At 47.3% G+C, this 130535-nt stretch overlaps 41 protein-coding genes across 41 annotated transcripts in view; 19 read left to right on the forward strand and 22 right to left on the reverse strand.

Annotated features, from left to right (window-relative positions):
• Positions 1 to 1113: 1113 nt before the first annotated feature.
• Positions 1114 to 2922, reverse strand: K444DRAFT_619940 (uncharacterized protein). The gene is made up of 6 exons (XM_024881613.1): positions 2794 to 2922; positions 2382 to 2590; positions 2297 to 2327; positions 1914 to 2139; positions 1771 to 1862; positions 1114 to 1445 (listed from the first exon to the last, which is right to left on the reverse strand). Exons 1-6 carry the CDS (start codon positions 2882 to 2884, stop codon positions 1240 to 1242), a joined length of 855 nt encoding a protein of 284 aa, XP_024729387.1. The 5' UTR covers positions 2885 to 2922; the 3' UTR covers positions 1114 to 1239.
• A 70-nt stretch (positions 2923 to 2992) lies between these two features.
• On the forward strand, positions 2993 to 4254 carry K444DRAFT_217415 (uncharacterized protein). The gene is made up of 2 exons (XM_024871126.1): positions 2993 to 3412; positions 3460 to 4254. The coding sequence occupies exons 1-2, from the start codon at positions 3128 to 3130 to the stop codon at positions 4132 to 4134; spliced, it is 960 nt and encodes a 319-aa protein (XP_024729388.1). The 5' UTR covers positions 2993 to 3127; the 3' UTR covers positions 4135 to 4254.
• K444DRAFT_217454 (subtilisin-like protein) lies at positions 4255 to 6643 on the forward strand. Its single transcript, XM_024871128.1, has 5 exons — positions 4255 to 4710; positions 4813 to 4943; positions 4999 to 5408; positions 5460 to 5513; positions 5566 to 6643. Exons 1-5 carry the CDS (start codon positions 4374 to 4376, stop codon positions 6524 to 6526), a joined length of 1893 nt encoding a protein of 630 aa, XP_024729389.1. The 5' UTR covers positions 4255 to 4373; the 3' UTR covers positions 6527 to 6643.
• K444DRAFT_217417 (uncharacterized protein) lies at positions 6628 to 7326 on the reverse strand. The gene has a single exon (XM_024871127.1). It carries the CDS (start codon positions 7155 to 7157, stop codon positions 6729 to 6731), a length of 429 nt encoding a protein of 142 aa, XP_024729390.1. The 5' UTR covers positions 7158 to 7326; the 3' UTR covers positions 6628 to 6728.
• A 169-nt stretch (positions 7327 to 7495) lies between these two features.
• On the reverse strand, positions 7496 to 8035 carry K444DRAFT_636165 (uncharacterized protein; the record flags this gene model as incomplete). The annotated part of the gene is made up of 1 exon (XM_024883962.1): positions 7496 to 8035. The coding sequence occupies one exon, from the start codon at positions 8033 to 8035 to the stop codon at positions 7496 to 7498; it is 540 nt and encodes a 179-aa protein (XP_024729391.1).
• Positions 8036 to 8376: 341 nt separating this feature from the next.
• On the forward strand, positions 8377 to 9455 carry K444DRAFT_543306 (uncharacterized protein; the record flags this gene model as incomplete). Its single annotated transcript, XM_024875956.1, has 2 exons — positions 8377 to 8513; positions 8588 to 9455. 2 exons carry the CDS (start codon positions 8377 to 8379, stop codon positions 9453 to 9455), a joined length of 1005 nt encoding a protein of 334 aa, XP_024729392.1.
• Positions 9456 to 10917: 1462 nt separating this feature from the next.
• On the forward strand, positions 10918 to 11280 carry K444DRAFT_511689 (uncharacterized protein; the record flags this gene model as incomplete). Its single annotated transcript, XM_024873474.1, has 1 exon — positions 10918 to 11280. A coding segment is annotated over one exon (363 nt), but the record flags the coding sequence as incomplete, so codon positions are not given.
• An 8874-nt stretch (positions 11281 to 20154) lies between these two features.
• K444DRAFT_668796 (uncharacterized protein) lies at positions 20155 to 22265 on the reverse strand (the record flags this gene model as incomplete). The annotated part of the gene is made up of 7 exons (XM_024887453.1): positions 20155 to 20529; positions 20603 to 21196; positions 21248 to 21639; positions 21695 to 21757; positions 21807 to 21978; positions 22034 to 22118; positions 22173 to 22265. 7 exons carry the CDS (start codon positions 22263 to 22265, stop codon positions 20273 to 20275), a joined length of 1656 nt encoding a protein of 551 aa, XP_024729394.1. The 3' UTR covers positions 20155 to 20272.
• Positions 22266 to 22906: 641 nt separating this feature from the next.
• Positions 22907 to 24188, forward strand: K444DRAFT_656411 (Clavaminate synthase-like protein; the record flags this gene model as incomplete). Its single annotated transcript, XM_024886081.1, has 6 exons — positions 22907 to 22926; positions 23015 to 23060; positions 23097 to 23245; positions 23445 to 23600; positions 23742 to 23746; positions 23797 to 24188. The coding sequence occupies 6 exons, from the start codon at positions 22907 to 22909 to the stop codon at positions 24093 to 24095; spliced, it is 675 nt and encodes a 224-aa protein (XP_024729395.1). The 3' UTR covers positions 24096 to 24188.
• Positions 24189 to 25692: 1504 nt separating this feature from the next.
• On the forward strand, positions 25693 to 27003 carry K444DRAFT_647229 (putative carbonic anhydrase; the record flags this gene model as incomplete). The annotated part of the gene is made up of 5 exons (XM_024885306.1): positions 25693 to 25880; positions 25928 to 26146; positions 26194 to 26291; positions 26346 to 26668; positions 26956 to 27003. 5 exons carry the CDS (start codon positions 25693 to 25695, stop codon positions 27001 to 27003), a joined length of 876 nt encoding a protein of 291 aa, XP_024729396.1.
• Positions 27004 to 27095: 92 nt separating this feature from the next.
• On the reverse strand, positions 27096 to 27704 carry K444DRAFT_668797 (uncharacterized protein; the record flags this gene model as incomplete). The annotated part of the gene is made up of 3 exons (XM_024887454.1): positions 27096 to 27406; positions 27453 to 27650; positions 27698 to 27704. 3 exons carry the CDS (start codon positions 27702 to 27704, stop codon positions 27171 to 27173), a joined length of 441 nt encoding a protein of 146 aa, XP_024729397.1. The 3' UTR covers positions 27096 to 27170.
• Positions 27705 to 27790: 86 nt separating this feature from the next.
• Positions 27791 to 28694, reverse strand: K444DRAFT_706237 (uncharacterized protein). Its single transcript, XM_024888124.1, has 2 exons — positions 27915 to 28694; positions 27791 to 27858 (listed from the first exon to the last, which is right to left on the reverse strand). The coding sequence occupies exon 1, from the start codon at positions 28399 to 28401 to the stop codon at positions 27934 to 27936; it is 468 nt and encodes a 155-aa protein (XP_024729398.1). The 5' UTR covers positions 28402 to 28694; the 3' UTR covers positions 27791 to 27858; positions 27915 to 27933.
• A 1617-nt stretch (positions 28695 to 30311) lies between these two features.
• On the forward strand, positions 30312 to 31277 carry K444DRAFT_668798 (uncharacterized protein; the record flags this gene model as incomplete). The annotated part of the gene is made up of 1 exon (XM_024887455.1): positions 30312 to 31277. The coding sequence occupies exon 1, from the start codon at positions 30360 to 30362 to the stop codon at positions 31275 to 31277; it is 918 nt and encodes a 305-aa protein (XP_024729399.1). The 5' UTR covers positions 30312 to 30359.
• A 1617-nt stretch (positions 31278 to 32894) lies between these two features.
• On the forward strand, positions 32895 to 33552 carry K444DRAFT_217632 (uncharacterized protein). The gene has a single exon (XM_024871129.1). It carries the CDS (start codon positions 33141 to 33143, stop codon positions 33489 to 33491), a length of 351 nt encoding a protein of 116 aa, XP_024729400.1. The 5' UTR covers positions 32895 to 33140; the 3' UTR covers positions 33492 to 33552.
• K444DRAFT_217633 (uncharacterized protein) lies at positions 33553 to 34196 on the reverse strand. Its single transcript, XM_024871130.1, has one exon. The coding sequence runs from the start codon at positions 34039 to 34041 to the stop codon at positions 33613 to 33615; it is 429 nt and encodes a 142-aa protein (XP_024729401.1). The 5' UTR covers positions 34042 to 34196; the 3' UTR covers positions 33553 to 33612.
• A 292-nt stretch (positions 34197 to 34488) lies between these two features.
• On the forward strand, positions 34489 to 36061 carry K444DRAFT_543328 (MFS general substrate transporter; the record flags this gene model as incomplete). Its single annotated transcript, XM_024875958.1, has 4 exons — positions 34489 to 34697; positions 34751 to 35251; positions 35299 to 35782; positions 35828 to 36061. Coding segments are annotated over 4 exons (1428 nt in total), but the record flags the coding sequence as incomplete, so codon positions are not given.
• Positions 36062 to 37373: 1312 nt separating this feature from the next.
• On the reverse strand, positions 37374 to 38349 carry K444DRAFT_636172 (uncharacterized protein; the record flags this gene model as incomplete). The annotated part of the gene is made up of 3 exons (XM_024883963.1): positions 37374 to 37995; positions 38061 to 38122; positions 38179 to 38349. 3 exons carry the CDS (start codon positions 38347 to 38349, stop codon positions 37374 to 37376), a joined length of 855 nt encoding a protein of 284 aa, XP_024729403.1.
• A 1156-nt stretch (positions 38350 to 39505) lies between these two features.
• K444DRAFT_573017 (kinesin-domain-containing protein) lies at positions 39506 to 45335 on the reverse strand. Its single transcript, XM_024877380.1, has 2 exons — positions 44838 to 45335; positions 39506 to 44779 (listed from the first exon to the last, which is right to left on the reverse strand). Exons 1-2 carry the CDS (start codon positions 44899 to 44901, stop codon positions 39945 to 39947), a joined length of 4899 nt encoding a protein of 1632 aa, XP_024729404.1. The 5' UTR covers positions 44902 to 45335; the 3' UTR covers positions 39506 to 39944.
• Positions 45336 to 45817: 482 nt separating this feature from the next.
• K444DRAFT_217689 (uncharacterized protein) lies at positions 45818 to 46220 on the forward strand. Its single transcript, XM_024871131.1, has one exon. The coding sequence runs from the start codon at positions 45860 to 45862 to the stop codon at positions 46067 to 46069; it is 210 nt and encodes a 69-aa protein (XP_024729405.1). The 5' UTR covers positions 45818 to 45859; the 3' UTR covers positions 46070 to 46220.
• Positions 46221 to 48957: 2737 nt separating this feature from the next.
• On the forward strand, positions 48958 to 50243 carry K444DRAFT_217839 (uncharacterized protein). Its single transcript, XM_024871132.1, has one exon. The coding sequence runs from the start codon at positions 49129 to 49131 to the stop codon at positions 49960 to 49962; it is 834 nt and encodes a 277-aa protein (XP_024729406.1). The 5' UTR covers positions 48958 to 49128; the 3' UTR covers positions 49963 to 50243.
• A 9182-nt stretch (positions 50244 to 59425) lies between these two features.
• Positions 59426 to 61282, forward strand: K444DRAFT_636176 (uncharacterized protein; the record flags this gene model as incomplete). The annotated part of the gene is made up of 3 exons (XM_024883964.1): positions 59426 to 59459; positions 59512 to 59702; positions 59765 to 61282. The coding sequence occupies 3 exons, from the start codon at positions 59426 to 59428 to the stop codon at positions 61280 to 61282; spliced, it is 1743 nt and encodes a 580-aa protein (XP_024729407.1).
• A 792-nt stretch (positions 61283 to 62074) lies between these two features.
• K444DRAFT_217962 (uncharacterized protein) lies at positions 62075 to 62755 on the reverse strand. The gene is made up of 2 exons (XM_024871133.1): positions 62736 to 62755; positions 62075 to 62624 (listed from the first exon to the last, which is right to left on the reverse strand). Exon 2 carries the CDS (start codon positions 62542 to 62544, stop codon positions 62206 to 62208), a length of 339 nt encoding a protein of 112 aa, XP_024729408.1. The 5' UTR covers positions 62545 to 62624; positions 62736 to 62755; the 3' UTR covers positions 62075 to 62205.
• A 1862-nt stretch (positions 62756 to 64617) lies between these two features.
• Positions 64618 to 65470, reverse strand: K444DRAFT_573024 (uncharacterized protein; the record flags this gene model as incomplete). Its single annotated transcript, XM_024877381.1, has 2 exons — positions 65388 to 65470; positions 64618 to 65291 (listed from the first exon to the last, which is right to left on the reverse strand). Coding segments are annotated over exons 1-2 (750 nt in total), but the record flags the coding sequence as incomplete, so codon positions are not given.
• Positions 65471 to 66677: 1207 nt separating this feature from the next.
• K444DRAFT_600812 (SPT16-domain-containing protein) lies at positions 66678 to 70664 on the forward strand. The gene is made up of 7 exons (XM_024878636.1): positions 66678 to 66723; positions 66807 to 67189; positions 67246 to 67330; positions 67388 to 67509; positions 67571 to 67726; positions 67775 to 69224; positions 69272 to 70664. The coding sequence occupies exons 2-7, from the start codon at positions 67013 to 67015 to the stop codon at positions 70372 to 70374; spliced, it is 3093 nt and encodes a 1030-aa protein (XP_024729410.1). The 5' UTR covers positions 66678 to 66723; positions 66807 to 67012; the 3' UTR covers positions 70375 to 70664.
• Positions 70665 to 70814: 150 nt separating this feature from the next.
• K444DRAFT_573029 (CDC50 family protein-like protein) lies at positions 70815 to 72649 on the reverse strand. The gene is made up of 5 exons (XM_024877382.1): positions 72532 to 72649; positions 72428 to 72464; positions 72280 to 72376; positions 71413 to 72208; positions 70815 to 71346 (listed from the first exon to the last, which is right to left on the reverse strand). Exons 1-5 carry the CDS (start codon positions 72632 to 72634, stop codon positions 71093 to 71095), a joined length of 1287 nt encoding a protein of 428 aa, XP_024729411.1. The 5' UTR covers positions 72635 to 72649; the 3' UTR covers positions 70815 to 71092.
• A 271-nt stretch (positions 72650 to 72920) lies between these two features.
• K444DRAFT_656417 (SAE2-domain-containing protein) lies at positions 72921 to 76111 on the reverse strand. The gene is made up of 2 exons (XM_024886082.1): positions 75995 to 76111; positions 72921 to 75941 (listed from the first exon to the last, which is right to left on the reverse strand). The coding sequence occupies exons 1-2, from the start codon at positions 76077 to 76079 to the stop codon at positions 73222 to 73224; spliced, it is 2805 nt and encodes a 934-aa protein (XP_024729412.1). The 5' UTR covers positions 76080 to 76111; the 3' UTR covers positions 72921 to 73221.
• Positions 76112 to 80486: 4375 nt separating this feature from the next.
• On the forward strand, positions 80487 to 83734 carry K444DRAFT_619966 (copper radical oxidase). Its single transcript, XM_024881614.1, has 8 exons — positions 80487 to 80706; positions 80755 to 80956; positions 81007 to 81277; positions 81328 to 81482; positions 81531 to 82609; positions 82673 to 82793; positions 82850 to 83247; positions 83300 to 83734. The coding sequence occupies exons 1-8, from the start codon at positions 80656 to 80658 to the stop codon at positions 83462 to 83464; spliced, it is 2442 nt and encodes an 813-aa protein (XP_024729413.1). The 5' UTR covers positions 80487 to 80655; the 3' UTR covers positions 83465 to 83734.
• Positions 83735 to 85293: 1559 nt separating this feature from the next.
• On the reverse strand, positions 85294 to 86838 carry K444DRAFT_573038 (ClpP/crotonase). The gene has a single exon (XM_024877383.1). The coding sequence runs from the start codon at positions 86599 to 86601 to the stop codon at positions 85345 to 85347; it is 1257 nt and encodes a 418-aa protein (XP_024729414.1). The 5' UTR covers positions 86602 to 86838; the 3' UTR covers positions 85294 to 85344.
• Positions 86839 to 87904: 1066 nt separating this feature from the next.
• K444DRAFT_543348 (uncharacterized protein) lies at positions 87905 to 88678 on the reverse strand (the record flags this gene model as incomplete). The annotated part of the gene is made up of 2 exons (XM_024875959.1): positions 87905 to 88262; positions 88374 to 88678. Coding segments are annotated over 2 exons (663 nt in total), but the record flags the coding sequence as incomplete, so codon positions are not given.
• Positions 88679 to 89204: 526 nt separating this feature from the next.
• On the reverse strand, positions 89205 to 91342 carry K444DRAFT_619967 (c-24(28) sterol reductase). The gene is made up of 3 exons (XM_024881615.1): positions 91080 to 91342; positions 89951 to 91027; positions 89205 to 89893 (listed from the first exon to the last, which is right to left on the reverse strand). The coding sequence occupies exons 1-3, from the start codon at positions 91115 to 91117 to the stop codon at positions 89281 to 89283; spliced, it is 1728 nt and encodes a 575-aa protein (XP_024729416.1). The 5' UTR covers positions 91118 to 91342; the 3' UTR covers positions 89205 to 89280.
• A 38-nt stretch (positions 91343 to 91380) lies between these two features.
• On the reverse strand, positions 91381 to 94913 carry K444DRAFT_619968 (cysteine proteinase). The gene is made up of 6 exons (XM_024881616.1): positions 94599 to 94913; positions 94066 to 94495; positions 93279 to 94016; positions 93121 to 93227; positions 92910 to 93072; positions 91381 to 92858 (listed from the first exon to the last, which is right to left on the reverse strand). The coding sequence occupies exons 1-6, from the start codon at positions 94658 to 94660 to the stop codon at positions 91794 to 91796; spliced, it is 2565 nt and encodes an 854-aa protein (XP_024729417.1). The 5' UTR covers positions 94661 to 94913; the 3' UTR covers positions 91381 to 91793.
• Positions 94914 to 95779: 866 nt separating this feature from the next.
• K444DRAFT_543308 (uncharacterized protein) lies at positions 95780 to 98057 on the forward strand (the record flags this gene model as incomplete). Its single annotated transcript, XM_024875957.1, has 2 exons — positions 95780 to 96025; positions 96129 to 98057. The coding sequence occupies 2 exons, from the start codon at positions 95780 to 95782 to the stop codon at positions 98055 to 98057; spliced, it is 2175 nt and encodes a 724-aa protein (XP_024729418.1).
• Positions 98058 to 103199: 5142 nt separating this feature from the next.
• Positions 103200 to 104963, reverse strand: K444DRAFT_706293 (uncharacterized protein). Its single transcript, XM_024888126.1, has 14 exons — positions 104680 to 104963; positions 104604 to 104630; positions 104512 to 104547; positions 104454 to 104459; positions 104374 to 104400; positions 104260 to 104304; positions 104116 to 104145; positions 104018 to 104062; positions 103928 to 103957; positions 103826 to 103867; positions 103710 to 103751; positions 103606 to 103659; positions 103510 to 103542; positions 103200 to 103455 (listed from the first exon to the last, which is right to left on the reverse strand). The coding sequence occupies exons 1-14, from the start codon at positions 104935 to 104937 to the stop codon at positions 103396 to 103398; spliced, it is 735 nt and encodes a 244-aa protein (XP_024729419.1). The 5' UTR covers positions 104938 to 104963; the 3' UTR covers positions 103200 to 103395.
• Positions 104964 to 110760: 5797 nt separating this feature from the next.
• On the reverse strand, positions 110761 to 112161 carry K444DRAFT_543299 (glycoside hydrolase family 76 protein; the record flags this gene model as incomplete). Its single annotated transcript, XM_024875955.1, has 4 exons — positions 110761 to 111327; positions 111375 to 111666; positions 111715 to 112030; positions 112080 to 112161. 4 exons carry the CDS (start codon positions 112159 to 112161, stop codon positions 110761 to 110763), a joined length of 1257 nt encoding a protein of 418 aa, XP_024729420.1.
• Positions 112162 to 118996: 6835 nt separating this feature from the next.
• Positions 118997 to 119836, forward strand: K444DRAFT_706295 (uncharacterized protein; the record flags this gene model as incomplete). The annotated part of the gene is made up of 1 exon (XM_024888127.1): positions 118997 to 119836. Exon 1 carries the CDS (start codon positions 119066 to 119068, stop codon positions 119834 to 119836), a length of 771 nt encoding a protein of 256 aa, XP_024729421.1. The 5' UTR covers positions 118997 to 119065.
• Positions 119837 to 120817: 981 nt separating this feature from the next.
• Positions 120818 to 122540, reverse strand: K444DRAFT_619974 (glycoside hydrolase family 17 protein). Its single transcript, XM_024881617.1, has 2 exons — positions 122207 to 122540; positions 120818 to 122155 (listed from the first exon to the last, which is right to left on the reverse strand). The coding sequence occupies exons 1-2, from the start codon at positions 122402 to 122404 to the stop codon at positions 121007 to 121009; spliced, it is 1347 nt and encodes a 448-aa protein (XP_024729422.1). The 5' UTR covers positions 122405 to 122540; the 3' UTR covers positions 120818 to 121006.
• Positions 122541 to 122543: 3 nt separating this feature from the next.
• K444DRAFT_619975 (uncharacterized protein) lies at positions 122544 to 122948 on the forward strand. Its single transcript, XM_024881618.1, has one exon. The coding sequence runs from the start codon at positions 122646 to 122648 to the stop codon at positions 122883 to 122885; it is 240 nt and encodes a 79-aa protein (XP_024729423.1). The 5' UTR covers positions 122544 to 122645; the 3' UTR covers positions 122886 to 122948.
• A 2173-nt stretch (positions 122949 to 125121) lies between these two features.
• K444DRAFT_668816 (uncharacterized protein) lies at positions 125122 to 127303 on the reverse strand. Its single transcript, XM_024887456.1, has 2 exons — positions 126596 to 127303; positions 125122 to 126546 (listed from the first exon to the last, which is right to left on the reverse strand). Exons 1-2 carry the CDS (start codon positions 127133 to 127135, stop codon positions 125287 to 125289), a joined length of 1800 nt encoding a protein of 599 aa, XP_024729424.1. The 5' UTR covers positions 127136 to 127303; the 3' UTR covers positions 125122 to 125286.
• Positions 127304 to 127585: 282 nt separating this feature from the next.
• K444DRAFT_636191 (putative multi protein-bridging factor 1) lies at positions 127586 to 128131 on the forward strand (the record flags this gene model as incomplete). The annotated part of the gene is made up of 2 exons (XM_024883965.1): positions 127586 to 127741; positions 127823 to 128131. 2 exons carry the CDS (start codon positions 127586 to 127588, stop codon positions 128129 to 128131), a joined length of 465 nt encoding a protein of 154 aa, XP_024729425.1.
• Positions 128127 to 129977, reverse strand: K444DRAFT_218418 (uncharacterized protein). The gene has a single exon (XM_024871134.1). It carries the CDS (start codon positions 129863 to 129865, stop codon positions 128402 to 128404), a length of 1464 nt encoding a protein of 487 aa, XP_024729426.1. The 5' UTR covers positions 129866 to 129977; the 3' UTR covers positions 128127 to 128401.
• A 111-nt stretch (positions 129978 to 130088) lies between these two features.
• K444DRAFT_619978 (uncharacterized protein) overlaps positions 130089 to 130535 on the forward strand; it is a 934-nt gene continuing 487 nt past the window's right edge. Inside the window, exon 1 of the mRNA XM_024881619.1 lies at positions 130089 to 130535. This exon is cut by the window's right edge and continues 487 nt beyond it. Within this exon, the coding sequence (XP_024729427.1) occupies positions 130112 to 130535 (424 nt within the window). The 5' untranslated portion in view covers positions 130089 to 130111.

Here is a 130535-nt window from a genome sequence, read left to right on the forward strand (position 1 = left end):
CCTAACCCTAACCCTAACCCTAACCCTAACCCTAACCCTAACCCTAACCCTAACCCTAACCCTAACCCTAACCCTAACCCTAACCCTAACCCTAAGTATAATATTATTAGTAAAATATAATATGAAAGTTTTTATTAAATATTAAAATATATATAAGGCTAGTTTTAATAAAACCATTAATTTATTTTATATTCTATATACTAATTTATAATATTATGAATTTTGTTTTATAAAAAAACTCTTTTATTTAATTTAATATAATTAATTTAAATATGAATTCGATTTTAAAACTTAAAAATTTGAAATATATTATAAATTCTTATAAAATTAAATACTTCTTTTAAATTCGTTTTTTATATTATAAAAATAAAAGTCTTTATTAAAAGTTTTAAAATTAGCCTCTATTATTACGAACCTGTAAAGAGAGCTTATAAATAAATTACTTATAAGAGGAATTATTTATTAAGAATTCTAAGATAAGGAAAGAAAAAGAGGTTTCTTAAGAAAAGAACTAAGCTTAAGTATAAAGTATACGCGTGTAGCTTAGCGAGCTGTTCTAGTCCCAATTAGGTATAGAGCATGTAATATAACGGGAACTATTATATTTATAATATAAGTATTAATTATATTTTTAAAAAAGTTTGTATTTTAAATCTATTTTATTATTATAAGGATATATTAATAAAACCAGTTAATGAAAGCCTTTACTAAATTATATTATTACTATAAAATTATGTAGTTTTTAGTTTTTAATTTTATTTATAATTCTATTTAAATAATATTAAATTCTAGTAATTTATAAACTTTAAGCTTAATATTAAATACGCAATATACAATATTACGTAAACTTTATACTATAATCTTACTTAGCATATATAAAACTAATGATATACAAATTTTAAAGTTAATCTAATTATTAGTCACTTAATTATTAAGGTCTAAAAATGGGGGGTTTTGGTGGGAAAAGGGTGTGCATTCGCTTGGGGTGTGCATTGACTAGGGATCTCGGTTACCGGATCATGTGTTTACGCGCGATTACTTATGTTCAATTTCACCGGGATAAACACAGGTGCATGGTTGATCACAATCCTCGCAGAACACCTTCAAATGGGTTTCAGAATCTCCGAATTTGAGTTGCACATTTACCTTCAATTGATCTACCGAGCGAGAGTCACGCCTCAACGACTGGGTCAATCGAGCAGACAGTATATTCTCTCTAAGCAGCCAAATTGCCCCCAGTCAACCTGGAACAACGAACACATCGCCCTCGGAGCTGATATCAACTTTCTCAATTTGAAGTCCCTCACACTTCAGAGCATCTGCGATCTCTTGACCTTCATCTTCACCGGTATCTACCCCGAAAATGGACCCCGTGGAGAAGGTCTCGTAAGACCACCGTCGATCGAGGAGTCCTTTTGAGATTTTGGCAAGCCGAATTGCCCAAACTATCCAAATCATCAACATGTCTTTCTTGCCTTCAATGCCTCGGTCATGACAAAAGAACGAGCGGGCTGACTCTTCAGAATGTGCATGATGAAAGTGCACATTATGAACAGGATAAACTCAGTCTTGCTTGGCAATTGGGACCAAGGGATGGTACGAGATCTCCACCCGTAAATTGCCGACGAAGGAGCACAGCTTGCCAGAATGTGCGAGACGAAGTAGTACATTATGGCCAGTATAACTTTATCCATCTTCCGTCGCTTGAGGTGAATGGACATTGCAAGCATCGCCCAGAATATACATGCAGAATGAGCACGTTATACTTACTGAAGTCAGTCGTGATTTGAGCATTAGTCTTGACTTCTGTCTCGTTCAAGATTTTCGCATCAAGTCCTGCGCTGGCAACTCCAAGGAAATCACTACAGTAATAGTCAGCTGTGTGCTCCTCCTCCGGACTGTTGGCAACGTGCACTCCGGGTCCGCTATGCACATCCCGCGTTCTCACTTCTGACGTTTTGGACTTGGCACCACGAGCAACAATAATACCCGTGATCATGAATATAGAGGAAGACTGAAATAGTCCCAGCTTGGCTAGGTAAGCTCTGGTCTCATTGTCTTCAATACTATCTTCCACATATGCACCCGTAGGTTGGAAGATGAACGTGTCGAGGGAGGTGAATTCCCAGAAATTTCGGACTAATGGACAATATTAACATAAGGTACAGTCCAAGAAGGCGTTTTGAATGTGCAACTCAATGTCACACATTAAAAACACCCCTGGGAAGACTCCTGGCGGCTAAATACAAAACCTCGTACGGATCCGGTTGTATTCAGCATCTGTGGAGAGTCGTACCTGTTTGTTTGAAAGCCAAGCCAGCATCCAACTTTCAATGTCAGAGCTCGGATCATGATTCTGGACCACAACAGTCATGCAATACCTTGATGGTCAGTCCTGCCGCAGCGGCAATGGGCACGCCTGTGTTTGCGGAAAATTCAACACCCTGCGTCTTGTTGATCTCGAAAGTAAGCTCCCGAGCCTTAGTTGGGTATATAGGCATGTCTGGCGGAACGTCTAGCGGGCCGTGCCGATTTATGACATTGTCCAGATGCTGCAAATCTGGTATGAGGTGCCCTAGGCAAATAGGACCTGGAGCATGTCAGCCTTTTAAATCTTAAATGGTCATGATCGGATGGTTAGAGCACTCTAGAATTTATGCGTCCTTGCCAGGTTGGATTCTACATAAAATTACCACTCAAAGTGTACAAGACTGACTTGCACACTGAAGAAAGAAACTATTTCACGGACGAAGCGGGGCTGCACTGATGAGTTAGAGAATACAACGGGCTTACCGCTGCCACTCACATGCCCGATGCCGTTTTTCGGAATCGCTGGAGGGGGGTAATGTGTCTGCTTAAGGACGAACCAACACTTTGAAGCCATTCCTTGATGCTGAAGCTCGATCAAAGCGAGACAGGTTGATCTTGAGCATGTCGTTGTTGATTTCAGCCGCACCTCTGTCAGCCCCACCAACATCAACTGGCAACTTTAACCGAGCGCAATGTCTCCAACGACATCCACTACCAAGATGACGAGCAGACGAGCAAACCAACGGCGAAGCAAACGAACCTCTGAGACCTCGAGCCGCCGCCGATGCAAGGACACAACAAAGCATCCGATCTCTAAATGAGCACGTCGGTATTGCACACTCATGCGGGCTCCCGTATCCAGGCTCGCAGGATGCCAGCGGTGGCATTGAAAAAGGCTACAGATGAGCCTACAATATCTTTTGCATGCGATGTGATTATTGAGCTGCAAGGAATCGCACGAGAACTTTCAAAGGAGTCAGGAACAAAGGCCTTCTGCAGTCTGTTCTCGGCTGCACTGGAGAATGTGCAAGACTATCTCACACTTGATGACAGTCCAAGAAATGTTTCCAAGTTGCTGGATAATCTGGAAAGACTATGCCAAGTAAGGAAATCAAGATTTAACACTTCGCGCATACTGACATATCATAGTGGCCGACCTCTGCTAAGCCTAGGACCAGCTATATAACCAGAACCGACCATGCACGATATCCTGCCCTAAAACGATTGATGGAGAAGAGGCCAATGGTGAAGAGGGGCATTAAAGATTTCGCATCAGATCCTCGTTCGAAGAAAGACCGGCAGTCTATACTCAAGTTCTTGAATGGGTTCGGAAGGTCCAAGAAGGATTTACTCGTGGACGTTGCCGACCTGGAACCAACGGATACATCGCGAGAGCAGCAGGACTACCAGGCGTATATTCGAGAGCTGTACAATACCCTCGCTACGCGCTGCTTGTGTACACGGGGTGGTGGCCGCAAGGAGATATCTGCCAACCTGCGCTTGAACGGATGCTGTTCTCCCGGAGAGCTGGCTGATAGCGTCAATTTTAGACTGTTCTTTCTGGACCATCCTCACCATCATGGATTGGGAGATACATGCCAATGGCAAGATACGCAAATATGCGTCTCGCGAAAGAAACACATCAAGATGGTGGGCGATGTCGAGGATCACATTGAACTTTCCAGCACCTTGGTATCGGTGGATACATTTTGCAAAATCATCACCAACCGCAACAGATCACAATTGGCACGTAAAATCTTTCCCTTCATTCTTCTATCCCTGCAGAGAGTTTGGAAATCTCGGCAATCCCGCCCTCGTCGATAGGGGAGATGAAGAGACGGGAGTCAAGCTCCGTTAAGAATCTGCGAGCTGGCACTATACCTAAGTGCGCAGCTTGATCTGGGAGATTCTAATGCTGGCTGTTTGCCCGACCTGCTTCAATATCTTCTCACCTTCGACGAAAACGGACTCCGACTCGGACGCCATTTGCTGGAAGAAACCCCCAATCACGGCCTCGAAGTGAAGTTCTAGATACATTTGCTAACATTGCTGATTAGAGACTGATGATTTCAGAGGTTGGCCTCGTGCTAGAGGGACCTGGCAGTCTTTCACAGGGGTTTATCCTAGGCGCGTCGAGCGTCTCACTTGCTGAGCTTGTCATGATGACAAGACTCTCGCTAAAGATGAGATTGCTCTTGTCTTATTTCCTCGCCAAAGCTGTGTGGCAGTTTTACGATTCCGAGTGGATGCAAAGAGAGTGGACCAAGAATACTGTCCATTTCATGTTTGAACGAAGACCCAAAATGCCGAAAGGAATCTTTATCAACGAGCCTTTCCTTTCCGCCTGTTTCGACGGTCGAAACCAATCTTTCAATCCAGATACTGAGTTCAGATCACACGGTGAGTGAATTTGCTATATTCTAGCGAGATTTCGTCTTCTAGGATCTGTCGCTGCTTTATTTGCGTCCAATATTGGGTAGCCCGTGCTGATGTAATGTCCAGTTCTTCCGAAGATATTGGCTTTGGGTATCATGCTGCTCGAGATTGAGCTCAGAATCAAAATCGAAGACTACCGAATGCCAGAGGATGTCGATTACAATGGAGAGCCAAACGTCAATGCTGATCATATTGCTGTAAGCACAGCTCCCTTCTCCTGCTGTATTGATACAGGCTCATATTTTTCACAAGGCCATGGAAGTCTTCAACAATCCCGATCTGTGGGCAGGCAAGGACACTTTTGGCGCTCTCCGAGATGTGATCGAGGCTTGTTTGACCCCGGTCAAGTTCCAGCCTTTTAAGAATGATATTCCAGGGCTTCGTGACGCGTTTGAAAAGTTTATTGTGAACCCGCTCCACGACCGATACAAGTCTGCATGGGAAGATCCAGACGTGTCTATCCCCCGGGCAGTCAAGCTCGACCAAACCGGCTCGCCTGCCATGGAAGTTGTCAGTGAAAACACTCCTCCCGTATCGCCGTCTCCCGTGCACAGTCTACTACATGCTCCGGTAGCAACTCCATCGCATCAAATACCATACCATCCATATCCCTCGTACCTGGGTGGCCAAGGATACCCGCAGTTTCCCTATCAGCCCATGCAGTAAGTATGCACGTCTGTTACATCCAGTCACATAGCTTACATTCGTTTCAGGTATCCCGTATCACCCTCCGTTACTCCACTGTCAGACGGTATCATGTCCAGCAGGTGAGATTCTTGATTACGATGTGTTGTTAAACTAAGCTGATAAAGAAATTAGCTCAAACTTCACGTCCGATGGATGGTTTGGGGAGCTTGATAAACTAAATTCAGTCCTCCGCCCTAAGCCCAAGGAGAAGGACAATGCGTATAAGCCTATCAAGATAGCAATACTTGATACAGGGGTCAACGAAGCCTATGCCGACAATGTGAAGGATTACAAGGATTTTGTGAACGAAGACGAAGAAGATTGGGACGATAGTACAACCCATGGGACTGGGGCATTTCTGCTTGTACAGCAGATCTACAATATGGCCGAGATCTACGTCGGCAAGGTCTTCGAAAAGGCCCACGCAACGGACGATACAGTCGCCCTCATGACGAAAGCAATACAACATGCCCAGAACAGCTGGAATGTCGACATCATTATAATGCCTTCTGGGTTCAGCTCAGATGACATAGATCTGGAGAATGCTATTGACCAAGCAAGGCAAGCTGGAATACTCATCTTCGCAGCAGCATCTAACTACGGTAATATGAGCTACATTGCCTTTCCCGGCCGCCTTTACATCGACTTGAAGCTTTTCTGCATGTTCTCTACCAATGCTAGTAATCGGGCACTTGCTGCATTCAACCCGTCCGTACTCGGAAAAGCTAGGTACAGCTTCGCCATCCTCGGCGAAGACGTCAAAATTCCGAGGCAGGAAAAGCCTGTCTCGGGGACGTCTTACGCCGCTATAATCGGGGGTGCTGTCGCGGCTCGCATCTTGGACTTTGCGCAGCATAAAGACAACCGGGGACGAATCCGGAGGATTGAGAAGCTTAAAACAGTCGAGGGCATGTCGGCGGTATTTGACACAATGGTGGGGAGTGCCGTCGACAATGGATATCGCTGCATGGCGCCGTGGAAGATTCTTCCTTCTTATATTAGGGGGGAGGAGATGGGACCGAAAAGATTACGAGAAAGAGCGCATATTTGCGAGACGATATCGCGCGCACTGGAAGAAATGCACAAGAGATGACAAGGCCAGCCTCGATTACTGCAAGTCGATTGTCAACATCTCTATCGAAGAAGCCACCGGACTCATGGCGTCTCGGTGTGCAACAAGTATCGAAAGTTCTCAAATCAAGCTCTGCATTCATCCTTCTCAAAGACAGCGGCACGTCTTGGTATTGATGGAATTCACACACTTGTATAGCTCTCTCCTCGAAGAATTTCAAGTGTTACCTTCCACATGACCGCAATACACGCACTATGCATAATGGGTGCACCACTACCAACACCACCAGTTCCTCCCCCTCAGCTGCTTCACATATGACAACCCTTTTGTCGAACGAATCTGCCTCAGGCGTGCCGCACTTCACTAGAGCCGGCGCACAAAACAATGTTACGGGCGCCCTTCTCTGGACCAAGAAGTCTTCCTTTGCTTCTAGATCATCGGCTTCCATCCAAGCAGGATCAAATGGCAGAGGTCTGGAGAGCGAAATGGCGTCTACCTCGAATTTGAAAAACGCCTTCTGCTTCCAAAAGAGAAGGTCGAGATCTATGGCTCGTCGAACGATGTTCAATAACGTGGACTTCCGTGGATCTTGATTGCGAATGCCGAATACATCTCTTTGGTCCGTGTAGGGCTTTAATTGTGGCTTCGTCATACTCGTCAAGGTACTGATTCTTTTCTCGACGCATGCTTTGTGAATAGCAGAGATTTCCCAATGATTCGGGCTATCTGGGACCTCCAAAGGTGATAATCTCTGCTCCGAGATGGGTCCTTGTTGGATTCTGGTCCGGGCTCTAAGCTGGGTCAACTGAAATACTGGATCACTCACTCACTATACGTCATGTCGTCGAGGCACTTGTAAGATTTTTATAGGTCGCATAAGTTGATTCCCTTTTGTTAATCCGCGATGCAATACCCTCCCATCCAAACAGGTCTTTGGAAAACCTTATCTAACAGCTTCATCCAGACAAATCCTTGGACGAGGAGCGAAGTTCACCTTGGGTGCCTGGTGAGGTAGTGATCATACTCGCTCGACACCTTCTCAAAAGGTCTCCCCGGTTCATCACCTGCAATCAGTGTTCTCAATACTCCTCTGGAAGAACGATTGAAATTTCTGCTCCATTGTCGTACATCGGCTACCACAAGATCTCTATCTCTTGCAATCTTGTCGTCGCCGACTCTGTAAGGATCATTCGAGTGCATTGAGGCAGATCTCGTAACAAATTCGTCCAACTGCATATGTGCTACCATAAGCTCGTTTTGGAGTTCCGCAATTGTCGATTGCGTGGTTGGCTTTCGTGCAGGTACATCTCCAAGATGCGGCGCTTGTATGCCACTTTCAGACCTGTTTCTCTCTGGGAGTGAGGGACGAGATTGTGGTTGAGATGTTCGTTGGCCACTCGTCTGCAGAGTCGACCCATTGTTGCTCTTCGGTTTGTCGTGAACTGGTGCACTTGCGCTAGAACCAAAAGAATCAATACGATCCGATTGAGATCTTGTTGGAGGTTGGCTGTACTCGTCGTAATGCCCCATCTTTCAGAATTTCAGATGATTTCGAGAGATCGTGTCTTTCTCCTCTTAAGGATGTCAGAGAGGCAGGCGGGGAAGCAAACTTGGAGGAAATGTTCCTCCCACTTGAGAAGGCTGAGAGCTCCACATGCAAGTCCATGTCCGAAAACACCTGCATTGTCGTGGAGCCTTACTTGTGCGACATTGTTTCGCCAAATCAGTGGTTCTGCATGATGGCTGCATACAATCCCTTGCCATCCTTAAAGATCGTCGGAGGCCTTTACACACACTTATTTGTAAGTGTGCAATTTCGGGATTCCTTCAAATGACAACTTGATACCTACAGAACGATGTCTCGCAGCACTATGAATCCAGATAACAGGGAGTGGGAGCGTGTTGATGAGAAGATGATACTTGTCATGCGCTTGACCGGAGCTGGGAAGTCATACTTTATTCAACAGCTTACGGGCATGAATGTCAGTGCTGGCCATGAACTCAAAGTGTGTATGTCGTTTCCCTCGATATCCAGGATTTTCCCCCTCCTTCGGTGTGATCGGAAAGGATATATGCTTGGAGCCATATCTTATATTTGGCTAACTTTGTCGCGGGGACAGAAAAATGTCAAGTCATTCAGACCAGTATTGGCAACACAGATTTTGCAATCATGGATACGCCGGGATTTGATGGTACAACTCGCAGTGACGCCGAAATTCTCAAAGTCATCACCGAACAACTCTCCATCATCCGTCTCGGCTACAACTTGAAGGGCATCGTCTATCTCCACAGGATCACGGACAATCGGATGGGAGGATCGGCAATGCGAAGCCTGGATATCTTCGAGAAGCTCGTCGGAGAAGACGCATTGTCTAACGTCGTACTTGCGACAACAATGTGGGGCAATGTTGTAGACATTGCAGCAGCCAATCGCAGGGACAGTGAGCTTCGTGAAGAGTACTGGGGGAGCATGAGGAGACGGGGTTCCACTGCGACAAGATTCGACGGCACACGAGAATCCGCTCGGGCCATCGTGGAACAATTACTTGGGAAGAAGGCCGTTGTCCTCAAGGTGCAAGAAGAACTTGTCGATCGAGAGATGTCGCTAAATCAGACTGCAGCAGGGGTATTACTAGAGCTGGAAGTCTACGCCGAGGCGGAACAGATTCGGAAGCGCCTTGAGCAACTGGAATCGGAACTGAAGTACGAGAAGGACAGCAACAAGCGATTGGAAGTGAAACGCTCACAGCGACGCAACGCAAAAGCATTCTCGCAGTGCGCCGAAGACAAGAAGACGATGAAATCAAAGCCTGGCGTAGAAGTGAAGGGGAAACTCAAGAAGTGGGCGGAAAGCGGCGGGAAAATTGGGTTGCAAGCTCTTCAGGGACTGGCAGCCATTGTCTCGATCAGTTTCGGTATCGCAGGATTTATCTTGGGGGCTGGGTTTTGAGGTTTCTAATTTCGTTGGGGTCTTCAGGACGAGACCAACGCTCTCGGGGCAGACAGATCCGAAAGACTGTCTGCCCCGTACGATTGTCGGATAATTCGATTCTGCCGCTCCGCACTGCTTGCTATCTTAATTAGTATAGTAAGCCCGCAATCTCAAGATCAGCCCACATATATTATTTATTTACTCCATCCACCACCGGTATGAATCTTTGTCGTTGAGTTTTGCTCCCAGGGGCTGATATCTAGATTCAGGGACGACAGCGAAGACAAGAGAGAGATATAAAGGTCAATCCAGAGATATTTTGACCATTCCGTCTGCTTTCTCAAATGAAGTCAATAGCATAGACTCAGATTTGTCGTCGGACTTCCCAGACAGTACATATATCAAATCTCTTTCTGACGGGAGCGAAATTACCGGGAGAGATGGCGATAGGCGTTTGCCCGTTATGAGAATCGTAAGAACCGACGGGGTGGTTTCGGAAGATCGCAGCCCACGGCGCCTTCTATACGCGCCAGAAGAGATAGATATCGAGGATTTTCCAAACGTTTCTGAGATCTGTATTTGATCCCTTAGTACATTGGACGAGCTGATCCATCCCATCTGTCAATACGAGCGGTTTGGGAATCGGGCGCTATTTGGGCTAAGCGAGGGGCCCGATTCGCTAATAAAAAGGCCTAATTTTAAAATAATATATAACTTTCTAATAAAAAGCAAAGGCTAAATTTTAATTAAATAAAAAACATTAATGCTTATAAGAAACTTAGAGGAGTATTACCTAGATTAAATTCTATTAAAGATAAAAAGATTTATATAATTATATATTTTAAAAACTATTTTATAATTAAAATTATATATAGTTCTAATAAAAGGCTTTAGCTAAAATTACTTAAATAGTATTATTAACCAAATTATTTTTAATAGATCCTACTAATAGAATTTTATTAATTTATTAATTTGAAAATATTATAATATTTTCAAAATTCGCTCGTATCCGACCTCGGATTTATGAACCGGAGCTCGCTTAAGTAGACGATTAAGCAATCGGGCCCCTCGCTTAGCCCAAATAGCGCCCGATTCCCAAACCGCTCGTATTGACAGATGGGATGGATCAGATCTGCAGGCAACTTTGCCCACATATCATTTTGAGATAGTTGTTACGGCCGGAAATAAAACCTCGTCTTTTATTTCCACATCAGCACAGTTAGAGAGGGTGAGCTTTTCAGTCATTATTCCTCGTCCAATGTTTCCGAGCGTCAGCTATTTCGCCGCCATAAATGAAGACACGCCATCAGATTCCGGCAAAAGCCCTAGGTGGGAGATCCTGTTGGCGTCTTTATTAGAGCTTCCTATAATTTCAGGTAGCTCTCAAATGGAGCCTCTCATAACGGCGAACAGTTTTTCGGCTTTGGATGGGGTTAAGCTACTTCCCGATTATCTTCACCAACGACTGGACAAGCAAACCATACGACTAATCAGTATATTCCCGGGCGATGCAAAAGACCGGCTCCAGGGAATAATTTTCCACACACCTTTCGATTCTGCCGGAACTTACAGGGCACTTTCCTACGTATGGGGTACGGATGAACGAACCCACTCGTTGAGTACACCAGATGGGACCTTTTGGATTACCTCCTCTTTGGATACGGCGCTTCGCCGCTTACGGCACAAAAATGATGCGGTAGTGTTATGGGTAGATGCTATTTGCATTAACCAACAGGATAACGCTGAAAAGTCTCGCCAGATACGCCTTCTACCGAAAATATTTCAACAAGCTTCTTCCACTTACGCTTTCATAGGAGAATGTGAGAAGTATGACAGTGCCATGGAGACCCTGCTGCAGATAAGAGCGAAGCAGACGTATGATAAAAGACCCAAAGACAGTGTGTCAAATGAATAGAGTAAAATAGAATAATGGCCACTACTCTTATTTTAGTCAAGTATAAAACCCGTTACTCTTATTTTATTCATATATTATTCAAGTTATTCATGAATATTCTTCCTGAAGAAAGACGGTCCCAAAACACGCTAAAATCGCGGCTCGCTTAATCCAGCCAATGAGAGAAAATCACGTGTAACCCGAGTAATATTAAAATATTGACTTACTATACACAACTCTATAAATTACAACTACGATAACACCACGATTTACGAACCAAAAGAGCCCTTTAAGACTATTAAAATGCAGTGGCGCTTTATATTCCCCTCTGGACTAGTCATATAAGGCTGGAGCTGGCTTGTCTTATAGTATTAGAGCAATATATAAGGCCAAAATACCCCCCCCTCATCTTTAATTTTCTTCGAAAATTACGAGAATCTGACCTTATATCTCTTTATAATAATAGAATTAATACTTGGAAAGCTTAATAAAATAGCCAAGTACCTGGTATAATGCCTTTACTTACTAATTCTGATCCTACTAAGTATTTGCGGTAAGCTAAATTCCCCCCACTTCCTCCTCTCTATTTCCTTTAGTTCCTGAATAAGAAACTAATATAATATATAGGGCAGATATATTCCTAAAGAGAAATAATAGTATTACCTAGTATTTGGGTACTATAAAGTATTATTCGTGCCGTAAAAGTAGTACTTCTATTAATATAAGTTTCCTAAATTTAGCCCTAATATTTCTCGAAAATTTCAAGAATTTCTTATTAATATATTATACTTTAGGTCCCTCAATTACCCTTCCGTAAGAATCGTCTTTATTATAGCTGCCGCTATAAAGAGGCCTTTCTTAAAGCCTATCTTATTTGCTATAGATAATTAGGCCCTAATTCTATTACTAATACGCTAAATACTTTACCTAAAGATATTTGCAATATAATTCTTCTTCTTTTACAAGATTAACTCGGCCCTAATTTCGATATATACTAACTTTTAAGCGCCTAAGATCGCCTAGCTAATATTTAAAATAGTGTAGTTAATAGTATAATTATTAATCTTTAGGTCTAAGGGAGTTTAGGGCTAAAACTAGAGTTTGAAGTTTGCTTTTAAGATATCCCTAAGCTAGTATTACTTTTTATAATACCCAAATTCTTTGTAATTATCGAGAAATTATAATAAATACTAAATTTAGGCTAAAAACTGCCTTCTTTTAAGTGCCTTCTTTATATAATATTAATTTTTCGAAATTCTTCGAAATTTTCAAAGCAAATTATTATTACTTATAAATATTAATTTAAAATATAAATTATATAGGTCTTTAAACTAAGCTTATATATAGTATTTAATAATAAGAACTTGATTAAGAAATTTAATAAAAGTTTTTTTTAAAAAAAGAAAACTAAAAATTTCTAAAATAATAATTTCTAAAATAATAATTTCTAAAATAATAATTTCTAAAATAATAATTTCTAAAATAATAATTTATAAAGTAATAATTTATAAATAATTATAATATAATATAAGCTTATATATAAAACTTAATAATAAAGACTTAAATAAAATCATTTCTTTAAAATTAGAATTTTATTATAATATAAAAAAAGAATTATTTAAATTTCTTTCTTATTATTATTAATTTTATTATAAAATTTTATTATAATATAAGGAGAAAACTCCCTTAAACCCCTCTTTTATTATTATTTATTTTATTTTAAGATTTATTTATTTTAGGATTTATTTATTTTAAGATTTATTTATTTATTTAACTATATAAGTCTTTTAATAGAGTTTTTTTTAATTAAAATAAAATTCTTAATTTAAATCTTTTACTTTTAGAATTCTTAAATAAAATATTAAAATTAGATTTAGTAATTTCTATATTAGGCTTAATCTTAGCTTAATAAAATTAAATAGCTAATTAAGCTATATTAGCTCTTTATTAATTTAATTAAATAAATTATATTACTAGAAACCCTCGAAATTTTCGAAGAAAATAAATTATATTACAAGAAATCCTCGAAATTTTCGAAAAAAATAAAGTATATTATAACTAAATTACTTATAAGCTCTTAGCTAATTCTCTCTCTATATAGCTTATATCTTTTTCTCTTAAATTTCTCAGGCTTTAGAAAGTTCTCCCAAGGATTTATAGGATTATTATTAATCTCTATTAAATAGTAAATAATTATTAAGTTATTAAAATTAGTTAATTACCCTCCCTAATTATAAAGCTTCCTTATTACTTACCCTAGAATAGAAGAGAAATACTAATAGCCTTTATAGCAGAAAGAATACATACTATAGAGCCTAGAATCTAGGTCTATTTTAACTAAGTAATAGTAAAAGAGCTTAAGAAAAACCTTAGCTATCTAGTACTAATTAGTTAAAATCCTTAAAAATTCCGAGGAAATCTATTATACTCTTTCTAGTTAGGCCCGGATTAATTACTTAATTAAACTTATTAATTTTTCGAAAGAGAAACCCTTTTTTAATTCTTGCTATATACTACTAGTAAAGAAGAGTATAAACTAGATCTAGCTATAATTTTTCCCGGTTATAATATAAATAGAAGAGCTTAATTTCTAAATATTATATTAGTTATAGTAATTCCTCGAAAATTCCGAAATATTTAGAGCTAGTAACTTATTACTAGTTTAGTAAGTCTTGCGAAAGAGTAGACTAAGCTTAATTTTACCTGTTTTCCTAGTTATATTAATAACCTTAATATAATATATCTTAATTCTAAGAACCTTATTAAAGTAAAGTATATAAAGAAATATAAGAGTATATACTATATAAAGCATTACCTGCTACCGGTAACCTCCCTAGTTTATTAAGTTATTATTATTAAGGCTAATAATAAAGCCTTAATTCTTCTTTAGTATAGGGAACCTTATATTCGATTTATAAAGGCATTTAATAATATCTTTAGAAACTGCCTTAATACTTAAGGAAATCTCCCCTATATGAACCTATTTCTAGTTAATTAAATTGGCTCGAAAATTTCGAGAGAAATTACTTACTTTTTTCCTTTATAAGCTTACTATATATCTATTTACTTTATTTAGAAACTGCCTTAATACTTAAGGAGATCTCCCCTATATAAACCTATTTCTAGTTAATTAAATTGGCTCGAAAATTTCGAGAGAAATTACTTACTTTTTTCCTTTATAAGCTTATTATATATCTATTTACTTTATATACTAATAAAGGGTTTCTATTTCATTTATTCTTTCCCCGGTTCTTATACTTCTAGTACCCGCACCGAAAATCACGAGTAAAGCCCTAACTAAAAGCCGCTTTTATCTTTAAGGTATGAAAGTAAGAAGTATCTTTAGTATTTTCCTTAATCTCTTTATTATACTTCTCCCTAGTAGCTCGATTCTCGCACGCATTTATAATTCAATAAATAATATAATGCGGTATATAAGCCCTAATTTCAAAGTATTAATTATAGTACCGGCTACCTAGTACCTTAATATAGGCCTTAAAGCATTTCTAAAGCCTAAAGAAAATTCTTATTAATTTCGAAAATTTCAAGGAGTTATACTTATTAATTTACCTTTTATAGTTCTGAACTATTAATTTCACAAGCGCATCTTTAGTTAGTATTATAGCCGCCTTCTTATTTTACTTAAATAGCCTATTATTCTTATTCTCTTCTTTCTCCTTCTTTAATATTAAGAGTATATTAAGCTTTAGCTATTTCTGGGCCTCGTTAAGCTTATCCTATATATCCCTCTTTAAGTTAAAGTTATCCGGCTCTTACTTCTTTACTGCCTTTTATTTTTGGTTCCAGGCCTTAAAGATATTAACTTTATAATTAGTTATTGGAATCTTGAGACTAGTAAGCTACTTCCGCTTTATATTATTTCAGGATTACTTAATATAATAATTATTTACTATAAGCAGATTACGGTAATTTGCAGGAAGAGGAAGTGCCTAATTAGGCTAGTAGAAGTCTTATAAATTAGGCTATATAGAGAGAGAGCGGAACTGCTTTATATCTGCTATATTATAATTGCTTCGAAAATTTCGAGGGAAAAGGGGCTATTTATAAGGCGTGGTTTAGCTCGAAAATTTCGAAGAAAATAATAAAGTATAAATATCTATAAGTGAAATAATAAGAAGCGAGGGGTTATTATTTATTTATATACTAATTTAGTATAAAATAATAATCTAATTTCCTACTGCATTACTATATTAATAGTACTATCTTCTATACTTTATATTTCTCTGTCTCTATTTACTACTATTACTACTTATTATATCCTTAGTATCTTTTAATATATCTTCGCCCGCCTTTTTCTCTGCCTTTATTACCCTAAGCAAGTTGCCCTTAAAGCGGAAGGTCTCTACTTATATAAAGAAAAGCATTATATTATTCAAGAGGCAAAAGCTTAAAGGCAGGATTCCTGTATAAGGGGCCATATTTACAGAGACTAGTAAGGGCAAGAACCGGTATACTTCTGAGAGAAGTAAGATTACTTGCTAGGCTAATAAGTATATAGCCCTGGGCAAGTAAATACCTTTAGAATATGCCGCTTTCTAGAGAAGTAAAGATATAGAAATTTTCGAAATTTTCGAAAATTTCCTGCCCTTATATGCTTTGCAAATAGTATTGGCCCCTTGCACTTCTAGTAAAAGTCAGTCTGCTAGCAGGATAATTACTATTAGGTACGAGAACTATATTATTTTCTCCTTAAGCCCAAACTTTAAAGAAATACCTCAGGAGATTATTTAGTAAGCGGCACTTATAGCTAGAAATAAGATATTAGAGTCACTTATCTCTATTATAGAGGAGTATATAGCAAAAGCACCCTTTAATAGCCTATCTAGCCTACCGCAAAAGTTCAAAATTAATGACTTAAACCTGAAGTATACTATAGATAATATTCCTAAAGTTCCTACTATTACCTATACTATATAGAACTACTACCTGATTTCTTAAGACTAGAAGGCTTTAGTATACCTAGTAATTAGGGAAGTACCTATTTCCCTAAAATACTAGGCAGAGATCTATTAAAAGAAGCCTATAGCAGAGTACGAATACCGGCGGAATAAGTAGAGGCTCTAGAAAATAGGCTCTCTTAAATTTGCGAAATTTTCGAAATTTTCGAAGAATTTACTAACTTCTTTTTAGAATATTCTTATTACCTTCCGCCTAGCGGGCTCTAATTAGGATACTTTCTATAAGTAATATACGACTATTAGACTGCCTAATAGAAGCTCCCGTCCCAAAAGCAACTTTAATAAGATCTATATTAGTATTGCGGCTATACGGAAAGTAGAGGATATAGAGTATATTAGGCTTGCGAGGCAGAAGTATATTTAATAGAAGTTTAAGAAGCACTTTAGCTTCCGCAAGAATAGAAAGATAACTATAATAAAGGAAGTATAAGAGATTACTTGCCGGTATAGAAAATATAAGAGAATTGCTTCTATATAGAATAAGTACTTTAATTAGTATATATATACTTTTTTCCTCAAAAATTTCGAAAATCCCAATATAATATACTATAACTTTATAAACTATAAAGTAATTAAGAATTATATAAGAATAGCGGACTAATAGGAATTAAAGGAGCTAGAAGTGCCCTTAATAGAGGCAAAATCTTCGGGGATAAGGCCAGAATATAGCGTGGGGAATAGGAGAAAAGATGCGGTCCCAAGTGAGACCGCACCTTGGGACTATATTTTTTTCGATTTCCTACCCGTTTACGCCCTTTCCACCGCAATTTTGTATAGGCCCCACTACCGCAGAAAGGATATTTACAACAGGAAAATTACGGTCCCAAAATACGCTAAGGGAGCGGAGATAAGGTGGTTATTTACCTGGCCAAGGGGGGGGTTAATGGGCGCGTCTCGCTTAAAGTACTATATATGTAAATCCGATTTTTTTCTCGGCCGCCTACGGCGGCCAATCTTTAATAATATTAAGTATAAGCCGCGGGTCAAAATCACTATTGGCTTCTGCTCTTTCAGAATCTAAAGTTCTTTTATTTTTACGATTACTCCTGCTAAAGTTATGGCTGCGCAATAAGGGGGTAAGTTAGAGGGGTGCAGCGCCCGCTCCAGGGCTCGCTTAGCACCCTGAAGCCCCCGCCCTCGGGCTACTGTCCGCCAGTGCAATACGCGCGCGAAAGAACAGCACTTTTTGGCCGCCCCCACAGGCCGTTTTGACTAATTTTTGGTTCTAGAATCGTGAAACCGCATACGCGCTTTCAGAATCTCAAATTTTTAGGCCCGTACGATAATTTTTGGGGTGGGTGCGGGGCGCGGGGCGGGAGGAGTGATTGCGCGGGCGGCCGGTTTGGTGAGGGCGCAGGGGGTAGGGGGCTAGGGCGGGAAGGGGCTAGCGCGTGTAGGGGTGGGACCGTATTTTTTTGGGGGTTCAGGCTTAATTCATGAATAACTTGAATAACGCACGTGATCTATATACGTGATAGAGCTAGCCTAGTCAGGTAAGGCTCCGGGAGGGTACGCACCTAGCGCCACCTCGCTACCCAATCAGGTAGTAATGGCGTATGGTAAGCGAATCGAACCTTAGTAATTGTCGGTTCACCAGTAACGCATGGCACCGTCACGTAGGCGTGGAAGTGCTATTTGCGTAAGGTTGGTGAAGTTGTTATTGTTCAGAAGTAAGGATCGCAGTATCGTGGTGTTGATATGCGATCCCTAAATCTGCTAAGCCTAATGGGGACTAGCTACCGGTCGAGTCACCAATGGGACGCGAGGTCACATGATCATGTCCCGTATCCCATGTCCCATTGCCCATGTCCCGTGTCCCGTGTCCCGTGTCCCGTGACTACGCACGTGACTCCCAAAGGAACAGCTGTACCAACAGTAATACTTCTAGTTTATTATTATAGAAAATTAGTATTTAAGTACCCTTATATAAGTACTAGCTTAGCTTATATAAGGCTGCTTAATAGGTATCTTAGTTCCTTTTTAAAAAATTAAATATATATTAATTTATTGCAACCACGTGACTTATACGTGATTATTCATAGTTATTCATGGTTATTCATAAATAATTATTCTATTTTACTCAACTTATTTAAGCTACTCGTTACTCATATTTTATTCAAGTTATTCATGAATATTCATGAATAACTTGAATAACTTGAATAATCCTTTGATACACTGCCCAAAGATTGGCCCAAGGACATGGCACCAATCCCTTTATCATGGGAAGAGAGATGTATGCCACCCTTGACAGGTGATGTCTGAGCTTCTGTGGGAGAATTATTCGACTTTCTATGATTTCGAAGGATATGGATCATCTAGGAAGTTGTAGCAGCCTCATCTGTGAAAGTAGTGTGTGGCAAATAGACGATTGAGTGGAACGATCTCTACGGCGCCATAGAAACGGTAGACCGAGAGTTTCAGCTCTCCGACACGGAATTTTCGCTGCTTAAATCAAAATGGCAGCCCTTCCTTACTCTCGCAGGGCATCGGGAATGAGAAGCGAAACATATTCGTTGGTCACTCATATTGCTTCGTGAGACCTTCCGACATGTTGAGTCAACCCTTACACGAGACCGCTTCTTCGCACTATTGGGGTTTGCTTCAGAGGGAAACGATAAAGCTTTCGATCCTGGCTTGATTCCCACCGCTTGGTTGGTGAGTGTTATGTACACGGGATTATGGATGGTGAAGGGCTACACTTGAAAGACGTGGTGAAAAAGGATATCATACTTCATTGATGATCAAATTGTTATGTTTTCTGATGTACGGACTACTTGTCATACACAATCTGGTATAACCCAAGGGGATAAATACATGCTGAACTGACTGAATACGATTCTATATTTTACACTTGAGCTCTCCTGCTCCCGCAGTTCCGCTTCCGCTTTGTCTAATTCTTCGCACTCCAGCCTCTACCACCCGGACTGCTCAATTTCATCCATTTCTGCTGCAGTTTATTAAGGCCGGTGTGACGGAGACAGACAGAGATTGGAATTACTATCTTATTGCTTAATATTTTTATTTAAAAACTTATATTAATTTTTTTTTAATTATATTAAGATTATTATAAATAAAAACTAAACCTAAATTTATAAAGGAAATGAAAATAAATATTATAATATAATATAACTAGCTTAAAATAAAATAATTAAATAATTATAAATAACTATTATTACAGGCCAGGCCTTTATATAAAGAAGACTAGTAGTTCGATTAACTGAATACAATTCTCTAAGGAGAAAAGAAGGAGAAAAACGGGAGAAGCAGAACTGTGTTCTTTAAGGTGTCCGAGCTCTCTGAGTAACGCGTGGTTGCTCCGTTAACCCAAGGAGGCGCATCACATACAAAGGCCCTGGCCTTTGTTATGTGACCTGGCGCAGGCTTCCAGCCAAGCATATAAATCGGGTCTCGACCCGTTACAACTATTATTATAAAAAGAACTTTATAGGAAGTAAATTTAAATATAATAAATATTAAACTTACTTTTAATTATTTATAAAAAGCGCAAATATAATATTATTTAATTTATTATAATTTATTATAGATTCAAGAAATAATTTAAAGAATTTCTTTTCTAAAATTAAAGACTCTTTTTACTTTCTTTTACTTTTTTTTTCCTTAAGGAGAAAGAGATTTAAAAGGTCTCTTTTTAGAACTAAATATTTTTCCTATTTTCTTTTATTTTCTTTATTTTTAAAAAGGCTTTAAAAGCCTTTTTTTTAAGAATAAAAACTTTATTCTTTAAATTAAGCCTTTTTTTTTAATAAAATACTTTTTCTTGCACAGCTTTATTACTAGGAAGAGACTTCTAAGATTATAATATAATTTCTTAAAGTAAGAAAATCTGGCTTTGTATTTGCATCTGCCTATGCGGCCCCTTGTATTATTTTGAAGTGCTCCCAAGCCCATCCGTCCAGTCCGCCACCACGTGACCGGCTCACCCACTAGCCAAACTCGAGGCCCTAAACTTGCTCCCTTCCTAGGACGACGGCTTTATCATGCCTATTACGGTTTTCCACATAATGTCCATTAACAGGTCGTGTTCTATGTAGTTCCATTACGAATGGACTTGCACCAGTCTGCTTCGGGGCTGGGAATGCCGTATGCAATAACCAATGGATAGTTCCTGAGACAAGGAAGCCAAAAAAGTAGCTAAGATCATAGATATGGTCCCAACCGTTGCCGCCACTTACGCCTCGGACTCTGCGGATGAACCCAGCTATCGTCATATCAGTAAATGGAAAAGCGGGAGGCTGGTTAAAGGCGGAGAGTGGAGTCGCAGGATCACATACGTAGTAGCGGCCACACGCCCATCATCCATGCAACTATTGCTCGAAAATTAAACCCAAAAGTATACCAGTAAGCTGAAGTGCTGTTGCTGGTGTACATGTCTGCTTTGTGTAGCTGGCATTTTCGAACGAGGAAGTAATCGAAGATCAAGATTCCCGTCATTCCGGACAAAAAGATCGACCAGCCGGAGAGAACCGTGATGAACGTTGTGACGTTATTGACATAGTTCCAAGGACAGATTGCCACAGCAATAATGGTGAGGATGAAGCATCCACGACGAATGTTTATCCATCTCGGGCAGAGGGCCGCCATATCCATTCCCGTGGAAATGGCGTTCAGGACAATACATAGTGCCATCTGAGATGCAAGAAAGCAGAGACCTGAAAAGAAGGTCCCGGCTCGAGCTGCTGGAGTCATGGAAACAGATTGAATGTGTAAGAGGAGCTCAAATGGGTTCCAGAAGTATTGGCCATAGATTTGAGCAGTGGCGGAGGTGATGATGAGGCCACAGAGTGCTGTAACAATGATGGTCAAGGGGCAGGTAACTCCTTGACCGAAGAGAGACGCGTTCGGTGTCTTTGCGTAACGAGTCCAATCTACGTTCTGTGGTCAGCACGTAGATGGGGATCTCCAGAAACGGGAAGTACCTGATTGGCCGACAATACCTCCACTCCAGAGACCAAGGACTGCCTGGATGCCATATGAGACGTTCCAACTAAGTGTGCTTCCCGCCTCAGTTGAAGGCGAGTTGATGAGAGTTCCAGCGCCGTGGGCGGTATCTACTGACCAAATTAACATGCCGAAAATGTTGAAGACAATCATGACGAAAGCGATCTTCAGCGGCAGTTGAAGCTTCTCAGGCGGGATGAGCAACATTGGGCAGAAGAGCGCCAGAAATATGAAGAAGCTGACCAGACTGCAGGTATCGATATTCGCAGAAGTTGGGAGGGTGTTGCTCATGAACGCATACTTCGGTCCAATGATTGCTCCAAGGATGATTTTCACGGCTTGACCACCCCAATATGTTTGAATGCCCATCCTAACACTTATGTTAGCATTATAGCGACAGCTTTTCGCAGCTCATAATATCTCACCAGATACATGCAGTGACTATACGGTTCAGGACTGGCCAGTATCCACCGATCATGCCCCATGATCTAGAACCTGATCAGCACTTTTGAAAGCGTCACTCCGGCGGCAACCTACGCTCGTGACATGACAGTAAAGCCAAGGTAATCATGAGAGCCCACCCAACCGGCTACTACAGCGATCATAGATACAATCAATGAAGCTCCAACAATGACTCCCATCGACTGTCCTACACTGAGGCCGAGTGCCAGGAGTGTGGATCCAGCCGTCCATGCGGAATTATTCGCCCCTTTTCAAGAGAGTTAAAAATACGGTCATCAAAGCCCTACAAATCGAGTCCATACCCGTTATGATCCAATACCCAGCAAAACCTTGCCAAGTCCATGTTCTGCGGTCTTTCGGTATAGGAATCAAGTCTCGGTTACACCACTAGAGAAGAATTCGTCAGCTTGGGATTGTGCATAAGAGTCATCTTCGACCAACGTAAGTATTCTCATAGTCCGCATTCTCATCAACCGGGCATTCGAGTTTCGTTGCCCAGTATGCAACTCTCTCTTTTGTAGCTCGTAACGCCATTTTGAGTTCGTACGCCGCAGCCAGTACTTATTTCCGAGCGTCGACTTCAGGGAGTATCACTTCAAAAGTTTGGAACCTTCCTACCCCTCTTACTGATATCGGTCTCAAGAAACAAAAATAAACGGGTTGAGATAGTAAGGAACAAAGATAACAGCTCTACAGTCCGAGAACTCAGATGTGGAGCCCATTGTGGAAGCGGTCGTAGCCAGGATGAGCGGCCAAGGTCGACTCACCGCCATGTAAGTAAGCAAGAGATCGGCAATGTCAGACATAGATCGCGCTACTCAACGCTTAATCTCCCATTCGAACACTCCCACGAAAATTGATGCAATGCGACTCACATTAAATTCCGCCGAAACTTGAAACAGAGGGGGCTAGTTGGGGTAACACAGGGAGGCGGTATCTAGACGATAAAGTGGGGCCCGCATGGTCATCCTTGCCACCGAGCGACGATCGCCCAACTTCTTCGCAAATGAATAGCCAGTACGTATAACAAAGTCGGCCGATCTTGAGCTCGAGGATTTATCAGCTAACTGCTGGTCGAGAATAGTAAGATTGTGATATCAAATCCCGTCGAACGCGTGGTTCGTATATGACAAGCAGCACACCGCCTCAAGATTTCCGGTCATTGAAAAATCGTCATGAGTTGGATAGAGCAGGAGTAGGCACCTACCAGACTGCCTACCATCGACTTCGCGAGATGGGGTTCAGAAAGCATGGTTGAGCACCGCCTTGCTGTTGCGAAAGAGCTTGGCTTGTCACAACGTCGGATTCGCGTTCATCATCAATCACGGCGTCAGTCAGGAACTGCTGGAAGAAGCATTCGGATAGTCGAAACGAGTCTTTGATTTGAAGACGGAAGAGAAGATGCTAGTCCCTGACCCGGACGGACCTATTGTGCACCGTGGATATTCGTGGCCCTCGTTAGAGAAAGTATCTCAAGTGATTAGTGAGAATCTCGAGGTTGGAGAACAGTCGAGGTCGGTGACGGATTGCAAGGTACGACTCTTGCTAAGAATTATCGCACTTAAATGTGTACAGGAAAGCTACGAAATTGGCAGCCAAGAGAACGACGAGCAACCTAACATCTGACTCCCCGAAGAAGCCCTCCCCGGATTCCGCAAATTTATGACTGATTTCTACTGGCAGTGTTCGAGAACTTCTCACGAGATCCTGAAGGCAATTGGCAGAAGGACCGGGCCTCAAAGATCCTGAATTCTTACTGAAATTCCACTTAGGTCACAATAATCAACTTCGACTTCTATACTACCCTCCTATTCCAGCAGCTCAACTCGAGAATGAATCAAGCGCGAGGATGCCAGCACACTCGGATTTGTGATCCATCACTATGTTGTTCCAGGATGATTGTGGTGGGCTCGAGGTTGAGAATCAGCACGCTCCAGGACAGTTCATCAAGGTTATTCCGTTGAAGAATGCCATTGTGATGAACATTGGAGATCTTTTAATGAGATGAAGCAATGGTGAGTTGATTCCACTTGCCGCTTTCCTTCTGATGCTAAACTGCTGGCAGATTATCTGAAGTCCACACTTCGTCGCGTTACTCTGCTACCGGCTCCAGATTGGTACACTGGTGCTGATCGTATGACTCAAACAAAATACTCGATTCCATATTTCGTAAGCCCGGAGATCGATTCGAGAATTGAGTGCATATTGGAGTGTGCAAGTGAGAGCAATCCGGTTAAATACGAGCCGGTCGTGCAACCAGAGTACAGACTCATGCGAGCAAAGTTACAGTACCCAGAGAGGGTATCGCAGCCTATCACGGCATGCGTGTGGTCTGTTGAAAGGTGTCAAGCTTATAGGGCCTAAGGCAGCTAAGAGACTTGGGAGACTAGTAGATTTTGTACCTCTATTAGCGGGCTTCCCAGCCCCTGGTTAGAATCGAGTATCAAGGCTTTCAACCACCCCATTTGACATGACCATTCCTCCAAACTGTCTTGCGCCATTGCTTTCACGTATACAGCTTCAAGCATCTTTTATTCTAGCCGGCTGAGAGAGAGTCTGGATAAAGACCTGAGATCACGTGAACCCTTTAAGCGAGGAAAAAGGGGTGGAGTTGAGATATCAGATGTTTGAAATAACTTTCATCCGAAGGCTGATTCATACCCACATGCTAAGGGTTCATTTCACTTGCCCAAGAGTTGCCCTGCCCTTCTCGCTATCTGATCCCAAGATTCAATTGCTTGAAACGCTTCCGAGGGAAGGTGGCTGAGTAGTGTCTCAGGTGTCTGGGCTCGTCACGACTAAAATTATTCGCATCAACTTAGCGCTGAGCTTGAAAATGCGCCTAGTCAATTCTCTGTCAGTAGATTGATGACTTTTGCCTGTAGATGTATAGCAGTGTGATCTTTTGAGAGGTTTAGGGGATTTCTGGTGCGTTTTTCATCACGGCCCTCGGAATATTTCTTTCATATTTCCCATCGGGTGAAAAGGATTCTCCAATGACGAAGAGCGGGTGTCTATCGCTAGTTCAAACTTCTTTCGAAGTGCGGAATGTTCTGGGCTCGATTTCTTGCCCAGCAATTGCCCAGCCCATGAGCTTGCCCCGTGTTTCTTAGTGTTCTTGGCTGCAGCTGTCAAAAAAAGTGGACAACGGATCGAACAGCCTGAAAGATGGACACCGTAGCATTTTCGAAATTACCAGATATTGAACCAAAAGATACTTTACTTTAATCGTTCCCAAGTGTCGAGAGGAGGTTCATAGGTATTATAAAACTTTTCTTTGGCGATACTCGAGAAACGACAAGGTGGCGTTCATCGTTGGTGCAAGAGCGTGGCTTTCAATTTCCGCAAGTCCCTGCACTGTCTTGGCTTCTCAAATTGTGGCGTGTTTACAAGTTGGCTTCCTCTTGGCTTTGAGCCGATTGAGATTGAAGCTGACGACGCTGCGCATCGTGTGGCTGGAGCTTCTGCTTTGTGTTCGTACCCCAACTCCAACCGCAGCTCCGGCGACAGATGGCACACTTCGGAGCTGCTAAGAGCGTCCTTTCTCAGCATTTACCGGGGTCCAGACCCTAAAGGATCAGGAATCGTTTCCCCTGGACCTTCTTCCAAGGAATCCGGAGTTAGAGCAAGGGGTTTAGAAACTAAATGGCGGAGTCCCCAAGAGCTTTTTCACTTGGTATTGCTTCGAGTTTCAAGCGCACCGTCGGGAAGATGAACAAGAGAAGCGGTCTAAATGGGAGTCCATTTGTGGGTTTATCTAGTTGACCTTTCCTCCATCTTTATCTTCTGCCCTCATTCTGCAGTACTCTCTCTTTTGCACCTTCAATTTGTCCCTTCCTATTTGTTTCTCGGCGCCGGCGCTCCCTGAATTTTTATTAATATTTTCACTGATCCTCTCAATCCGCATTTCCCTTTTCCTCGTCATCTTTACTCTCTCAAGAGGGAAGCCGTTTTATAAAATATGAGGACCTCGACATCATTAGCTGTTCTGCTTCTCCTCAACCCTTTCACTGACATTGCTTCTGCTTCATGCGGCCACGGTACCAGCCTCCTCAAACGCACAGTCACAGTCAGCAAGCGGGCTGAGGGTGGTGAAGTTGTCAAGAAGGTGGAAGTGGGGAAATTTGGGTATATCGCGACCCAGGGCCCGTATATCGCACTTTTGCAGCTAGCAGTTCGTCGCTAACAATCGCAAGAACAAATTGGGCTGCACTCACTCCCGAAAATATACAATGCGCTACTAGCAAGAAACAATCTCCAATCGATATTACCAATGTCACAACTACACTCGTTCAGCCCGGTGCTTTGGCATTGACATTCCCTCCGATCCAAGCTACCGAATTCGAAAACATTGGGACAACAATCGAGGTAGTGATGGAAGGAAAGGGAGCAAGCACCGTTGTAGATGGCAAAACGTAACGCCGCTGAGATCGCTGTGTCGAATATTACTTACTACCAGCAGCTTTGACCTCAAACAGTTTCATTTCCACTCTCCAAGCGAGCATACAGTCGATGGAGAATACTTTCCCTTGGAGATGCACTTGGTTCATGAAGCAACAGGTGAATCATTCATCCTTCCCTCCCTAGCACACGGTGAAATACTCACAGCATCAGATGGACAAATAGCCGTCATCGCCGCACAATTCCAACTGACCGAGAACGGCGAGACGACATCCCTCCTCACCTCGGTCACTGAAAAGATCGCCGCCATCTCTTCCCCTGGCTCAGTAACCGAGACCGGGGCTCTCGACTTCGCACCTCTCGTGGATGTAATCTCTAAGCAGGCCCTTCACACCTACGAAGGCTCACTCACCACACCTCCATGTGCTGAAGGTCTCAAGTTCTTCGTCACATCCCAACAACTACCCCTCGATGTCGCAACTTTCAACAAAATCAAAGCAGTCGTCGGTTTCAACGCACGCTTTACACAAAACAACGTTGGGGCGGAGAACCTTCTTGCACTCTCATCGCAGACCACGATTGCAAACGTCGCAGCTGAACCTGTCAAGGAAGTTGAGGGCAGCGCGGGAAGGAATGACAGCGGAGTCATTCGAGTTCCCGTGCCTGGTGCAACCTCATCAGCTACAGTTGTCACTGCTCCAAATGTTCGTCTTTCCATTTCAATCCGAGACGCAGTTACTGATGTGTTTCTCCTCTTTAGAAAGCTTCCGATGGCAACGCCATTGTTCCCGGCTCCGCTGAACAAGCACACGAGATTATCAAGAGCTTGACGGGCATTGATTTAGGGGCTCTGGGTACATTGAGACTGTAGAAATTCTGGGTTCGAGAGATGTCAATGCAGCGAACCTGTGAGGGATCATCTTAAGAGCATAGAAAACGCAGAATGGCTCCCTTTGTCAAAGACCGCAATCAAAACAGATAGTTCTCCTTCGCTTTATCACACGAATATTTTTGATAGTCGAAGCCAAGGCGTAATGGTCACTTTTCAGCTAACCTAATACCTTTAACAGCCCCATGAAAGAATGATTCGGTTCTCAAAAGTGATGGCCGAACCAACCCAATAGTGGCCCAGTCTGAGATCTTCACCATTTCGCGCAGGGCGCCTTGATGCTTCTGGAGTAGATCGTACGCCTTTGCAACTTGTTCTTCAGTAGATCCACAGAAGAATAAGTAAATGACGAAATTAGTTGAGATGATCAAGTTTGTCCGGCTGTCTGTCACTCTATCAGCATCAACTTCGAACCGTAGTATGATACTTACGGCGAGGCCAGAAATTGCGTAAGGTAGTAGAGCTGAGTTGAGCCATCAAGTTCACGAAGGACTCGCCTTCCACAAGAGCACTGGGATAATGATAGCAAAGACATGAAGTTGAATTTGACTTTAACTCAGGAGTTTCTGGGGCCATCAGAGCGCGGAGACTGAGGAGTTTGACAGCAAAGAACGCTAGTTGGAGTGGGCCTGGAGTTTGTCAGTAAGATCTTGGAGGAAGAGAAAAACGTTCATACCGTTCATATTGACAGTGTTCCCATCCGAGTGATGTGAAGTTGCCAGACTGTATGGCAATGACGAGTGAAGTTAATCTACGTCGAGTTTAGACTGCTACACCTTTGCTTCTCTTGTTGCTGTGTTTACTTTCTGGATCGTGTTACGGTAGCATTGAAGTGTACTATACAATATCTTGTGAGCAACTTGTCGCACTGAGGAGTATGTATAACTTATTACCCATCTTCTAGTACTTTTCCTAGAATTTTTGCCAATTTGATAACCTCCAGAAATCTAAGTGAGCTATCGCCATCGAATTTTCTGTCGTGTTCTTCGAGGAGATTTTCGCTCGGTAGCCCAGCAGCATCTCCATCAGAAGCCAAGTCTCCCATGTCGGCAATGTCCACAGAGTGGGATCCTGAACAAGTCCTAAACTTGAAGCACAAGCCGTGGCTTGACATGCATAAACGCATATCCTTGGGCTTTCCGTTGTTAGGCTTCCATCGGGTTGCTCGTGGAGAACTAATCGACAGGCTTGCAAGGTTGAAAGTTTAGGGAAATCGAGGTCTCGGTTCAGAGCGGCATGTGTATGTTCGAACAGTTTAGCTTGCCTCGGAGCTGGCAAATCTTTCAGGGAAGGATCCTGAGACCAATATACACATGCAAGTCCATACATTGCGCCTCGGAGGGATGCTGGAATGCTGAGCTTATCCGTGACATAGCTCATGAGTATCCCGGCCTTCGAGAGAATGGGGAATATAGATGCACGAATCGAAAGTATAGTCTGAGTAAAGCTTCACCATATTTCCCCACGAGAGCTTCAATGGTGCCGGATGCCAGTCTCTTTACTCTTTGGTCGCGTTCCGGGAATATATCGTGAAGGATAGAGAAGTGTATTGGAGGTGTTCCGGAAACTGGATCGCCAGCATACACTTGGCGGATGTTGAAGTCTATGAACTTGGTCTCGTTGAGTACGTTGTAGCGGATAGATGGCAAAAGGTTAGTGTCCTGCTCCCCAGAAGCCCTACAAAATGGGCGGTGAGGTTCTTCCTATTCTCGAGAGAATTTTTGTTTCGAGCTTTAATTTGGATCGGCAGGCCAAGCTGCCGGTTTTCTTTAATGATGCCCGATTGAGTAGCTCTTGAATATACTAGCGACGGTTTCTCGGTTTCAGAAGTAAGCTGTTGAAGTGACAAGTACTGGCGAGTGGTTTGTGGGGATGTGAGACTAGCTGTCGAAGCTGGTGATTCCGAGCTGGGGTCATCTGAATCCTGACCGAGCGGCCTCGGAGGAACAGGAAACCTGATGGCCTGTGGAGATACTTTATCGAAGGGTTCATGCGACGCATTTCGGTTCAGAGAAGTTGAAGTATCTACCGGCTTCCCGGTCTCATTCAATGGGCGTGTATTTAGCCGATGTCGAGGCTTCGGGGCGGACGTGAAGGTGCATTCCACCCCTCTGATCTCACAAAACCTACCTGTAATACAAAGTCAGATTGTAGTTTCGACCAAGTGGGTGATACTTATAAGGAGGTTTGACTGCAATCACGCATGGCGACTTTCGATTTTGGCATGCGTCACAAGGCCGGTCTTTCCGGCTTCCAGACTCCCTCGAGCTTCCATTGCGAGTTTCCAGCTTGATCTGGTGGCGGCCTTTTGCGTCAGATATTCTCTGGCCGATCGATCAAGACTTCGAAAATTAACAATGATGCTGTGAGAGGGGACGTTCACGAGTTGGCAGATCAGACCGAAGATGGGATGTGGGGTTGGTCGTAGGGACTATCTGTCTCGGCGAGTTGAGTGGATCTCAGGCAAAGAATCGCCACTCCTTTTTTGCCTACTTTGACCTCCGATTAAGAACTGAAATGCCGCTCCTCAACCCAAGACCGAGTGCTCTTTTCTCAAGTTAGGGTTCATCCGAAAACAGCTGTCCAGCTTGGATTTCCCGTTCTCTATGAAGAGCCAAGCCAGGATAGACGCTGTATCGGTAAGGTTAAAAAAAAATGGGTGAGCTGCTAAGGTAGATTCTGAGTGCGCCCTTCACACCACAAACTCTACTACAAGGCTGAGACATAACATAATGCTAGCAACCAAGGTGATCAAGGTCCATAGTTCTGTCTGCATGTCACAGGCGAGGCTGTGGTAGCTTTCATCAAAAGTTAGCAGGAGCGCAGAGTACAACGGCGGTTTGCTCACGTGGTTGACCAGCTCCCGGGGCCTCCATGATCGATCAAGCCTCTCCTGATAGTAAGAGGCTTTGGTAAGGGAAATGGAGGTGTTGTTTTTGGGAGATGAGAGGGGAGGGTTGTGCTGCATGAAAAAGCAACTCCATGTTTGTAGCTGCTCCGCCTCGTTCATGGCGCGAACTAGCCTGCGTTTGGGATTTTGTTCGACCGGGCTGAGAGAAAGGAACAACTTTCTCTGGTCTCTTATTGTCAGCCCTTCCCTATCGCAAGGCAGTATTGATATTTTCCCACAGTATCTCAATCAGTCACCAGTCACTTAGTCAAACGAGAATCTGCAGGGTGTTAGAAGTGATCGACACTTCGAGGGCTGTCTTGAGATCACAACCTATTCTCAACGATTGGGCTAAAGCCTATAATCCAGTGCCTAGCTTATCAGAGTCGTCGAAATCTTCCCCAAATACACTGTCCAGAAGTCGGGGACCTGGTGGTTGGCCTTGAAAATGTCCTCGATCCTCATGTCCACCCCCGGAGAAACGATTTGCGAGAACTGCTCGGACTTAGATTTGCGTGGTATCTTTGCAGGCAACTTCGAGATGGAAGACAGATTCATTTCCCGGAAGAGTGGTACTTCTGTGAGATGGGCTTGGAAGCAGACGAAAGATTGCCAATTTTGCAACTTCATCGAGAAATGCAGCGTTTATCGTACGGTTGTGTACGACCCTCCAGAGCTTGATGCCCAACTCGAGCCGAGATGGTTGAAGCGCGAGCATTCTAGGTGGTTCGAACTCGGAAGGGAGGAGCGGATTTTTCGACTGGTCTTTGATACATCTCCATCAGAAGAATCTTGGTTGGATCATTCGCGGCCCTCAACTTCTCCCCCACACTCACTCATTGGTTGCACGATGTCAGACTGGCATCATAGCGAAGTGGGTAGAAGTTGCCCAATTCGGTTGATTCCACGGCTGATAGAATCCTTCGATGTTCTTAGGAAGAGAATTGAAACCTGTCAAGAGAGCCATTCGTGCATGCAGCACGCTGGGGGCCAAGAGCCACCCAAATCGATTCCGAATCTGTTGCTCATTGACTGCATAACTTGTCGGGTAGTTGCTGCGCCAGACCACTGTTGGTATCTTGCACTGAGCTACGTGTGGGGAAATCAGAAGGCGAGGGCTGTACATACTGGAGAGAAATTGTCGTCTCTGCCTCAGACCATCGAGGATGCCATTACCGTCACTTTAAAACTTGGCTTTCAGTATTTGTGGGTCGACATGTATTGCATCAAGCAAGACAATCAAAATCATGTCGGAGATCAAATCAGACATATGGATCTTGTCTACCGAAGAGCGCGAGCCACGATCATCGCAGCAGCCGGTGAAGAGCCCGACTTTGGACTTCCTGGTGTGAGCTCTGTGCGATAGACCCGACAAGCCTGTGCCACGGTTAACGGAGTCTCTGTGGCAAACTTCACACACGATCCTTGGGAACCTGTGGACTCCTCGGCCTGGAACTCTCGCGCCTGGACCTTTCAAGAAAGCCTGTTCTCTCTGCGCCGAATATTTTTCACTACAGAGCAAACGATTTACAGCTGCGCATCCGGATGGAACTGCGAGGGCATCGAGCCTACTCAAACATTAACTCTTCAGGGCGCAAATCGAAATCTAAATTCGATGGTACGACATGCGCCTCCTACCTTCAGCGACCATTATTCCAATAGTATGATTTATATTCTGATCAGACAGTACAGTCGTCGTCAGCTTACCTTCTCCATGGATATCTTGAATGCTTTTTCTGGGGTTTTGCATGCTTACGAGAATCTTACTTCCCCTGTTAGACATTTTTGGGGCATTCCCATAATTCCACATGAGCGTTCTGTACTGGAGAGCTTCAACATGGGCTTGTCCTGGGAATTTTCCGACACTGCAACATTTTCCCATCAGACCAGTCTTCCCAGGCGAGAGACCTTCCCCAGTTGGTCTTGGACGGGATGGGAGCACCCAGTTTTATACAAGAATGAGCACATTACTCGCAAGGAATACTTGCCCCCACCTGAGCTTAAGATTGCTATCAGGATTACTGATGGGCCGCATATGCTGTGGCTAGAACTTGAGCATGCCACCATGAAGGGTCAACACCATCTTTCCGAGACAAAATATCTCCGGCTCGAAGCTTGGACTACCCAAGTCGCGCTTCATTGTCCTGCAGAAGAAACATCCACCCCTTTCAAACGGGCGCATTGGTCCAGAAGGAAATAGTTATAAGTTCCATGCACAAATTCCAATTTCCCAGAACAGCGCAGAACTGGAACCAATGGAGAAATACGATGATACATACTTGTGCACTGGTATCCTCTTAGGTGGGTTCCGGTTCAAAGAATGGTCCCTCGAGATTGAGAATCCGTTATTACTTGTCGCGAAGCGAGGTGATTTATGGGAGCGAATCGGTATAACATATCTCAGAGAGGTGGCTGAGGTCTATCCACTAGGTAGAGCCAGCGTCGAGATTCGTACCAATTCAGGACACGGGATACGTTAGAGGAGTGGATGAAAGAGCATCTTCAACTTAATAGACAAGTCATATATCTGGGATGAGAATTTACCATAGAGGAGAAATAATGACTCCACTTGAAAAGGACACTTGAGGGATGCCTTCGGTGATAGAATGACATTACATATATTGAGCACCAAGGTAAGTGATACTTTGACCAGAACAACAACCACCAAAGGACATCGGTTACAGCAATATCCAAGATCTCTTTCAGCAGAAGCGTTCGAAAGTACAACGGGGACATTTTCGGTTTGCGTTGCCTCCTTGTCCTGCTCGACCTACGCGGCTATCGGGATATCATTCTGACTTGGAGCAGGCATTGGTTTTGGGGCTATGAGAGGAAAGAAATAACTGAGGCATGGCTGGTTCTCGTTTCCAGGAGGAAGTCAGGGTTGTCCAGGAGTGTTCGGGGGTGGTGACGGAGGCGTGGAATTTTGTGCTTGTTGGTTGCCAGTCGCTGGCGATAGGCCCAGTCTGAACTGAAAATTATTATCAATACGGGTTGGCCGTGATGGTGAAGCCAAGAGGACACGCTGTGTCGATATAGCTGCTGCGAAGGAGGCACAACTTGGTGGTATTCCATGGAGGCTTGAGGAGCGATTGCGGGATAGGGAGCGAGTTGTGATGGAGGTTTCGAAGGGGATTATGGTGCTTCCGGAACAGACATAGTAGTTGATTCGATGGCAGAAATGATTGCAGGTGGTACCTGTACCGATGGACGATGCCCGCGTTATTGAATGCCCTCCGCAGTATTGATGATTCAGGTGAATTGTCCTCGCTGCTTCCTCCTGTGCTTCAAGACTCCCGGATCTCTAAGGAAAATGTCAATGCCTCCGCCACGTTTCTTCGGATTCTCCAGGCTCGAGTTGTGTTTGATGGTTGCTTGGGTTTTCGTGGCACCACGAACTTGCATCGGCAAGAGGAGGGTCATCTCTTCGAATGGGGGGCACTACAAACAACAAACTCTTGTCAGCAAGGTTCCGGACACTCTAAGCTTCATCAACTTACTGCTGGCGGCAGTGCAGCTCTCGGTTGGAGCAAAATTTGAGTTGTCATTCTGTGTTTACAGAGCTTGGCGAGACACGTAACCTTACATCGCGTCAAGGGAAGCGGGGTTTCACCGAGTCATCTGCCAACCCTACTCGTAAACCGCTCTGGGCTCTCAACCTTCGTCCTTCTTTCAACGACAACTTTGTCGATATCCAGCGCTCAAGAGGCGAACAACGTCTGCTCGCTACTTCGATCAACTCGGCTGCTCGTAAAAGCCTTCTTCGATGCGCAACTTGTCTGCCAATTCTTGACGCAGCTCGCTGGTGGACGAGGACGACCATCTCTCGGGTCAAGATGCGTCCGGAGACCATGGACGGTCGCATGCCATGCACGCAAGAAGGACAATGGAGTTGTCGACTTGGAGATTCGCAGGGAGCTTCTAGATTTCAGGGCCAGTAACAAATGTGACGGGCCCTGGAACAAGTCTCGGACGATGATCGCGGTCTTGGCGATTGATCTATTTGCCCGAGAACAAGCCTCGAAATCAAGCCTCGAAATCAAGCCCGAAATCAAGCCCGAAATCAAGCCCGAAATCAAGCCCGAAATCAAGCCTCGAAATTGGTCTTCGAGTCGAATCAAGGCCAACATCGCCAAGTAGAATTGTACATTGATCAAGAAGCTGATACGTTTGATGTGCCGATCCGCTGATGGACAAGTGCCGTCCTGTCCAAGGAGGCAGTCACGAGTTTCGTCACTCCTCTGATGGCTGAGTCCTCCAACTCCCACTCCGTGAGTGGACCATTTTCTGCAGATATGGTGTAGTGAATCATTCGAGTAATTTTTCCTCGTGGGTTCAAGGGAATGTCAACATATAGGATCGCCAGTTCACACTCTTGCACGCTCTCCCGAGCTCACAGCATAGACAAGCAGGAGCGGTGCACCATTCCTCTAGGCTGAATGGCAGGCGCTCCTAAGGCTCGTCCATACTGGGTGATGCCTTGCACAGTGTTGAGAAAATATTCATTCTCCCTCTCTTCCTCTTCACGCAGCACAAGTGTCCGTTCTAACCACAAAGCTTTCGACATCGAGGTGGAAATGGCTCGTTCTCTCATTACTTCTGATCCCGACGCTCGACCCGAACACTTCCGAAATCTATTTGAGGAATGTCTCTTTGTGTTTATGGTTATGATGGCCACAGCTTCCACAACATTCCTTCAAGGCGTCGTCGTTATCAACACCGCTACGATTGCAAGGGACTTGATCATGACTCCAGCCCAGGTCACCTGGATATCTGCAGCCATTGGGTATGGTTCAAAGCCGTGACTTCAATTCAATTCGAATTACTGACATGCTGCAGTCTTGCGAGTGGCTCTTTCATGCTATTCTTCGGCAAGACCGCCGACCTTATTGGCCGCAAACTCCAACTTCTCGCTGGCATGGCATTCCTCAGTGTTACATCCCTCGCAACGGCTTTTGTTTCTAGTCCAATCGGTTTGAATGTACTCTGCGGCTTTCTCGGTCTTGGCACGGCAGTCATCTCACCCCCAGCCGTTGGAACCTTGTTCGCTACATACCCAGAAGGTCAAAGACGGAACAAGGCAACGGGAGCCCTTGGCTGCGGAAATCCTATCGGCTTCATATTAGGAAGTGTCTCGTCGGGGATTGTCACCAAATACTTCTCCTGGAGAGCTTCGTTCATCGTCGTCGCCATTTTCTTCGCGATCATAACTGTGTCTTCGTTCTGGACAATGCCTCCAACCCCGAGAGCTGGCTCGCTGTGTTCAGAGGCAAAGCAATTCGATTATCTAGGAACAGTCCTCACCATCCTTGGTTTTGCTCTCGTATCGGCGGCACTGACGTTCGTATCTCTTCTTTTTCCTTGTTCCTGCACTAACATCGTCCCAGAGAAGCCCCAGAACTCGGCTGGCAATCCCTCCAAGTTGTTATGATGTTCTTGTTTGGTTTCATCTGCCTGGTCGGCTTCGCGACCTGGGAGAATTACTATCCATTTCCACTTCTGAATCCAGTGGTGTGGAAGAATAAAACATACACTCTTTGCGTGTTGTGTGTCTTCTTCGGATACATGTCGTTCATTACCAATCTATTTTGGATCTCGCTGTACATGCAAGATGTACAACACTTGTCTCCTCTTCATATTGCTGTGCAACTACTCCCACAGGCCTTCGTTGGTTTCATTTGGAGTTATATTGGCCAAGCACTGGTATCGAAAATACCTGGAAAGATAATCATGGGAATTGGCGCCATGGCTTATTTAGTTGGAGCAGCTCTTCAGATCTTCGTGAGGCAGGACACGAGTTACTGGATGATTTTATTTCCATCGCTGTGCATCACCGTCATCGGGGCAGATTTCCAGTTCATCGTATCGAACGTATGTCTCCCTTCGCATACAATTCCCATCAACTGACGATCTTAGCTCTATATCTCAAAACAAATGCCTACGCAATCATCCCTCGCTGCTGGCGTTCTCCAGACGGTAATGCGCGTTTCTATATCAATTGGCCTGGCCATCTCGGCCGCAGTCTATGGAAGCGTCGCACAAACGCCGAAAGGGAGAGAAGACGTGAACCTGCCATTTGAACGCGCATATCTCTGCTCGCTCATGTTCGCCGTCGTCGGACTACTGTTTGTCCCTTTCATGAAAATCGAAAGGCAAGGAACGAAGTATCAACCACCTTCATTTACGGGCACAAAAATAGTTGATGAGGACCGCCCTCGAACTGGAGGAGAGTATTCTGATCGTCTAAGCACTGAATCGCATCGCCGCATCATCAGCAACAAACCCAGTCAAACCAGTCTGTGGAGTTCTGCAACGGCGGGAAGTGTGGATTCTTTCTTTCCGAGGTGGAGTTGGGAGCCCGAGATAGCGTGGCCGGACGACAGGTATCAACACAGAAACGCGAACGTTGTGTACGAGGTCTGTATCAAGTGTTTGGATGAGAGAGTGGTTGTAGTACAACCTCATCCTGTTGATGCTGGACATCGACCTGAAACCCTGGATCTGAACCCGTATCGATGCATTGAGGAGAGTTCTTATCGTGATCCGAACGGTCCGGCAGTCGACGAAAACCCATGCAACTTGGAGGGGTATTATGTCGGACGGGACGCCGGGATCAGCCGCTTCAGCAGCACCGAAACACTGCTCGCAAACACGTATGCCAATTCACGACCGTCTTCCAGCAGGCCCCCATCACGAGCTCCATCACGAAGAGGGCTCTCAAGCGGAGATGCAACAACCATCAGATACGGAATCATGAGCAGCAACTTCAGCAGCGCCGAAACTCTGCATCCACATACACATGAACCGATGCTCCACAGAACGCCTTCACGAAGGGAAACCACGCCTTTCAGCAGCAATCCACCACTCAGTTCTTTCCCTGCTCCTCCCCAGAGATCGAGTACGTCGCTCATTTTGAATGAGGACGTGAGGATGTCAGGTGCGAGATTGGACGGGTCGGAGACAGGGAGTGTTGATTCAAGGGACCCAATGTATAGAGTTTCGAGAGGAGGCAGGGGGTGGGTCTGAGGTGCGTTTCATGGCGTTGGTTTCGTTCACATGTTGTCCTGCCGCTCCCTGGGGCTAGTATATAGGGAAAAGCCGGATTCTCTAGATCGAGAAGTCAGGCGTGTTTGTATGGAAGAGGATGAAACGTGGCAGGTAGGCGCGGATTTTTGGGAACTTTTGGGAGTAGAATGCCTTTATTTATCCATCGAAGTGTGGATTTCACGGTACGCTACTAGGCAGACATTGGAGGGATTGGAAGGGAGCTTGGAACATTTCTCGGGCTTTAAATGGGGTGTGGCGTTGCTAGATTGAGGTTGATTCTGAGGAGAATTGCAAAAAATAGCTATAATTTGGTAATAATGGGTAACAGCGGTGAGTTCAATGTGGGGATTATGAACGAGATTGATGGCTTGTTGATGTCCTTCTTTGAGAGTCTGTGATTACCTCGAGTGAGTCTTCATTCTCTCCAAACAGAAAACTTAATAGCTCTCCCATCTGGCCCATGAGTCTCATTTATGGATCTCCGCTCAACTTCAAACATCTCAACCTCAACCCTCCACTTCGACCCTGTCGCCTCCCCAATCTCCACCCACATCTTCCTAAAACTCTCCTCATTATGTCGAAACATACTCTGCGCTTCATTCGTCCTATGCACCTTCTCCCCAGCAATCACATTCCCCACCTGTCTCCCAAGCACCACACTCCCCTTCCTCGCCCTCAAAGTCTCTATAATTCTTTTACAAACCTTCACTTGCTGCTCATAATCAAACAGATGCAGAAAACTCCCAGCGTACAAGATATCAATCCTGCCTTCTAGATCCTTTAATGGAGACGAGGGGTCGAAGACGTCTGCTGCGATGAAGGTGGATTGTAGGGTGGAAGAGTCACGGAAGAGTTTGTAGCCTAGGGCGAAGAACTCTGGGCGCAGGTCGGCGCCGTAGAGATGAGAGGAGGGCGCGCCGTCGTAAACTAGACGCCGGATTTCTTGACCGAAACAACAGCCTAGGTCGAGGAAGTTCTCGTTTCCGGTCTTGAGGCGCTGGAGGATGGTGGGGTAGGAGCGGGAGAGGGAGATGGCTCTGCGTAATGTTAATTTGAGGTCTGGAAGTTGCAAAGTGGTATTTTATAATGGCTTTAGACGTACAAGTCGAGAAATCGAAAGCCGCCAATACAAGGGTAGGGAAAGGCTTTCCAGGCTTCGTCTCTCTATCACCACGTTAGCTGGCACATTTTTGAAGGTGATTTCGCTTAACGAATCTCACAATCTTGTACACATGATCCTCGACCTCGGCGGCTGGAACCTTGCTATAGTTCTCCAGTAACTCTCGTGCTGATTCTCCCAGCTTCTTTCCAATTTCTGGATCGTACCAGGGTACATCTTTCTCTCGTGCCTCGATCTTTGCTAGTACATTGGGGATGTCGGTGAGAGCCATCATGTATCGAAATCGCCTAGACGTGGATTTTCTAAGATTGTGGTGAAGACGAGGTTATCCGGAGAGGGATTTGCATTTAAAAATTGCAGGGCATGTGCCCATATTTATAGACGGCATTGCGTGATATCTGCGGTGCCGAAAAGCCGTTTCCGCCCCGACATGTTTTGTTTTCGGCAGAGAGAAACAATCCAGAGACGGATGGATACTTCCTTTAGTCCATACCTTCTGCTATCAACGACACTCAACAGTGTTCTTAGCTATTACAGGAGCAAACATAAAAGTATTATAATTAGATACAAGCCCAGGCAATTATCTTTCTCCCGAGCTAGTAAGTGTACCCTTTTAGACAATCTGCATCTAAAACCTCATCTACATTGACTTGAGCAGGAATAAATTCCAGCAGCTCTCACCACTCACTTGTATTTGAAATTCTAGTTCATTTCATTTAGGATTTGTTCAAACCCACAGTACTAAAGTTAGAGAAGAAGTAGCTTAGCCGTTGTTAACAGAAAGCATACCTACAGCTTCTGTTCATCGTAATCCCACAAAGAATAAACCCTCTGCCGAAACTGCCGAGCGCAGAGTAAACGGCATTTGACCCTTGATAAGACCGATATCAAGTCTCTTTCATCCATGTTCTCTGGAACAAAAAATGCCCGCTTCATATCACAGAACGCCCTGGCTCCAGCACAATTCTAAATCCCGTTCCTCTGGCTACGAAGTATAGTGAGCCCAATCTCGAGAAGGTACGGAATGAATCAGGGTCAGCCCTATAGCCTCCGTTTGCAAAATTCTCTATATGTCTTCCGAGATCCCCACCATTTCGCAAAGGAATTGTCCAGTTGCTCTTGCAGCTCTCTCTAAATGGGCCCAGGATCGATAAGCAAGATTTCGGCAACTTTGACTTTAGGATGATAGTCTAGGCGTAAGACCGAGCCTATTCCTGTAACATTTGCTGCTGAGAAAACACGACTCACCGAGTCAGGCATGCCGCAATATTTAGTCCCACCCTTGTCGACTTAAGGCGTTCACAAAAGGTGCGCAAATCCTCCTCTAGTTATAGCTTATCGGCCATGGCGAGGGCGAGCCTAAAGCAGCTAATGTGAAACGAGAACAATATATCGACTGTCCAAGACAGCATCAGCATGATTTGTGGGCGAGAGCTGATAATATTTGAATCCCACTCGGCAGCCTTGCGCTCAACCTACTCGGAGTGATAATTTGCTACCCTGTTGCGCGGTGAGGTTATTTATAATCTCCAATGGAAACCCCTGCAATTGCCAACTAATCACCCACACAAAAGATCAACAAAAACAAAAGCAGTAAGATGAATATATCCATTCAACACTTCGCTAGCTAGCTATCAATCCAAGCTGCGTACCCGAACCGATCAATCAAGTCCTGGATCCCATCTAATAAAACAAAAGAAATCCAACGGTATATAGATAGATATGTGCACATGGGTATCATACTCATACAGCACCATTATTCAAGATCCCAAACACCATCCATGCTATCTCTTCCTTGTTCTTTTCCCCATTTCCACCACCTTCTCACCGCACTCGCGTTGCTCGTCTTCCTCGTTTCCGGCTTCCTCATTGCGGCGACTCACTCCCCGACCCACTCGCACTCCCAAAATAACTCTGATCAACCCTCCAAATCCACTCCACCTTCTCCCTCTCACTCCTCGCCTTAAAAAGCCACGTGTTATCCGTTCCATAAACAGCAAAGACCGTCTCCTCATCCCGTTCCCCTGCCCTGCCCCTTTGTCCCCCACCGCTTGGTGGTGTCCCATTCGCACTTCTTTGCAGAAGTCGTGCGATCTCCGGCCGGGAGTCGACTCGCGAGTTCCGCAGACTAACAACGCCAACTTCTTCCCCATCAGGCACAGAATGCACATACAGATACGGCCGTCGCAACTCCACGAACCGCCTCACCCATCGTGTTGAATCCACAGATGGCGTTAATAGATATCCGCCTTTGAGGATAGTGGGGTTCTTTGGGATGAGCGAGAGGGACGCGAGGAGCGAGGGTCGAGAGGGGATGGGGGCGGAGGTGGATGGTGCAACGGAGGGGGGTTCCGTGTTTGAGGGCGTGAGGATGCGGTTTATGGGGTCAGGGAGGAGGGTCCACAACTGTAAATACTTCTCCAGCAATTGCTTATCGCGGTCTGGAATCGTTTTTTCGGAGGTTTCTTCTTCTGGGGGGGTAGAAGTTCCGTTCCTAACTGGAGCGGAAGCTCCGGAAGGTATAGGGAATTGGATTCTGTTTAGGAGAGGTTGAGCTGCTTCAATCTCCGCGAGTCGATGTTTCCGCCGCTTCGCAGCAATATGATCTCGAATTAGGCTTACACCCCGCGGACTCCAATTTGTAAGACCCTCCTCGCCTTTCACATAGTCATTCTGCGTGTTCATTCGCCACAGATCACCTGCTCTTTTCACAGGCGTCGGTCTCACTGAGATCGAGAATACTCCGCTCGTAGAGTGCACGATTCTTAGGCTCTGCCACAGCGAAGCAAACATCGATGTAGAGCGGACGTACGAGCGAGACAGGATCTGGGAGAAGAGGTGGATAGAGAAGGTTACTGGCGAGGCAAGTTTAGGCGAGCTGACATCCCAGAGGAGTGACATCTGTATCTTGTACTTGTCGGCTGTGACACGGTCGAGGAGGAGGGAGGCGTGCGCTGAAGAGTCCCATTGCCCGACCACGGTTATGTTTGTTGTGCCGTTGGCGTTCTGCTTCACGGCGGGCTTAGAGACCAGCTTCATGGCGATCTCAGGGGTTGGGGACCCGAGATCAGGGGTCTTACCAACGTGGTCAACGAGTTGAATTCGCCCTACTCGAAGACCGGAGACGTCTTGCCAGGGAAGAGCTTCACCGGAGCTGTGAGTCATGTCGACAACGATTCGACGTTGCAGACCTTGATGAAGCTGGTATGATCCCTTGTCCAAATCGGTGGTCTGGATGACTTCTACAGGAAGATAGTCTCCGTTCTCAGCGAGCTCGAGAATCTGTACCCTTGCAAAGACATCATGCTTCTCTTCCATATAGAACTGAGATTCCGAGATCCGCGCATTCTTGCGCTTTTGAGGTCGAGGCATGCTGTCTCGCATATCGTCCCAGCTGAGCAGCTTGTCTAGGTGCATCGAGGAGACTTTGGCGAAGATGGCAACTCGAAGTGAGACATCGGTAGGCCCGAACATTGGAACACTCATGCTGTGAACACTCTCAAATCGAATCGGTCCCTCATCGAAGTCTTTGATCATCTGCGTTGTCGTGATCCCGCCTTCTTCTGAGATGCCTGGAATGAAGAGCTGAGCGTGGACTTCAGTTCCCTCTCGCTCGGCAAAGCCAACCAACTCGTGCACGACGACGTTGAATTTCAGTGTACTCGAAGGCGCTCTTGCCGATGAAGGCTCCAAAGACAGTTTGATCATACCAATAGCGTGGGATGTATACGGTGACAAGGCATCAAAGCTGAAGTCTTGGACTCTGCTTTCGAAAACAGCGGCCAAGGGCACATCAACGTCGCCGACATGAGTATACTGCGGCATGCAAGTCTCCATAAAAGGATTGTCGAGGCGGAAATGCTGCAAGTATTCCGGACGATCCATGTACTGATGCATCTGCCTCATAAGCCTGACACGATCTTGTAGCTTCTCCAAGCTCCACAGATGGACAACACTGTTCCGGTAATCGATAACTCGAACGCCGACACAGGGTTTCTTGGCATCCTCGAGGAAGAGATCGTCGCCTTCGCCTGAGATGCCATTCAAGACCATATCGTATGATGAGCATATATCATGCCCAATATCGACGATGGCAAATTGGAAGACGACGCTCTCATCCATCTCTTGGCTCATGACCTGGGCTTCTTTCAGGGGTGCAGCGTATTGCAAGATAGCTTCTGCCATCCTGACATAATTTCGACCTCGCCAGTGCTCGACGACTTTCGATGCAATAGCAATCTCCTGCTCGGTAAGCGGTATTGGACCATCAGAAGAGCCCGTCCTCGGCGCCATCTGCTGCAGTTTTTCCTCAAATTCTTTTCTCTGCGCATCCAGTTGCCTCATCATCTCCGCCTTGACCTCCCTCAAGCTCTCCTCCATCCTCGCCTTCTCCTTCTTGATCTCCTCGACCTCAACATTGGCGGCTTCAGCAGACTTGAGTTGATCCTGATACTCCTCCTTCTGCTTGTCAAGCTGAACTTGCATCTCCTCCCTCACCTCCCTCATCTTGTCCTCCACCTCGCCCTGCTTCGGCGTACTTGGCATCGTTAGCGCCGTATCCAACGAAAAGTTATCCAAGGTCCCATTCGACATATACTTCTCTCGAACGGGATAACTCGTATTTGAATCCAAATCATCATCGACATTCTGGCCCGCTCGCTCTGCTCTTGCTCGTTGCACATCCTCGAACAGGATATTGAGCTCCTCATCTGTAAGGCCGGCGATCTTCTGGTCTGTGCCGAGTATAGCGCCAGCTGCTTCTCGTCGCGCGAACGACCAGTCGGAGTCCCTGCCTCGCTGGAATGGCATCGGTGATTCGGGGCGGCTGCCTTCCCATTCTGCTTCTGATACTGCTTTGCTGAATGTTCGCTCGTGGCCGGGTCGGGGACTCGGCGAGGGTGAGACTTTTTCGAAATCTCCCATTTGGCTGGCGATGATGGAGTGTCGGAGGGAACTTTGCTCGGCTCGTTCTGCTCGCGCTTCCATGGGGTGGTTGAAGCGGAAGATGTGGAAGTCTCCGAGGATTACTCGATAGCCACTTCGTAAGCGTTTTGGTTCCATAATTCGCTTTCCGTTGACCATTACTGCTGCACCTTCTTTCGGCACAAGAGTGACGATGTTGTCGACGTTTTCGAATGTGCAGTGCTCGTGAAGGATTCTGCTACCGTTTAGTCGGATCTCTGCCATGTGAGCGTGGTCACCGTCGACGTTGCCAACAGTCGTTGTCCCTGGCTTGAGGTTGTAGACCAAACATTCAGCCAGTAAAGGGTCATCTGATAAGTTCACCAAATGCGGCATCTTCTTCGGCGTATGCAAGCCCACGAATCCCTTCTCAATGCTGATTCCGAGTTCCTCCAAAGCTGCTTCTCGCTCCTTGTGAATCTCTTCCGTCTTGGCCAATTTCTGCTCCCAGGTTTGGTTGAGGTCCGTGTACAGCTTTTCGCTCTGGCTAAGTTGCTCTGCAATTTCTGCCTTTGAAACTTTCTTGATCGTGCCGTCCGGCTGCACAATACTGACCATCTGTTGGGACAGTGGTGTGCCTTCAGCATACACCTCTTCAGTAGTACCACCACCTCCACTGAGCTTACTCCTCAGAGACGCCAGCTCTTCCTTCAGCTCCCTGATCATCCGAGCGTTCGCATCCTCGTTAACCACAGCATGATTCTTGATCCTCTTCGCACTGTCCGCATATCGCAGTGTACTAAGGGTCTCGTCAAAATTGATATCCGCCGGGCTGATAGCAGCAATCATAGCCGTCATGCTGTTTCCACCCAACGAGTCCTTCAGCAGCCAAGTCAACACACTGTCTCGATACGGCACCTGACCTGCCCCTTTCCCAGTCTTCTTCTTCTTCCCATCCGACAGATCCGCCAACGCAGCAATGACTCTCCCCAGCGTCGACAGCGAGCGATTAATCTCCGCGCCTTCCTTCAACCTGGCCCCAGTGGCACCCGTGCTCGTCGCTCTTTCCGAGCCCGCAAGATCCACAAGTGAAATCTTGGCCACCTTCTCCATCGCCATGTTGGTTTCGACATCATGTCTTTTCTGGGTAAGGGTAAGAGTAAACACCGCATGACTCCTCGAACTCGTCTCATTCATATTCGTGGCCGCCACCGTCCTGGCCTTATTCCCCTCATCCATCAGGTGCTCAATCTCATTGAAGCTGCTCACCACCAATTTGGCCAGATCCTCGACATACGGCCCTGTCGAAGGATGTTCGCGCACTTTGAGATTCCCTTTCGTGCTCGGATTCAGCAGATCCCTAACTCGCTCGTTGTAAATTTCCAGATACGAGACTTCGACCGTACACCGCAAATGCTTATCCTCCTGCAGCGCCGTAATCCTTTCGAACATATCCTGGCAAATCTTAGGGATGACACCCGCTTCGGATCCATACCCCATCATCGAGTACGATTTTCCGGACCCCGTTTGCCCGTACGCAAAAATACAGTTATTGTACCCCTGGAATGCATTATCGAGCAAAGGCTTTCCCAGGTCATGGTGAAGGTTGTCTTGCCCCGCATAATGAGGGTCGGAACGGTCGAACGACCAGTACGATTTGTCGAACGCGAAGACCTTCTGTCCTACATCTTTGGCGCCGCCTTTCCCGGAGCGCATGCGCTCTTCTGCTTCTGGAGGCGGGACCAAGATCGTCTGCGCATCTTTCATCTGCACGATACATTTTGCTCCGCGGTCAAGTTCTGCACTTATTTAGCAGGTGCCTTGAGGCTGGGAGGGATGGGGAGGGAGGAGACACACCTCTGCCATTGAAAGGCCGCACTCGCACCACCACCTTGATGTTCCCTCCACCTGCCGGTGCCATCTTTGCGTGTATGTGATTCACGCTGCCCACCAGCAGTTATCCCCAGGCCAGGCTACACCCCTTCCTCAAGGCTCTCAATCCCAAACCAGTATTCCGTATCCAAATATCGACTCGAGCGGTGTGCAGGGTCGCAATTTCGTAGCCGAATCATCGAGTCCCCACCCCCTTTCATTCAGTCATAAAGATCGTGCCAGGTGTCGTTCGTTGTACGTGCCCGGTCCAGGCGAGAAGAAAAATGCTGAGTGTACCGATCCTCCCAATTTACCTGATCGGGAGCCCTCCACTTCCCCCTGTCCGCACTTTTCTATCAAAGATTCGTTGACGTCGTGAGCAAGATGTATGTGTAGAGCGGAATAGGGGGTGGAAAGTGGTCGTGAAGGAGGGGTGCTCGGTGGGTTGTTTGCTTCGTTGAAATTCCGTCGCGTCGCTCTTCGCGTCCAGGTCAACATTTCGAGATTCTTCCGAGTTGCTCATCAAAGTACACACCCCTGTAATCATGCGGCAGTAGCCCGGGCGGCGCCATTTGGGGTGGCTCATTTGGGTGGCTGCATCAAACGATGGGAGAGGTGCATCAGTGAGCCGAGGAGTGGAAATATCATGTGATGTGATGTGGCTGAAGCCACTTTCAGAGTTGTGGTTACGCAATACTGTGCAGTCATCGAGCTGGGCAGCATCGCTCTCTAAGCAAGGGACAATATTCATGAACCGTGTGAGGTATTTGTTGTTTTTGTATATTTTAAAAGGGTGACATTTAGTAATCTCTAAGGACTTCGAACTTAAAAAGCTAAAAGGGGTACCGGTAGCCTCTGTTACCTAGGTGAAGGCCCATCGGCTCTAGATCCGGGAGAAAACACGCAGCATATCACAAGCAAGAGGAAGGAGAGAGAAGATCTACCAGCGTCTATGTGGAGACAAGGGAGATTTGAGGAGGCAATCCTAGTATCAGGTTGATTGAAACATGAAACCCCTTTCCACTAACAGTGAATGGCAGAACGAAGAGAAGGGAAAGGTTGCACTTGTAGAACTGCAATGTGCGAGAAAGAAATCTCTTTCACGTAAGCCTCAGCGTGGACAAGAAGAAAGGAGGAGACGAAGCTGTCATTGGTTGGTGTCGAATTGTAGCCAAAGACACAGTGTGGAACAAAGATCAAGGATGGCCGGAGGGTGATTCATTTAGATGTGAAATTCACCTCAACCCGGAAATCGGGAAAGCCTTGGTGTTCTGGGTCCGATTTCGGGCATTTTTGTGCGATCTGCAACAAAACCATTGCGGTAGGAGTGAACGAAAAGAACGAGGGCAACTTTTAGGCAATGATATGAAAGAGCGAAACTAGAGTAAGCTTGGCAGTAGCGTAGGATCCCTCGCTCTTTGGCCACATCACAAAACCGTATGGTTAATAGCATGCTCGAAGAAATTGTCTGCCAATTCCTATAGTCTGGCAATGCCCCCCTTGTTGATCGTTCTTGGGTTAATGCCCACGGTAACCCAACCTTGTAACAAATCGACAGCCGGGAAGTTTGAAGGCACTACACAGGGCTAATTGATATTGAAGAGCAGTCGTTATCATTCCGAGTCCACAACGTGGATAAACTAAGAGCCAAAATCCTCGGGCGCCAACTTGAGCGGATCTACTAGAGAAGCTCTGACATGTCTTTACCAAATGATCTGCTTGATGATACCTTGTGGAGAGCTGGCGAAATCGAACGGAGTCGTGTTGTTCGAGACACATTGAGGAGTCCCTTGTCTAAAGATCTTTATGGGGAAGGGCATCTTCGCGCCATTGCGGAATTTTAAATTGAGCGAGGAGAGCTGCGGCTAGCTGCCGTGGGCTAGATCATCAGATGAACCGGCTGCCGATTGTAGCATGATCTTAGCATTGACCGTTGATTCGAGGCCTCCCCCTGCATCGATCTTAGAGGGAGTACTCGGTGTTTTTGTGGATCAGTAAAATCAGCGACTGACGCGGATGGGAAACTGTTTGTCGTCTTCCTGTTCTTGGATGTGTGGTACTCCAAATGGCGGAAGTGGTTGTCTGCAGTGACCGAATAGCTGCGGAACATGGTTGGAGCCATCGAGTTGTAGGGGTCTGGTGGTTCATAGCTAAAGGTAGCAATGCCAAAAGTCGGCAGCGCAGAGGGCCTTCGTCCGAACAGTTCTGCAAGACGCGATCCAGTCCTGAATCATCACACTTGTATTGCGAAGTTGCTCAATCGTAGTTCCGCAGGGAATAATCTTCGGAGAAGGGACGTCTTCGAACGACTTGAGGGGTTGATTTGCACAATTTGACCGGAGGGCACACTCTGCCGTCGGTGTGAGAAGAGTAAGGCTATGGGCTGAACAAAATAAGAGGGGCGCTTGAATTCGACGAAAATCACCATTCGATTGCTAGCACAGGTTTTCACGTTATGCTTGCTCGAAGAAAGACTATTCGCAGTCAAGCACTCTCTCTCGGCCATCACCGGGACGGGATCTTTGCTTCAATCTTGGTCTGAGCTGCAATAGATTCGAGAAGTTTCGTTTATTTCGTGAAGGCACTGATGAACGACTTCAACGCAAAATCGGCAGGTGCAATGAGCCTGTTTATGTCTTCGGCAGAAAGATGTTTGGTGCAAGGACATGGCCCCAATGCGAAACTAATTCAGGCACAACAAATTAGCGTCAAGATGCAGTTTCAATGGTAAGATTAAAGGTTAGTCTCCTTTGTAGAGGGCGTGCTCCACCTCGTGAATTCTGCCTTGCTTCAGGCAATGTACAACTTGATCAAGTGTGCGGGCGAAGCTGGACCGCGTTGTTTGGTGCTCCAGGCTGGGGCGGGACGAGCCTTTCTGGCCGTGAAACGAGGATGGGTAGCTGTGTTGTCATTGCTGCGGAGAAGGATAGGAGAAGTGTCTCTAAGATTCGAGGAAGCAGAAGCGATGGGCGAGGAAGTTGGAGAGCATATTTGATTGAAATGATGACATGTCGTAACTGCTACAATCGAGAATGCATTCTTCGGATCCAACACTTCACTCGACGAGGGTTGAAGAGCGTTCGGTGAAGAGGGGTGATATCGATCCTTTAACCGGCACGATCGGACTCGGAGTCGGCAGTTGCCTCGATAGTAGAGGTATCAGGAATCTTGGTATCGATGACATGCCTTACTTTGTAATCTTGACAGCAAGATATTTATCGAAGTTCTGAGTTCGCGGTCGTCGATGCCGTACGATCGAAGAAGAGTGCAAACTGGGAAATAGAAGGAGTTGGACTCGGGCAAATGTCCAAAGGCACAATACCTTGGAAGACAAGATATATCGGTCCTTGGAGAAAGATGCGTGCCATCAGATAAAGGAAGTTCCGTATTTGCTTAGATCAGACAGAGGAGGGGAAACGGCCGGAAAAGTCCCGGACACGTGAGCCGAAATCTCCTGAAGCGGAGGCTAGGCGATGCTATCATATGAGCGCAACGATGACCGCCATTGCCATTCTAGCAGTTACTTCTAGTAGAAAACATGATATGCTAATAACCAGACATCCCCTTAATGGAAATTGGAACGATCTATTACCGTGTAACTGCGTGATATGTCCTCGACACATCTGATAGGCCCTGTTCGAACAACCAGTCCCTGGCCCCACACGCAGGTGAGTGCAGCGAATGGACGCTCGTTGGTCAACCACAGGAAGTTGTACATCTGGAAGTATCTCGTGAATGGCCCAGCGAAAGATTATCCTGCTATTCCCATAGAGGTGACAGGCGTTGGCCGGAGGCGGAAGGCTGCCGGACCGTCATGCTCCCAACATCGAATGTGTCCACCCCCACAGCCCATCTGCGGTCAGCCGCATCGAGTCCCAGTCCAAAATTTCGAGATATCGACCACGAAACCGTGGAATCCGACCGCGAGGCAATGATCAAGCCACGACACAGGCCGGGTCGATCCTGAAGCAGCACCATGGTTCTGCTTATTGATCTCCAGCTTTGAAGCTCACTATCGAAAATTGAAGTGGTCCTTCACTGCCGTGTTATGGTTGAATCTGGGCCCAAGCAACACTGGCGGGATGTAGGGGCGAGCTTTCAGCCTGCGAGAGACCGCGGTTGTGTTGACGGCGCTGCAAGATGAAGTTCCACAGGTATCAAACAAGATCCTCGTCGATACCGAACTCTCAGGGCGATGGAAATTGAGACTTGTATGCGGTGCTATGTGACACCTCCTACTGCCGGCGTGCCGTGCGCTGGCTGATGTTGACGCGGGATGGGAGGGCTGATCCGAGGGCTGCTGGAGGGCTGCTGGAGGCTCACGGGTGCAGGACGAACTATCAAAGGCCCGATATACTCCAAGCCTGAAAAGGGGCGTGAAAAGGGCCACGGGAGGCCATGGGGGCCACAAGGGCATGTCCAGCAGCCTGCAGTTACGCTGGCCTGGACCTTCGGGCCTGCTGAAACGGCGTCCATCGAGCTTCTCGGGCTTCGACCATTCGATTTGGCACCTTTCCTGTTCCTATTCCTATTCCTCGCGACTGGCGACTCGAACCGCCCGGAACACCCGTGGCAAAGGCAGCAGATCCAGCATGTCGAGGCCTGCGCCGGCCGGGGCGTTGGTGGCAGCTGGGGGCATCCAGTAGGAGCGCTGCCTTTTTGTGCCCCCTCGGCTCCTCAGTGGGCAGACACTGTACGAAGTACAGATATATTGCTGACCACTGACCAGCGTGCCAGCCTGCCCGTCATTCGCACCGGCACCGTTAGCTGGCCGCCCCTGGTGCAGGCACTGCGATTCGTCTGGTGGTCGGTGGTCTCTGCCCTGCCGGACCGTGAAGTATTGAAGTGGCCCTCCAGGCTCCCGCACGTCAAGCAGGCTGGCAACAGGCTAGAACTACGTCCTCCGTACAGCACTTCAGAGTCCTTGCTCGTTGCGTTGCTGTCCATACCCCACTGCGCCACGATGTTGACTGGACTGGCCCGCAGCCCCCTGTCCACCAGGTCCTCTCGACCGCTCCCCTTCCCACCCCCCCTCTGCCGCCCCTCCCACCCAGCCAAGATCGGTATCGGTGACGGCCTGATGGGGTCGCTAAATCAATCGGCGCGCTAGCTTGGCCACACAAAGCAGACCCAGAGCCGAACTTTTTTATGATCAAGAACTTTCTTCCCCTTCGATCCAAGATTCTGCACCCTCCTCTTCGCACCAACAACCCTCTTCCCAGAACCGCCGACTCGTGCCGGTTCAATCTTCTTATTCGATCTCTTTAGCAGTACGCCTGTGCAGTGCCTCTTTCGATCTCTACCCCAAGAAAAACGAGTACGTGGCGCGGCGCGGCACCTTCACCGTCCCTCTTTTGACCCCACCATCACCTCACCTTCACCAACAAAATCCTCCACACCCTCTTTCCCACTCGCATTTTGCATCTGCGAGTTCAAGCTAACATCCGCCCCCTCTGCAGAAACACTCCCTCAACCAAAAGCATGGATTCTTACGGTGCTGCTCCCCAAGGCCGCGGCTGCTACAACTGTGAGTGAGCTCGCGCTCTCGCCTTCGTTCCTCAACGCAATCCCTCACTTCGAAGCTCTTGCAAGGAGGGCATCCTCTCCGGTCGCGCTCTATTGAGCCTCACACGACAGTTTGCGGAATTTGGAAGTATTCCAAGGCAATCTACATGCTACCAAATTATCTGGCCAATGGCTGGCCTCCGTTGGCAAGCCTGAAGCAGAACTTGGCGAACCATGCAGAGTGGGCAGACGGGGACGATATCAATCCGCGACGCCAGTTATCCATATTGTCATCCATTAAGAGAGGGGGAAACCACGAGACCTGAACTGAGCTGACTGTTGGAACCTAGGTGGCGATGCTTCTCACCAAGTACGACCAATACCGAGCTCGATTCACTCAATCTTCTCATGCTGACTTGAACTGCAGGCTCGCGATTGCCCAACTCGTGGCCCGTCCAAGTGGTAAGTTTTTCTAAGCCCTCTTTCCCATTTCTCTGCTAACTCATCTTAGCTATAACTGTGGTGGTGAGTCGTCAATCGTCCAATATAGCAAAGCGCACGAGACTGATATCAGTACCAAATTATAGGCGAAGGACACATGAGTATGTTTTGACCCCCACCCCCCTATCCTGCATTAGTGTTGACAAATTCAAGGCCGTGAATGCCCCGAGGGTCCCAAGGACAAGACTTGCTACAAGTGCGGCCAACCCGGTCACATCTCGCGTGACTGCACCAACCCAGCTAGCGAGGGTGCGGGCCGTGGTGGTGGTGGTGGTGGTGGATTCTCTTCCGGTGGTGGCGGTGGAAGCCAAGAGTGCTACAAGGTCCGGCATTTTGCCTTGAAACTTCCTGGATACCTCTGACTTGCCCCTCAGTGCTCAAAGATCGGCCACATTGCTCGTAACTGCCCCGAGGCTGGTGGATACGGAGGCCAAGGCGGTGGATTTGGCGGCGGTCAAGGATACGGTGGTGGCGGTGGTGGATACGGCGGACGTCAAGGTGGTCAGACTTGCTACTCCTGTGGAGGATACGGTCACATGTCTCGTAAGTCACGACTTCGGGTTCGCTTCAACGTTTCTGACAAAATCAGGTGACTGCACCCAGGGCCAGAAGTGCTACAACTGTGGTGAAGTTGGTCATCTCTCACGAGACTGCCCCTCCGAGACCAGCAGCGAGCGCACTTGCTACAAGTGCAAGCAACCCGGCCACGTTCAGGCTCAATGCCCGAACTAAGCTCTTGCTTTCACAATATTTACAATGAGGACCGACGGATTTTCGATACGAGCGCGAACGAATGATTCTACACTTCCGAGAAAGACGCCATGCATGCAATACGTTACGTTTCACGATTGAACGGTATACAAACATACCCCGGGCATTTGGAAAGGGTGGCTTGCAGACACAACTTCTGTTGATTTGAGGATTTGGGGATGGAAAAAAGCTTTCACCAGACAAAAAAGACATACGGCCGGCCTTCTTTGTATAATTGTACCTTGCCCTGCACTTTGTTCCCCCTTGATTTTCACCGCCCCACAAAAAAGCATCCTGCTCCCCTGGAGTTTGGCTGCGTTGCGTTTGCGTTTCGTTTCCTTGTTTTCCTTTACTCTGGTGCGCTCCTGGCTATTCTAGACGGCTGGACTGGTTGGCTCTGGGCACCGTTTCTTCTCTCTTGAACAACATCACAAAAGCATCTTGTCATTCATCATTTTGCTTTTGATCTTTCTGCGAGAAAGAAACGGAGGATTCTTTACACGAATTGACGGAGAAGTTACGAGGATGATTGCTGCCTTTCTCTCCACGGATAGAAAGGCATCAGATTCATGCGGCTACGACGGACGAATGAATGGACACATCTTGATTCGATGGATGCGATGATCTCAGGCATAGCAGACAGAGTTCCAGGAGAATAAATGAATGACTTTGAACCTAGAATCCTCTGCTCTTAACCAAATCTTTTTTGCTGCTGATGCTGTGGAAATCTCCTCGACATTTTCGTGCCCGGGACAGGCGGGGCAGGCCAATCACCAGCCTCGATAGCGCCCTATGGAAGCCCAGCATCTCAAGAATATGTTTCCTGCCACTCCATTTATCGACTTTGCTCGTGCTCGCTCCTGCTTGGACTCCCGGGTGATCTATGACCCCCACATATGGGGCTTTGACTATTCGGGAAGGAGAGTGAAAGCAGGTATTTACACACACTCTCTGTTGCCTCTCCTCCCTGACTAACCTTTCTTGGAACAGAGGCTCGTTCAAGTCTACAACTTTTGCTCTTCTATCCGCAATCATCTAGCCGTAACAGGAAGTAATTAGCATAACGCTATTAGCCGAAAACAGCATTTTACAAGGCGCATCTATAGTCAATCACGTTTCAAAGAAAATAACATAATATTGTTTTCTATATATCTTGATTGCCTCTTCTAAAGTTGGATATGCGATTTCCTCCACGGGCAGGGCGGGTTCGCGGGAACGGAAATATAGTAATTGCGTAGTCACTTGCCCCACCTTAGCAGGAACCAGACAACATTCTCCTTTCCTCGCTAAGGCTAGTAGATTTCTACTGGTCTTACAGATACCCCTTTAAACTTGTAGACCTTTCGTAAAACTAGTAGAAATCTACTAGCATTGGAAGGTCGTACCGAAACCCTTTTCCTTTTTCTAAATATATCCAAGACTAGTAGAAATCTACTAGCCATACCGACCGCCTTTCCTTCTTTCTAAAATTATCCAAGACGGGTAGAAATCTACAGTATTCGGTATCAGGTTGGACTTATAAAACTCAACCTAATGCCGAACACTGGAAATCTACTAGTCATACCAAAACCGCCTAAATTTTTAGAAGCGATTGCAATAAATACCAGTAGAATTCTACTAGCATTATGCCATTATGTGCATTTGCGCATCACTACAAATAAAATTCTTAGGAACCAGGGGCCGCATAAGCAGGTGCAAATGCAAAGAGTAAAAGCCCTCGGGTAATAGAGCTATGTAAGAGAAAGTATTCTTTTAAAAGAGGACTTAATTTGAAGATCAAAGTGTTTATTCTTGGGAAAGTCCCCCAAAGGGCCCCCCCCCCCCCCCCCCCCCCCCCCAAAAATCCCCCCTAGTCCACTAAGAGTTTTTATTGAACTGGGATCGATTTATCGGTGGAAAATCGATATATTGGAGATTGACAATCTGTAGAATGACTAGTTTTGACTAGATACAGGAGAGTGATTCCATAAAAAACAGAGGGAATGGGTTCCCTAGCTATATTCCTGATTTCCACCCCACCATGTGATTTACCCCGCACTTACTTGGTGGTGGGAACGATTTACCAATCTGATTCCTGTACGTACGTTTAAGGAACGTAATCGAATGGCGATACTAATAAACGATTGGTGTGTTCGTACGTAAGTAATACCCAATAATCGGACGAACTGAATTAGTGGTTAAACCTGGAGTGGAAGGAAAGGATGCTAGCCAAGCTAGCTAGTTCAATACGCCTCCTCCTTACAGTCGAGGTTTGACGTCAGTGAGGCTAATAATACCTAGCTTTGAACGTAGCAGTTCAAAAGCAGGTCTAGCCAATGGTTTGGTGAGAATATCGGCCGTCATTTCCTGTATAGGAACATGCTTGAGCTCAATATCCTTGGTGTTAATGTGGTCCCTAATAAAATGATGTCTGATATCAATATGCTTGGTTTTCTGAGAAAATCGTGCGTTCGTAGCTAAATCAAGAGCTCCCTGAGCGTCCGTTTTTAGCTCGATTGGTCCCATAGGAATCGATATTTCTTCAAACAGTTGCTTTAGCCATAGGGCTTCTTTAACTACCGGAGTAAGGGCGATATACTCCGCTTCCACAGTAGCAGTTACTACAGTTTTCTATTTAGTACTGGCCTAGCTAATTGCTCCACCAAATAGGGTAAAAACCATACCGGAGGTTGATTTACGGTCCTGTAAATCGCCTCCATAATCGGCATCTGAGTACCTAATGAGTCCTTCTTCAGATAAAGCGTCATATAGAATGCCCATATCAAGCAATCCCTTGATATATCGCATTATACGCTTCTGTACAGAGCTATGGGAGGCTTTAGGACAGGAATTGGAACGTCCCAAATACCCAGCGGCATAGCAAAAATCGGGTCTTGACGCTAGGGATGGCCACATAAGTGATCCCGTGCGACTCTGATATTCTGTAATATTAATATCTTCCCCTTTTGGAACCGTAGCTTGAGCTATTAGTATGGAAATAGGGGTGGAACCTTCCATTTAATACCTTTGGAGCATATCCATAAGATATCGGTTTTGGTACAGGAACACAGAACCGTCCTGAAAACGAACGATTTCCATGCCTAGGAGCGTTTTGATTTCTCCCAAATCAGTCATATCGAATTTCTGATGGAGTTGCTCCTTGATTTTATTGATTTGAGCCATGCTTTTACTAACGATAATCATATCGTCTACATAAATAGCAATCAGAAGAGGTAGCTGATTAACCTCGTGCTCTTGGAATATATATAGGGCTGGATCACAAAGTAATCTCAGGAAACCAATGGTACGGAAAAAACCATCGATTACCTGATTCCAAACCCTAGGGGCTTGTTTTAACCCGTAAATGCTCTTTCGTAGGCGGCAAATCAGGTTGGTACCTTTAATAAAACCAGGAGGTTGTTCCATATAGCACTCCTCTTCCAATTCCCCATAGAGAAAGGCTGTTTGGACATCCATTTGCTGAATATAGAGCCCATATTTAGCCGCTAAGGCTAACATAATACGTATAGTAGAAAGCCTAGCTACTGGAGCAAAGGTTTCAAAGTAATCTATACCATATTATTAGGTATAGCCTTGTGCTACTAGCCTTGATTTGTAGCACCCGTTGGCCTTGATTTTGAATAACCAGCGACACCCGATGGTTTTTTGGTGTTTTCTGATTACTAGATCCCACGTATGATTACGTATATGGGATCATAGCTCCTTCCTAATAGAAGGTTTCCAAAGATGGGCGTCAGGACCGGTAAAAGCTTCATTAATTAACGTTGGAATTTTGGAAGCTTCGGTATTCTGGTTAATAACTAGCAAAGCACGAGGATCAGGCTGTTCTCCGGCAATTCTAGTCGATTTCGGACGTCTAGGGATCAATTTACCCCTGACTAGAACCATTTCGGGAGGTATAGGCGCCTCCTAAATCATAGAACCTGAATTAGAACCACTTGCAGGCGGTTCTGGTTCTTGGTTATTATTCCCCAATAGGGGTTCAGGAGCTTCGCTTGGACTAGAAGCACCCTCAATTTGGTTACGTAACGCGCTTTGAGCAGTATCCCCTTTAATATCGGAGTGATTTTCTCGATCGTCTTCTAATGGAATATCAAGCTATTGATTTCCAGTATCGACAATAATGGTATCTCCATAAATTATATCGGGGTCGTACGTATTATCGCTAGAAGTATCGTCATAATCTTCAGTAGTACTAACCAGTCTTCTGTATAGCTGGGACGCTGGATTCAGGAGACACACTCCCTTAACGTATTCTTTAATGGTACAATGGTTGGAAATGACGAATATCTGCTTGTACGGGTTCCAAATACGATATCCGGAACCACTATAGCCAGTGAAAATGCCCCTAAAGGCCTTGGCCATATGCTTGTGCCATGAGGCTATTTCCTTGGGGATATAGACGTACGCCAAGGAACCGAATATCCGTAGGTTAGAAACGTCCGGTTTAACTCCATAGAACGCTTCGTATGAAGTCATACCGATTTTGGGCAGGTAGCATTAATTATAGGCATAAATCCCATGTGTAGCTGCTTCCTCCCAAAACTCGTACGGTAAGCCTAATTATTCTAGCTCCGTACGCTCCGCTTCGATAATCGTACGCATACTGCGTTCAGAAACACTATTCTGTTCAGGTATATAAGTGGTTATTGGTTCCAGACAAATGCCCTTTGATTTGCACCAGTTCTTGACTTGACCTAATATAAATTCTGGAGCATTATCAAGGCGTAGGCGCTTGACTTTATTCCTAGTTTGGGTTTCAGAGAAGGTTACTTGATGCTAAAGATCTGTAAAGTAGCCCTTTCTGTCCGAATTATATACTGCCATACGATATTTGGTACCCTTGCAAGTGGTGGAAAGCATATAGGAGTTCTTGCTAAGGGATGGAACCCTTGATGGCCCCCACAAGTCGATTGTAATATACTCCCCTGGGAGCAGTTTTTCAGGGTATAGCTTAGTCATACTAGCCCTAGTAATCTTGCTCATATCGCATGGATCGCAATCGAATGGGTTTTAGTTCTTGAATTAAAGCCCATAAACGTGGTTTACCGATTCCAGGATATACTTCGCATTCAGATGTCCATATTACTAGTGCCATGTTTCCAGGGAGGCTAAAGCTTCCGATTTTGACGCTTTCAGGGCATGCCCTGAACCAAATTAGTCAAGCTAATATAGCCCTATAGAGGGGCTAAAGGTACCAGTTGCGATGGTTATTCCTTTATTGACAATTCGGACATTCTCTTGGGAAAATATAACGTTACCTCTAGCTCGTGTGATTTTGGGAATCGATAATAAGGAGGTATTCCGGAATTAGGGGCTGTAAAGTACGTTATTGAGCTATATTTTTAGCTCTGGTTAGGTGGCTAAAAGAATGGTTCCTTTGCCCCTAATGAGAATTGTCGATTCATTGCCAAGGATAATTGGAAATGGATCAATCTCTTCGTAAGTAATAAAGGAGCTTTTACTCCCCGTAAAATGGTCCGTAGTACCCGAATCGATATACCAGATATTCGTGGAATTGTCGTCATGTGACTGTCCACTGAGGAGAGCACTGATTATCGACTTTATGGCAGTATACGCTTTGGGGTATACAGGTGCTTTGGGATCAGAAGACGCCTCCTTACTAGTGGAATTAGTGTCTTTTCCTTTGGAATCATAGAATTCCTGAGCTAATTTATAGCTCATACAGTCCTTAATATCGTGCCCTTTGTACTTATGGAACGTGCAGTAGGCATTTGGATCCTTGGGACGCTTCGGTTTTTTGTCCTTGTTTTTGGACTAATTTCCCGATTAATTTCCTTGAGCAGCTAGTGCCTTTGAAATGGAATCAGAAGTGGAATTAGGGGTTTTACCCCTAAGTTTGTCCTCCTTGGTAGAAGCGTCCGCTTTAAGTAATTCCAGCTTCAGTTTATTAACGTCAGCTCTAATGGAATTCAGGAGGGATTTGTAAAGGTCGTATTCCTTTAGAAGGCCACGAATCAGATATCCGGATATAGAAACGTCCGAAATCGACCCGTTTACGCCCTTGATTTCAGCTACTTTGCGGCTAATGCGGTTAATAAAGTCGTCCATTCCCTTGTTAGAATCAAACGTGATAGTTTCCAACTATTAAAGGTATAGAGCTTCTTTCTGAGCTTTTAGCTGGTTCGCTTTAGCTTGAATCTGGGTCCAGATCTGGTGTGCAAGCTTGATTTCCTTGAATTATTGCCAGGTATCGTGGGTAATAAGTAGATTTAGTACCGCACGAGCGATTGCTACTTGACGAGCAGTCGTTTTATCGTCCTTTTGGGCCGATTTCACGAGAGCAGGAGCTTGATCTGGGTCGACATACTGCCATAGATCTTCGATAATAAAGATATTCATGGCATCGTCTATCCAGGAGTAGATATTGCTATCTGAGAGAGGTTCGATTTTTGTCCCCTTATAGGTGACATATACTGATTTTTTGCTGTCCGGCATGGCGGATTTTGCGGAGAACTTTTGCCCAAAAATGGCTATGTTTTTGGTGAATTCTGCTGACGCAAGGCCAATGCGGTGGGTGCAATTCAATAGAATTAACGATTTTGATGAAATCGGAAATGGACAGGTGAATACTAAGTGAGGTCACGTGACCTGAGGATCATGTGAAAGCACTTAGTGGGCGCTATCCGGGCTCATAACCTATTGAACTGGGATCGATTTATCGGTGGAAAATCGATATATTAGAGATTGACAATCTGTAGAATGACTAGTTTTGACTAGATACAGGAGAGTGATTCCATAAAAAACAGAGGGAATGGGTTCCCTAGCTATATTCCTGATTTCCACCCCACCATGTGATTTACCCCGCACTTACTTGGTGGTGGGAACGATTTACCAATCTGATTCCTGTACGTACGTTTAAGGAACGTAATCGAATGGCGATACTAATAAACGATTGGTGTGTTCGTACGTAAGTAATACCCAATAATCGGACGAACTGAATTAGTGGTTGAACCTGGAGTGGAAGGAAAGGATGCTAGCCAAGCTAGCTAGTTCAACAGTTTTCCCTTTTTAATTTTACTGTCACGTAACCATGTGCTAAAGATCCTGAGGACAAAGAGGCAGAAGTGAACCATGTACCAGGTCAGACGAACTACCTGATAAAACACACGTCACGTACGAACACAGAGATTTCTAGAACTATCGTAGATTCTACAAGAGAAGCGTGAAGCTCGTAGAAGCTTGGAGCGAGGCTAATACTCCTTAGCGCAATAATTAAGCGAAATTCATGCCTGAGGCTTAAGCGAATTTTCCCGCTCACATTGCCACAACAGCCTACTCGCGTAACTAAAAACTTCGTTTTGACAAGTCAAAATCTTACTTTTACCTAGGGGCCGCAGAAAAGCAGGTGCAAATGCAAAGAGTAAAAGCCAGTTTCTCTCTCTTTAAGAGGGCGTATTGCGATCCCGCCTCGCTTTGCCTGCCCGCCCGCCGCACTGCAGACAACATTTGCTCTCGGCATTGCAATCTGGAGAGACTTTCTTAGAGTTCATACTACCATGGAACCACTGAGAAAATGCATCGAACGTCTCCAACTTCTTGGAGAAGTCTGTCCAGGTTGTGGAATTGGGTTGGGATTAGGAGGGGAGGAAATGTATCGCTCGTCCCTTGGCACATTGCAAACATCGCGGAGGGCCGGTTGTCCAATATGTTGCATCATTCTCGACGGCGTCAACGAGTTTGACAGCAAGTGGACCGCGAAGCATTCTATTCACACGCGAATTCAAATTTGCTGGAATCCTAGAAAGTATGAACGGGAAGGATTCTTGGTCTGGTTGGCTGATGATCAGGACGTAATGAGTCCAACCTTTCGGATACATGAGGCTGTTGGTTAGTTCATCCCTAAGCTGCAAGCTGCAGTCCGACTGACTGATATCCACAGATGAATCTCATCTTGGAGCTGATGCCTTGACACCCCTCCGTGATATTGTCGACGACACTAGGTCTGACCTGACTTGTAGACGTATCTCGCAATGGCTTGCAAGATGCGTAGAGCATCATGATACTTGCAAGGCTAAAGCTAACTTCACCCCTACTCGGGTAATAGCCGTGGGGTCTTCGGGTGATAATCAAGTAAGACTTATGAATGCCGTTCCCAAGCAGCCGTATGCTGCCTTGAGCTATTGCTGGGGCAGCGCTTAGACGGGGTCGTTATAACCAACACATGGAACTTCCAGAGACACTGCATAAGCATCGTACTCAATTCCTTGGCTGCCACCATTCAGGACGCAATATTTGTCTGCCGTGGTCTAGGCATCCACTTTCTTTGGGTTGACGCACTCTGCATTATTCAAGATGACGGCAACGATTGGCTGCGGGAATCGGCGCGTATGCGGCTTGTGTATTCGAACGCGTATTTGACTATTGTCGCCCACAACGCCGCATCATCTAAGGAAGGGTTCTTGGGCAAGCAATTCTTTGGACAACCAAGTTGGCAGAGGCGATTTTGTAGCAATCGTGCGCGATTACAACGGAAATACCACTTACGAGTTGGAATCGTGCCTTTCAGTCTCGAGATGTGGCAAGAGTTCTCCAAGGTCGAAGAACGGGGTTGGACTTTGCAAGAGTGCATTCTCTCTCCACGCCTTGTACACTTCACAGGCTTAGAACTGGTATGGGAGTGTGAGCAAGGGCCATCTCTCTGCGAATGTGGGCATATGATGGCGTGCGGGGCGGCAGGCCAACCGACCAAAACTCAGTTCTCACAGTATGGGATAGATAACATTACAAATCAGAGTTGGATGAGGTTGGTTGGGGATTTCACAAGCCGCAATCTCTCACGCCAATCTGACAGGCTAATAGCATTGTCGGGGCTGGCGGAGATGGTTTACGCCAGGACCAACAAGACACGCACTTATTTGGCAGGCCTGTGGAGCTCGAATCTTCAAGAACAGCTTCTCTGGCATTCGTACAACACCCAGCGATCCCGCCCGTCACCACCGACTGCTCCGAGCTGGTCTTGGGCTTCACTTGGCACCCCCATCATGTGGGAGGGTCCCTGGATGGAACTTGGTCTCTCACAAGTCGAAGTTCACTACGACGAGTGCTTCTGCAATCTCCTCGTCCAGAGCAATGCTTTCGGAGCGGTCACTTCGGGGGAGCTCGCAATAGAAGGCTTCGTCCAGGCGGTTTGTGTAGTTACTGTCGAAGCACCAAACAGCGCAAGCTCAGATGCGCAAGAAAGTGGTCTCACGTTCCTTGGAGCGCCGAATGGCGTGAGGATATTTGTCTTCTCTGATTTGAGTCACGCCATAGATATCCAGAGCGCAAACCCTCGTGCGCAGTGCTGGCGAGGGCATTGTTCCTCGGATGGCGATGGATGGTGCGGCAAGTGCAGACTATCGCCAGAGAAATGGCAGGAGGGAAGATATTATTGTCTCCAAGTCGTAGCGAACCCAATCGTGGGTATAACCGTGGGTACTAACTTTTCGGGAGGACCCCCCATTGAAGAGCTTCAATTCTACTTCTTGTTACTGGAACGGTTTTCAGGTTCTGAGGATATCTTTGAACGGGTTGGAATGGCGGGGTCTGAGTGTATCGATCCCCGCTCTTGGGGGCTTTCTCAGCGATCAAAGTCACGAAAGGATAAGAGCGGGGAAGATATTCTGCCCTTCTTCCCGGATGCAGAGTGGAAGAAAATCCGGATTGTCTAAGAACAATATAGTTGAGGCTGATATTACTTGCTGCGACCAGTGTTCCCAATAGTATACTATAGTGTGCTGATATTGAAGCCCTAATACGTACGCCGTATAATATCACTAATGTTAATACGTATTGAGTGCAGTACTGTGCCGTATTATAATACTACTCGTATACTGGTACACTATATATACCCTGTCCACGTGACTTTTATATCTTCTCTCTGCCTTAGGACTTGGATTATTTAAGTATCCAGGTGTAGAATAAAGTAGGGGGGGGGGGGGGCATTTACTAATAAGGAAGCTGATTAGTCTAAGTTTTAATGCGACTATTTATGCGTTGGGTCGCGTAAACGCGTGAGAAATGCGTGTTTTCAGCCCTAAGTTAGGGGGGTCGGATCACGCGAAAGTCATGCACAGTGCAATCAGTGCACTAGTCGTAGAACTAGTAATGGTAGATGGCTGAAGCTGTAGTGCCTGGCTCTCGGAGCTGGCCGTTGTTGTTACAGTAGACTCTCGATTATCTCTCGGTGTTTGCGCCTTATTTCCTGCCCATGTGTCGCCTGCGCTTCCGCATCTAGTTCTGCGATCCGATCCTCAGCAATGGGATGGCTCTTCTTCGTGGTGTTTCCCGCTTCTAATTCTGACTTCCTGTACAGGCTCTTCTGCATGGTGCCTCCCGCTTCCAACTCTGGCTTCATGGATAGGCTGTGAGCGCCATTATCCATTTGGGTGGTTTCCATTGGAGCTGGTTCCCTTTGACGACGTCGGACATATACGAATGCGCTGAGAAGAAGCAGAGCAACTAGTACAGTGAAACCTCGCTACAAGGATACTCAATATAAGGATATCCTCGATATAAGGATACATCTGCTGGCCCCGCAGGGATTAATTTTGCTGTGTGCCACACCTCGTTATAAGAATACCTCGGTATATCCTTAGTTTTTGGGGACAGTTTCGGTATCCTTATATCGAGGCTTCACTGTACAAACGCTACTGTAACCCCGATTCCTTTCTTTACTCCTGTGGAAAGACCCTGAGACTGAGGAATAGTAATGGTAGTGGGGGTTGCTGTTTGCCCCCTTGCCACAGACGGAGTTGATGCGGTCATACTGGCCTTTGGCGATGGCGGGACAGTTTGTTGGTCCCGTACCAGCCAAGATGGGAGCTCCGTGATCGTTGGTGCGCCGTACACCGTCACGTTTTGACTGCCGAGAGGGTGAAGCTGCTCTCGCAAAAGTATTCACCGGAACAACCAAAAACGCCTTCAGCGACATCGATAACGGTCGCGCCTTGAGTCATGATATATTACGGGCTAATAAAAGTGCCAGGTAGAAATTCACTCATGGTGTAGCCACTGTGGAATGAAGATTCTTCGGTTAGCGCAATGATCTTGCTTTTTCAATGGCGCAGCCGAACCCCACAATAGGGGGCCTAAGCGAGCCGCTTCAGCGATGTACTTACGTACTGTAACTGCCTCACGCCGCCATGCACTCCTCCCCTCAAAAATAGCACCATCAGGAAAATTATAACCACTCAAGCTTCACCATTCAACCGTTGTGGCGGGGAAGCAGCAGCTAGTTCTTGGAGCACCACTCTAACAGTTTATAAAGGCTGTATCGCCAGGAATACTAGATTCTGTCGTGCATTTGTTATTAATTCAAGTATCCTCTTTATAATTGCATGAATAAGGCAGTATTTGGCATGTAATTAGGCTTCAAATATGAGGGTAAAGTTGATATAGATTGAGATGTCTAAAGTATAAGAAGTGCGGTTTAGCGGAGGGTTTATATGCCTCTGCAGCTGAGCTAACCAAAAGGGGAGAACCACGTGTATGGCAACTACACCTATTTTCAGCGAGGGAAGAAGCTTCAGACATGGCGTCCAAACGCCTTGCGCGCAGATATCCAGTCCGAAATTTGAATTCCAGAGAAGAGGAATCGGGTTCAGTAGAGCGGCTCGCAAGTATTCCCTGTTGGACAATGAGCCTTGACAAGTCCACCTGCGATCCGACAAAGATCCGGCAATACTGTCTCCGAAGAGCTGCTTATATTTAAACGGCGGTTCGAATCAGAGGCAGGGCGCCAAGAAAAGTTCTCTGACATACTTCAATGGCCCCTTTAACCTCTAGGTCTTGATCGATTATCTCGTGTTGGGTGCCGTCTGCAGAGGACCAGGACCGGCGATGCGAAAAGCTGATGTTGACAAAGAACTGATGCATTTCGTTGCGAGATGCTGACTGTAGATCTCCGCAAAGATTAGATGAGAGAAATGCCAACAAACTATTGTAAACAAGTTGGCCGCAGTATTTTTAGAAGTGATTGCTCTTTCCAGTTCGTTGCTGGACATGTTGACGATTTCGAGGCATCGCGGATTCTCAGTGAATCGACCGGCTTGATTCACTGAAGGTCTTCAAGGAACAGAGAGATTGAAACCTGTTCTTGTTGGAATTTTCGACGAAGTCTCTTCTCACCAAATGATAGTTCTCGTCCTCGTCACGACTTCGTCAGATGAACTGGATACCCGCTGCTTACAGATCAACGTCGCTGCACGCTTTTCCAAATCAGCATCCCATCTGATGGCGGATATCCTTGCCCATCCAGGGACATAATCATTCTCAAGGTACTGTTCTTCGAGATCCATGACGAATTTCATAATCTTTGCACTGAACAGTCCATCCCATACGCCTTCTCTCCTCGGATATTTCAACAATAGCTCAATTGCTTTGCGACCAATAGTTTTTTCCCGGCATCTGATCCCCGTTATCCACAGTGTGGACACGGCCCGGCCTGCGAGGCTGTAGTTCGTCGGTCGTGATCTGCCAGAGACCGGCTGCATCTCCAACGATTGCTCGAGTAGATCGACGATCTCTGAGAACATGTTGTTGTATGAATCGTAAATTGTCTGGTCCATGAAACACGTACATATTATGAGATCGCAGATCAGGATTTGCGCCTTGATGGTACGGACCAGGCGACCTTCGTACATCGAGTACCCCGATTTGAAGGCATCGAATAAGGGTTCGAAGGCCTTCAACCAGTGTGCGGTTTTCGTGATTGTGAAGTCCTTTTCAGAAGCTAGCTCGACGGCAAGGTCTGATTCAGGAAGCGGTGATTCGGCTACAAAGGCAGCGAAGAAAAGTGTACCTCGCTTGTATATAGCCTGATGGTAGTGAACTGATTCCTCGATTGTAGTAAAATATGTTGGCATCGATTCAAGATGCTCTCTTCCTTGGTTGGCGTAGATTGTACGCAGATCTTCAAATGTAAAGCCTTGATTATAAAAGTATGACATTTGGATGACCAGTCGACTGAAGATTCGAATCAGGTCATGTTCAACAATCTGTGGCGCGGGCGACATGTTCTCTGAAGTCTTGTCTGCGTCCTTAATTGTCGCTTTCCATTCCTGGATGATTCGGACACCGTTTCGGATCTGGCGCACCGCCATGGCCATGTTGCCGTTCCATGCTTCGAAAATAAAAATTAGAAGGATGGATAGCAAGGTAGTCCTCACGTCCTTCAATGTGTTGCCCTTCCGCATATCTGCAACAGCTCTACTGTACTCTTCCAGAGCAAACCGATGGTGCTCATTGGCAGTTTTTCTCTCTGCTTTGGGAAAGTTGTCTAGAGACAACTTATTGAAATCACGCGTTATTTCTGCTGTCTTGTCAAGGGCTCCAAGCGCTATGATGGCGTGTTTGATTGAACTGTCTGAATAACATGCTTGGAGTAACATCTGTCGTGTCGAGAACGAATCATGAGCAGGCATAATCTCGAAGCTTGTCTGTCCATAAAACAAATCAAAGTACCGTTGCTCCTTCTCAGTTCCAAGCGACGCCACTGAAAGAGGTACCAAGAAGTTGGAGGAGATCTCAGAAAGTTTCTGGTTCTGGGGCAGTATGCCGCGATTGCTCGCTGCCGTTTTGAGATCCTTGCAGAGTGGAAGGTAGCCATCGCATTTGATACCGAACTTGAGGCACCGCTGGCATTCGGGCTTCTCTTCCCCGCATTTCACCCGGCGGATCCTAGAATACAGACAGCGGTTAATGGATGGCCCTTCCAAAGACTTCTGGATCGCGAACAAGGCCAGCTCATTGCTGGGAAGCATAAAATGCACCTACTTGCACGTCATGCATCCTGTCTTGGTCTTTGGAGCAGATTTGCGTTTTCTGTCCTCGTCTCTTGGAGTCTTGACCATTGTTGCTGTATGGGATGAGGCACTGGCATTTGGAGGCCGAGAAGGACAAGAGGAAAGATCGTGGGGTTGTCCCAGGAAGCTTACAGGGCAGTCTGGCCGTGCTTATTCGGCCAAGAATTGGCATCTTACACCTGCGCATTGATCGTCGAATTCGCGTAACCTGTTCGACTTTCGTCACTCCTTGCTTAGTCGGCACGGTCGGTAAAAGCACGTTGGCCACATAAGCAAAATGGCCACTGTCTATATTTTGGAGCCGCCTTTTTATTTCTAGTTAAAAAAGTTCATATGATGGCAGTACAAGATATAGCCTTCTAGTATATTGATATTTATCTAGTATACACTAAAATTGTGGGTTATGTATTAAAAAGAGTGTAGGCCCGCGATTTTTGGTAAGGCCCGGTAGGCGATGCGAGGAGTGAGGTTTCGCGGAAAACCCGCCAAAAAAATTATGGCCAACTCGCTTCTACGGACCAAGGAACCAGTGACGAAAGGCGGAGCCGGACAGTCACGCGAGTCGGACAATTATTTATTTATTCAGGTGACTACTCCGTAGCTTGTCCCTGATGTTCAACCGATGAGAGCATCAGCCAGATCAACCCATGCAGGGAAAAAGTCGAGAGACCATTGGTCCTCGATACGATTGTGAATGCCCATGTTGAGGGTCAAGGCTGTACCGGAGGGGTTGATGCTACCGCGAGAGCACTTTTGTGATGGAGCACCAGGAGCATTGCGTCCGCTGCACGAGTAGCAGAGGATACTTTTGATCCAATCCTAAACTTTCAGGCATTGACCATTTGATAAGATATATAGCTCATCATAGCAATGAGTTAAAAGTGATAAGCAAGAACTAAAATCGAGATCAAGAACAAAACTGAACCTGAAACGGAACTGAAGATTCGAGGGTTTTAGCATGAAAATCCTTGGAAATTGTGAATCTGGCATCGGACTATCGAAGAATGGACATGAAGAGAATGGTATCTTCCACTGCAAACAACGCGCGGCCGGGTTGTCTTTTGTATTCTGTGAAAGTGAGAGAGGACGATGGGCATTCTTTGGACGATGAACGTTTCGAACACATGGAGTCGGAGCACCGGAGCACCGGGGGTTCACCTCTGCTGACTCATCTAGGCAGCCCTCCACCAGCTCCTTCACCAGAAGCAAAAGCGGCACTAGTTCTAATCCTCAATGTCCCCAGTCAAGCCGGACATTGGAAGTCGACGATGTTAAACGTCCCACAGCCTCATGGACAATAGGAAGAAGTAGGTCTTGAATGTACCATAAACCGAAGCAACTTTCAAAGGTGAAGAACCTCAAATGTCCAAGTTGACACAGAGTATTGTAGTGCCGCCTTTTCGCATCCAGGCGAGCAGGAGGGAGGCAGCCTCGCCGCTAGGAAGGTTCACGCTAACTCCGGTCACTTATTGAACCTCCACCGCAAAACCAATCAATCAAGCGCGAAATTTACACCATCGCGTCTCCTCAGTTGTTACATTCATCCACCTTCCCCCCGAACAATCTCTGCCATCACCCACCATTGTCAAACTCACCATGGCAGAGATCAAAATCGACAAGACATTGTTCCAGGAGCGCCTGTCACATTTTGTGGCAGCATGGAAGGCCGACAAGCGGAGTGGTGACGCGCTGTTCAATGGCGCCTCCTCGATCTTGGTACTGATGGGCAAAACCGAGGAAGCGGCTCAGTTCCAGAAGAACAATGCCATTCACGTACGTATCCCCAAAGCTGGAGGTTTGCAAGAGCTTCTTTCTGATGTATATCGCAGTTTTGGTTACTGGGCTACGAGTTCCCGGCGACCCTCTTTCTCCTCACCTTGGACGGCCTCTACATTGTCACAACGGCGAAGAAAGGTACGATAATGTTGCCTGCTCATCTACAGTATATCCTAGAAAGCTGACCCAGTCTAGCCAAGCATCTGGAACCTTTGAAGGGTGGGAAAATTCCTCTCCATGTCCTCGTCCGGGGCAAAGATGCCGAGCAGAATGAAAAGCTTTTTGCCGACATCACTGCTCAGATCAAGGCAGCAGGCGTGAGTCACCCCAGATCTCTGTCTATTGGTGGTTAGGGAGCTAACAAGGTTACGCATTTAGAAGAAAGTCGGCATCCTCCCAAAGGATACATCGAGCGGACCATTCATCGACGAGTGGAAGAAAGTTTACGGCAGCACCTCGAAGGATGTGGAGGAAGTGGATATCTCGACAGCTTTATCATCTGCAGCCTTAGCAGTCAAGGATGAGAATGAGTTGGTACGTTGTAATGATGCTCTTGGTTGGGCAATGCTAACTTTGCCACAGCGAGCTATGCGAAATGCCTCGAAAGCCTGTATCGCCCTTATGAACCCTTATTTCGTCGAAGAGATGTCAAGCGTATTGGATGAAGAGAAGAAAGTCAAACACAGCGCCCTGGCAAACAAGGTTGATAGCAAGCTGGACGATGCCAAGTTCTGGACATCGGTCGAGCTTCCTAGTAAACAGAAGATGCCATCCGATTTCGATGCAACGCAGTTGGATTGGACACACGGCCCGATTATCCAAAGTGGCGGAAAGTTTGATCTCAAGATGAGTGCACAAGTCGACGACGAGCTGCTCCACCCCGGAGTCATTATCGCCTCGATGGGTCTTCGGTACAAATCGTACTGTTCCTTGATTGCACGCACATATTTGGTCGACCCGAACAAGTCGCAGGAGAGCAATTATAAGCTCCTTCTCCAAGTCCACGGTTTGGTCATGAAGGAGATTCGGGACGGAGCCAACGTCAAGGACATCTACGCGAAGGCCATTCAACTGATCAGGACCAAGAAGCCTGAGCTTGAGAGACACTTCATGAAGAATGTCGGCGCTGGTATCGGTATTGAGACGAGAGATGCTACGCTGATTCTGAACGCCAAAAGCAACAGAACTTTGAAGGATGGGATGACTTTGTGCGTTACCACTGGATTCAACGATATCGACAATCCCAACCCGCAAGATAAGAAGAGCAAAGTCTACTCAATGGTCCTTTCAGACACGGTCCGTGTCTCGCCCTCTGAACCAATTGTTTTTACTGGTGATGCTCCGTCGGACCTGGATGCTACCTCATTCTTCTTCAAAGACGATGAAGAGCCCGAGCCGACTCCCAAAAAATCCAAGAAGGACTCGACTGTCGGTGCTGTGGCAACGAAGAATATCCCAAAGACAAAATTACGCGCTGAACGAAATACCAATGTTGATGAAGGCGCAGAGGCAAAGCGTCGTGAGCATCAAAAGGAGCTCGCAGCCAAGAAGCAAGAGGAAGGTCTGGCTCGCTTCGCAGAAGCCACCGGAGATCAGAACGGAGCAGCAGTCAAGAAATTCAAGCGCTTCGAGTCGTATAAACGCGACAATCAGTTTCCGCCTCGAGTTCGGGACTTGGCTATCGTTATGGATCAGAAGAACTCGACAGTGGTGCTTCCCATCATGGGTCGTCCAGTTCCATTTCATATCCAAACCATCAAGAACGCTAGCAAGAGTGACGAAGGGGAGTTCTCTTTCCTCCGAATCAATTTCCTATCCCCAGGTCAAGGCGTTGGTCGGAAGGACGACCAACCATTCGAAGACGCCTCAGCACACTTTGTGCGAAGTTTGACGTTTCGCTCCCATGACGGCGACCGCCTTCAAGATATTGCAAATCAAATTGGTAACATGAAGAAAGATGCCGTGAAGCGAGAGCAGGAGAAGAAGGAGATGGAGGATGTAGTGGAGCAAGACAAGCTGATTGAGATCCGAAGTAAGTTGTCTGGTCTTTTCCCTATGAAGTCTGCTAACAACCAACAGATCGTCGACCTGCCGTTATGGACAATGTTTTCATTCGCCCTGCAATGGACGGCAAGCGTGTGCCTGGGAAAGTTGAGATCCATCAAAATGGTTTGCGATACCAATCGCCCTTGAACCACCAACATCGAGTAGATATCCTCTTCAGCAATGTCAAGCATCTCTTCTTCCAACCTTGCCAGCACGAACTGATTGTTATCATCCATGTCCATTTGAAGGACCCAATTTTGATTGGCAAGAAGAAGGCAAAGGACGTTCAATTCTATCGAGAAGCTACCGATATCCAATTCGATGAGACGGGAAACAGAAAGCGAAAGTACAGATATGGCGATGAAGAGGAGTTCGAGGCCGAGCAAGAGGAACGAAGACGCCGTGCAGATCTCGATCGACAATTCAAGGCTTTCGCCGAGAAGATCGCTGAGGCAGGCAAGAACGAAAATGTCGACGTTGACGTTCCATTCCGCGAACTTGGGTTCAACGGCGTCCCATTCCGTTCCAGCGTTTTCTGCCAGCCATCGACAGACTGCCTGGTCCAGCTTACTGAACCTCCATTCATGGTCATCACTCTCGAGGACATCGAAATTGCTCATCTCGAGCGTGTTCAGTTTGGCCTCAAGAACTTTGACATGGTGTTCGTCTTCAAGGATTTCCATCGTGCGCCCTACCACATCAACACCATCCCCGTCGAATCTCTCGAAAACGTCAAGGAGTGGCTTGATTCTGTCAACATCCCATTCTCAGAAGGACCACTGAATTTGAACTGGCCTACGATCATGAAGACCGTCACGGCGGATACACATGCATTCTTCGGCGATGGGGGCTGGTCTTTCTTGCAGACCGAGACAGATGACGAGGATGCAGAGGAAGAGAGTGAAGAGTCCGCATTTGAGATGAGCGATAGCGAGCTCGCTGCATCCGAGGAGTCGAGCGATGAGGACAGCGAATTTGATAGTAATGCTAGTGCCGAGGCGAGTGAGGATGGTAGCGATGACGGCGAGAGCGAGGGCGAGGATTGGGATGAATTGGAGAAGAAGGCGAAGCGGAAGGATCGGGAGAGCGGAATGCAAAGTGAGGATGATAAGCCGAAGAAGAAGAGGAAGCATTGAGTCTGAGGACTTGATACTTTTCACTTCATCTTTTACTCCAGTCCGTTCTAGGTGGCTGCACATCTGAGATTGTCCTTGAGTCGGAAGGTTCATTGCGAGCCTGAGGGGCTGAATTCACGGCTGTGTGTTTTGATAGGTGCGATGAACGATGCGAGGCGTCAAGGTTCAGCAAAATGGGGATGCATGCATTTCAGATATCTGGTGGAGGGATTGCCGCCTGCTTCGGGAGATAACGCAATGCCCTCAATAATAAAATGATGATTACCTACTCTACTTCTTCATGTGACGTGGTCCTGATTTGCCATTGTACCTTCTCCACCCTGAACAATGATCTCTTAAGGAATCTGAATCAAGAACTGTTCGCTCTCCGGGACAGGCACATTCTCGGAGCTGCTCCTCAGAGCAGGATTCATCGCTTGGTGGCGATGGCCCACACGAAGCATTGATCAGTCTTCGCTGGAACCAGGTGGCGTAAATGCATCTGATACAATTCTAAGCTATACTAGATTCAAACAAACCAGACCCAATTTCCACCCAACCACAACCAAGGAGAGAAAAGACGACGCCAGACCGCTTTGCCGGAAACACAATGAAAATCGAACCATAATGAAAGCGTGATCCCGTGATAAGGAAGGCCACCGATGGCTGTTGTACATCGTCTCCCCCATCCATTCAACTTCAACATTTTACCTCAAGACTCGTTCCTCGCTTACACATATCACTCACCGCCCAAATCCCGTCCACTAGCATGCACAGCCGCGCTGGGCGCCGCGTTGTTCCAGCTCAGGTACGTGTGGTCGCCGAGTTTTCGGGGTTTGATGAGGTGCGTGACGGTGAAGAGCGCGCCGAGCACGATGCAGATGCCACCGACGACCACGTAGGCGATGCCGAGGAAGGGGTTCTTACCGCCCATTACGGTTCGAGTGGAGATGATGATGGACTTTGTGCCGCCGTATTCGGTTACGTTGAAATCTGGAGGAAGGGAATTAGTTTGGTGGTTGAGGGGTGGGGGAGAAGGGAAAAGGGGAGGGAACGTACGGTGGTCAATATCGACCGAGTATCGTCCTGAGATCATAGTCGCGGTATCGTTGCGCTGCGTAAGCTTGCTGAAAGTCGGGAGGCCTGCAAGACGCATCCAGACCTGGAACTGCTCGTCATTCACAAGATCCGGGTGGTAAGCATCGCTGTAGCCGTTCGGGTATCTCTTCTCCCAATTTGGTGGCACGGCAACCTGGGACCAGTTGTACTTGCTTTGGCCGTAGAGCTTCTTGTCGCTCTCCCAGGATATATTAGAGGTGTTCTGCATCACATAAGTGCTGTTGTCTGCGTTACCGCCTTCAACGTTCAGGAGGACTGGGGAATAGAATGTATCATTGAAGACGGAGTTTGGCGCAAGACCGCAAGGGTAGTAAGGTATCTGGACACCATTTTCAGTCACAGTTGTCAGAGGCGTGCAGTCACTGCTGTGGACGTCGCCGGCGGAGACGGCTGTTCCGGAGAGTTGGGCCGTGTTGAAGGACTTCGCGTATCGCCTGTGGTTTTGGTAGAAGTTTGTGAGGCGGTAGTAGAAGAGGACTGGGGGTGTCATGTTTGCTGGAATCGAGAAGGTGATGGTGCAGCGTGTGGCCGGGACGGGTCCTGAGCCAACAAGAGGATCATCCGGCCCATAGGTAACATTGATGGCTCTTCTCACCCATTGCGGGGCGTCGTCCCGTGCATGATTCTTATTGTTGAAATGCGATGTGACTAGATTGCCTGGCATTGTTGTCGCGTCGGCAGGAAACTCTGGAGCGTCGAGGTAACATCTTGAGTAGTCTAGGATGATTTCTTGGACCTGCGATATCCATGTCAGCATTGAAATGTCCTGTCTCCGCCGGCTCCTGCAGCGTGTCCCAAGCTACTGACCTGCGCGCTGGCAAATAATAATCCTCCTCCGATGGGCGCAAATATGATGCCGATGGCGAAGAATAATGGGAGGACGGTTTTCGGAGTGAGAATCGGTCTGCAGTCCATGTAAGCTGAGGTTGTGCAGTCTGCGAAAGATGCCACTTACTGCCAGGCCTTTAATCGCTGCTGGCGGAACGCAGTATCTGGAGAAAGGATCCAAAGGTCAGTTCCACATCCTCTCCATGCGCAAAGCATCCGGGACTTCCTCACTTGCTGGCCTCCTGCTCTTCGTCTTCTTCTCTTCCTCCTGGTTATGCGGATCCTGCGAGCCAATCGAGTCCTCGTGCGTCATTCCGGGTGTTTGGTCTACCATCTTGAAGGTATTTCGAGATCATGGACCGGCTCTATCCGGTGGCTGGTCTCGTTGTGGTGATGTAGATGGAATTGGTGGATTCAAATTGTCGTTGTTACGGTTGCCGTTCATCCCGCCGCCTCGTGATTTTAGCGTGGTTTTGTGCACAGCCACATCTTGAAATATCTCTCCAGAAAGTAAGGTTTCATTTCGCAAGACAAACAGACATATCGGCTCGAATTCAAATATCAGCCCCAGAAATTTGTTTCAGCTTTAGTCTATTACCAATCTCTTAAGTTTGGGTCTCCTTCATCTTCAGTTCTAATTGCGACTTAATTGAAGGTTGTAAGGTTATTTTTTCAGTCATCCTTGATACGGTGTCCGAAGCTAATGGAGATATGTTTTGATCTGTCTCTGCAAATCACTCTATAACTTCGGAATACAGCAACTCCAAAGATGTCCAGGCAAGTGTAACAATGCAGCCCGTTGTCCATCAATGCTTCCATCAATGCTTCCAGCAATGCAAATGCTTATTCCCCTTCTCATGCCCTTTCCATGTCCCATGCAATGCACCATCCCAAAATAATGAGCTCCTCCTATACCCGCAATTATTCATCTTGAAAAATAAAACGGCCGTTAGGTCTCATGGCTTCCTTGTACCTCTCCTCAACGGCACTCCTTGCTATCTTGTGCGCCTTCTCACGATCCTCCCTCTCTTCCTGAGTCGTCGGGAAGTCCGCTCTCCAGAAACCAGGCGGGCTAGTTCTCCTCTCATACGTATGCCTATGCCTCCCAAACTTGTTCGCCATGTCTCTCGTCTTTGCCTGAATAATCAGCTCTTCTTTCTCCTCCTTGCTCATGTTGCGAATCTTGTAAGCGTTGTCACCTAAGTACTCATCAAGCAGCATCTCATCTGCCTCCTCCTGCGACAATGTTGGTGGGCCGGCAGCCTCACGGTTCATTTCTGCAAGAACGCGAAACTTGCGACCGCAACATTCGGGCTTCGTACATCCTTGCAGGCATTGGCGTGCTTCCCGGCCTCGAACAACTTCGTTGAAAGCGTAGTCATAGCCTTGATTGTAATTCGGGTTGACTTTGAAATCGCCGAGCTTCAGTCTGCCGACTGGCCTGATTCGTAAGGGTTCCTGATCAGGATCTATCTCCCAGTCTAAGCCATCGCCATTACGAGAGCGGCGGATTTTGGTTGTTGCGGCTTTGCTGGGCACGACAGATTGTCGGTAATTTGGTCGAGAGGCTTCCGCAGATGTTCGTGGAGACGCTTTCGTAAAGTACGAGGACGTGATGGGTGGTCGTTTCGGCGGAAGGATATCGGGCTCGTTAGTTTCTGGTGATGGCTTTCGTAAGGTGTATTTTGGTGTATAGCGAATCAGGTTGTGTGTCGGAACAAGCTTATTCGGAACTTCTACTCTCGCTATAGACCTCGAGGTTGGTCTCGTCGGTTCCGCAGAGCCTCTTGATGTGCCCTTTGACGTTGGTCTGGACGGATCCGCAGATTCCCTCAAGGAGGTCCTGGATGAGGGCAATATTGGTTCGGCAGAGCTACTATGAGAAGAGCCTTTGGAAGATGGCCTTGAGGTTTCTGCAGATTCGCGTCCCAAGCGCCTTGACGAAGATGAAAAGTACTCCTTGAGCCTCGCGGTCGTTGATTTAATGATCTGGTCATATGTGTCTTGGGGAGGATTTTGACGCTCATGAGCAAGACTAGAAGTCACGGGCGTTCTTGCAGGACGCGGCGGCTTATCACTAGCATAATCGAGCCGCGGGCTGAGGACTTGCTTTGGCGGTGATGGTTTTGCCAGAAGGCCATCCAGGAGACCACCAGAATTCGTTGTTTGTCTCCGCGACTTCGTAGCTGCGGCCGCGATTTCACCATCTTCAACGAGCTCGCCGACCGCCTCATCACTAGCAATTCGACGTTTCTTGGGAGGTCTGTCCTCGGATGTCCTTGGTAAGATCTGTCTGTTGGTGCTTCTAGGTTGGAGAATTGAGTCTCTACGCTGGGCAGGAGTCTCTTGGGATGTATGTCCAGGTTCGTCCTCTTCTGCTGTTTTGCTGTGAGCTTGGCTTTGAGTATGATGCCGGAACCTTGCTGCCAGAGGAGGCAGGGAGACAGAGTTTGGAACGTGGCGAGTCAACTCAGCCACCCTTCGTTGCTTTTTTGGAGTGACCACTTTCTCTCCAATGTCGTCGAGATCGAGGCTTTCATTCGGGTTCAGATATTGTAGCCGTGCAAGCAGAATCGGACTACTCGAGATTGTCTCAATCTTGACCTCTGTCTTGATGGTTTGGCTGTTATGAGAAGCTTTCCGCTTTTTGAGGCTTCGGGCAGATACGAATTCAATATCTGGGGAACTCGAACGTTCGGCTGTCGGCTTCGCTACTGATACTTGTTCGTGATCAACTGCCTTGCTGGGAGAAACTGGGTCTGATCCCTCAGTTGAGCTTGTGTGTTGACCTTCAACAGCCTCAAATTCCGTGTCTTCCACACGCGTCTCGGCAACCCCACGGTAGGCAGGAAGGTTTGGTTCCTCGGGTGTAGGAGATTCTTGATGTGTGGGTGATTCTGCGCCCTTGGGAGTCTGTGCGGTGCTTCCAGGTCCCTTCCTAGATGTTCTTACAGGAGGGGCTATGAACGGACTGCTCGCTGGTACCTGGACCACTCGAGTAATCTCTCCCCCATTTTCATCTGCATTATCGCCGCCCGGTCTTATCAATGGCACTATTGATATGGGATGCGTTCCATTCACTCGTGCACGTAGTCTCCGGTTCTCTTCCTCTAGCCTCTGAACCTTGTCTTCCTTCTTACTGATGGTAATCTCCTGCTCCTTCGCCCATACCTCCAGAGTCTTGGCCTTTTCTTTCTCAGCTCTCCACCCATCTTCCATCGTCTGCCTTGCATCCTTTAAATTCAGGTAATGATCCCACAGAGTATTGTACTTGGTGGTGAGCGCTCGGTGCTTCTCCCAGGTGATAATCGTCTTCGATTCGTCGGCTTCAAATGCAGCTGCCGCTGACCTTGGGTCGCTGGGCGCCGGCGTCGTTGACTTCGACCCAGCTGCAAACTGGAGACGCGGTTTAGGGGTCCCAACATCTTGCTGCTGTTGCTTCAATCTCTGGGCCAGCTCGCCCGCCAGTCGATTATTCTCTTTCTCCAGACCCTCGACCCTCGTTGAAGCTCCCTTCCATCTTTCCAACTCGCCCGACAAATACGCATTGCGCTCAACCAGCTTTTCAACCCGTTCTGAGGTCTCCCGAAGCAGTCGCAGCTCTTCATGGCTAATGCGTGCTATATTCTTGTCATCGAGTTCTGCCGCAAAGTGTTAGCACAAATCAGATTCAACGCCGGAAGAATCCACACACCAGCTGCCACATTCTGCCCAATTCGGTTACAGACCTTGGTGAACTGGTCCAAAAGGTCCTGTCGACCATTCTTCCAGCTCTCCATTTCCAGCGTAGGTGTTGCGTGCTCAAATCATTGTTGTGAGGAAGTTGGAGGACGCGATGGTCGTGCCAGGACGCGTTGAGGCGACTCGGCTCGGCTCGGTTCACCGCCACGTTGAATCTAGGAATCCACGCCTCAGCACTCCTCTCACTGCATCGCTCCTATCACTTTACATTCAACGCATTTTTGGGGCATTGGCACTACGAAAGGGCCATCCTAGAATCCGTTTAGAACTGGCAAGGCCTTGTTGCATTGTTTAAAGTAGGAAAGGTACTGATCCTCAATTCCTGACAAATCCTTGAATTCATCACGGGAAGTCCAAAGGTCATATACGAATCCAGATTCGTTTAAAATGCCAGCAAGCCAGACCTTACTGAATTAGCTGTTAATCTTCATAGGCGCCATTATCCTGCGGAGTCTTAAGCTACGGTCGATTGGCGCACGTTAATAACTTTTGATTGGATGCTGCTAGCTCATCGAAGTTTACATAGAATCCTAGACTGGTCTTGCTACGGCTAAAAGCAAGGATTCGAAGCGCGATTTCTTCTCAGTTGATCGTTCTATTCTGCAGCAGCGGATACAGTGTTTTCCTGCCTTGAGGAGACGTTGCCTGACGAGAGGCGTGGCAAACAAGGGAAAGGTGAAAGACACCAGCCTTGCGTTGCAATAGTAAGGGATGGTGGTGAAGCTAATGGAATTCACGTTGTCGTTGCTCTTCCGTTCATCCACAACTCCTTCGGAAACTGGACAGCGCCTTGAAGGTGGGGCATGAAGGGAAAGGGGGGAAGGCAATAGCTTGATAAGGTGCGGGCAAGGTATAATTTCTCTCTGTTGGAGACAGTCTGTTAGTAGATACTTCATGAGATTGAACATTCCGACATGCGATTTCCTTCTATATAGGTATGGCGGTAGTGTAATTGGGTCGTTTGGCCACAAATTCGGCCAGGCGGATTGGGGTTGGTTGAGTGCAGAAGCTATCAATATCGATCTGTTCTTCCCAAACCCCCCTTTACTACAATTCCAGATTTTTGGATGGACAGATCCGCAATTTTTCGATCTTCAGCAGCTGAAAGTGCTTGTCCGGTCACGCGGAGCACGGCTCATTCGTCGCGATATTTCCTGCCCAGGAAAACACAGGCATCAGTTTTACTCAGTACCCTACAGCTCCTCTCCGAGTCCTTATCCGAGTCCTTACTTGCTAATGACTAGTCGAACCTTTGTTTACGAGTTTATGCTTCCGCATCGATTTCGTTGGCTCTGTTAAAGCTTCACTTTCGAGAGCGGAAGTGTCACGGCCTGGATAAGCTGTGGAAGTGGAATGTGGTGTACTTTGGTATAAATATGTATGAAATGATGGTGCCCTAAGGGCGGTGGATGTCACGGCCTGGACAAGCTGTGGAAGTGGAAATGTATGTGTTTGTGTAAATATGTATGAATGATGGTGCCCTAATGGCGGTGAAGAAGCTATATACACGCCTGTACGCAGCACGTGACAGTGGAGAAGCTATATATACGCCTGTGCGCAGCACGTGACAGGAAGCAGCTGAGACATAAGCCCTGTTCCCCAACTTGTGAGCTGCATTTGCGGGGTATAAAAGTTGTTTTTTTCTCCTTGGTCAATCTCCAAGCGGAACAGTATTCGATTTCCATTCTCTATCCTCCAATCTACAAGATGCTTTCGTTCAATATTCTCTCTCTAGTAGCTTGATTTCTCTTAGCTCTTTCGATCAGCAAAAAAAGACCTCACCAAAATGAAAGTTACCAGCAAAGCACAGCCCTGGACTGATGCGTACAGCCAAATGCGGAAAGACAGCGACAAGTACGGAAAATACGTTTCAGGAACTCTAACATCCCAAGCTGCACCTACCGTACCTTGAGGACCGGTGGCCAATCCAGATATCAAGTGTACAGGTGAGCGTAGAGGTGTCCTTGCTGCGTCGGCTAATGCTTCGGCTTGATACCTCAGTAGGGATCCGAGTTGCGAAAAAAAGAAGAAAATGCTATTGGGTCATGAATAAGTGGTCATATACCATCAAAGGTAACCTTAAGTCGATCGTCTAACGGATTCTTGCTAACAGATCCAAGATCATGCTTTAGACAATGCTATTCTACAAACACGATGGGCTACAGCCACTTGGGCAAGACGGGAGAGCTGATCAGGCGCACAATCTCTGGACTCTGGTCAGACAAGGACATCATTCAATTTGAAAGCATGTTCCGTAATATGTACCTCCCTGTTGTCAAGAATGGTGATACCAGAGCCTCGAATTGGGACGTTTGTAAGTAAACAGTCTCGTTCAATGACAAATGCTGACGGATCTCAGCATGTCTTAATGCCGCGATTGGAATCGCAGTTCTTCATTGAAGATGCAAATGCATATGAGAACGCCATGAAGCTCTTCCTGCAAACTGTGCCGTCAATCATTTACCACGAGTCTGACGGCAACTTCCCGCACGCAGCACGGGGCAGAGTTCAAGCGCGTCTGCACTGAAATCCAGATGGCTCGACTAACAAAGCCGGGGCAACTCTGGCTAGAGCGGGCAGATCCAAGCAACATATCGAGGCCTCACGCACAGGAGATACAGCATCAGCAGCATCTCACATATCCTCAAGACCTCGCGCATCCAAGGTCTCAATCAATACGGTGGAGGTCTCGGTACTCGTTTCCACTTCTCTTTTAGATTCCACGCTCAATTCGAATAGGGGGTAGAATCTCCTTCATAGCTTTGCCAGAACAAGGGACTGGCCAGAGGCTTGTGGGGTGTGACGGAGATCGGATTCAATGCATTGAACTATCGGCTACTCTAGGAAACCCGATGCCGAAACAGAGCAGTACACTGAGAGGATCAGACCTCAAGGTACGAACAGTTTGTTTTATGGGTGGGAGGCCTTGGCGCATGCTGAGAACAAAGCTTGAGCCGTTCAAAAGCGGTAGAGGAAGCTGTTGAAAGATGTTCGTCAGGATGGCGGTATTGAAGCCGGTGGATATAGAATCCAATTCGGAGAGGAGAGCCTTTGTTCCGGTCCTTCGATCTCAATTGTTCTTGCACCTGTCTGACATGCATGCATTGGTGCGAAATGCGGCCGTTACGGAGTAGATTGCAGCAGCAAGGGGGCCATGATCCATCTCATCTGCTAAGGGCGCTCATTGGCCAGCCGAGGGGGGAGAAACGCTCATCGTGCGCCCCTGCGGGTTTCGTGCGTGTCAGCGATCGCGATACGGTCAAAAATCAGTCCGGTCCCTTTTTTTTCCCCTAACAAAAAAATTCTAGAATTTTTGATAACTTCACAACGTAGCACAAGATCTTTAAAAAAAAAATTAGAAAAGTTTATATAGAGATACGCCCAATAATTGCGCAATTTTCGGCTTCTTTCAATTTTTCAATTTTGTGAAATTGTGAAATTGTGGAAGTTATTACAAAAATGACCGTATCGCTGATTCAAGATCGTATTGCTGATGACGCTTAGTGCAGTCCTGACGCACGATTACAGCGATCTTTGTCAGCACCTTAATTTAATTCCCCACTCTCTTTCCTCACGAATCACACGGTTCACACACACCCCTTTCTCGTCATCACGAAAACCACGAAAATCCCAAAATAGGTCTTGGTCGTGGTACCGATCCCTCGGGGATCGTGCGGATCGTGTCGGTTCCTTTATCATCGCGACAATGCCCGCGCATCAAGGCCAACCAACCTCCTTGCTCAGTTGTTCTCGGCCCGCAGATGGTTCCTGCAAGTGCAGGCAATCCCGGGTCACCCATCCATCGACCGCTCACCCTTCTCCCTTTCGTGATTCCCAACTTCCACTTCAGCCTTCACCAGGCACCAGCCCGAGCACCGTTTGGATTTGAGCGACTCAGGATTTTACGCCTATTAATATGTTTCCAGCCGGCCTAATTCCCCGTTAATCTTGCTGTGGGGAGATCCCAATTTGCCTGGACTGCCATCAAACATCGTTTGAGGTTGGGCGCCAATCATCACCCACAGCAATGGAGGGATCGTTGCAAGTGTTTTTTTTTAGGGTGCTTGCAGCTAAGCACGCCAAGGTTTGTTTCCGGATCTCACATGCTGGTCTACTGCTTTTCGTGCTTCATGTGTTCTGCGGCTCACATTGGTCCCATGTCCAGCTGCTGGCAGAATACTGCCGCTCTCCAGAGCCGCTCGTCCAAATGGCCGAACTTTAACGAACTATAACCTCGGATGATGTTGATTGTTGGCCTATGGCAGACGTCAGAGTAATGAAGTTTTCATCTCACGGCATGGTTGGCGTGCCGCTGGAGCTACTCCGTAGGTTGTTGCCTTCCCTACCTGGATTGGCTTGCATTTGACACCCGGGGAAAATCAGCCCTAGTGTTGTTGATGACAAGCAACCCAGCCTCATCTTCACCTCCCGCATTTATTTTCTTTTATTACCCCTCTTCTTAACAAAACTGTCGTTGTCAACAAGAGTCCCACCTTCGTTTTTTGTATGCCCGTCATTCGTTCCGGCGTACAAGCAAGATAGGTTGATTGCTTTAATTAATCAGATGATCTAATTGGTTAGAGATACCACGGTCGTTTCACAACATCCTCAATCATGGGCCGAAACCTCTGGTCTGCTCTCAGAGCAGTGGTGGTAGTATCAATTGTGGGTCCTCCTAGACAAGAATGAGGCATCTCACTAACCATATCGCAGATCACCTCATCACATGCTGGGATCATTCTCGAGCAAAGACAGAGTACTGTCACAGGATGGAACTACTACGGCTGCCAGACAGAAGGCACCAGCTCAAGAGCTCTTGCTTCAAAGGCAACAGCGTACGACACAATGACCCTCGAGTCTTGTGCAACAGATTGCGCTGGATATACCTACTTCGGTACAGAGTATGGTCGTGAATGTAGGCTTGTGCTCTCCTCATTTTCCCTTTCTGATGCTTACATACTCCAGGTTACTGTGGAAACAGTTTCTCTGCTGGCTCTGTTGTTGCTGCTGCAGGTGATTGTTCTTTTGCCTGTGCCGGAAATGCTGCAGAGAAGTGCGGCGCTGGGAGTCGTCTCTCAGTCTACACGAAAGGGACTGGAACGGGGACCACGACTGCGGGTGGCGGTGGCGGAGGAACCACGACCTCTTCTCCACCTGTAGCGACCACTCAACCTGCTGGCCCTGGACCTCAAAAAGCTGGCTTGCCTGCCGGCTGGGTGTATTCTGGATGTCTTCAGTGAGTCTTCTCTAGATCTATCATATGATATCAGCTGACAACGTGGGTAGGGACAATATTCCTTCCAATGAGGACGCTAACATGCAGTTGCCGACCTTCCCGTACAAAGTTTGGGACAGCCAGACCAATGATGCGACGTCTTGCATTAATGTGTGCCAACAGTACGGATTCAATGCTGCAGGTCTCGAATATGCTTCCCAATGCTGTATGTGTTCTACCCCAAGCTCTCCCATCTGCTGCTAATGCAGCTTAGTTTGTGGAGATATTCAAAACATCCTCGTTGCTTCCGCGCCAACAACTTCAACAAATCCACAGGCTGTTCAACAGTACACCCGCAGTGCAGTGCCACTCACATACGATGACTCTCAATGCAATGCCGCCTGCACAGGAAACGCAAACTACTGGTGTGGCTCCGGAAACAAGCTGACTTACTACACCTTCACTACCAACCCAGTGAAATGGAACTTTCCCACCGGCGCTGCAGCAGGATCTTACTCCCTTCTCATCGGCGGTGTCGTCGTGCCTCTCATCACTTCGCAAGTCATTACAGGGAAAGTAACATTCATCGAGAAATCTGGGACAGGAGAGCCAAACGGAACAGGCGCATATGAGCTTGACCTGACACAAATCTCTAACTTCAACAACGCGTGGAGAACGATGACTGGGTTGAAAACAGATGTATTCTGCGCTGCGGGACTGACATTGCCTGATAAAGCGGGGCGTCAGATCACAGTTGGTGGCTGGGCCGGGACTTCCAATTATGGCATCCGGTTGTATTTGCCTGATGGCTCTGCCGGTGTGAAGGGCGTAAACCAATGGACTGAGGATCCGGATAACCTGCAGTTGTTGGTGCCTCGCTGGTACCCTTCTGCTATGATCATGGCCAACGGCTCAATCCTCGTCGTCGGCGGAGAAATCGGTCAAAATGCTGACGAACAACCGAATCTTGAGATCTTGCCGAGAACCGGGGGTGGAACCGTCTACTTGGACTTCCTGCAGCGGACTCACCCATTTAACTTGTACCCATTCATTATCGTTGTTCCTTCTGGTATCTTCATCTTGTATTACAACGAGGCCAGAATTCTGGATGAGAACACGTTCGCTACTATCAAGATCCTACCGAATCTCCCAGGTGCAGTCAATGACCCCACCGGAGGCAGGACGTACCAGCTTCAAGGCTCTATGATCGCTCTTCCACAGTATGCTCCTTATACTGATCCTCTGGGTGTCCTGGCTTGTGGGGGGTCGACTTCAAATGGTGGATATGCGATCGATAATTGCGTTTCCACACAACCGGAAGCTGCGAATCCTGTCTGGACTATTGAGCGCATGGTATATCCCCCTTCCTTTTACCCCATTTCAAAGTCTCCAGTTCGCGACTGACGAGAATTATAGCCTTCAAGAAGAGTAATGCCCTGCATGGCCGGACTCCCAGACGGTACATACCTGATAGTAAGCGGTGGCCAGCACGGCGTCGCCGGCTTCGGTCTCGGTGGAGCACCAAACTGGAACGCAGGTTTGTTCCTCTTCTTCTCCACTTCTCTCTCTTCCAACTAACCATCCAACCTCAAGTGCTCTACGACCCCACCAAGCCAGTCAACCAACGTATGTCTGTAATGGCAAACACAACCGTCGCCCGCCTCTACCACAGCGAAGCCATCGTCCTCCTCGACGGCCGCGTCATGATCTCAGGTTCCGACCCAACAGGAAATTACAGCCCGGATCCCAACTCCTGGCCAGAGGAATACCGCGTCGAAGTCTTCACGCCTCCCTACATTCTTTCTGGCGCAGCACGGCCGACGTTCACAATCACGAACACGGATTGGGCGTACGGAGCGGGTGTAACGTTCACGAGTAGCGTGGGGGGGATTAAGGTTAGTTTGTTGGGAAGTGTGAGTTCGACGCACGGGAACAGTATGGGGCAGAGAACGCTGTTTCCTGCTGTTTCTTGCTCGGGGACGAGTTGCACAGTATGTTGGAATTCTGATGACAGATGGTGAGACATAGTACTGATGAAAGCAGGTCACGGCGCCACCGAACTCACATATCGCTCCGCCGGGATGGTACATGATGTTCGTGCTGAACGGGGGGATACCGTCTGTCGGACAATTCGTGAGAATTGGAGGTGATCCAGCGAAATTGGGAAACTGGCCAAACTTGCCTGGATTCACTCTTCCCGGTGTTTAGATGTTCCTTTTTGTGTTCCAAAATACGGTATGGGATGGAGAGAAGAAAGAGAAGAGCTTTGATGGAGCAGAATGACTCCTAATAAAGGTAGTGATAATTGATAGCGAGCGTGGAGTCAAGCTGGAAAGGGGTAAATGTTGGTTAAAACACTCTTTGCACTGTTAATACGCTATTGGTCACGTAATCTTAATGCAATGTCAATTCCGTTTCTTTCTCAAGAAACAATGTTGTAATGAGTCGATTATTCAACGTGTACCTCTTGCAGCAAGGAGACATCAGGTATGATTTGTGAGTTTAAAAGAAACTAAGGTCTGATAGTGCATTTATTGTTACAGCTTCAAGAGGCGTACTTTCACTTGCAGATATATATTAAGTATCAACTTCGGTTTCTTTGGTCTTTGGGCATCGGCCTATTACTTTTCCATACTGTGAGTTGCAATGAATCACCTGAAGTACTTTCCCATATATTCCGGAACTCACTCGAAACACTTCAAGGTTCTCTACGCCCTCGAAAGAATATTTCCGTCCAGCAAGCCCAAATGAAATTTAACTGGGGTTCACTTGAATCTATTTTCTCGGTCTAATCACGGGTTTGTTCGTTGTTGGGAACCTTAAGCTACAGTATATATTGAAAGTGACGTCAACGTTCGCTTACCAACTTCTCATTTCTGCACGTTAGCTGATTTGTCATATACACTACCTGAAAAATCACGCTACCATGTATATATATGCCCCCAAGTCCTTGACTAGCTGGCTAGCTGCTATTATCAATAAATCTCCATTCCAACACTATATAAGGGCGTTTTGGGCACACGTGACTCTCCGCCATCTTGCTCGCTAAAGCCCCTTAATGCCGGGTTTAGCTCTGGTGGCTGTAAAATCGAGAAGGAAGTGGCTGTTGTATATATTCGAGATATTACTTTCAAGCTTTAAACTATTTATAAATAAACGTTGAGCTAGATGTATGGTTTTGGTAGACGCCGACCGGCTAAGCCGCAGGCACAGCTACTAATCTAATCCTTACGAGGCGATTGCTTCAGCTTCATATACCCCTTCGGGGACGATCTAACCTCTACTGCTTCCATTCTCAGATCTCTCTCTCTTGTCTAGCATTTTGTACTTTACTTTCCTTAGCCGGTTTCACATCGGTTACTATTCAATAGTCTAGGAGACCTCGAGCATTTCTCCCTGTAAGCTTTCGAGTAATAGTCATATGTATGAAACCCCACTACAACGATTAAGCGGCCCTAGCAGCAAAGACTATCCATCGCCTCAGAAATTTCCTTGGCAGCCATATCGGGGACCCACTTGAACGAGGCTGAAAACTTGTACTCGATCTTAGAAGGCCTAGTGGTTTCAGCTAATAAGGAGGCAATTGATGGGGACTGCGGAAACGAAGGCTGACAGACGCTAGATCTGAGGGTATTGAGATGGAGAACGGACTGCTAGTACTGTTTAGAGCAGAAATAAAGTGTTAGTAATGAAGCAATGTGATTTCAGGCGGCGAATTTATAAATTGCTAGCACTGGAAGCGGAAAGTTGAAAGTTCGTTTTCGTCTAATAGAGGCACACTGATTTTGTGTCTATAGTCGACGAAACTTGGGTGTTGAAATTCAGGAAACCAAAGGCCCTTGCCGTATTACTCGACAAGGTAAATCGATATTACTCGTATATCAGTTCTGCCATTGCAAAGCACGAAAAAGAGATCTGATTTGAGTTTAATAAACGATTCGTAGCATTCTTCAAGCCGCCCCCTTCCCCCCCCCCCCCCCCCCCCCCCCCCCAAAAAAGGAAAAGGAAAGGAAAAGAAAAGAAAAGAAAGGGAAAGTGCCAGCAACCGAAGTCACGAGCTTGGAACAGCATCTCAGGACTCCCCACACCTACAATTCTTGCCCAGGCTTTAAGCTTTTCATAAATAGCGCTGTGGCTGCCTCCTTTGCGTCGCCAACTCCTTTCCAGTCACCTTCTCCGGCAATAACGTCACTTTTCACACCGATGCCTTCCCAATTTGTGCCAGTAATCTCATGGACAGGCTTAAGATTTGGTACAGCCACAGACCACCACATATTTCCAAAGTCTTTCTCGCAGAGATATCGTGCAGTGTTGATGGGGTGTGCTGCACCCGCAGTTGACTCATTCCCTTCTCCCACGATGGCGGAAGCTCGTTTAAAAGTTTGTAGGTTGTATGCCATATCTTCCGCACCAGAAAACGTCTCATTGGTTGTCAGGACAAACAATGTCTTTGATCCGCCAAAGAGTTTTGAGCCTGCTGGGAGTTTGCCTGCCGGAAGGGTGGAGAATGAGTCTTTGACTTTCCCAGAGCGATCAACGAAATCGAGTAAGTGAAGTGGGGCGTGGGCGAGTATATATGACTCCACGAAGGCTATGGTATGAGGGTCACCGCCATGATTCGTACGGAGATCGACAAGTAGCGCGTCAGCATCCGCAATGCTACTCATTTTTTCACCTATAGCAATACGGACTTCCAGCTCGTCCGAAGGAACAAAGCAATTAATTGGTAGAGTGGCAATGGGTTTTCCAGGAACAGAGACTTTGTTAAACGAAATTGAATCAAAGCCAAAGTTCATACCACGAAGTTCCTCAAGAAGTTCCATCTCCCTCTGCTTACTAGGGAAAATATTCCACCACCCCTCGTCCTCGGGAGGCTCATCAAAGTCAATGGACATATGCTTATCGTGCCCAGCTGCCTGTATGTCCTCCGTTAAGCGTTGTGCAAAATCCTCGCTGTTCGTATAAGCCTCGTATTGACCATTTCTGAGATGGGTTTCCAAGGCGCCAATAATATCCCTCCCCAACTCTGGATATATATACTGCTCGCGTATGACCTTTGCCAAACCGTGCACGACGTTTCGCCGAAGCACGCCAGTCAATGGCCTGTACGCTTTCTCGTATTTTGGCCTTCGAGGATCATCTTGGCGGATGAGCTTCAGGGGAGTATTGATGGCGTGTATTTCAAATGCCGTAACGGGATAGCTTGACTTCGAGATATCAACTTCAATCGAAACTCGGTCATACCGCCGACCGTAATTGCGTCTATTCTTGCCCTGAAGCACAACGGCGATGGAGGAAGGCGCAGATGTAGACTCAATATCAGCTATACGGAAGCCACCCGTCATCCGCGCCAGTTCGAGCTCATCTTGGATCCCTCGGATATCGTTCCCTGCAACGTTGTAAGGGAAATTCGACTTATGGTAGGTAAGAAGTATTTTTTTGTCGCCAGTGTTGAAGGCTACAAGCCAAGCTGACAATTGAATCGACGCAGGGTGGTCAGAAGGCAACGATGGGAATGATGACTCGTCTACGCTTGGGAGTTCCGGACGAAGTATCCCAGCAAATGTAAGTATTAATTGAAGGAGGCCTTTCATGATTGATTTCCCTACGTCTGTGACAAAGACCAGGTTGGGCTAACAAAAAGTACCTCTAGTAGTAAAGATGAAGTGATTTTCGCACGAACTTTCGTAGAATTCCAGGCGTAACTTGAAGTGACGGAGAAGAGGTGTGCTAAAGGGTAAAGAAGGTGAAAGATATCCTTGTACGGGAGCCTGCCATCGTATAGAACGGACTTTCCCGTCCAGGTTGTCTCAAGTTTTGAGAATTGTGGCTCCACCAGGCTCCAACAAAGTCAAGGTGGCTGTCAGGAAGCCACTAGTCGCTCTAAGCTTCTCGAAGAGGATAGGTTAAGAGGATATTGAAGTTCCTGCAGACATCCAGCCAGATACGAGATTTTCGCATCTGATGCTTTAATACGAATTTCTTCACGGTATCTCTGCTTCCTGAAACACACGATTTTGCCTGCTTCAGCCACATGTAGGGCCTTGGCGAAAAGCCAATAGGCTCGTGATCAAGCAAAGACTGGGCAAACTAGTGCAACTCTTTCACGACTGTGCATTGGTCAATTAGTTTCCAGAAATAGCCCCCGGCACGTGCACAAAAGGCAGGCAAGAAGCACGACCCTCTCTTGCCCCTTGTAATTGCTAAAAAAAAAAAAAAGTATATCCTCAAGGTACGCGTGTGTATTGCTCAAGGCATGCGCGTGCACTTAAGATATATATATATATATACTTAAGGTATACGCATACACTTAAGACATACCCATACACTCTATATATATAAATGCGCTGGTTAAAGTGACAAAGTGATTTGAGGTAAACCTCGACAATTTAATTGAAATCTATCCTCCAATCTCACCTATAGGAGCACTCAAGAGTTCTCAAATGTCCTCAGAATATCCTTCAGTTTTGGGACATCCTTCTCCAACGCCTCCACAATCTTCCCCAAAAACCACCTCCTCAAGTCCCCTCCCTCCTCCCCAGAAACAAGCGGAGCAGCCCTAAACACTTCATCAGTACCCTCCTTACTGGTGGCCCTCCCTTCTCTCAGGACACTGTCTTTCAAAATATCACTCTGCCAGAAACCTCTCTATGGCCCCTCCCCAAGCAGAAGTCCACTAACAAGCGTCCTAGCCCTTTGCTCCGTCGTCCTTAGAAACATGCTCGCCAAAACCCACTTAAACACCTCCGCCCCAACGCCCTGGTGACTCCAACTCAGATTACTCTTCGCGTCGCCGGGACATACTGCTAAGGCCAACACTTCCGGCTTCCCTCCTCTGACTTCCTTATCGCGGCAGGCGTCTGCATACCATGCATGCATAACAAACAGCTTTGATGTCTGGTATTGCGTCCGTGGATTAAAGGATACGGGATCGTTGTATGTTCTCAATAGATTTCCTGCCTTGCTCTTTTCCCCGGGGTTCATGACCAGCTCGTGACCACCGGAGCTCACGGATTCGAGCACAGGTAGCCTCTCGCCTTCTCTTCTTGAAGCCCTTGAGGTTGGGCAGGAGGAGCATACCAAGTAAAGCGGTAGACAGGACTTTGATTTGCAACACCTCTTCCCGGGAATAGCGTCCGTGTTTGTTGGAGAGACCAAAAATACCACGTTCAACATCACACCGTTCACCTTCTTCGCAAAACCCAGCAAACGATCATGGTCTCCCAATCCGCACTTCCACACCTCTATCCTCCCTCTCCCCTCTCCGTCTTTGCCTTGCACAACCCGCTCCACAATCTCCTCCATTGCAGCCTCACCCTTCGATATATCACAAACACAGCGGATCAACAAAGAACAATTCAGCTGATGTAGTTTCAACGCGGCTTCAAAGCCCAATCCAGAATTGGCACCTGTCACAACGATAGTTTCCCTGCAAAGAAGTGGTTGGGTCGGCGGGTGGGGACCATTCTTGCGGGAGGAACTGTAGCAGCCTCGACATCTTGGGGTTTAAGAGCAGATAGAAACAAAAAAGAGCATCGAAAGGTGAAGAAACAATTGTTTTCAGAATCCTGGATTGGAGGTTGGTTGATGGGGAGAATACCGTATGATATTACTCCTTTGACGTGGGTCGGCTTATCTCCACGCCAAAACGGGGAAACTTCTCTAGGACAGCACAACACAACCACAAGCAAACAAAAGAGCAAGTGCAGCATTACAAAAGTAGTTATTAGGGGTCCTAGGTACGCGAGGCGTAAACGTAATACATACAAGGGAAGAGAACGGAAACGGAGAACGGGATCCAATGATCCAACCGAATTTTCCAAGGTGCCAACCCACGCCCAATGCACAGAGGCCCCCTCTTGAATTTCACAACACTCTACTACTCATGCATATCCATACAACTCATGCGATACAACTCATACTCATATTTTCTAAGTCTCCCTGACAGACTCGTCGGCTAGAACACAAGCACGCTCGAGACTGCCCCAACATGGCATCCTGAAATCTCTACAATCTTCGAGGTCTTAAAGGACATACTGTGGACGTCTTAGCCTGGATCGGAAGGAGACAGTAGGACTCACAGGAATGAACAGATACGGAACCAATTTCTCATACTCCGTCCAGCTCTCCCCATACTTAATCTTACACCGCTGAATATCCCTATACGCACGATGCACAATCATACACCCAAAGAACACCGGGTAAAACCACGGGAACGGTGAATTGAACCCAGTGATCAGTCCCCAAGTCAACGCAAAGTAGAAGTCACATGTATAATGTATCTTCCTTGCTTTGCCGTACCATCCATCAGCTAGGATCGAGTCTCCACTCTTAGTCTTGATAACGCGGGGGTTCTTGACGATTTGCCAGGGGAGTTGGGGGAAGGTCTTGCGCTCAACGAGGGTGCCGCGTTCTTGCGCGCGGAAACGGTTCTTTTGCGAGTTGGTGGTGTCCCAGATCCAATACATGAAGAGATAGCTGGTGAAGAGGAGGACGAGAAGGGGTGTTCGGAAGGGGTACGAATGAATGTCATCGAGGTGGTTGGCGAGGTAGAGGGTGCAGTGGCAGTAGCTGAGGGGAACGCCAGCGAGATTCCAGAAGATGAGCATGAAGCCCCATTTCTCGAAGTACACATCCCTACGCAAAGGTCACTAATAGTTCGAGACGCACTTCATGGGAGAATAGAATACGAACCAGCTTGCAACGATACACTCTTCTCCTTTTGAGCATGCATTCGCATACAAGAAGTGTGCCATAACCAAGAATGCAACTTCAGCACTGACGTATCCAACCTGCTCGTACTGTCTAGCAGCAGTGGCGCAGGAGAGGCCAAAAAGGATATACCAAGGCAGTCTGACTTCGAAGAACATCTTGAAATCCAGAATTCCAAACATGCGCGGGTTGAGTTCAGCACCCATGAAAAAATCGTAGAGAGGAGAACCAGTCATGCGATGTTGGGCTCCACGAGTAAGAGCCGAGAAGTATGCCACGATTGAGACGAGGTATCCGGAGATGATAGCCACAGACATGATGGGCCCAAATTCATCGATGATGGTGTACAGAGGAAAGACGCCTGTATAATGTAGCCCCGCCACGACGATGATGGTCGTGTAGAAAGACCAGACAGCTGAGCAGTAGTATTTCAACTGCTTTCCTCCCTCGAATGGCAAGGGCTTGCCATATACCCAAACTCCCGGCAAGAGGCAATAACATGCCGCCTCAAAGGAGAAGAAGGACCAGTATATTTTCCATGCAAAGAGCGAGGGGAAGGCATGTTCGTAGACCAAATTTCCCATAGAGAGAAAGAACTCTTGAAATGTTTGCCCGGGTTGCCGCGTGGGAAACTTGCCATCGTAGAACGTGGCTCCAATCCACATGTAATACATGAGCAGCGGAAATCCAATCATCATGGCTGTGACACCCCAAGAGCCTCCAAAATCAAAGTGTCCGGAATAGTCAACCTTGGGATCCAATCCAGGGGCCCATCCATCAACAATTTTGGGTGTCATGGTTTGTTGCATATTTGTGGAGCCATTGGCAGCCCCATTGACGTGTCCATTGATGGCAGAGCCATTGGTTGCGTGCCCATTCGTTATTGCCTTTTCAATCATGCTGACTGTTCGACTTGGAGTTCGACTTGACGCGACTTTGATCGTGGATGTATCTGTGGCAGAGGAAGAGTCGTCTCCGTCATCGGGGAATTGGGACTTGCGGCGGCTGGAGGGTCGTCGAATGCGAGGAGTCTCCACGAAGCCAAGATGCTCCGTTTTCCTATTCAAGAGTAAGTAATGTTCAGGAGCGAACGTAGGGGTTGTTGTGGTACTTGGGAGTCTGGCGCAAAGAATATCGCCCTTCAGACATTGTGGCGGAACAGGAAGGAGCGACAGTGCAATGCAAGCTCAATTGTGTAGAGAAGGAGCAGAAGTGTGGTCGTGACAACCTATGCGATCAATTGAACATGGCGGGACATTCAGCGCATCGGGTCCCAGGGTTTCCTCTGTCGGATGGTGTTTCGCTGAGATGTTCTGTTGTTTCGACTTCGCGAAAATTTGAGATTACCCGCGAGCGCGTCGTCAACAGGCGCAGCAAATCAGGGTACGAAAATGGGCACGTATCTGGAACTTCACCAATTCAAGTGCTTGTAGACCTCAATACTGATCCTGAAATCCACAAATTTTCAGTCACGACCCAGTACAGACAGTGCTACATGCTATTACGTTCATTTTTTATTGCATCATGAGTTGCATCGCTAGGAGAAATTCTCCGGAGCAACCATCGATATCGTACATTCGAAGCGCTCCCCCATATGCACTTTTATGAGCCTCTTGCGCCGTTGCGCTCATGCCCTGTAAATGATGTATCAACGCAGTGATGTACAATGAAACTTCTTTGATGCCAACAGATATCGCCCATTATACCGCGATCAAGTGTTGCTCGGAGAATCTGAGGGGGGAGCGCGACTCTCATCAACCCACAGGAACATGGCCACGTAACCCATCAGAGCGTCCGTCCGTGGCGGATCATCCCAACTGTCTCGTCATATCTTTTGGTAGAACAGGAGGTACGCAACCTTGTTGTCCTTGATCGAGAACTTGTCGGTCTTTGCCTTTGGCGTGGAAGTGCCATTAACAACACTCGACCACTTCTTTCCAGGCCCACTCGCCTGCTTCCAACCATCCTCTTCATTTTCCTCGGCAACATCCCCAATTGCAGAGAACCCATTTCCGGATAGTGAATCTTTCTTCTGGGCTTCTGAAGCTGCAGCCAGAACCTTCGGGTCCTCTTCGCTTCCGGCTTCTGCGACCTCCTCACTCCGTACTCGTCGGATGACTGTGTCATCAAGTCTGATCCACTCGCGGCCGTCCTGTCTTCTCACATCGACAGTGTAATGACCTCCGCTGGCGTTCTTTCCATGGTGGTAGACAACGGCAATTAATCTGTACTTCGGTAGTCCGCCTTGGGCGTATACACTGCGCTTCTGTCGAGGGAAGACTTCTTTCGGGATTTCCAGCTCGAGTGGGTACCCAATCTTCTTCCAAATCTTCTGCGTGCCTCCAGCATTGTCGTATTGGAAGCGTTTCAAATGTAAGATGAGAACAGGTGGAACTGTCTCAATGAAAACTTGTTTGGTAGCAGTGACGTTTGGACCTTTGGGAGACTTGAAGTCGCCATGCAAAGCTTCTGAACGAGTCAGACCCTTCAGAGCATCGACAATGTTATTGACATGTGGTGCACCAATGTCCAACTGCAAGGGTTGGTATGGTTCAAGCGTGACGGAGTCTTTCAGGCCTGGTACTCGCAGTTCGGACCTCAAATTGCCCCCAAAAATCTTGGTGATCGGAGAACCAGTGGTGATGGTGCCTGATGATCGAGTCACCGCGGCTTTCTGCTTCGGCCCAACTTCTAACCATCCATTCTCTTTGCCAGAAACGGATCCTGAAATACTGCCAGCCTCGCTCGTAGGGGTTGATGGCCCATTTGCAGGAGTAGCCATAGCAGAAGTATTGTTCGAAGAGCTGTTTCGCATAACAGAGACACACTCATCATGCAGACCTTCGAGGAGAAATCCTAGAAATTCCTCTGCATCTTGTTGGTGCCCGCGCTGGGAATTGTTAGTGACTGTATTTAAATGAAGATTCGAGAGGGAACCTACCCTCATCGTAGAGAATCTGGGGAGGCGATTTATAACATTGTAGACGAAGTCTGGTGTGAAAGCTTCCCCGTATTGCTCAAGTTCGTTCTCCTTCAAACGCATTCTCAACTTGTCGACAGATGACGCTGAATCAATCACGGAATACTCTCGCATGAATAATATCCTTCGAATTATTAGATTGGGGTTTGGGCTCGAAGGTTGTGCTACTTACATTGCATCAATCAATGGTATTTCACTCTTGAAACTATATGCAGCTTTTTTGCTGACTTGATCTAAGAAGTTATAGAAAGGAGCACAAAAGATAAGAACTTGAAGAACCTTGACTTTGAGTTAGTAGCCGTGAAACATGGGAAGTTCGTGATCACCCACGGAATTCATATAGCACATATTACCTGTGTTCACAAGACCTCGGGGTTTAAGGAAAGCCACCTTCAAGTCTGGTGAGACGGCAGTGAAAGATCCCAATGCTTCAGCAAGAGATTCGGAGTTGGTCTTGCTAAAACCAGGAGTTGTAGCAGCTCGTCCCGACTCGCTTGAAGGCGCAGTAGATGTCGGCGCAGCTGGGTTGAAAAGCCCAGTCCATAGCTTGGGAGTCGTCCACGCTTTCGGAGCACCGGCCTCCTTGATCTCTTCCGTCGCATCTTGCTCAGCCTCGGTCTTCGTAGTATCTTGCTCCCCATCAACGGTGGGCTTCTGTGGTTCCTCTGCCTTGTCTTCTAAAGCTGGCTTGGGCGCCTCGCGTGGAACGGTCTTTGGTATAGCAGGGACTACTGGCACAGTAGATTTCTGAGGTTGCTTTGATGCGACTGGGGTAGTGTCTCCGCCGGCCGGAATAGCTCGCTGTTGAATTGAGGAAGGGGTAGTTGGGTTTGTGGACTCGGCGTTCTCGGATGCGGGTTGACTCGTTGAAGGCGTTTCGGGTCGAGGAATATCTGCATCTGCAGTCGGCTTTCGTTCAACCTCGGGTGCGGACTCGGGCTCGGGGTTTGTCCCTTGTGCGATAATTGGGAGCTCGACCGGTTCTGTAGACAATTGTGGGGTAACTTTCCGCTTTCTTCTAGCTCGTCTTGCTGGCCAAGGAAGGTCGGGTCTTGAGAGCCACGGCAGCTGAGTCTAATCAGTATTAATCTGGTAAGTGAAGGCGATGGGGACTTACTGGGGCTCTGAAAGGTATTGTCGGGATTTCTTCTTGGGGGGGTGAAAATGGTGCTATGCTTAACGTCGGGTGGGGTGTGGGGGGTGTCATAGGAGCAGGAGCTGTATGTGATGACTGTGTTGAAGGAGGTGTTTGGGACGGAGGCGTCTGGGATGGAGGCGGCTGATAAGGCGTCGAAAGAGCTGGCGATGGCTGCGGCCGGGGATATGATTGTTGGTGGTGTTGTTGGGATATTGGAGCAGGAGCGTAGTGTGCTACAGGAGGAGGCGGAGGAGATCGAACATATGGCGGATATGGCCCATATTGTTGCTGAGGCATAGGAACATTGGGGTACTGCTGAGGCATAGGTTGAGAGTAGTAGTTCGCGGCGTACGGTTGCATGTAAGGATTGTACATCTGCGGGGGGTATTGCTGGTGCTGATTGTACGGCCTGTTCCTCGATGAATCAGTTTGAATGTCGCAGGAGCTTTTGGACATTGCCATAACGGAAACCGACACCAAAGAATGATACACCGAGAGAAGTTGCGACTTACCTCCTCCTACCCATATCTGGCGGCATGCCTTGCCCTGCCGGCAGATGACGGCCGTTCATCATGCCGGCTTGGGAACAATGGTGGGAGATCCGCCGTCCAAACCGACCGCGTCCTGGATCGCAGTGGAGCTGCGCGTTGCAGATAGAGTCGCGGGCGGCGAAGACTGCTCTTCAGGAGTGGAGATTGTCAGCGCATGGAAGAGATGTTTGGATGTACCGCGAGGATGTGGTTTAATGAATCGCGGATTGGGGGCGTGGATTCGATTTGGGGCTGTCGCATGCGCAGTCGAGGTTGTTGTCGATATCAAAATTATGGATGGCCGCGAGAAGATGACAGAGCCGAAGCCTGCGGCAAAAAACGGCAGGGGGCCAAATTCGAGAGCAGCTGGCAGCTGGCAACGCCCCGAACCTTCACATTCATCCTACATTGTCGCGTGTATTTATGCAACTTCTATGGGCTGCTGTAGAGTCTTGACTGTTTTGTGGATTTCAAGCTGGCAATTATTTGCGTGCGCCGTCAAACTGCCTCGATGTCTCACAGCTTCTTTATCAAACAGCCTCATGCTGGACAAGCGGCGCTCATTCTCAAGATCCTAAATGAAGCTGAGCATTTCAAATACTGCGTCTCTGAATGCTCTCTCACGTTGTCGTACCTGCAAAGCACCCTCCTCTTAGCCACATCCGAGGTTTTGAAATATCTAGAACTAGCTCTTCTTCCGGCCTTTGAACATCCAAACGTGACCGAGGGTAATTAAAGAGTGCCGCTTTTGTCTCCACAACAGCACGGCCATCACGGCCATCACGGCCAGCAAGGCTGAGAGGCGGGTGCGCGATTAGTCCTTCCAGTCCGCCGAAGCCATTGACTCTTCCGCCCCTCACATCTGTGACTCCCCCCACTACCCAATACCAGCGCCTCTGGCGTCTGCGATTCGATTCCATCAACAGCTTCGCTTTTCTTTCTTTTGGTGGCGATTCCGGCGTGCTGCTCAGGGGGCTCTCATCTCCGTATGCCTCTGGAGGACCAGTTCGAGCCAACCTAACGCCAGCTCCATCTCCTCCCACGGGATAGACCATTGTACCAAGCTGGACGCGTACAATCTCGAGCGAAATCACTGCGCAATACAGCTTTGTTGTCTGTATGTCCGCTGATCCGCTACTGTCACGGTTGATAGGAGGGCCACAATGAATTCTGCTTCCTCAAACACGTCCACAGCTGGCGGGAAATCGGTCAACGTCTCCTCGTCCCATTCGCCTCTTCATCAGCAGCAGAGTCAGGTTGTATCTCCAACCTTCGAATCGCGCCGTTCTGCTGGTCACTCAGTGCCAGCCCATTCTACCCCGTCTCCCAGGAACAATCAGGGAAATCGGAGGCAGCACAAGAACTCCAGGAAGCCGAGACTCGCGGATGAGGATGCAATGGCGGAATCCGTAAGCTAAATCCCATGTTTGATGACTTTGTTGTACCACGATGGCTGGACACATTCAAGTTCTCAATGTCTTCAACAGTCCAAACATTGACTGGCACAACCAGGGAGTCATGAGAAATGCCAACAGCCGCCGAGGCCAGACCTCAATCACTCACCTTATGAACTTTACCCTCCCACCTCGACCGCAAGACCACCGAAATACCTTAGGACGAGGTACAAGGAGGGGCAATATCTATGGGATTGGATCTGGCCATCATTCAAGTGACAAAGCCCGGTACATTCATGCCAACTACAGGTTCATTGTCAAGCCCAACGGAGATTACAAGGCGCAAGCAATCAACGCTGACCAGCATTTGGATTGGAATGATGTTCTACAAATTCTTGCTTCTTCTGTATCTCAAGAGTCTTCGTGTCCGATTTGTCTCTCCCACCCGGTTGCACCACGCATGGCAAAATGTGGTCACATCTTCTGCCTACCATGCCTCATTCGATACATGCATTCGACTGACGACACCAATTCGATCCCCGAAAAGAAAGCTCGCTGGAAGAAATGTCCGATATGTTGGGATACCGTGTATATATCCGACACCAGACCTGTGAGGTGGTACACAGGCCAAGAAGGGGTTCCGCCACGGGAGGGTGACGATGTGGTATTAAGGCTAGTCATGCGTGAACCTGGAAGCACGCTAGCATTGCCACGCGATGGTGCTGAAGTTCCCTCGAAGTCTGAAGACATCCCCTGGTATTTTGCTGCAGAGGTTATGGATTATGCTCGAATCATGAAAGGCAGTGAAGAGTATATGATGGAGCAATATGACTCCGAGATCAAAGAAATCCAGCATCAGGAGAATGAAGACGAGTTGATGTTTGGGGAGGAGCCGGAGTGGACGAGAAAGGCTGTCAACGCGGTGAACGAGGCGAAGGAGAGGATAAAAGGAATTGGCGACCCACCAGCTGCTGCCAAGCAGCCAACGGAGAGGAAGCCCAAGAGACCACCAATCCAATTTACGACTACTGAAGAGGATGTTCCCGAGATATATTTCGTTCAACATGCATCCAAGTCTGGATTGAATCTGCCTAATGGATTTTCCACGCACGGGACACCAGAAGTCATATCTGACCAGCTAACGGACGACTCAACCACCAGTCAGCCATCACCAGCAACTGAACCTAAGCCAATACCTCCTCGCCCTCGGTCAGTGCATCCACGCTCGAACCACAACGAGGCTCATCATCCTGACTCGCCGTACTATTTCTATCAAGCTTTACTTCACTACTACCTCGCCCCGTTAGATATCCGAATTCTGAAGTCCGCTTTTGGTAACTTTGCTTCGTTTCCTTCAACACTTCTTCCTCGCGTTGAGCGTGTTTCCACTGGCCATATAATGGATGATGAATTACGAAAACGAACCAAGTACCTGTCTCACCTTCCCTACGGCTGCGAAGTCGGTTTCCTTGAATGCAACTGGACCGATGTCGTTTCTCCGGAGGTCTTAAAGCCATTCAAAGATGAGATTGAGAAGAGGCGAAAGCGCAATAGAGATAAAGAGACTCGTGAAGAGAGAGATAGACTGCGTGCAGAGAAGGCAGAAGACGATGCCCGCTGGGCGACTGCAAGAAGGAAACGACCCAGCATTCCCTCAGAGAGTTTTTCTGGAGATGACTTCCATCCTTTGGTACCATCTTCCCTTGAAGCCAACAATGCATCACCGCCTTGGCCTGACCGCCAAGGTTCGGTGTTCGCATCACTGGCGTCGCCGTCCACGAGCCCAAGTGCGCCCAGAACTGTCTGGGGCACCACCCTGATCACGCCACCATCCCCAGACGTCCATCCTCAGCAGCCAGAACACGACGGCGATGATGGCTGGCTGCAATCTTGGGAGCAAGAACTGCTCGCAGAGAATGAGCTGATCGCCCAAGTAGCAGCCACTTCTCTGAATGGACAAAGTAGTGCTGCCACCCCAGGCCAGGGGAAAAAGAAGAAAGCAAAGAAGATTACTCTCATGAGTACTACTGCTAGAAGAGCAGCTTGAAATTCAGGTCATGCATTGCTTGAATTGCATCGTAAATAGCGAGTTGGGAACTGAATTCGAATTTGCGTTTGGCTTAGAACAATACCTGCATGTACATCGTTTGAGCCTGAGATGATTGGCCTTCGGCCATGATGCGCCATGATGCTTCCTTGTCTATACTGATAGCTTTGTTCAGACAGTTCTCAAAGCTTTCCGAGAGACGATTGATCCGTGGTCTATGTGTGCAATGTGGCATGGAAGTGAAAGTGTCAGCGCTTTCTCGTTTCCACCTGGTTCATCTCGGCGATTTCCTCCTTCACATTCCGGCCACCTTTCGATATCTTGACCTTTACCTCTGATACCGAGGCCTTCGATTCCCTAAGACAAATAAAGTTGACTCAGGTTGTCGTCCTTGCTTGTCTCGGCCAGGAAGAACCCCGCTCCTCCCCTCCCCCTCCTCTTCGCTATGCAGCAGAAGGATCCGTGCTCAGGCCAATCGACGTCGCGATGACAAGCCAAAGAATTTTCAACGCTCGGCCAGGCGATGCAACGATTTATGGGCGTCGGATGTAGACTCAATAACCCGAACAATATATATCCCCACGGTGGTTATCTCGTTTTTCGCGTTCTTACCTTTTTCTCACTCGCCCCTTTTTTTTTCAAACTGAACCCACATTTTTGGAGTTGTCACACTCTTGCATATCTGTTTTCCCGCTACTTCGATTGATAGCCTATCCATTGAAGGTGACCCAGAAAGTGTTCGAAGCTTTGTTAACATCTCGTAGCACGGCATGGCACCAAAATCCTTCGGAGAGGAACCTGACGATGGGAGGACAGAAGTACGGCTAATCAAAATTCTGCTCAATGCGCTATCGGCTAGGCGCGTAACTGTACCTCCAGGTGCAATTACGTGGCCGTCACCCCCACCCGGCTTTGAAAGGGGGGGATCTCAAGTGAGTGACTGTTCGGAAGAACATCAAGCCCCGTCATTGTCAGATCCGAGGCCAACCCTATTTCCACTGAAGTTGCCATCAGCAGCACGGCCCACTGGCAAACTACATCTGACTTGGCTAAAACTCCTTGGATTCGAAGCTTAAATGGATCTGGCAATCGAAGAAAGTCGGACCATCCTTCGGTTTGATTCACAGATAACACCATACTTTGGATGGTCATCATCAACAGAGGCAACCTAAACGTATTAGTGGCATACTGTCATATCTTGACGATTTCGACGCGTTTATGCGAGATGGCGGGGGACCTTTACCACGTCCCCCGATTTCATGTATTCCCGGCACGAAGACGCATCCCTGGTGAGCGCCGTCCATTAAGACTGGCTGATGGTGTATCCTCGACTCAACCTCTTCGCAGCAGCCGTGGTGCAAGCCGTCGTCGTGGAAGTCGGACGAGGACGGCATCAGGTTCAATTGATAGGGGAGGAGGTGAAAGAGATGGTCCACTACGCGCTCCAGATCACCCTCCACGAAGTCGCCGTCTACCTCTTGCGTCTGTTAGACTTTTGACTTTGCTTCAGCACAAGGCTCGTCGGCACCAGACAAGGGGAAAGGTAAAGCAGGAACACGGATCGGTTTCAGCAAGAATTCGTCCACCATGTTCTCTCGGAATACCCAGAAACCTCACCACTTCACTTTCAGCGAATCCGTGAATTCTGCATGGCCAGAACCTCTACCAGTACCATCATGTCAACTATTTTGTCAACAGCCTTAGATACCCCCGAATCAACCCTGTCTACCTCCTGGTATTGCCCCTACCATTCAACCTTCATCGTTAATGCTACCCAACAACATGATCTAGCAACTGCATCAAGGCCTGTTCACGCAAGACCAACAACATCACTCAGCGCCGTCTCAACTCTACTTCGCTTCGAACCTTTGCTCTACGACAGGCACTTCGAGCTCCCGGCCTTCTTCTCATTGGCCCGCGTCATCTCAATACGGCATCATGCAGGCTGTCTCCACCCCAAGTCAAAACTCCGCTCAGTTGCAGACTTCCGCTCGAACTAACAACTACAGCTTGAATTCCAGCATCTCAAACCTGACCTTCGAGTCCTCTCAAACTCGCCCATCACCGTTCGGCACTAGCAATCATAGCGCACCACCCCACGAAGCGCAACCGGAAGGATATCTACCGCAACCCAGATATGCCCTATGTCGGTGAGCATGACTTTAAGATGGTATTCGATAATATGGAGACGAAAATGCAGAGGGGACGATAAGTGGGAGGATTTGGTCGATTTTGATGTTCATCCTGATCGTGGACCGGAATAGCAGTGAATGGAACCCATAAAATATAGTGGTTTTCAAGTGTCTCACACTTCACATTGTTTTGGGCTTTCCACTTCGCCTTTTAAGTGCAACTATGCTCTTCCTCTGTTTTCGCGTCATAAGATTTATTTTCAAGTGTGACAGATCCACCCGAGCGAAACTGGTAGTTCGGTGTCGAATGTAACTTCATTGAAGGTGCTGAAGGGTCGAAGGTCTAGATTTTTGCCGAGGTTAAGCCACATTTTAAGCGAGGTGGAAAGGGGGGCTGCTTACCACAGTTGATCTGTTTCGTTGCATGTCGTAATTTTAGTGGGCCCAAGCGTCTCAGCTCTGGATTTACTTGAAGGGCCGATCTTTGGTGCCCATTAGAGAAGTATTCAGAACTTACGGCGACATCATGCAGTTCTGAAAGTTCGGCTGCCTCCAGGGACAATTGCATCCCGTGAGAGAACCTGTCACCGAATCCAAGGGATTTTTTAACTCTCATCTGTTGGCTCCTCTTTTACTTCCCATCGTTTCGGTTTATCTCTCTTCCGAATTTGCCACCTTCGAATAGCCTTATGGCGAAGTTCTCCCCTGATTTTTGCATTTTGCCTAAGTAACGTTCCTTCATAAATTTTGGGTTTTGAACAATTAGGGCGCATCTTTTTACACCCTCAATCCAACGGTCTCTTATCATTGGCTACCGACCCCATGGACCAGACCTTAGTTTGAGACGTTGCGCGAGTGGCTTAATGGGCGTGTGTAACCTTGAGGCTTGGAACAGGGGAAATCATTCGCCGACCTCCTCCAGCCATTCGTAAAGGATCACATGACCTTTTACAAATATGGACACCCTTTCCACTTCATTGGACGTCTTCCTGGAGAAGCCCTCCGAACTACAAGAAAGAGAAATAGGCTCACGAGCCAGGATGCATGCTCGGCTCTTCTTCTCCTTGGTTAAATGCAAAGCCCCACCGCTCATCGCGATGCGATTTCAAGCCTCCCACCAACCTTCTAACCTCTCCGTAGTAATGAATTTCCAATCGCGAGTTGCCATCTGCTGGATCCTGGTTTTCCTAAGCTTTCTACTTTCAATAATCGTCCTATATGCTGGAACAAAGCCAAACTTTCTCCCTGATGCCTCCCTTGTAAACGTAACTAGCCATCTTGCTAATTCTGGGAGCTCTAAGGCTTATCTCTACTAATACCAGGACCTTAATGGGTTATGGGCACGGCGTCACGCGCCTTCGGCGCGCGACGGCATGCGGAGCGTATGCGTATACCTTGAGCGTGCGCGTGTGTTAAGGATATACTTTTTTAAGCAATTATAAGAGGCAAGAGAGGGACGTGCTTCTTGCCCACCTTTTGTGCGCGTGCCGGGGGCTAAAGAATAGCCGAAAAAGAAAGCCTTACTTTATGATAAAATTATAAAAATTAGCTTGCTAAGTACGGGGAAAGGGGGCTAGAAGGGGATTAAATTCTCAAGTGCATAAGCACCTTTGCCCAGAGAGGGTGCTTATGCATTCTAATTAGAGTTGGCCCCCTGTCATTACCGCTTTGGGCGTATACCCATGTTTTAGGAATGCTACGCGAGCAGAACATGGGTGTTGCAGGGATTTGCAGGGGCACATGTTTTTCTTTTCAACTCTTTCCTCCCATTCCTAAAGAACTCCACTAACAAAATCCCCAGGTCCAAGATCTCCAAAGAGGTCAATACCTCAACGTCTTCCACCCACGCTTCAGCATTGACCTCCGCAACCCTCTCCTAGACAGTACATACCAATGGGCAGAAATCTATTACCTCTCCGTCTGTCAAGGCAACTACACCAGCGACGGCGCTAAGAAAGCCACATTCTGCTTCAAGAACTCATCGCCAGGAAATCTGTTCAACCTACAGCACGCCTTCATTCCTTGGGTCGTGGGAGTCGCTTTCATGGGCCTTGATCTCCTCCTCTTGCTTCTCTTCTGCGGTGGAAGAGTCTACTAGAACTGCTGGATAATGTTTCTCCCCTTCGTACATCTCCCTCCCCCCTTCCCAAGTCTCGAAACAAGGTTAACAATCCGCAGTGCGCACTCATTCCTCTTGCAATTGGTGGTGCTCTCGGGACAGTATTCTCGTTCACGGAATACGAGTTTTCTAAAGGAGGTTCCCTGTTCATCCCGTTAACGTGGACGGCTGTTGGGGGCGCTGTTCGTGGGTCTTGTGGTACATAGCTTCGAGTACGGGTTGCAGAAGTTCACGCCGAGTGGAGACATTATTGTGGCGAAGCATAAGTCAGATAAGACACCTTGGGTGTCGTACAATCCGTGAAGTGAAGACAAAGTTGCAATATGGTAGAGCGCCAGGTTTTAATGTCAATGCTGGGACCAGTTTTTTTCGTTAACATCGCATGCGGCATAAACTTTGATTAAAAATGAAATGTAGATTCGAAGAGAGTGTGACGCAGTGAAATAAACTTTGAAGTGTTCTGAGAGCCCAACATATGCCGAAGTCGCTTAATAAAGGGGATGCGAGAATGAATTCCGATTATCAATGTCCCAAGTCGAACCCGTACATCGAGTTAGACTTAGAGAGGCACGCATATCATCCTTCTAGGTTTCCGAGATGACCGTGGAGTGAGGCTTTGATTCTACTATAAGTCGAGGGATTATTTGGGGGGGGGGGGGGGCGGGGCGGATTCTAAATTGTCCCAAGTTGACTTAAGGCATTAGGAATTAAGTGCCAATTTTTCTGACCACCACGAGACACCTTGATAATTCCGTTGGCTTGGAAGCCGACGCGTGCCAATAGATACATTCAAAACACCGAGGATAGTTTTTGAACAGTTCTGAATTTTAAACAGATCTTTGATCTTCATATACACATCCACTACTCAATAGTGGGGTATATGGTCCCTAATGAATGATGGGTATCTTATGTTGTTAATGAATGACTCTTCCATGTCCCCAAACCCCTTTTCAACTCCAACCCTAAACCAGAAATTGAGCAAGAACTCCCCTCCACTTTCAAACCCCCGGAACTTTCACTGGGCAGAAAACCAATTTAGAATGGTAGTGCCAGGATCTGGTTCCCATCTTACTCGAGCTAGGAACTCCTACAACTTGGCAACAGCGGCCGCGGTATCGACGGCGGCGGCGGCAGTCACTGTCTCTGTCTGGAGGATAAATTAACATGGATTCATTGAACAGGCTGAGAAAGGAATTCTTACCACTGTTGTTGGTGGTGGGCAGGTTGCAGCGGCCTTGTTAATGGTCAGTACTCAATCAATCAAATGGGAAGGCTTTTGAGTGGGGGGCCATCTTACGGCAGCTGCATCGTCTGCAGAAGCTAAGCTAGCAACACTGGCGACGGATGCGGCCTGATACTATGTTAGAGGCTTGGGAGAACTCATGTACCGTTTGTACTTACGGAAGCTTTAGCTGCAGCTTTCGCGGCTTTACCTGCTCCGGCCTGTAATTGTTAGTTTTGATGTACTGTGCTTGGGAACTGATCCGGAAGGAAAGAATAGAAGATGGCGAACATACAGCGGCAGTTACAGCAGGCGGGGCCGCGGCAGCTGCGGCGGCCTAGAAATTTATATTAGTACAAGTTAGAATTTAGGAGAGTTGGGATTGCGTGAAACTCACGGCAGCGGAGGCTTTAGCAGCTTTTGCAGCCTGGGTTTAAATCAGTCCCGAATTTTTATGAAATTGTTCCAATGACTGGTGGGTACTCACAGCTCCAGCGGCAGCTTTTCCAGCTCCAGCTCCAGCTCCAGCAGCCTATTTATGTCAATATTTTCATTGTACGCAAATTGCTTGAACGTTTTACTTACAGCAGCGGGAGGAGCGGCGGCGGCAGCAGCCTAAGCTGAAGTTAGTATTTGGCTTCAGTCTACGAAACTTGACAACCTACAGCAGCCTGTGACCAAAAAAATCAGTTTCTAGATATCTTCGTGGAGGGTAATGTGAGAACCTACAGCGGCAGCCTTTCCTCCACCAGCAGCCTTACCGGCACCGGCAGCCTAATTACACGTTAGCTTTCTCCCTTTTGCCTTAAAGGTTAAAGAGAAGGATAAAAGACAAAGACTCACGGCAGCAGCAGGGGCAACACCAGCAGCCTGGAGGAGAATTAGTGTCGGCCTTTGGGCACAATAACTGTGGACAAACTCACAGCAGCCTATACAATATTAGCTTTTCTGCAACGTTCGAAAGCACGGAACAGAACTTACAGCACCCTTTCCGGCACCTTTAGCGGCGGGGGCAGCCTAGTTATAAGTAAATTCCAGCACGCTTCATCTTTGAGCCTTAAAGCATGACTTACAGCAGCTTGTGCTCCACCAGCAGCGGCCTGTTTCCTGTCAACATTGAGGTGAAGTGGCCGATGATTAGGGACTTACAGCACCGGCACCACCCTTTGCCCCACTAGCGGCTCCAGCTCCAGCGCCACCAGCTCCGGCCCCAGCGGCGCTTCCTGCTCCACCAGCGCCCCCTTTTTGTCTGCGTTCCAACTCTATATCTCTCGGATGAATCGATGTATCTGATCTTCGTGCGAGGTCGACAAGGGCAAGGCCATCATTCGGAACAGGAGAAGTGTTGACGATGAGGAGAGTCGAGAAGATGAGGGCCAAAGAAGTGAGGGGGATGTTGAAAAGCATAGTGTCTATTGATTCGAAGATTTGAAATGATTTGGGTGTGGTTAAATAGTATTTAAGATGAAAGGTAAATAATAACGAATCAGACCTGCTGCTCAAGAAAACAAAATGAAGTGTATATTTTTCAAGTGCGTGCCGGACGAAGAACAGAAATGATTGCCACGGCAGAGGCAAGTTATATCTAAGATGGCCGAGAGTGCCTCCGACAGGACAATGACTGGATTTGAGAAGATTCCGAGAATCGAAACTGCCAAGTACTGCCAAACGAGCCTTCCGTTTGAAAGGTCAGTTCTATATTACCTAAAATACTACCAAAGCACTTTTAAATAAGCTCACTGTTCCTCAAAATAGAGTATAACCATATTACGAATAAGCTCAGTGCAGTTGTGGGGGACCTCCGATGGAATCCAATTGGAGCGAGCCTGTATGATCTCCCCCGAATGTTTGAGCCGTTTCAATCGGAGTGAAAATTCGGAGAACGATCTCAAATAGCATGTGGGGAAGATAAGATAAGATATGATTGGAACAATCTGGGCTGATCTCTCACAAACGTTTGGGCCATTTTCAACGATTCCCAAAACGAAAAGTTGAGACCAGATGGCAGCCTAAATATAGATGGAAACAGGCTCATCTGAAAAATGGGGAATGGGATTGGATTCTGTAGGTGTATTGATCGGACGTTAAGGGTTCCGGACGTGCATCAAACGAGATTTACCTCGAAATGGAGATCAGGGGTAGTAAGCGAGAACCCCCTGAATCCTGACCATGTCACGTGGAGAGGTTGATTTGGTACTTTGTTCGTAACAAAACCATGCAGCAAACATGGTACTCTATCCACGGAGTCGGCGGTTTCCAACAGCACCCGAACGGTTGGAAATTTGCGTGGCCCTAAATATGGGTTGTGAACTTGTGACTATTTGTCACCGGCCACACAGCCACTTTGCTTCCCTATTTCCTCCACGCATTCCCCTCTGGACTAGGAGTTGAAGCTGCGATGATAATACCCCCTGCCGAAGACACTGCTTCCATATCTGCATCTTGAAACATGAGCCATGATCTTGGCTGTGAGAGGAAGCGCTGGCAGGTGGCGGATGATCTAACCAGTTCGCTAACTTCTGAATCCCTTGGCCCATCACCCCCTTTATTCAGCCATCAGACGCCGCAGCCTGGCCGGCCCATACTTATGATCTCATGTTGGAGCATTTACTATTTCGTCCCTTGTGGGTCGTCTGCTTTCATTCATTCATTCATTCAGAAAACTAATAGATATAAAAACAGTGTGCCCCCTGCTAATCCCTGTAATATCCCTGTTTTGCTCGCATAGCATTCCTAAAACATGGGTATATGCCCAAAGGGGAAATGACAGGAGGCCAACTCTGATTAGAATGCATAAGTACCCTCTCTGGGTAAACCCTAGAACGGATACTCACATAATTGAGAATTAGATTTTCTTCTAGCCCCCTTCCCCCGCACTTCGCAAGCAAATTTTTATAATTTTATTATAAAGTAAGGCTTTCTTTTTCGGCTATTCTTTAGTTCCCGGTATATATACAAAAGGTAGGCAAGACATATGTCCTTCTATCCCTTACTTGTAATTACTTAGGAAGTATATCCTTAAGGATATATATACGCTTCCTGTGACGGCTGGCGTAAGGGCATGATCTGTCAAGGACAGGATATCGGAAACAGGCACAAAACGAAGCTAAGCCGGAATTGCTTGGGCGGAACAATACTAAAGGTCGAGGCATCCTCCCTACTTTGTTCCATAGCTTAGTATTTTCCAATACATGAGATTCTTTGAATTTTGAGCCTTCGTCCATTGCATTGATCTCGCCGTCACACTTCCTGTATTTAAGATATACGCATATATACGCTTCTATAAGGCGCCGAAGGCCGTATCCCTAGCCTGTTAAGGTCCTCGTATTAGTAGAGAATATAAATGTGCTTTATATATAGTTATGCCTCGTATACCGTACCCCATATGCCGTAAGGCGCCAAAGGCGCCGAACGGGGTGCCCCTAGCCTATTAAGGTCCTAATATTAGTAGAGAAATAAGCTTTAGAACTCCCAGAACTAGCGCTCTGTCTAGTTTCGAAGTATGATTTAAACAATATATTCTGTTTTTACCAAAAAAGTTCCCATTTTGGAAACCTTAAAAATTGCACCAATGTTACGTGGCACCAGTCACGTGGTGCCACTGCACGTGACTTAGCGTGTAGCCAGTGCTTTTAGCCCGGCACACAGCCTTCAGCTCAATTCAAGCTCTTTACCACCACTGCAATATCACCTTATCGTGACAACCAACGGCGGCCGGCTTGTTATTAGAGCATATGTTTCCGATCCTGACAACAACCTTAGTAACGCAGACTTGTTTGCTCAAATCTAGACAGAACGAGGCTCTTCGATCGCAATAGCTCCGTTATTTCCACGCGAAATAATTAGATTGAAGGGACACATAGATGTTGATATTTGACGCTTGGGGTCGAAGATCTGATTTTCAGGTTCGAAATTATTCTCCACTAGATTGTGGGCAACTTGCCTTAATGTCGCGTTGTTCGAATTTGTGGAAATACGAAGTAGACAGGCTTGGTCACAAATAGTATTCCCTCCCGTGCCCTCTTCTAACGTAGTTGTACTTGGCTTCTATATCGAGGTAATAATTTCACCTTTGAGGCGAAAACTATACTTCCGGCATGGCCGCGAACCAAAGGTGGCTGGAATCGAGGATGACATAAATGTATCTATCTATCTCGCGTTATTCGGTATACATGCTCCATGGCCATCACTGAAACCTCCCAGCCTTGGCTCCCAAAACAAAAGCTCCACTACCCATATAACCGCGTTCGATGCTTCCTTACTTGATCATACGCTGTGCCTTTCGAATCTCGTCTGCCATAGCATTATTCTCTATGGTTTACTAAATTACAATATATTAGGGACGTTATTTGTCGATAAGATATCTAGTATCAGCAATTAATGGCTACGTACCTTGGAAGGGGCGTGAAGTATTTGAAAACAGCCCGTGCAATATTGAAAAGCATCATGCCGAGAAGGCAAAGATGTTTGACAATAATGGGAATTATATCGACGAGACGGTGAAGTATGTTAATGTGAAAACGAAGCAGACAATTGGCTGTGGCCAAGGTAGCTGTTTGAAGCATAGCGTACTGGGCATTCATTAAATATATAACGTTCGCAGATATAAGTCTTAAAGGAGTTAGTTGAGTAAATATAGAGCTGAAGCGTGATTCCAAGGACGAAGGTGTTTCCAAAGGAAAGAGAGTAGAGATCGTGGGAATAAAGAGGTAAAGAACACTGCAGCCCTTATATAAGAATTTTATTTGGTAGTACAAACATTAACAGGGGTTAATAACCATTGGGTATTACTATGGGCATGGTTTCATACTCCCAGGATACATGCTCTGCATGGTCTTCCCAAAGCGGTTTAGACTCCCAGCTCTGGAGCTCGGAGTTCATCAAGAACCTCCAATCATCGATTACCTTCACTCGTTGCACAGTAATCGAATCATGACGTTGGTTTCGTCTACTGTATTAAAGGATTACTCTTGAATAACTTGAATAAAATATGAGTAACGAGTAGCTTAAATAACTTGAGTAAAGTAGAATAATTATTCATAAATAATTGTGAATAATCACGTGATTACAATAGATCTACATATATTTAAATTTTAAAAAATAACTGAGGTACCACCTATTAAGCAGCCCTATATAAGGTAAGCTAGTACTTATACAAGGCTGCTTAAAAACCAATTTTCTATAATAATAAACTAATTATTCTCCTCGGAATCTTGATTTTTCCTAGTTCTGGAAGTACTTTAGTATTGTTAAGGTTCGATCTGCTTACCAAGCGTTACTAACTACCTGATTGGGTAGCGAGGTGGCGCTAGGCCCCCCCCCGAAGCCATAACTGACTAGGCTAGCCCAATCACCTGCATAGATCACATGCGTTACCCAAGTTATTCATGAATATTCATGAATAACTTGAATATATGAATATATGAATAAAATATGAGTAACAGCTTTATGCTTGAACAAAATAAGAGTAACGGCCATTATTCTATTTTACTCTTTTCATTTGACACACCGGTCGCACAACCCAATGCAAAGAATAAGTGGACTGAGCGGACACATAGACATGTTTCTACATACCACTCGTGGCGACGCATCTCAAGATCGTTGGCTTGGGTTATATAGAGAACAAGATCGCGGGAGGCAGAGGACCTAAGGAATTTTCAAATGATTGATGATGGATGACTCGAGGCTTACTTTATGCTGCATGGATTAAGAGAAGGTGGGTAAAAGTTAAAATAGAGCAGTAAATTCACGATAACTCTTTACAAATATGCCATTTCTCTTGCCATGTTATAAAGAGTCTTTCTCCCTTTCACCTAGCTATACTCGAAGAGTCCTAGGAGATAGTATATAATATTGGACCAAAAGCATGATTCTCCCTCGCAACGGCGATGTCGCCGTAGCGGAGGTTCAAGAGCGCTAAAGGTCGGTTTCCGGAGAATATGCCTGGCTGGCCATAGATATCAATTGGAAGGTTTATAAATCCACTTCCTCCATTCTCCTGGTCTTCGAAGGCTTCTCCTCGCTACCCCCACCATTTTCAGGTCGTTTCCTCTTACCACTTCCATGGCTGCCTTCCCCCAGCTCATTACAAACTTGCGCTGATTCCGGGGGTGCTACCTTCATCTCTATCCTCTTCCCGCTTTGCATTGTCCGCAGGAACCCAATCTTGGATACCTTGTCGAGCCAAGCCGCGACTTCCCATGAAATGATCATCAATATGGGTGAAGCGTTCTGCCCTCGCAGGAGTCCTGCAGACCAACTTGACGACGACGAAGCAGAGGTACCCACACGGCCGGCACCGTATCGAAACTAGCCTCAATTTGTACATCACGAATTATGTCACATGACCTTTCGAAGACCATCAAGAAACATCCATGGTGGTTTGGGCACGGCAGAGCAACGGCAAGAAGCATGCATCGCTCTCGATGAAATCTTCGAACACTACAGCGCTTTTGGGTACGAGGTAGCGGAAACGGATCCCGAGGTTGAGAGATGGCTTGCGGAGGCTGAAGCTGTAAAGGTGGAGATGTTGAAAACATACAATCAGAGGCGGAACAATCGCAGGGGGTCGTGTTGCTCGAGCTCGAGAAAATCTAGTGGACTGGCCAAATTTTGGCAATCTGGGAGGGGCAGATGAACCGGAAATGCTTGCTGGATCAGACGGATTGTGTTGAGCAGAAAGAATCAAGGATACAAGGATCAATGTCACCTTTCTGGTTAACACATTGAGCGTCGCTGTTTGGTCTCATCACCACTCACTTCGCCGGCACATCTGTGGGATTGGTTCTGTCTCTGATGTACGCAGTCTTGCTTCCTCGGAAACAAACAGAGCAGATTAAAGGTAGGAGCAGAACAACATGAAATAGAAAAGAGAAATATACCTTTTTTTTTTTTTGGAACTGGAAGACTGCATCATGACTGAAATGGTGGAATCAGTGGAACTCCACTTGAGGCTGTTGGAGTGCCGACTACTATCGTTCACCGAAGTTCCTTCCTATACAAGCCAATCGGTTCTGCAGATTCGTTTTGACACCTCATGTGTATCATTAGATACAGTATCTAAAAGCCTCAAAGCCAGCCCAAACTCCTCCCCGCGAGAAACAAGTGATCTCTTACTCCATTGCAGCGTTGCGTACCCAAGGAAAGAAAATGCATCCATTGACAGCCTCCAGCCCAAACCCAGTGTCCCGCGCTAGACAAATAAACATTATTTTTTCAGAGCACTGGTTCTTAGATGCTCATCCAGCCAAACATGCCCGTTGCGCTAACAAGCATCAGTGTTGTCAGAATGCCCGCTCCCACTCTATCGCCCTGCGTCGCTGGTTTGATGGCTTCTGGATTCGCTACACTCTGAGATCCTGCGTTTGGATTCCCGGAGCTCGTTCCTCCGGTAGCATTTGTAAGGGGCGCGCCGACTGCTTGCAACAGCAAGAGATTCGTGAAGATGACTGACATGGCAGCCATTTGTTGTCCTACTCCTTGGGTCCCATCCCAGACTGACCCCTTCGACCAACTTAATCCACAAGTTCGACCATTGGTGCCTCCTGAGCATTGTTGTGCTGCTGCGATGGCGGAGGCGCGGAGCTTGGGCATGATGAGGGCACGGGTCCATGGTGCGAGGAAAGTAGTCTGGGCGAGCCAGCGAGTGAGGTATGCTTTGAAGCTGAACATGTCGGTTGTGCAGGTGAGTTTGGACTCGCAGGCGACTTCGTAGGCGATGTTGTCAGGGAAGAAGACGTTGAATGTTGCATTGAGGAGGCTGTTTACTCGCTGTTCCCAGATAGCACTGCCATTCGTCTTGGAAACATTAGAAGCAGAACTTTAACAAGGGGAGCAAAACATACGTAGTTATACATGTTGGCAGCACCGAGCAACCAGACGCCCATGTTGTAGGAGAATTGAATCTTGTTGATATCTGTGCAATTCGTCTCGATGTGGGCACCATCGTAGATGTTGTAGTTCGCGTCCATCAGGCCAACGTTCGTGATCCAATTCCAGGTTTCCTCTGCCCTGTCGGCATAGGTAGCATTGTTCGTATATCGAGCAAGACGGGCACCGAGGTTGAAAAAGCAACCGTTCGCGATGGAGTTCTTGTAATCATATCCGGTAAGGTATTGGTACACCTGCCACCGGAGTCTGGGAAATGTCAGAATGTGGGCAAGAACCGGGCCTGGAAAAACTTACCCTCCACCGCATATCGTTTCTATTGCCAACCTCGTAGCCTGGGTATTAAAGACAGCTTGGGCAAGAGAAAGCCACGATGGCTGGCTCGAAGGCGGATTTTGGAAGTTGGTCTCAGCAGCAGTCATGGCAGTCATTCCCCAAAATCCTTGATCATCGTTACCCATGGATTGGGACCAATTCGAGGGCATCATATCGTCGTGCTCTCCGACTTGCCACTGTATCCCTGCCTCGATAACGTCGTTGTATGATGAATCTCCGGTATAATGCCAATAATCGATCAATGATCCCCACATTGCTCCAGATTCCCACCAATAGTCTGCCCAAAGTCAGCATTTAGTATCAAATCCAGCGATTCTTGAACATACATCCGTTCGGCGGATTCGGTGGAGGGCCAGGTAATACTCCAGGGATTCCACCAGTCTGATTTCCATGGTAGTATGTCATCATATCATAGGCTAACGTGGCTGCTACACTCTTGATCGACGCTGGATTTCCAAGTCAGCACAACACCAGAGCACCATCTGCCAGCAACCATCACATACAGGTGTCATCAATCTTCAAATCAATCGCAACCACCAGGTTACCTCCCAAAAGAAGCGCTGTCGCGGCGCCTGAAACGAGTGTTGGAAACATGACGAAGTTGCTTTGGCTTCGTGCTCAGGGGTGAGGTCCGGATCGGAGGAACAGAGGTCGAGAGGTCGAGAGCTGGAGAACGGTCGCAAATAACGAGTGGACGTCAAAGACTTCGCAAGCCGTGCAATCGACAACTGATGCCGACGACGAGGATGGGAAGTACACGACAGAGGGGGGTCGAAGTCGGCAGTCGACGTTGAAAGTTGGATATTAGCGGGAAGAGATTGGCGGTCGCTGGAGGGAACACGAACGGGTGCAAATCAAGCGGGTGCTGCACGGCGGCGGAGATCAGGGGGTTCAGCAGCCACAGAAAGGGTGGGTGTGAGGAATCCAGCGCTAGGCCGATAGTGGGCAAGCTGCAACGCGGCCGGCGTATTTAGGGCTCGTGATTGGCTGTGGCTGTCTATTTTCCCGCTTAATTTGGCATCAGATGCCGCCCGAAGATTGCTGTGGCGATCTCAATGGGGGGCGGTGCAACCCTCTTCAGGCTTAATTTATGAACAATAGCATTCAATTCGTATGGCAGAGTTCTAACTCCTCGCGCTTTGGGCTTCATTACGGCCTCGCTCGCCATTCTTACAGTGTGCACACCTCGCCGGTCCCCGCCGGGAGAATGATGAACGGAACACTCTTCCTTCAAATAGAGGCTCCACCCCTAGCCTCATTTATTCCTAGGAGACACCAGATTGTGCGACGGCCTGAAGAAACTTTGGGCCTCAGCGGGTTTAATCCACAATTTCGTGAAGCTTAGGATTTATACAAAGATGCAAAGAACAAGTGTCGTTCTCTAGGGGGGACAAATGGGATCGCGATGGGGGGTTCCAGTTGGCTGCTGAAACCGCGGAATTACAAATTTTTGTGAAAGTGCAAAGCCACCTCCTATTTGCATGGCGGCGGGAGTGACGCACATCTTTTGCTTCTAAAAGTCTGTTCGTTCAATTTTGTAATAGTAAAAATGTCTTTTCGAGCCAGAGTATGAGCCAAAAGAAGCTTCCTCCCTTCACGTGTCACGTGAATTTCAATCATCATATTATTCTGGGTTTGATATTGTGAACAGGTACAACCGAGTCTTTTCACGCAGTGGCGAGGAAATAGTTTAATTCTCAAACATCTCCGTTGATCTGCGGCCTTTCAAGTGTAGGAAAAATGGTTGCCCAAGTTCCCCCAAGCTACTTTGGAAAGGGGTAAACAGGGCACAGCTCGCTTAAACTGAAGTGTTTTGATTCTTTTACAACACAATCTGCGCGTCACTCCTATCAGACCTGGATCACAATTTTATATATCGTTCCGTGGCATTTTGCAGGCCGAAATTACACACTCCTGTTGCTGCTCTCAAACATCCACAAGCTCACCCCACAAGGGTGACTTTGCTCACACCAAGTCCAAGCCCGCCCCTTTTACTGAGAATAACGTCTCTATTCACACACATTTCACCCTCCAGCTGATCTTTTTGTCAACGTTCTTGTGGGAAGAGCTGCAATGATTTTTGTAATCCTTTCTCCGATGATTAACGTCAAATTCCCAAAGCTACTTGTTACTCATTCGCTGCTACCAAACATTTGTAAATTCTCCCACCATCAGGCATGTACGCCTCTTCTCTCCTTCGTTCCACATCGACAATTCGACTCACTCTTATCCTCACAGTACTCTCGCCCACTTTGCTACCCTAATAGAGAGTTTAACATTTACAAAATATTATTAGACTTCAAGTCAACTAGGACCAATGACAGAGACTATCAACCGTACTCCGTCCCCTGAACGACCTGGGGCCAATCCTCCTGGGCTTCCCACCTTACGTCGTGTTTACTCGTCGTCTACCGCACCCCGGTCCTCATCCTTACAAGCATCACCTGTCAAGGATTGCTTCTCATCCTCAGCAATCTCAGTCCTCTGCCAGATCCTAATCATTAACAGTTCCCTCAGCACTCTCAGTAACCTCCGTGCTCATCGACCTCTTCGGCTTATAAAATCCCTGCGGCTCTTAAACATCCTCCGCTTTTAAGTAGAACACAGGGGCTTCCTCAGTCTCAGCAAGGTCCGTATTTTCTCTCCAGGTTCCTTCACTCCCTCGTCTCCTCAGTGTCTTCAAGTTCGGAAGATGTCTCAGTAGACTAGTCAATCCCAGCACCCGCAACCCCAAGCACTCGTCACCTTCAAGTGCCTCCGCATATTCCCCAAAATGAGCTTAATGCAAATCACCCATTACCGGAACATCACCCTCAGGGTGTCCCGGTCCCTTTTGCAAACAGTGGCGGTGCCCAGGGATGGAAGTGGGGAAAAGGGCAGCAAACACTAAGGCATGGTATTGATATAGTTCATGGTTATGTATGAGTTTCAAGTCGAGGGAAAACTCTGCTTTTGGCTTTTGGCTCGCCTAATTTTCACGCTGAGTCTGTTTAATGCTTTTCGATTAGGGCGATGTATGATCTTAGGCTGGGAGCAAATGGTCATATCTGCCTGACATCTGTATGAAGTTGGTCTAGACTAGAGCTAAGGGTTCTGTACTTGTTGGATTCTATACAACGGTGGTGTTTATTGGCGCAGTCAAACTCCTTAGGGGTCTGAATCCAGTAATCTTACATAGTTTTTGCCTTGCCGGACTTTCTACATTATGCTAAACACGGCACGCGATGAGCTCATTAATACTAAAAGTTACTTTCTTCAAAGTATTTTCAAGAATCAAAGGAAACTGGAAGCAGTGCAATCTACTCTCTTATCAATAACTACGTGATTCATAAATACGAATTACGTCTCCATTCACACACATTTCAACGTCCATCTAAACCTTCTACGCCAGCTTCTATGCGTGTTAACAAGTGTTGTGATCCTCCCCAGTTTGGTCTCCAGAACCGCCACCGCAGTGTGTCAAAGGATTATTCAAGTTATTCAAGTTATTCATGAATATTCATGAATAACTTGAATAAAATATGAGTAACGAGTAGCTTAAATAAGTTGAGTAAAATAGAATAATTATTCATGAATAACCATGAATAACCATGAATAATCACGTATAAGTCACGTGGTTGCAATAAATTAATATATATTTAAATTTTTAAAAAAGAACTAAGATACCTATTAAGCAGCCTTATATAAGCTAAGCTAGTACTTATATAAGGGTACTTAAATACTAATTTTCTATAATAATAAACTAGAAGTATTACTAAGGTTCGATTCGCTTACCAAGCGCCATTACTACCTGACTGGGTAGCGAGGTGGCGCTAGGCGCGGGCCCACCCGGAGCCTTACCTGACTAAGCTAGCTCTATCACGTGCATAGATCACGTGCGTTATTCAAGTTATTCATGAATATTCATGAATAACTTGAATAATATATGAATAAAATAAGAGTAACGGGTTTTATACTTGACTAAAATAAGAGTAATGGCCATTATTCTATTTTACTCTATTCATTTGACACACTGCCGCCACCCAGCGAATAATCCCCAACCTCTCAAGTAACAAATCATTCACAGTCTATCAAGCAACGCCTATAAATTCCCTCGTTTAGTCTTCCCCCTCTTCTCCCTCCCTTTCTTCCTGCCACAACAGTCCAACATTCTCTCGTTTTCAAGCATGGCTACCATATCTTGATCGCAATACAGGAACTTGAAGGACGCCTCGGGTTCCAAGACAAGTGTACTGATATTACCTTATTTCGCAGGACCGATTCCAAGTCAAGCAGACACAAAAGCACCTAGAGCTTCTAGGATATTCAAACTTCCAATTGAGGCAATAAGGCCATGAACAACATGAAAGCCGCCAACTCACTCTTCAAAAGAGCACCGGGGCCCGAGCGTTGTATGGCCTGCCTCCAGGGAAACTTTACCCCAGAGGAATTACAAAAGCACATTCAAGACAGCCATGACAACGGTGGGAGAGGGGTCAGATGCAGCTATTGCCGGCTCAAAGGGACCGATTCACATTTCGAATCTTACGCAAATTTTTTAATACACTACGATCAAGAGCACAGGCGCCCACCATCCGGTCCTTCTAAGCTGCATCAGCAATTTCAAGGTCAAGCCTCTCAAATTTCTCGACATCCCAAAGGTCTTCGAAACTTTCAATTCTCTCGGCAACCCGTTGGCAGGTCACAACCGTGGCACCCTTCACAACAGGGTGGTCGCTTCCAACGTCCTCAGCCGAGCAAGCAGCAAAGCCCGCGGCAGCTTGCATTTCCACTTCCTAAGTGTTCGGGTCCCGAGCTCACCTGTCCTCGTCATGGTTGCGGCCAGCCTTGTCGAGATGTAGGTGACTTGCGTCTGCATATGGAAGCAGTGCATAAGGATCACGGGCAGGTCCAGGGCCAGGGCTCTCAAATCCGAAGCCCAGTCGTTCAATCTCCACGAGGCAATCGAAAACCTAAATATCTCGAAAGATTCCGGCTCCAACAAAGCTCTTCTCCGTCGACGGTATCTCAAGTTTCCCAGCGCGCTCGAAGCTTTTCTCATGGTCCTTCCCGCGGCCCTCAACCAGTCGATCTCGGCCCTTTTAAAGATCGCGGGCGTCTGGCCCAGGTTGGACCTGCTACGCAAACTGGTGGATCTGGCGGCATGCTCAGAAAGGGAAGCTTGAAGGAGGCGAAGAAACACTAAGGGGCTTCATTTGGGCTACTGGCCATTGTTATGTACGAGTACCAAGTCCAGGGAGGTGGAATGTTTCTGGTTTGGCTTTTGGCTGCCTGATTTTCGCTGTTATCTTGTTTATTTACGTAGATGGGTGAGTGTCGGAAGAGGAAAGCTTCTCTAGATTTTCAACTTTGCTCGCAGTTTACTTGGCTTTTGCACAGAATTGGTAGTCGGAGACTGCAGCTAGTGATTCTGTATTATTTCCTATGGGGCTCGATAATCTTGAGGAAGTGGTGTTTAGAGAGGAGCCACAGTCTTTGGGGGTGGAACAGAGAAAAAGGGATCTGTACATAGTCTTCTGCCTTGCCCGACTTTTAAGCTGAGCTGGACTTCGAACGCGATGAGTTTAACAATATCAAAAAGTGAATTGTAAATGCTCTGCCTTGAATTATTCTCTTGAACCACAGCTCGGGGAATCAATGAAGTGAGGTGTGCAGGAACCACTCTTGAATTCTCGTACGATCCACGCTATCAGTCTCGAATAACGGTATTTCTCGTGTTCATTTCGCTGGTAACTTATTATTCACACGCTCTCATCAAGGATGTCAAGGTTTCGTACCCCTCTCCTCTAACTTCTTTCTTCTACATCCAAAACTCAAAGTTCATTTTCGAGTTCTCTCCTTTAAACTGCAATCTTTAAGGGAAAGAAAAGAGATTCAAGAAAATCAAGGCGTTCCACGGCACAACGAGCTTCAGAAAAGTCAGGGCACATCGACCTTCAAACATTAAGATGTTGTGCCACGGCTGCAATTACCACGTTCTGAGCCTTCAAAAAATATGGGATCACATCGCGGTGTCCCTGGACCACCAAGACGGCCGGATTTCATGCCCGATGTGCGGCCGGTTTTTCAGCCCGAACGAGGAAGGCAACAAGAACTTTTGGGAACACTGTGAGTCTGTGACGACGAGCACCCATGGGATGGAGTGGACAGAAAGTTTCTTTGCAGAGTGCCTGGCTGCAAGGAAACATTTCTCAGTGAAATTTATCGAGAGATTCACATTGCCGGTGATCCAAAGCACAAAGTTATTTGTCCTCTACCTCGTCCAGGGCATCCTCCAATTAGGCACCCGACACACCGTGAGCATTCTCAACACGCTCAACTTCCTCAAATAGTCGTTTGAGCTGCTCCGGTTCAAGAATTGGGTGGTGATTACAGTGATTGTGGCGGTTATCAAGGTCCTTCATGGTATCATAGTACTCCACCTCCTGAAGCAGCCCCTTCTCTCGGCCCTCAGCGGCATTTACAAACACAAACTTCTCAGCGAGATCACAGATCGAGTAGCCCATCCTCAAGGGGAGAAGGAACAAGTGAGAGACAGGTGAAAAGGAGACGCTAGTTGTGCCGACTTTTAAGTCTATGTCCGGCAATTTCGTGAGCTAGTCTAGGACTGTGTGGTTTCGTTTGCGTATGAGGCTTTGCAGTTTATGTGAGGAGGATGTACATCTTTTTAGATAGCCTGTTTTTGACCTTAAGCCGGTTGTGATGGGGTGGGGGGGAGTGGATTTTTGGACATGTGGTTCTTAGGCCTCACGGCTTTTCTATGGGCAACAGTAACCCTTTGGCTATGGTTTTGTAAACTAGCGGAAGGCTGAAAGGAGAATGCAAAGCCTGATTTTCTAACCAACGTTGTACTTATGCATTGAGCTTCTAAATCACATACCCAACTGTTAAAAGCTACTATGCAGTGAACCAGCCCCTGAATCGTAGGAAAGGGAAAGGCGCTAAAATTATTCACTTGAAAGTCAAACGCCATTGCCCACTCCTAATTCATTGAATCATATGCACGTCTTTTAAGTGAACGCATGATTCAAAATTGGAGGTGATTCACGTCACTCTCGCTAGATGTCTATATAAACCCCATATATCCCTCTTCCTCCTTCTTCCTACATTGACATTTCAAAAAGCTCAACTCGTTCTAACTACTTCATACTACCAAAAGCATTGCACCAACTTGCAGAGAACGGTCAAGCTTCAAAACATTTGGGACTTAAACACAAGTTGTGAAGCAACACAAGAGTCCACAAAGTCATTGCACTTTGAGCTAGTGGTACAATACCAAACATCGCCAAGCAACAGAGAAACTCTCAAAGACATGGCGACTGTCAAAGTAGCCAAGCCCATCGAGGTAGCCAAGCCAGCAGAGCCATCAACTCTCCCTGTGGCAACAGATATGGCTCAGGTGTCTCTGACCGATAAGTCTAAAACTGTTCAGAAATCCGAAGATTCACAAGGAGAGAAGCTGAAGGAGCATACAGCCTCTCCTGCGCAGCCTCAAAAGTCCGAAGGTGCAGCGCACCAAAAGCCGCTGAGCGAAGACAACAATGCGAAGCACGCAAAGCATGAAAAGAAAGAGGAGTCCTCAGAGGACTCTTCAGAGGATGAACACGAAGATACCAAGAAGGTTGAGGCAAAGCACCACTTCGGTCTTTCTCAAGCCATGGCTTCTGGCCTCGCTGGAGTAGCGGCGGGTTCCGCTTCCGCAGTCACTGGTGCGGCTACGAGTGCTGTACTGGGAGCAATGCACAAGCCAAAGCCTCAAAATGACCAGAGCAAGGATGCACAGCCAAAAGAGCCTAAGGATCACCACGAGCAAGATAACAAGCATGTCAAAACCGAGAACGAAGATAACACCAAGCACACAAACAACCATAACCATGACCCAAATTCCAGCCACCATCACCATCACCATCATTCAAAGCACTACGAGGGTGATGCACATTCAGGCGAGACGAAGAAGTCAGAGCCAAAACATTCCACCAACAAGAAGCATTCAGAACCCGAGCATTCAAGCCAATACAAGAACGTAAAGCACGAGAGGCAAGAACCACACCATCATCAGAGCTCCAAACATCCTCATCATTAGAGAGCCCATCAAGTACGTGGTAGGGGAATAGAGAAATGGTGTGGTCTTTTGCTTTTGAGTTTGCCTGGTTTTCAACAATGAGTTTCTGGTTAGAGATACACGGTATGGATATGTAAGATTTGTGGGGGGAGGAATAGAGTTCTTTTTTTGCGTTGCGTTGCAGTTCGCCTCTTCTTCAACGATGAGTTCTCGGCTCAGAGTTGGAGGGTATGGAATTGTATGGTTTTGGGGGGTAAGTGAAGGGGTCACTCTTCTGCGCTGCGCTTTGCATGGCTTTTACGCTGAGCTGCTTGGGCTGGAGGTTGTTTATGGTTGTGTAGGGGTTTTAGATTGAAGGAAGGGGATTCATCTTTTGCAATGCGTTTGCCTGATTTCTTTGATGAGCTTGGTTTCCGTTTTGGTTGATGGTTGTGGACAGTAACTGTTAGGCTACAAAAATCTGTGATAGAAAAGGTTTTGGCGAGGAGAGTTAAAAGTGTTGTCTTTTGGAGTCTTGGATGCGGGAGGGGTACTAGACTCGTAGCATGGCTTTTGTTACATTGCCTGATTTTCAATGCTGAGCCAGACTTAGCACCCGATGAGCTTCCTAATAATAATAAAAAACATTTACTGTACCAACCCTATGATTTATACTTATCTGTGAATCATGATCCTATAACTGCTTCCAGTCTTAATCGTTCTTTGCCATCGGTAAAGAGCCAAAAACATCCACGCGGAACCACATACAAGAGCTGGCAAACTAAGAGAAGACGTCATTGTCCTTATTTTCTTGTACAATGAGGGTTCACGCCTCAGGTTCTTGAGGTGCTGGCCCATTCATTGTGGTGAATACATTGGAGACTCGGGGAAGCAAAGTTCGACCCACTTGAGTCCCGGAGGTTGGAGATTGCAGTCCGAAGCAAAAGAGTCTATTCAAAGTCACAAGCAAGATCAATGCATCATGAATTTGTGTTTGAATACAATTATTATTACTTTTGCCTTTGCTTTTGTTCTATTTGTGTATGTGTATGATCAGTGATGCGAGTCCGCCCCGATCGGGGGGTTATGCAAGGCCCAGAAGAAAAAGTACAGCCGGCTTTGTGCCCCCAATGCTCCTCCATGAATGCAGCTGTTCTACCGTAATGCTAATGTACAATGCCAATGCGCCGTGTGTGCCCCGTTGAATGTAATTTACAATGCCACAACGGCGACCACCATTGCACCAATAGCGCCGATAACAGAGCCGGCGAGGTGGCCGGCAGCGTTGGCGGTAGCAATGGCGGGAGAGGTCGAGGTGGCAGAGACAGTAGGCTTTCCGGTGGTGCTGAGAGTATTCGTGCCATTTGAGTAGGTGCCGTTGGGCCCGGATCCGGTCCCTGTGGTTCCCGTGGGAGCAGGGCCGGAGCCTGATGCAGCCGAGGCGCCGATGCCATTGCCTGCTCCTTGAGATGGGGAGAGCCCACCCCCGTACGAGGCAACAGGAGTGGTGGCAACCGATTGAACAGAGGATGCTGAGGAGACAGCAGAGCCGGCAGGGCTGCCCGAGCCGGTGGTGGAAGATGGGGAGCTGCTCGAGTTGGAGGAAACAGCAGAGCAGGAGAGATCGAAATATGGGGTGGTGCTCAGGGGGTTGCCAGGAGCAATGCCAAAGCTGGGATTGGTTTGGACGGCATCGTTGTCGGTAAGAGTGTACCACCAAGTGTTGGTCTTGCCGAAGAGAGGGCATCCAACCTGGTCCCAGTATGTCTTGGCGTTCGTAGTGCCTGTAACAGCGAGGCCGGCGGTAGAGCCGCTTGTAGGCCATCCAGTCTCAGTAACCCAGACTGGCTTTCCACCAACGGCGGCTTGTGTGGCACTGAGAGCATCGTTGAAGAGTCCCTTTCCGTTCTCGATGCTGTTGGCTTGAGTGGTCTGGAAGTATGGGTAGGCATCCATTCCGATCCAGTCGCAGGCGTTGATGACAGCCTGGTTAGATCCGTTGACCCAAGCAGTCCAGGTGTCGACGTGACCAATGGAAGCTCCACTCAAGGGAGTACCGGCAATGGCAGTGCGAACTTGGCCAATGTATGAGGCGAGGGTAGCGGGATCAGCACCATATCCTGACTTTGCAGCAATGCCGGTAGGAGAGATACGGTAGAGATCCTCAGAGCCAACCGAGATACCAGCAACGAGGCTTGTGAAGGCAGTGCCATACTTGGTGATAGCAGACTTGAGAGCAGTGATCTCGGCGTCCATTCCCCCTTGTCCACCAGAGGCCCAGAGACCGAGCAGGAGGGAGGTGTCTTCGGCGATGGCGGCGGGGATGGCCTGTGTGGGTTCGTTGGTCGAGCTTCCTCCTTGCTAGAAGACTGTCAGCCGTTGAATCTTGGGGGAGGGAACGCGTCCACATACGATCATGGTGTACAGGCGGGCACTGGTGAAACCAGAGGTGCCGACGAGGTTCTTAGCAGTCGAGAAGAGAGACTGGAAGTCAGCTTGGTATCGGAAGGTAACGCCATCAGACTTGGTTGCGCCATAGTTGAAGCCCTGGTAGACAGCAGTGGAGGTGGAAAGCGAAGCCGCGAGGGCGAAAAGATTGGAGGAACGCATTGTGGTGCCTTCGTGTTCTGAGCGAATGTGGGTTGTGGTGTTCAATTAGAAAGAAGAACGGGGGGGGGATGAATGAGAAGCTGGAATGGAATTGTACGGGAGAAATGGAAAGAACAAAGGGGAAGAAGACAAGAAGTATGCCGTGTCGTGTCGAGAAGTGTCGAGTAGTAGTGTCGTACGGTGGTGGCGAGCTTGTTATGTAGGAAGAAAAGTTGGAAGGTTGTGTTGGGGATAGTTATTTATGGGAGCTTGGTTCCTTGCAGCACCAGCAGGGGTGCCCGGGGAGCAGGGGTCGGTGCCAGCCGGTTCTTTCCTCTTCGAGCTTCGGATCCCCCGTCACTGGGCTGGATCGGGCTGGGCTGTGCTGAGGCCCCGCTGCGACGCGCACAATTGCACAATTCACTTTCTCCCGTCCAATTGGAGGTCCTGCCCCTGCCTCTGCCGCTGTCTCGCTTCTGCCTCTCCGTCGTGGCGCTTCTGAATTTTCAGCGCCAACCGAACGCCATCTGGGGATGACGCATCGACAGCAGGGCGGAGAATACCGGTAAGGAGCTTGTTGATCCTGCATCACGGGGGGTGTACCTGCAGAAGCTGAACACTGCAAATGCAACTGCACCGTTCAATCCCATGCGGTTTCCCAGGTTTGTTCCCGTCTTCGTGATTCCCTTGCTCTCTTTCCTTCAATTCCATCTTTGCAGATATGGTCTGTCTGAGTATCTTATTGCCCCAGTAATCAATACTACTATGTACGTGTCACACTGTCACGTCAATCTCGTGTTCATGACGCCCGCCAAAAGCTGCCTTGGCAGAATACGAGGGTCAGGGGCAAAAGCCCGCTGAAGTCCCGGTGGAATCGAAACATCGGGCTTAGTGGCTGCGGCTTCCCCCCATTGGGGAAGAGATCGTCAGGGATGGGCTGGCAAACAAATCATCACATGTTTCCCGCCAAGCGATTATGAAATCGAAACAGCTGACATAAAGTCTCGTCTTCTTTCCCTTTCTCTTCTTCTGCTCCTGAGACGTCATTGGCCCCTCCTTCGGGGACTTTCGAAGCTAGTGCAACTCTCTTCTCCCAATGACTGCGATTCTAGGACTGTGCTGGCATGGAACTGAGACGAGTGGTCTTCATTGATTCCATTCGCTGAGGCTACTGCCTCATGCTAGGGACCACACCCGTCTTCCCTTTATCCAAGTGGAAGCATTCAAGAGCTTACAGGCCAAGCTCAAATGACGTATGTTCAGAGAGCGAATTGGAGGACGTCACGTGGCGTTGTCCTGCTCATTAATCCATATTCTTTTGCTTTATGCATCATGCCATTCGACCAGCTTGTTCGTCCACCTGTAGTATAGAATCTGTCAGGGAATGTAGTGAGATTCTTTATTTAGTTATCATTGTTGAGACATATGAATGTGAAAGTCGAGTCTTTTTGGCGTGGGTTATCGTTGCTGCTCCGAGTTGCCACTCGGCGGGTGGTGGGTACGTAGTAACCACGGTACGACGCCTTCGCGGATGCTAAAATTGCAGTGCAGTGCGAGTGCTAGTGCGGCTACTCGCATGAGGAGTCGGTCTCGTGACATCCAATCCTACTGTACCTTTCGTACAATGTGGTTAATCAGCGCAAAGCGACGCGGGGTAACGCCAAATCCTGAAAAAGCGGAAAAAATAGCACCATATCACATGTAGGCGGTGGTCCAAAAACGTGACTTTAGCCCACGGTAAGAATGGAAAACAGGGTGGCAAAATCTCGGAGGACCCTTTAACTAACATTAAACGCACGGAACATCCAAGAGCTTACAAACCAAGCTGGGGATAAGAGGTTCATCAGTCCCTCCTTTGAACGGAAAAGGCACACAATTCATACGCGGCTATCGTTCATCAGATGACTCGACATCATGCACCCGAAAAATCATCACTTCATGCATTACACAGCACGAGATGAACCTGGAATTGATATTAGAAGTTCTCTAAGTCTTGTTCTTTTAATACAATTACGAAATTGCTACTCAAGTTGCAGGAACTCGTGTAGGGCGACCCTCCCTGGCGAAGCCCCCGCCAGTCGAAATCAAAAGCCACCGGCAAACTAACTATACAATTCTCACTTCTCACCTCTCACCTCTCTCACCTCTCGCCTCTCCACAACTTTTATGGTTGAAAAACGCGTACACCTCGCCGTCAAGTAAACCTTACCGCGAGTTCTCTCACAATGCCACTCAACACCCCCAGACATTTGCCAGGTCCACCGCCAGGCATATCACGTCTATGTTTGGCCCCGCATCCCACGACGATCAGTTGAGATAATTCTTCACCAAACTTTCTTCAGCTCAGCAACCGTGCACCTATCATTATCCCAGAGGTTCGAGAGCCGCTTTCCGGGGACGTTTACTTGTTTCATGTGCATGGTGGTTTTTGACACCAGTCTGGGGAGCTGGGATAATTATTTATCTATCAGAGCGAAATTGGGGATCTCCAGAGGGGTGCAAACGTGATTGAGTGTCAGTGTCATGATTGAGACTTCAAAATGGTGCAAATCGGCAAAGTGTTTATTCCCGTTCGCACACAACGGGCATATTGAAAGAGACACACAACAAGGATCAGGTACGTGCTCATAGTAACCATTAGAAGAGAGAGCAGGTGTGTTATTCTCCAGTCACTACGCCAAATTCATCATCTCCTCTCCTGTACACCCAGAAGCACCACATGCCGATTCAGAAAGGAACATAGGTAGCCATGAATTTATTCATCTCTCTTTTCTACGTCTATCATGCTCGCTATGAATGACTTTAATTCAAGGAAAAGGGAAGTCACGAGGTCACTCGTCCATCACGTTCCTATTCGAGCACCATCTTATCTCATCTCCAGTGCACCAGGATCTTACCGACTATCAAAACACAGCTCTCGCCACCATCCAAAGGGCAAGGCACCTCATAACAAAAATCTCAAGATCTAAGAGCTCAGCCCATCCCAACGCAATATGTTCTGCAATCAGCAGCCGTAAGAGTCGTGGGGTATATTCCTTCTGTTCAGGAGCGCTTGAATGCATGCGAACGAAGTCGTCAAGACTTGATGCTCCCGCCTGACTGGCTTCCTTCCCACTTGGAATTGTGCTGGCTGGTGGTGGGCTCTTGGGCTCATCGAGACAGACGATCGGCGCTGGACGTGTGCGGAGGGCGGAGATGAGTTTGAACGACAATGTCCCCCGAAGAGCGAGAGGAGGGCATTCTTGCCAACCACATTCGAGTTTTGAGAGTAGATCGGTGGATGAGATTGAAATGGTGGAGCTTTCGTGGTGTTCTGTCATTATTCCGTCAGGAAGATCGGGGTACCGAATAACACGGGAGTAGAAAATCGGCGTCAAGACTCGGATCTCGAGCTCGTCTGCTTCTCCTTCTGCCAACTGCGCGGAAGAGGACATTATGACTTCTGGAGATATATCGTGGAGTCCAGCGGGGATATATCGTATTCTCAGCGCATCCTGAGAATTTCCAACCAGTTCCCTCAAATATCGACGAAATATGGATTCGATAAACAGTTCCGTCTCATCAGCGTGTCTCGCAATCGTGCTCCCCTTCGGTTCAGGACGGAAAACCCACGGCAGCTTCTTTCTGAAAAGAATGATAACAGCTTGCTGGATCGTCCGTGGGAACGTCGCAAGGCCTACCCACCACCAACTTACCAGGAATCGCGTCTTTTGCCACACACTCATGGTTGCTGGGTCAATTTGGTCGTCGACGGAGTAGATTCTAGCGATGAGCTTTGCTTTTCCTTCGGGCGAGCTGAGGGTAACGGTGGAGTTTATGGTCCCTGGAGAAGAGAGGTTAGGGAAGAAGGGGTCGTAGGCTGCGAGAGAGTATGAGCCGGCTCGGCTATTGAAGACTGAGACGTAGAAGTCTTTTGTCCAGGCGCTTGTGTATCGTGGTTTGGAGAGTCTAGAAGGAGTGAACGAGTTAGGTGCGGATTTGCGATCAGGCTCCACAAAATAGATTCGTCGCTCGTCGAAAGTATTGTTTACTTCTAGGATCAGGGCAGAGAGTTCTCTGGATGAGGAGTAGAGGTACCATACTGAGAGGGGGTTGGAGGCGTAGCCGAGGAAGCGGGCGGCTGTTACGAGGTAGGCATGGGCATATTGGTTGGGATCAATATCCTGGATCAGGTAAGCTCTGAAGCGTGATGTTCTTGGTCTAAACACATACCTGGCCTTCAAGATACTTCCTCAGCTTCCCCTGTAAGCCGCCCTCCACGTGACCTCGATCCAGGTAATCGTCTCCATTTACGGTGTACCACGCCCCCCCAGGATTCAGACTGAATAGTCTCAAGTACCAAGGAGCCTGCTCCTTCCCATCGTCCTCAGATATCATGCCTCCAACTGAACCTTCCCATCCCACGGGAACCCCGGTCAAGAGATACGAGTATCCAAACCCATGCTTGGATGGGAACATTCTTACATGACTTGTTCTGCAAGGAAAGAACAGAGGCTTGATTGGGAAGTTGTCACTGGAAGAAATTCGTTTGAGACCGAGTATATATCGAGTGAGTTGAAAGAGATAAAATAATGCGGTCGCAGCTATGGCGGAATCGATGACGATGGTGGGGTTGAGATATGCATTGACGAACTCCTGGAATACCTCCCAGTTTTGATATATGCCAAAGGAGAATAGAATAATGATATCTAGGGGTCTTCCGAAGAATAAAACGAGACCCAAAGGCAGCAAAGGCAGAGGATAGGACTCCATATCCGAATGTGAGCCTCCTGTGATGGGACGGCGGGGTACATGTACAATTGATCAATCCGAACTCGTTCGTCTTCGTAGATGCATTATAACAGGCAGCGTGAACTCATTATGAAATACGCGACATTTAGTAAGGACAAAAGGATTGCAAATTGAAGAATTAGAACAGGCCATAATTCACAACGTCGAGTTTCAAGAGAATATCAAAAAAGGGACGTCCGAGATCTACCGGGATCTTGAACCAATGGGGCTTAGCGTCTGATTCACACGGCAAGCGCAATTGTGTGCCACAGCCTCACCCCCAAATCGATCGCAACATATTTCAACCTCTTCCCTTGCCTTCCGCTTCCACCCACAACCACAAACAACTTCCTCCCACACAGCAAACAACTCCTCGTTCTGAAGCCGATCCTCTCCACAGTCCAACCTCAAAGCAATCCACCTACCGCAATCATGGATGACTGGGACACCGTCACGAAAATTGGAAGCAAGACCCGCGGGGGCGGAGCAGCACGAGAGACGGTCGTCAGAGGCAAATCCGCGCTCAACGCCGCCCAAAGAAGCGGAACGGTCATCGGAACAGAGAAGAAGTTTGGCGCTGGCAACTCTGTATGTTCCCCTCTCCTTTCCCCAATTCCCTCTCATCCCAACCCTTCAGCTCCAGAACCTCTACTGACGTCCTCCTCACAGGCCTCCAAACCCGGCGTCGAAGGCCAACATCTCACCAAAGTCGACCGCAGTGATGACATCGTCAAGCCCAACACAGTTGGCAAGGAAGTCGGCGACGCCATCTCTCAGCAGCGACAGAAGATGGAGCCGAAGATGACACAGAAGGACCTGGCGACCAAGTGCAACACGACCCAAAGTATCGTCGCGGACTTCGAGCGCGGATCTGCGGCCCCGGACCAGAAGATCCTGGCGGCGATGGAGAAGGTTCTGGGGGTTAAGCTGCGGGGAAGCGATATTGGTGCGCCGAGATTTGGTCCTAAGAAGAAGTAGAGTGGCGGGAGAGGATATACACTGTGGCTTGGGTACAATTGTCACAACGGATATGATAATGAATCAGCGTTGCTTTCGATGGAGGGGGCGGATACTGGAAGGGGGTCCTGAATGAATCGTACGCGAAAATCAATGGGTTCAATCATGTGTTCATGGTCATAGAAGTCACAAAACGAAAACTACAATAGAGAAGATCGTCAATTCATCGTGCGTTCGTTGGTACTATCTGCAATTCTCGCTCCGTGCTATCCAATCCATCATCCCTCATCTCTATGCAGCACGTCTCACACGTTCTCTGATATCATCTTCTCCAGGTTTCTCGTCTCTGTTCACAACAAGGGCTTCCACCTTGCCCATCTTCACGATCCTCACCCACTCTGGAGCGATCTCTGATACCAGCAGTCTAACACATGTAGCTCCCTCCTCTCTCGATATTGGAGTCTTAAAGGAATCCCTCAACTTCCCAAGCACGGTCGGCAGAGTGAAGGATATTCTCTGCTGGCCAATCGAGCTAGACGTGCTCAGAATACTCAGCACCCCAACAACTTCTTCGATCCTCTGCAATGCTGCTTTCCGAGCAATGTCTGCATTCGATGGTGGTGGTGGAAGAGTCGATTGGTGAAGTTGTTTGGCCCGCAGCCGCTCGAGAAGTGTGAGCTTCTTTCCGTCTGGCGTCTCTGGTAGCTTTTCCTTTGTTTCCTTCTTGACAACTATGCCTGCTCTCAAGTCCTCCAATCTTCGCTGCCCTTTCGCTAGCAAGGGTGACATCTTGACCAGCGAAGAGCACGTTGTAATTGGTTCCAGTGGCAGGCTCCCAACGAATTGTTGAATCGGCAAATCGGCATCTTTCACTTCCCATGCCTCCTCCAGTCCTCGAACGAACATTACGTTCAAAAGATTCTCGTTGACAGGTCTGGCTATCCTGCCAGCCTTCCCTGTAGTTGAATTGATCTCAATGCAGATCTTCCCATGTCCATAATCGGATAAACTGAGCCGTGATATTTTATGATCCTTGTTTCCCTCAGGAATATGTGTATTCATAACCCCCAGTGTCCTGCGGATATCTTCGAGAGTGACTCGTCTCTTCCCCCATGCTCGAGCAACGTCCGGGCAGAGGTTGCGCAGGTCCGCTGGTGAGTGTGTTCCATTGTGGGCGCAATGTATTGATAATGCTGTGAGAAATGCTGCGTGTAGATTGACGAGGTCGATTAATTCTGCCGGAAGGTTTTGAGGAGGTTCGGTATGAATATTTTCCGGCGTCGATTCGAGGATGCCTGAGCTTGAGCTGTTGAAACCGAGCGGAGTTCTAGTTGGGGTTTTCGTAGAGATGCAGAATCGGTCGAGGAGGCTACGCGCACCTTTCGTAGGCGTTTCGATTGAGACAGGAAAGGATTGGGAGAGGATTGGCTTCCGTGGGGTTTCTGGAATTGATTTAATGTTGTTTGAAGGTCGTTGGGGCAATTGTTTGATGGGTCTCGAGATTATTGCTGCAGAAAAAAGCGCTGAGACGGGTTCACTGTCCTCCTCCCCGGGTGCGACCTTCCTCTTCTTGTGATTCGTAGATTGGGTAATTGCGATGATGTCGACATAGTCGCTCTTCTCGATAATTGTCTTTGCGGTGCTGCTCCCTTTCGAGACCTTGGTGAACGCATCGATCCCTCGAGATTTGTTTGGCAAGGTCGAGGCGCTCCTCGGCGCCGTTGACAGCTTCCGTCGTTTGTTGGCGGTCGGCATGGTGAAAGAATACAATTGCTATAGAAACTATGTTCGAAGCTTCTAATGTATGGAAGGTGGAGGTTGAGGGTTGCGACCGAGGGTGTGCAGAGTTTTGTAAATAGAATTTCGGCTGAGGAGGTTGGGAGTCGCGATGGGTCATGGACGTGACGCGCTTTCTCGCGTAAAGTGCTTTTCGCTTAAACTTGAAAGGGATACTTCAAACTTCAACCTCACGGCAATCTTCTGCTCATCTCCACAACAGCCATGCCAACCAGTCTCCTCGAAGTCTTCCCACGAGAGATACGTGACCAGATCTACACATTTGTCCTCGCATCCTCCTCACGCGCGGTGACGCTGTCCCCTTGGACTGTGGAGATCGCAAGTTCCCTATCCCTGCTTCGAACATGCAAACAGATTCAAAGAGAATGCAAAGAAATCATATGGCACCACAACGGGCTGAGCCTCCGAGAACCGACTCAACTGTTCCATAAGTTCAAAGGCCTTGCAAAGCATCGTCATGTGCGGCGCATTCGCCAACTCAAGATTTGCATGGAGCTACTGGATCGAGACGAGCTTGAATGGATCTCGGCGTCTATGAAAGCGTTGGGAGATTGGTGCAGGTCGGGCAGACTGGAATCCATCACAATAACTACCGCATGGGAGAGACCTCGGGGCGTTGACGAATTCA

The sequence above is a fragment of the Hyaloscypha bicolor genome, assembly GCF_002865645.1.
Source record: "Hyaloscypha bicolor E unplaced genomic scaffold K444scaffold_173, whole genome shotgun sequence".
Classification (NCBI taxonomy): domain Eukaryota; kingdom Fungi; phylum Ascomycota; class Leotiomycetes; order Helotiales; family Hyaloscyphaceae; genus Hyaloscypha; species Hyaloscypha bicolor.

Excerpts from the sequence above, each read along its gene's own strand:
- K444DRAFT_619940 (XM_024881613.1), bottom strand. The coding sequence starts at position 2,884 with ATGGCTTCAAAGTGTTGGTTCGTCCTTAAGCAGACACATTACCCCCCT. Across the intron at positions 2,328-2,381 it reads CGGCAGGACTGACCATCAAG|TTGGATGCTGGCTTGGCTTT; the intron begins GTATTGCATGAC and ends TGACATTGAAAG. Across the intron at positions 2,140-2,296 it reads CTTGGCTTTCAAACAAACAG|TCCGAAATTTCTGGGAATTC; the intron begins GTACGACTCTCC and ends ATTGTCCATTAG.
- K444DRAFT_217415 (XM_024871126.1), top strand. The coding sequence starts at position 3,128 with ATGAGCACGTCGGTATTGCACACTCATGCGGGCTCCCGTATCCAGGCT. Across the intron at positions 3,413-3,459 it reads ATCTGGAAAGACTATGCCAA|TGGCCGACCTCTGCTAAGCC; the intron begins GTAAGGAAATCA and ends GACATATCATAG.
- K444DRAFT_217454 (XM_024871128.1), top strand. The coding sequence starts at position 4,374 with ATGATTTCAGAGGTTGGCCTCGTGCTAGAGGGACCTGGCAGTCTTTCA. Across the intron at positions 4,944-4,998 it reads TCAATGCTGATCATATTGCT|GCCATGGAAGTCTTCAACAA; the intron begins GTAAGCACAGCT and ends ATTTTTCACAAG. Across the intron at positions 5,409-5,459 it reads TTTCCCTATCAGCCCATGCA|GTATCCCGTATCACCCTCCG; the intron begins GTAAGTATGCAC and ends CATTCGTTTCAG.
- K444DRAFT_217417 (XM_024871127.1), bottom strand. The coding sequence starts at position 7,157 with ATGACGAAGCCACAATTAAAGCCCTACACGGACCAAAGAGATGTATTC.
- K444DRAFT_706237 (XM_024888124.1), bottom strand. The coding sequence starts at position 28,401 with ATGAGCTATGTCACGGATAAGCTCAGCATTCCAGCATCCCTCCGAGGC.
- K444DRAFT_217632 (XM_024871129.1), top strand. The coding sequence starts at position 33,141 with ATGCCCTCCGCAGTATTGATGATTCAGGTGAATTGTCCTCGCTGCTTC.
- K444DRAFT_217633 (XM_024871130.1), bottom strand. The coding sequence starts at position 34,041 with ATGTTGGCCTTGATTCGACTCGAAGACCAATTTCGAGGCTTGATTTCG.
- K444DRAFT_573017 (XM_024877380.1), bottom strand. The coding sequence starts at position 44,901 with ATGGCACCGGCAGGTGGAGGGAACATCAAGGTGGTGGTGCGAGTGCGG. Across the intron at positions 44,780-44,837 it reads GCGGCCTTTCAATGGCAGAG|AACTTGACCGCGGAGCAAAA; the intron begins GTGTGTCTCCTC and ends AAATAAGTGCAG.
- K444DRAFT_217689 (XM_024871131.1), top strand. The coding sequence starts at position 45,860 with ATGAAACCCCTTTCCACTAACAGTGAATGGCAGAACGAAGAGAAGGGA.
- K444DRAFT_217839 (XM_024871132.1), top strand. The coding sequence starts at position 49,129 with ATGGGAGGGCTGATCCGAGGGCTGCTGGAGGGCTGCTGGAGGCTCACG.
- K444DRAFT_217962 (XM_024871133.1), bottom strand. The coding sequence starts at position 62,544 with ATGTCGCTGAAGGCGTTTTTGGTTGTTCCGGTGAATACTTTTGCGAGA.
- K444DRAFT_600812 (XM_024878636.1), top strand. The coding sequence starts at position 67,013 with ATGGCAGAGATCAAAATCGACAAGACATTGTTCCAGGAGCGCCTGTCA. Across the intron at positions 67,510-67,570 it reads CTCAGATCAAGGCAGCAGGC|AAGAAAGTCGGCATCCTCCC; the intron begins GTGAGTCACCCC and ends TTACGCATTTAG. Across the intron at positions 67,727-67,774 it reads TCAAGGATGAGAATGAGTTG|CGAGCTATGCGAAATGCCTC; the intron begins GTACGTTGTAAT and ends ACTTTGCCACAG.
- K444DRAFT_573029 (XM_024877382.1), bottom strand. The coding sequence starts at position 72,634 with ATGGTAGACCAAACACCCGGAATGACGCACGAGGACTCGATTGGCTCG. Across the intron at positions 72,465-72,531 it reads GAAGAGCAGGAGGCCAGCAA|ATACTGCGTTCCGCCAGCAG; the intron begins GTGAGGAAGTCC and ends TCCTTTCTCCAG. Across the intron at positions 71,347-71,412 it reads CTCGGTCGATATTGACCACC|ATTTCAACGTAACCGAATAC; the intron begins GTACGTTCCCTC and ends CCCTTCCTCCAG.
- K444DRAFT_656417 (XM_024886082.1), bottom strand. The coding sequence starts at position 76,079 with ATGGAGAGCTGGAAGAATGGTCGACAGGACCTTTTGGACCAGTTCACC. Across the intron at positions 75,942-75,994 it reads TGGGCAGAATGTGGCAGCTG|AACTCGATGACAAGAATATA; the intron begins GTGTGTGGATTC and ends ACTTTGCGGCAG.
- K444DRAFT_619966 (XM_024881614.1), top strand. The coding sequence starts at position 80,656 with ATGGGCCGAAACCTCTGGTCTGCTCTCAGAGCAGTGGTGGTAGTATCA. Across the intron at positions 81,278-81,327 it reads GTGTATTCTGGATGTCTTCA|GGACAATATTCCTTCCAATG; the intron begins GTGAGTCTTCTC and ends CAACGTGGGTAG. Across the intron at positions 82,794-82,849 it reads AGCACCAAACTGGAACGCAG|TGCTCTACGACCCCACCAAG; the intron begins GTTTGTTCCTCT and ends TCCAACCTCAAG.
- K444DRAFT_573038 (XM_024877383.1), bottom strand. The coding sequence starts at position 86,601 with ATGACGGGTGGCTTCCGTATAGCTGATATTGAGTCTACATCTGCGCCT.
- K444DRAFT_619967 (XM_024881615.1), bottom strand. The coding sequence starts at position 91,117 with ATGTCTGAAGGGCGATATTCTTTGCGCCAGACTCCCAA. Across the intron at positions 91,028-91,079 it reads TCTTTGCGCCAGACTCCCAA|GAAAACGGAGCATCTTGGCT; the intron begins GTACCACAACAA and ends ACTCTTGAATAG. Across the intron at positions 89,894-89,950 it reads GAGTGTATCGTTGCAAGCTG|GGATGTGTACTTCGAGAAAT; the intron begins GTTCGTATTCTA and ends ACCTTTGCGTAG.
- K444DRAFT_619968 (XM_024881616.1), bottom strand. The coding sequence starts at position 94,660 with ATGATGAACGGCCGTCATCTGCCGGCAGGGCAAGGCATGCCGCCAGAT. Across the intron at positions 93,228-93,278 it reads ATATGTGCTATATGAATTCC|GTTCTTCAAGTTCTTATCTT; the intron begins GTGGGTGATCAC and ends CTCAAAGTCAAG. Across the intron at positions 92,859-92,909 it reads CCAGATTCTCTACGATGAGG|CGCGGGCACCAACAAGATGC; the intron begins GTAGGTTCCCTC and ends AACAATTCCCAG.
- K444DRAFT_706293 (XM_024888126.1), bottom strand. The coding sequence starts at position 104,937 with ATGCTTTTCAACATCCCCCTCACTTCTTTGGCCCTCATCTTCTCGACT. Across the intron at positions 104,631-104,679 it reads CAAAGGGTGGTGCCGGTGCT|GCCGCTGCTGGTGGAGCACA; the intron begins GTAAGTCCCTAA and ends GACAGGAAACAG. Across the intron at positions 103,456-103,509 it reads GCCCACCACCAACAACAGTG|ACAGAGACAGTGACTGCCGC; the intron begins GTAAGAATTCCT and ends TTTATCCTCCAG.
- K444DRAFT_619974 (XM_024881617.1), bottom strand. The coding sequence starts at position 122,404 with ATGCGTTCCTCCAATCTTTTCGCCCTCGCGGCTTCGCTTTCCACCTCC. Across the intron at positions 122,156-122,206 it reads CCCGCCTGTACACCATGATC|CAAGGAGGAAGCTCGACCAA; the intron begins GTATGTGGACGC and ends ACAGTCTTCTAG.
- K444DRAFT_619975 (XM_024881618.1), top strand. The coding sequence starts at position 122,646 with ATGGGAGCTTGGTTCCTTGCAGCACCAGCAGGGGTGCCCGGGGAGCAG.
- K444DRAFT_668816 (XM_024887456.1), bottom strand. The coding sequence starts at position 127,135 with ATGGAGTCCTATCCTCTGCCTTTGCTGCCTTTGGGTCTCGTTTTATTC. Across the intron at positions 126,547-126,595 it reads GGAAGTATCTTGAAGGCCAG|GATATTGATCCCAACCAATA; the intron begins GTATGTGTTTAG and ends TACCTGATCCAG.
- K444DRAFT_218418 (XM_024871134.1), bottom strand. The coding sequence starts at position 129,865 with ATGCCGACCGCCAACAAACGACGGAAGCTGTCAACGGCGCCGAGGAGC.